This window comes from Dipodomys spectabilis, unplaced genomic scaffold, assembly GCF_019054845.1.
Source record: "Dipodomys spectabilis isolate Male_0828 unplaced genomic scaffold, ASM1905484v1 ptg000016l, whole genome shotgun sequence".
NCBI lineage: Eukaryota > Metazoa > Chordata > Mammalia > Rodentia > Heteromyidae > Dipodomys > Dipodomys spectabilis.
In genome coordinates this window covers 84,365-228,543 of record NW_024870693.1, presented here as the reverse complement: position 1 = coordinate 228,543, position 144,179 = coordinate 84,365, and the positions used below count along the sequence as shown (strand labels likewise).

General features: G+C 42.0%; 1 non-coding gene across 1 annotated transcript; it reads left to right on the top strand.

Moving 5' to 3' along the window:
- Positions 1–84,869: 84,869 nt before the first annotated feature.
- Positions 84,870–84,976, top strand: LOC122096625. Its single transcript, XR_006145349.1, has one exon. It is a non-coding gene; the product is annotated as a U6 spliceosomal RNA (small nuclear RNA).
- Positions 84,977–144,179: the final 59,203 nt, after the last annotated feature.

Below are 144,179 nucleotides of genomic sequence, written 5' to 3'. Positions count from 1 at the left end.
TGGATTTGCCATTTTTCTTGTGTTTTTTCGGCTTACTCTGCCCATTTGAGATGAAAATAGCACCAGTTTTGTGCTAGAACACTATCTTAAGGCAACCATCAACCAACGTTTGCATTTATACAGTCAATAGTCTACAGATACAATCTAGTTCAACAGATACATCTATTCAACATCAAACAACTATATGTTAATGGGCTTCGAACCGCAGAGAAGAATTTGGGAAACCAGAAATTTTTAGGGTTAGGGAGAGATGTGGGTAAAAATTAGGAATAGATTGGTGTGAGGAGGCACAGGGAGAGTTAACTATGTCCTAATCTCAATGCAGGAAATAGGTTGGGTAGGATGCAAGTAGAGAGGGAGAGAAAAAGAAGAAAGGTAAAGGGAAATGAAAAGAGACCAGAAAAAAAATTAGAAACGTAAAAATTAATATAGTTATGGAGATTGAAAGACCATCTATTTAGAGAGGAATGTGAATATAATGAGAAAACAGGAGGGAGATAGAGGAGATGTGAAAAACTTAAAAAATGCTTAAAATATTATATAGGTATAAAGAGGTAGTACTGCTATTAAGGAATTTAAGTCTCAGAGGTTTTGGATTGAGTAATAAGTTTGTGGATTAAGTGTGTACACAATGGGGGATAGGGTCTACTAGTTAACTATGGGTTTATCAGGATGTGCAGGACAAGAGTTAAGGCACATACAGAAGAACAAAAGAAAGGAAAAGGTGAAAAGGATAAGAAAGGGAGAAAAAAAAGATCAGAAGTTCAGTAGAGCTAGACAAAAAACAAAAAGATAATTAAGAAAGAAAGAAATAAAAAGAGAGAAGACAAGAAAAGAAAGGAAAACGTACATTCACGTATTCCTAAAATAAAAATTATAAGAGGAAAAAAAAGTTACTGGAAAACAATTATTTTTTCAAAAAAGGCAAAAATTAAAGATTAATAAAAGTTTTAGAAAAGGAAAAAAAATTTTATATATATAAGGTACTAAAAAAAAAAAAAAAAGAAAAAGAAAAAAGAAAAGAAGAAAAAAAAAGTTCTTTGATTTTTTTTTTTTTGATTTTTTTTTTGGGAGGGGTGGGAAGAATCCTGTATCTCCCTTTTGTCTGTTACCAGCCTCTTGTTGGAGTCTCTGGTCAGCTTGAGGTCCTGTGGCTTGATTGGTTTCTTAAGTCAGTTTGTTGGAACAGGCAGAAAAATGCTCTGCTTTACCCAAGATTTTGAGATCCCCCTCCCAGGTTAGTTTAATGGGAGGGTGATCTGCTTTGAGAATCACAAAAGAGGGGTGATGAGGCTAGGTTCTGGTAGAGTTGAGGCCTTTCAACAAACAGTAGCTTTTCCCTGGGGCTATTTTGTGAAAAATTCACAGAGCCCACCCTGGAGCCATTCTCAGGGTTTCTGTTTTTCAATTGATTGTGGAGGCTGCTAGAGGGAGGGGCAGCCTCTGGCTCTGGTTACCCAGTGAGGAAAGCCACTCCAATGGCTGGTGCCTGAGCTGGGTGACTTTTCCCTGGATGGAGCTGAGTCTGGCAGGTCACTTCGCCGTTAAGTTCTTGTGACCTGTTAAATGACTCGTTTTATTCCAAGGCCTGAGTTGGAGCTAGCAGCTCCTCTGAGCTTTGTCGGTATCCAAGATGGAGATCACCGGTGCTGGGGGGGGAGGGGTGGCCTTCCCTCCTCTGCTCCCTGAGAAGGAGTGAGGAAGTGGGGCTACTCACGCCGAGTCTTGGATCCTGGGTCGTCTCTGGTCTGCAAAGTGCAGGATGAAGTTGTCCGCTCCTTGTCGGTTCTTGCTGGTGTTGAGTAGAATCCTCTCGCCCTCTGCGTCTGGCTCCTTCGTCCCGGACTCTCTGTGTGAGCGCTCAGGTATGGCCGCGGCTGCGGTAGCCGCTGCGACCCTGCCGCCGCCGCCGCGGCTGCTGGCAGGCGGTCAGATGTGTCAAGGAGTACATTTCTTATCAAACATTGTAGCCTCCTCTGCAGTCACCTTCTTATACCAAGGGAAAACCCAACTCATCAAGACACAAACCAAATGTAACCCTACACTTCAGATTTGGTCACCAGCATCCAAAACCTTCTTCCATGGATGGAGAGCATATAATTGACACTACCATCCCACCCCAGCTCCCATTCACCCACTCCCTGCCTGCCACAGGCCACGACATCTGGAGTTCTTGGTAAGGCACCACCCACCCTGCTATGGCTTCACACCGGGGTAAACCTGGGGAGTTATTAGAAATGTCTGTACTGTGAGGCCAGCACCTGGTCTCACAACCTCAACCACCCCAATACTTCACTATCTCTTGCAAGCAAGGAAGGGGTATCTTTCTTTCTTGTTTGGTTTTTTGTTTTTGTTTTTTTTGGTTGAGAGCCTTGAATTCAGGGCTTGGGTACTGGCCCTGATGTCTAATTTTCCTCAAGGCCAATGTTCTGCCACTTGAGCCACAGTGTCACTTCTGGTTGGAGATTGGAGATGAGGCTCTGGAGGGACTTTCCTGCTAGGGCTGGGAAATGAGATCCACTGCATCTCAGACTCCCGAGTGACCAGGATGACAGATGTGGGATGACAGGTATGAGCTAGCGGCTCATGGCTTAAGGTGTCTAGTCCTTCAGAATTTCCACCCAGTCCTCCTCTAGAAGATACCACCTAGACACCCCTCTACCTCCCTCAGAGACAGCAAAGGGAGGCTAGAATCTGGGTGGGGCCATGGGGATTAAAGGGCACACTCCACATCACTAATCCACTCTAAGCTCCCATCTGCCTCCTCCGGATTGCCTGGTCTTTCAGGGTGGATCAGACTCACAAGGAGTTCTGGGGCCTGCCCTATGTCCCCCTGCCCCACCAAACCGATACCTGAGGACTTCCGGGGCCAACTTCTCTATGTCCTGGTGGAAGACCTTGGGAGGCCTGCTGAAACCTGGGTACAGGGGTGCACAGGGCAGGAGTGTCCAGCTCCCCTCTGTCAAAGGAGACACAAAGCACGGATGAATCTACTAAGAGCTTCAGGGCATAGCCATCCACCTGTCACCAAGTTCCCTGGGAGAACTGCTTTATGGTGACAGCCCTGGGGCCTGACCTCCGGGCCCCCATACTGTCCCTGACTTTCTTTGTCTCCAGAGGAGTGCTCTTTCACATGAGCCACAGTGCCACTTCCAGCTTTTACTATGTATGCAGGACTTAGGAATCGAACCCATGCTTTCCTGTGTGCTAGGCGAGCCCTCTACCTCTAAGACCCAATGCCAGCCCTGGATAGCTGTTCTTCTGTGACCCCTCAGGCCTGTCTTGGGACAGTCTCGCACATCTATACCAAGTCTCTCACCAGCAGTCCTGGCTGGAAATGAACATGCTCTGCTATGTTGTCTCCAAGAAGCCCTTTCTGATCACCTTGGCATAGCTGGAGACTCTCCACTGTGCAGGCTGCCAGACTTGTCAGGCTTTGCCTTCCAGCCAGTGTGGGTTGAGAATGCACGAAGGGGAAGACCTGGATTCCACCACCGGATTTCAAAAGGCCCTGATACACCACCCAGGGGCAGGTGTTGTATCACACTCCGTGAGAGGGGGCTCGAGGCCTGGGCAATCTGTGGGCAACAAGACAGGACCATTTCTTTGTGTGAGCTTGAACTGAGGATCTGGGAACTGTCTCTCTGAGTTTTATTGCTCAAGGCTGGTGCTCTACCACTTGAGCCACAGCTCCACTTTTGGCTTTTTGGTGGTTCCATGGAGAGTAGATTTTCATGGGCTTTCCAGCTTATGGCTAGCTTCAAATTGTGATGCTCAGATCTCAGCCTCCCAATTAGCCAGGATAACAGGCATGAGCCTGAACCCCAGGTGACGGGCACCAAAGGCTTTTTGGGTTTTTTTGGCTCACGTTCATCTCCTATCAACTAGCAAGCCTAAGTTAAAATAATCAGTTACAGGGGATCAAATTCCTCTCCTAGGTCAGTTAATCCAAGGAGATAATGTGTCTTTGGTAAAGGCTAGTCTGAGTTGCCTTAGGGATGTTTGTGTGTTTGTGTGTGTGAGTGTTGGGATCCTCACCCTCATCTCTGTGGTGCCTCATCCTCCCAGCAGGGAGTCCATCCAGGATCTTGACCCCAAGGGAGGTGGATGGGAGAGGGTACCTAAGGTAACATCCAAGGGGATGATCCGAATTCTGTCCAGCAACCTAAGCCTGGAGAGATAAAGGAGAGAAGGAGAGGGTTGGGAGAACATCAAAGGTATCCCCTTACCTTTGGCTGAATGTACCAGCGAGAAAACTGAATACATCTTTCTTGGTAGTCAGCTAAAAGGTGTACACTATTCATTTATTTTATGATTGTGTTAGTCCTAGGGCTTGGATTCAGGGCCTGGGTGTTATCCCTGAGCTTCTTTTGTTCAAGGCCAAGGCTCTACCAGTTGAGCCACAGCACCACAACTGGCTTTTTTGTGTGTGGGTTTGGGGATGGAGGTGGTTTATGGGAGATAAGATTCTCACGGACTTTCCTGCCCCGTTGCTCTGAGTCATAACCATCAGACCTCAGCCTCCCAGAGAGCCAGGATGATGGATGGGAACCATGACCTTCTGACCGCCACCATCCATTTATAATCCCTTAGGCCCAGGGCCAGGCCACCCACACTACACCTCCTTGTTGGGAGTAGGAAGCACATGAGTGGGTTTGATACTTCAACAGCCTACCTATCTTTGAGCATTGTTCTGGGTCAGTCTGATGGAGGCTTTGTCCTTATCCACAGCAATGACTTGGCTCTGTCACAAGAACAAATGTCCAACGGGAGGTGTCAGGTCTTGGGTCTTTCCTCTGAACCCCGCCACTCTAACCGAAACGACACTCTCCAGCAAAGGGTATTGCACATGGAGTGTTTTTATTGTCTTATAGCCAGGGTCTTGTCAGATAGGTGAGGGTATAGGTCAGAGGCCCTGGATAGTGCTGGGCAGGGGGACAAGGTGACACCTTCTCATCCACTTTCCTTCAACGGTGTAGCAGAGTGATGTGGGGAAGGACTCATGGGATGGACAATGAATAACTGTCACAGTCTAGCCAGGGCACAGAGGGGCTTGCCTCAAGGGGCTGGTTCAACAGGCTGAGCAAAACAGCTCCTGACCCACAGCCTACCTCCAGAATGAGACGGCCAACTTGGGTCTCAGCCACATGGGGATGCTGGGCCACCTCCTCCAGCACTCATTCAACCAATTCCTGAGAGAGACAAAGAGAGAGGGAGAGAGAGAGACACACACAGAGAGAGAGAGAGAGAGAGAGAGAGAGAGGTCCAGTATTACACTTAAGCCAGGTGCGGGTGGCTCAGACCTATAATCCTACCTACACAGGAGGCTGAGATGTGAAGATCGTGGTTCATAGAAGGCTCGGGAGGAATGTCTGTGAGACTCTTATCCTCAAAGAACCAACAGAAAACCAGAAGTGATGCTGTGGCTCAGGGGGTAGAGTACTAGCCTTGATCTGAGGAGCTCAGGGATAGCATCCAGGCCCAGAATTCAATCCCCACAAATGACAAGAAGTGAACTTCCCACGACAAGAAGTGGACTGAATAATACCCACTGTCCTAGGAAGCATGGCAGAGAAATCAGGCCAAGATTCCTGTCAGCTGGAGGTTATGAGTAGGTCACCTGGCTTCTCCATGACTCATTTTCCCCAGCTGGAAAAATGAATAGAATGAAGGATCCCTTCCTCATGGGGACAGGGTAATTATAAAAGATAGCCATGTTTTGTTTCATAATCCCACACCTGTTGCATGATTAATAACAGACCCCATTTGAGCCCTTTCCTGGCAACTTCCTGTCATATGCTCACAGAATTGTTGAGAACTGTATCTGACACCTGCTCCCTCTGTGCCTGGCCCTGCTCCAGAGATCCCTCTGTATTAGTCCCTTATTTACTCACAACTGTCCCATGAGGAGACTGAGGTCCGGTGGTCGACATCCAACCCAGAGCTTCACCTGTGGTCAAGAATCTGCTGCCATGAACTAAGAGTTTGGGACAATCCATCTAAAATGATGACTGAGCAGGGTGCTAAATGTCTACCACCACCACCCCTCACACACACTCACACATACATACAAACACACCTCCACTGTCCTTTGCAGGCAAAGATGTTTTACTTTCTTTCTTTTTGTTGGTTGTGGGGCTTGAACTCTGGGCCTGGGTGCTATCCCTGAGCTCTTCACCTCAAGTTCAGCACTCTACTACTTTAGCCACAGCACCACTTCCGGTTTTCTGTTGCTTTATTGGAGAGAAAGAGTCTGAGGGTCTTTCCTGCCCAAGCTGGCTTTCACCCGTGATCCTAAGATTCAGCTCCTGAGTATTTAGGATGACAGCCATGAGCCACTGGCACCCGACCAAAGAGGCTTTTCTAAGTCTGTCATCCTATCCCCTCAGGAGACTGAGATCTGAGGACTGCAGTTGGATGCAACCCTTGGCAGCAAAGTCATTCAGAACTCTTATCTCCAAATATGTTGCAAGTGTAGCTGTGGCTCAAATGGTAGAGTGGTAGCTTTGAGCATGAAACAAGGGATGGGACCCAGGCCCTAGTTTTAAGATTTTTCTAGCATAAACCCACCCAAGAAAAGGAAGCAGGTGAGCACACTGGAGCTCAAAGCTCACACATAATACTCAAGACTCACAGAATAGACCCCATCCTGCTCTGAGTCTCTAGATTCTATGTCCTAGGTCATGGCAGTCTTAGATGGGACTGACCACGCACCAAGTCATGACGTTCAAGTACAATCTCATTCTGAGGATCCCATGACCTCATCAAGAACTCAAGATCTCTCACTGTCCTGTCTTGACAATGGGCAGTCAGGTGAGATCTAGTTATCCAAAAAAAGCATATGGAGATGAATGAATTTCTCAGCCAAGGGCTGCAGATTGGAGGGCTCTAGGTCCCTCTATCTCGGGAAGGAGAAAAGAGCTGATCCATCTCAGGAATGTTCTTGGGTTGTGAGTATCCTCTAAGAAACAACCCTGCTCCCAGCCCAGTGCCTCCTGTTTTCCCACTAGCCTGGACCTTCAGTCGGGCCCCTCCCACATCTGCCATCTAGACTAAAGACTGAGCCAGCAAAGAGACCCACCTCTACCTCTGAGGATGGCAGTCACAGGGCCCTAGAGTCCCCTAGATGAAGTCTGGGGTCAACACGGTTCTGACTCTGGCCCTCATTCCCTGTTCCAGTAGCACGCTTACCTCTGTCTCTGGTCAAGGAAGGAACACTGGGGGTGTCATCTTCAGATTGAGCCAGCAAAAGTGCCAGTCCCCAAGGATGTACTGCACAGGCATCCTACAGTGGATGACAGCCAGGTTGTCAACAGTTAACCCAGAGTGCCAGGACTTTTAATAGCCATGTGGCTGGGTTGAAGATTCTATCACTGATAGTCTAGGTTGTCAGTTAAGGTCATGGCTCCAATAGCCTGACACACTGGATCTGGGATTGTCCTCCCTCTTCATCTTCCTGTTTATCCCTTGCCACCCCCGTCTTGCTACTCCCTAACCCTATACCTCCCTAGCCCTTGGACAGTTTCTTCTTATCTGACGAGAAAATAAACTCCGTGAGCCAGGGGAGATTGAAACTCTGTGACCCACCCTGAGCCCTAGGGACTACCCGAGGCTGTTTCCCTCTGCAGTCAGCAATCACTCAGATTTGGATGTCATGAAGTTGCTGATGTCATGAATGGGTCAGTGGCTTGTCCTATACACTAGCTTTAGGCTCTGAAACTGTCCCCACAAAGATTGTGAATGGTTGGCTCCCTTGATCCAGGGACTCCAAACCAAGGCTTGCATGCTCCCTTCTTCCTTCCTTTCCTCCTTTTCTCCCTCTATCCTTCCCTCCTCTCTTTCTCTTTCCTTTCATTGTGTCACTCCTGGGCATGAACTTAGAGCCTGGGTGCTGTCCTTGAGCCTTTTTACTCAAGGCCAACAGTCTACAGCTTGAGCTACTCATCCACTTCTGGCATTTTCTTTTTGGTAGTCAGTTGGAGATAAGAGTCTTACAGGCTTTTCTGCCTGGCCCTTAAGCCTCAATCCTCCTATCTCAGCCTCCTAAGTAGCTAGAATGACAGGTGGGAGGCACTAGCATCCAGCTCAAACCAAGATTTCTTCATGTGCTGTGGAACCAGCACTGGAGCCTTTCATCGTGTATGACCCGCCACTCTCTCCCCGCCAGAACTGGCACACACTGTAATGTTTTGTTAGATAAATAGATGAGCATCTGTCTATGACAATACTATAGAAAAGTCCCATCCAACTCAGGTAAGCATCCTGGGTGGGGGTAAAGCCTGATGTAGCACTCCCACAGTTCTCCCTCCTCCGTCTTCCCACCCTCCTGGTGCCGCCACACTTAACTGTTTTGGTTCCAAGGACGTGAGCCATGATGGACTCACTGTATTCTGGGGCCTCTGGGATGCCTATCTTCTCAAAGATCTCTGTCCAGCCACTGCCAGCTGTGTGGCACTCAATTCCCCACTCAGCTGTGAACAAGGTTGTTGTGAGGTGAAAGCCTGGCTCAAGGTTCCTCCTCTGAACTCCCTAGGGCCAGACAGGATGGTCCACCATATCCAGCCCCCAATTTTCATGTTGCAGAAAAGGATCCCTGAGGCATCCTGGGTCTCTGAATCTCCCAGAGTCCAGTACAGGTTCTGGGAATTGTCTCTGCTCACAGCGATCAGGCTGCAGATGGCAAGGTCAGAATTTCTGCCCCCCACAACATCCTCGACTGTAGTGATCACCCTAGAGAGAGCCGGAGGAGAATCGGCAGCTGCTGGAGAAAGGCAGTCAAGGCACGACGTTCATGGCAGGACACCATTTGACTCGGCAACTCTGCTTGTGCTGCTTGAATGTCATTGTTTGGTGGCTGAAATGGTCCATCTCATTTGACCCAGTATCCCAAGCATTAGTAGAAATTGCCAGTTTCAAGGAAAAAACCCTGGAAAAGCTGACATTTCAACTTGTCTCAATCAAACTTAAAGGGTTCCAAAGTCAGTGGTCCCCTTTTCCTTCCAGACAGCCTACAGCAGGTTACAGAAAATGGCATTCAGAGAGCCCTAGCTAACTGCCATGTCCTGATCCCAAGTAGGCTCCAGCAGGGGGAACACACTTGCCTACCATTGCCCAGCTGGAAACAGCCCAGGAGGAACACAGATTGGAGTCTGCAGGACTCCAGGGAGGACTAACTACCAGTGCACTGTCTCTAGAGGAAATCCATGCCACCATTGGGGGCCCGGAGCCCCCTGCCCAGATGCCCACGTACACCATCAATACCCTGGGTAAGATTTCCCTCTCATCCTCAGTCGTGGTGAGCCATCTGCTATGTCACACCGTTCGTCACTTCCAGACCCTCCTAGATTCACAGCCCCTGCCCTACTACCTCCCATCTCGTTCCCTATTTATGTTTGGCAGACTCATTCCCAACCTTGAATTAGCTCCAACTATACACACCAGAGCAGACTGTCTGGTTGGAAGAGTGCACCTGTGATCACAGTAGCCTCATGAGCCTTCTGGCTGAAGACAGAAGAGCAGGTGTCCACACTGGTCTGCGGTTCACACAGGTCCAGCAGCTACTGTGGGCTGCAGGAAAGGGGAAGAAAGAGGTGGAAAGGAACATCTACTGAAACCTTCTCTAATGGAGACATGAAACGGTGAAAGAGAAAACAAAATTATGGCTGGGCTCATACTTGGCATTAATTGAAAAAGAATAACAAATACACACATACACACAAATTAAATGCTTTTGCTCTTTTTAGACATGGTGACTGTACAATGAGAAAGATGATCTCTCTCTCTCTCTCTCTCTCTCTCTCTCTCTCACACACACACACACACACACACACACACATAAACACACACACACACACACACACAGATTCAGAGCAGTGTCTCTCCTGAGTTTGTTGGTTTCTCATCTGGGCAATGTACTAGCTGGAGCACAGGGGTTCCCTATCAGAACCAGGGGATCTCACCCAAGGGGAACAATGCTCTAATAATGCAGAACCACCCTGACTCTCCCTTTCTCCAGGGCCAGACCCTTCCCATTGGGAACAACCAGCCTTGACTCTCCATTCACCAAAACCCTAGGTCAGGACACTGGGTAAAGGAGTCCTGAGACAAGTGGCTTCTCAGAGCCTGGACAGAAAACAAAGCAGGGGCCTCCAGAAAGGTGTCTGACCTGGGGTGGGGGAGTTGTTGGGGACTTTGATGGGGACCTAAAGGCTATATACATGGTTGGACTCCCTACTTCCCTCCTACATACTTCTGGGCAACTTGGCAAATTCTTGGGGAGGACTAGGAGACCAGATGGACTGGGAGCACTAGCAGAAGCTGGCAGAACTGGGAAATGTGATCACCCAGTCAGAACTGTTGACAGCTGGGGTTGGGGGTACTGGCCGGTTGTATGTGTGTCAGAGGGGGTGTGTTTTTCTCCCAAATACCCACCTTCTATCTGACCCCAGTGCCCTCACCTCTCTAGTGGGCTCTTCTGGGAATGTCCTCAGGTGAAAGGGTGACTGAGCACAGAAGACAAGGCCTCACACAACAACGAGGTCTATCTTCTTTATCCAACACCCCCCTGCCCAGCAAAAAGGAAAAGAACCGAGAAGGAAGGTGTGGGTTGCTGCTCCCCACCTCTGACTAAAGCCACCAGGTTCCCACCAGGGAGAGGAAGGATGCAGATGCACAGCTGTGTGGTTCCCACTGCTCCAGGCCAGGGGCTCTGTTTTGCTCCCACCTCCCCATCCCTGCAGCTCCCCTTTTCCTGGAACACTGGCCACTAGGGATGAGGGTGGGATCCCAGGTGGACACCCACCTCCACCCCCCACCCTTGGGGTGCATTTGTGGCAGAGCCAGTACAGACTGTGGGGCATGGGGGAGGCAAGAGTCAAGGGTCTAGGTCCGCGAGGGTGGGGAGGAAGGGTAGAGTGGGGGACGGGGTTTACAGGGGGGGTTGTGGGGTGCGTGAGCGCAGGTCGGCCATTCACGTGTGCTGCTGGGAGAAGCTGTAGGCTGTGACTCCAGGTGCGCGCCATCTGAGGACCAAGGGCCGGAACCAAGTCAGGGCCACAAGCAGGCCAGGGGCGCAACAGCTCCGCCAGGTGACTGCTAGAGACTCCGCGGGTCCCAGCCAGCAGCGCCATGTTTGAAACACAGCAGGGGCGCATGGTGGAGCTGTGCACAGTCTCTGCTCCTCCTCAGCCACCACCGCAGCCTCAGCGGCCTCCTAACCTGTGGCCGCCGCTGCCTCAGCAGCCACTGCCTCTGCCGTGCTCCCCGCACTGGGACCTCAGACTCAGGGCCACCATGGCTGGGCGCCTCCGAGGGGCTGCGTGTGGCGACCTGCCTGCCGTGCAAGCTCCACATGCTCTGCGCTCCCGGCCAGGACCCACACTATGATCGAAGCAGCAGCCAGCCACTGAAGCCATTTCCACTGGTGCTTGTGCTCCTGCTAGTGCTCCTGCTCGCTCTTCTCCCAGCTCTCCCTGGGCCCTACACTCCTCTCCTGGGTCACCCCGCCCCTGCTGTACACACACCACTGCCCCCTTGGGACCCTGGCCATTGCTCCCACCAAAGTGTGCTCCTGGGCCCAGCCCCCCACTCCTGGCCACAATTGCAGCCCTGACTGGGCCCTGAGGCTTCTAGACCATGGCAATTGCAGCCTTACCTCAGCTAAGCACTACCCCCCACCCCCAGTACCGGCCCAGGGGATCGAATCTCCCCTCAGCCCCACCAGTGGAGGAGACTGTCCTCCATCCCCCTCCACTCCACACACCAAGCAGGTGCATGGTGACACTGGTGTGTGTATGTGTGTTTGTGTTTGTGTGTGTGTGTGAGTGTTGGGGATAACCACCTCTCAAGGACTCAGAACATAGCACCCTTTGGGATGACTCATCACACAGCACACTTCCAAAATCAGCACAAAGCACCCTGTGTAAATGACTCAGCACACAGCTCCCTTTGAAGGACTCAGCATGTAGTATGCTCGGCACACAGCACCCTTTGAAGGAGGGAGTCTATAGCCCACAGTGTAAAGGACTCCGTGCATGGCCGCTTTGAAACACTCAGCACATAGCACTCTTTCCCAGGGACTCATCACACCCTGTGTTGAAGCACGCTGTGTAAAACACCCAGTGCACAGCTTCCTTGGATAAACTCAGCACACAGAACAATTTTGAAGGACTCAGCATATACCACACTGTGGGAGCTCTCAGCACACAGCACCATTTGAAGGACAGTACAGAGCACCCTACGTAAAGGACTTGGCACACAGCACTCAAAATACACCTCATCCCTCTCTTCTCAAGGGCTCACACATAGCAGGACCCTTTAGGATGCATTAGCACACCACACCTTTTGAAGGACTCACCATACAATACGTTGTGTAATGGACTCAGCACAAAGCCCTCTTTAAAAAACCCAGGATGGATGGGGCTGGGAAGGTGGCTCAGTGGTAAAGCACTTGCCTTGCATGCCTGAGGCCCTGGGTTCGATTCCTCAGCACCACATAAGCAAAAAGAAAAAAGCCAGAAGTGGCGCTGTAGCCTTGAGCTGAAGAGCTGAGGGACAGCACCCAGGCCCAGAGTTCAGGCCCCATGACCGGACCAAAAAAAATATGAAAAAAAAAAAAAAAACACAACCCAGGATGGCCCACTCTTCTCAGGGACTCAGCACATAGCACCCGTTGGGATGACTCAGCAAACAGCACCTTTTTGAGGACTCAGCACATAGCTCCCATGAGGGAAGGACCCTGTAAATAGCACCTGGTGAAGGACTCAGCACATAGCTGTATGTCACAAGTTCAGCTGTCATTAGAATTAGGGTGCTTTCTTCAGTATCACCATTCTTCAGAAACACTTCACAAATCCTACTAGTTCACATTTAGACAAGCTGTGTTTTATGGGGGAAGTCAGCTGGGGGTCTTGAACTCAAAGCTTGGGGGCCCTGTCCCTGAGCTCTTTGGTTCAATGCTAGAGCTCTACCACTTGGAGGCACAGCTCCAATTTTGTTTTTCTGGGTTGTTCTTTGCCAGGTCTTATGGTGATAAGTAAGGCCAAGTTGGGGTATCTGTGGGCAAAGGCTCTTAGCTCAGCCTGGAGCTGACCTCTCCCTTCCCTGTGTCCCTGGAAAGCTGGGCCTCCTGGAGCTCTCTTGGCCTAGGGTGGAACAGACCTGCTCTGGCATCAGCAATGAGGGTGAGCAAAAGTCAGCTTGGCCCTAGTAACTTGCCCAAATTGAACTCTAGAGGATAATGGCATGGGACCGCATGTTCCGCGTGTGGCCACCAGGGGGCAGGAGTGGCCCACCATAGGGATTGTACTTGAGAGTTGTGTTTACTCTTGCTTCCCTGGGGCCCCATTCATGATTCAAAGCCACTCTGGAAAGGAAAGTCCTTGAGACTCTTCTTACCTACAATTAACCATCGAAAAGCAAGTGGGGCTGTGACTCAAGTGGCACAGCACTAGTTTTGAGCTAGAAAACTCAGGGATAGAGCCTAGGCCTTTAGTTCACACACACACACAGACACACACACAGACACACACACACACACAAACACACACATCACATGCATGCAAAATCAGAGATTTCTACACTGCAGTCTTTGGGTATTCTCTACTTTTTCCCCCACTAAGCCTGGTGGCTGCTGGCCTAGGTGTTTGGTGCATACAACGTCACCTGGCATCTTCAATTTTGGGGGAACAGAATGGCTAGAAGGTCAACCTTCCCCCATCCCAGCACCTTGATTGGGTCATGGTCTATCCAGGCCCTTAGGAACTTCTTTACAGACTTGCCAAGATGCCTTCAAAAGGTGGCTCATGCCTGTCTTCCTAGCTACTCAGGAAGCTGCGATCTGGAGAATCACGGTGGCAAGCGAGTCTGGGCAGGACAGTGTATGAGACTCTTATCGATGAACCATTAGAAAACAAAAGTGGCATTGTGGCTCAAGTGGTAGAGTGCCAGCCTTGAGAAAAAGAGCTCAGGGACAGTGCTTACGGCCAAAAACAACACAGGGAGGCATTGCATGCTGTCTTTGAGATTTGCATGGGCCAAATATAATTGGAATTAATTATAATTGGAATTAATCAAGTCCTCCAAGACAAAGCTGTACCTCCTTTAGTCTTGTGCTTCTCCATCTCGTCTCACCAGCTGGCCTTGTCCGTGCTTTGGGTCAGCATGGGTCTGGCTGGATGGGAGGGCTCCAAGGAAGATCCCAGAGCAACCACCCCACATCCTTCTGCCCTGCTCACCATGCTGCTTCTGCTCTTTGCCATAGATCTTCTTCCTGGAATGCATCCATGAGGTCATCACCACCAACATAGTGGTGAGTGGTGGGTCTGGCCTAACTAGGGGCAGTCAGAGGTGGAAGTAGGTCTGGGACTAGGAGCTTCCACTTTGGGTGTGGGCTGAGGCCTGGGCTGACTTTTATTTCATCCTGAGCCTTGCAGTGGTGGGGAGACAGTGTAGACTTCACATTGAGTCAGGTAAGATCACAATCTGGAGGACCACTTGTGTGGGGTAGGATGTGGGACTCAGGGGGCCACGGTTGTTGGTACTCTCTTGGGACTCCCCTCTCCTCCTCTCATCCCTATATGATAGAAGAGAAACTTCAACTCAGGATGTGGGAAGAGGGGGCGAAGTGAACCAGACTTGTGCTTCATATTCATCCTAGCCCCTACTTCCTATTTATCTGAGGAATGGCCATATGGGTTTGGGAGGGGGAAAAATCATCCTAGCTGAGAATGTGGCTCAGTGGTAGAGTGTTCGCCTAGCATGCCTGAAGTCCTTGGTTCTATTCCACACAGAAAAAGCTGGAAGGGGTTGAGGGGATAGCCTTGATCAAAAAGAGCTAAGGGACAGTGGCCAGGCCCTGAGTTCAAGCCCCAGGGCTGGAAGAACAAATCTTTGTTTTTAGGCTTTTTGTTGTTGTTGTTGTTTGCTTTGAAAACAATTTATTCTTTGTGATAAGCAAAACATAGACCTCTTTCCTGGCCACCAATGGGCCATTAGATGCCCCTTGAGTTTGGGCCAACTCCCTTCAGCCTCTGCCCTACCCTACCCCCAGTTTAACCTTCCCGTTGCCCGGCAGATGGAGGTCTGAGAGAAAGCCACTTGGTCACCTACTTCTGGTGGCTGCCAAGGCTTTTGAGAGTCAGTATGTCACATAGAGAGTCATCATCCGCATCAATCTACAGGAGAAAGTGAGGGAGCACTCCTACCCTGAGCCTGGGAGTTGTGGGTGGATCTGGATGTGGGGCATCTGGGGCAGGACATACTCCTTGAAAGAGTCCCCTATGGGGTCGGGAACCCTGACCTCTCCTCTGGCAGTCTCCATGCTGTCTTCAAGTTGCTTCTGAAGCAGTGTTGGGGAGGAGGGTGGGAGGCTCAGCCTGTGCTGGCATCTGGAGACTGCTGTCTGTGCCTTCCCTGGTGAGGAGTGACAGCAGCTCCGCAAAACTCTCCTCTTCTCGATCTTCTCCTGGGACAGCCAGTGCATGCACTGGGCTTTGTCCCAACACAGCTCATTCAGGACCAACATCTGCTCTTTACACACCATGAGGGACTCCTTGATAGTTTGGATGTGTGCTGACAGCTGGCTGCATCAATGGTGGAGCTCACCTGCTGGACTCTGGAAGTCCACCTCATCAGGAAGGTCATGGACGAAGCAGATTTTCTTCTCAGATGCTCGTGACTCACTTCCCAATCCCACGCATGCTGTGGTGGCAGCTCATGGGGCTGAAGGCCTGTGGCTCCAGCTCAGTCTGGCACTGAGCTGCTAGGTTGGTCAGGGGGTACCTGCAGCTGGCCCGCCATTCTTGTGTCAGGAGTTTCCTCCTGTGGATCTCATCCTCCAAGAACACTCTCAGAGCCATGTCACTCTTGGTCTGGGGAACATCTCCATCCTCTCTGGTGGTCACATGGGGGTGGGGGGATTCACCTCATTACCTTTTGCTTATCCAGGGCTCATGCCTTCCCCTTCCCAGGGTAAGCCAGGAAGCTTAGCTGGACCTGCAGGCACTCCTCCTGTGATCTGGTGCCTTCCAGGCACTTGAGAGTGTCCTGCCACTTCGAGGACACCACCTGGTCCCTCCAGTTTGTTGAGCCCTGCACTTGCTTCAGCTGCTCCAGCAGCTGGGTCTGCCTCTCTAAGTGCTGCTGCAGGACCTCCTTCTCAGACCACAGTCGCTCATTGGAGGCAATGTGCCATTCACAGGAGGCTCTGAACTCCTGCACTGGCCCAGGGACTGCTCCTGCTGCTCCTGAGCTGCTTGGCTCTCTCAGCCGCCACTATCCATTTCTCTATCTTCTTTTCTGAGCAATTCAACTGTTCCCACAGATGTTTCTTCATCTGCAGCTCTGAGTCCAGGATGCTGGCGAGCTCCTCCTTCTTACTGCTCACCCTGTGGAGAGCGTCCCACAGCAGGGCCAGCTTTTCCTCTGGTTGTCCATCCCACACACATGCTCATCGTGGGGTCTCAGGGATCTCCTGCTGATCCTAGGCTTTCTCCTCCGAACTCTGCCTTTGTTCCTGCTGCTCCATGTTCTGAAGACAGAGACTGGTTTTCCTGGACCTGGATGTGAAGTTGTTCCTGAAGGTTTTTCTATTTTTTTTTCTTTTTTTTTTTTTAATTTTATTTTATTTGTGAACAGACTGTACAGAGGGGTTACAATTACATGGGTAAGTTAATGCATACATTTCTTATCAAGCATTGCAGCCTCCTCCTTTGTTTACCCTTCACCTCCCTTCCCAGCCTCCCCCCTCAATCCCCACCCAATCCTTCCCCAGCTTCCCCCCCACCGACATTGTAAAGCTCCTTTTTGACATTTCAGTTTGTACTTCTCATTGTTGCAACAGGTCCACTTGAATCCTTAAACGACTTGTTTTTCCCCATCTCCTCCACAAGTTATACTGACATCAAATATATTGAAAGCGGGGGTTATACTGTGGGGGAGGGACATACAAAGCAACAAAGAAATAATCTTATAAATGCGTTAGAAACACATGCATGAAAGAAACAAAACATTAAAATACCTATCTAAGGATTGATTTTCCTAAAATCACATTATCTGACTTTTTCCACTTGACACATACATATACTAGATATTGCAAATAAGGGAAACCATGGGACCTGTGTTTCTTTGTGCCTGGCTTACTTTGCTTAATATAATTTTTTCCAAGTCTTTCCATTTCCTAACAAATGGGGCAATGTCATTCTTTCTGATGGAGGCATAGAATTCCATTGTGTATATATACCACATTTTCTTGATCCATTCATCTACTGAAGGGCATCTGGGTTGGTTCCATATCTTAGCTATGGTAAATAATGCTGCAATAAACATGGTTGTGCTGGTAGCTTTAGTGTGGTCTTGTTTGTAAACATTTGGGTAAATGCCCAAAAGTGGGATTGCTGGGTCATAGGGGAGTTCTCCAGGTTTTTCAACTCCATCTTCAGTACCTCACACCCTCCAGTGCTTATTGGAACTTGCATATTCTCTTCTTCATGTTGCTCCCCTGTATCTACAGCACTTCCACCCTCTCCTGCAACTCTGTGTTCACTTGCTCCAGGTCAACAAAGTTTCTGGTCTTTTCCTCGAGCTGAAGGGTCACATCATTCAGCTGTTTGAAGAACATTTTGGTCTCCTCCTTTGCAGCAGTGACCGCAGAAGCCGCTATCTCCAGCCCTGCCACACGCCACTCTGTAGCTTGCAGGCAGCTGGTGAGAGCTTCCTGCTCCCTTTCTCTGTCATCAGTGGCCTGCTGCACTTGGGCCAGTGCACATTATAAATCGCTTTCTGCTGAAACCAACCACTGTATGGGTGCCTTGTGGATCACTACCTCCATTTTTGGTGCTGCATGTATCTGGTCTATCTTCTCCCTCTCTTACTCCCATTGACCCTGCAGGTCTGGCTTTCCCTGCTTCAGTAGTTGGATCTTGGCAAAGAGTGCCTGGTTTCTTCTTTTCTGTGGTGGAGGGTGGGCACCACATGCCAGTAGCACCTCTGTGGATTCTTGGTGGTATTGGGACCCTTGACACTCTGGGCCCTGGTGGCTGTGACTGTGTCCAAAGGCAGGGAAGGCCCAAGGTCGGCATCATCTTTGGCCAGACTCTCCATTCAATCCGCCTCCCCAGTGGTGTTTGTCTTGGGGATCCCTCCCTTTTTCGTGTTCTTTGTTTTCTTCAATGTTTCAGGTCTGTCGGGAGGATACTGCTGGTGTTCTTGTGGCAGTTTCTTGCCCACAGTTCTCTCATTGATTCTTATTGTTTCAGACATCTGAGCAATGGGATGGGAAAGTTGGGCTGGCCACATTCCCAGGCTCTAGGAAATCCTCTATTCTCCCACTCACCGACTAGGACATCATTTCCTACTCTACCTCAAAGTCACCTGGAGTCTCTTGTTCACCACTCAGCCACCTCTACCTTGCTCAACTGCTAGTAGTGGTGTCAACCAACAGAAGGAATCCACGTGTAACTGGGAAGCATGGAATGTGGGCATGGCCACTATTCTTGTATACCATTGGTCAAAAAGAATCATGAAAGAATGGGGGTGTGTCTGGAATCCTGGGATGCAGACAGAATGGACAGTCAAGAAGACAGCAGCTCCTTTACCTGGAAACTCTGTCCAATCCAGTTGGGGACAAGAGGGAGACCTGCTTTAGCCAGATGGCTGCACAGATTGTGGTGTATGTCTGTTTGTTGCCAGTCCTGGACCTTGAACTCAGAATCTGGGCCCAGTCCAAGAGCTGTTCTTGCTCAAGATTAGCCCTCTACCACTGGAGCCACACAGCTCTACTTTTGCTTTGTTAGCATTGAGGTTGGACAGGGGTTCTCAAGGACTTTCCTGCCTAGGGTGACTTTGACCATGATCCTCCTATCACAGCCTTGTAAATATCAGGGAGGAATGGTGAGAGCCACTGGTGCCTGGCTAATCATTATTCGGGATTATGGCTTCCCCAGTAGCCTGCAAGCCTTCAGCAATGCAAGGTGAAGTATCCTTTGGAGCCGGATCAATCAGACACAGATGGCCATAGTGGAAAGGAAGAAAATGTAAAAACGCCATCCCGCCACTTTTTTTCTGTGCATTCCCCCACCCCCTTGCACAAGGCCTGAAGTTCTAGGATCCCATGATAGGCTGTGTTGTCAGCGGCTGCACCCAAGCCTATGGTGATGAAAGATGAGGCACGGTTGCCATGACCTGAGTTCGAGACCGTGCTTGGCAAAAAAAGCAAAAAAAAAAAAAAAAGCTCCCAAACTTGCAATTAATGCAGTTTTTCCTACCTTTGAATTTGAACTTAAGACCTGGGTAACTCTGAAGCACTGTGGATGAAGGGGAAGCTCACCAAGCTTGAAGACAAGAAAGTAAGGCCTGATCCCTAGGCCTGAATTCAAGTCCCAGCCCTGGAAACATTCTATTTATATACATTGTAAAGGTATGATTTGTACTTATGTATAAATGTTCAGTCCATGTCCTGTTTGTTGTGTTTATTTATTGTATTTTTGTTTTCTTCATTTATTTTCCATTTTAGTATTATGAAAATATTGTACAGAGGGGTTACAATTACATGGGCAAGATAATGAGTACATGTCTTATCAAGCATTGTAGCCTCCTCCTTTGTTTCCTCTTCCCATCCCTTCCCATCCTTCCCTCTGCTCCCACCCAATCCTTCCCACCTCCCCCTGCCATCCCACACCAAAGTTGTAAAGTTCGTTTTCGACTTAACGACTTTTACATCTCATTGTTGCAATGGGTCCACCTGTATCCCTATTAAAATGAATTGTTTTTCCCCTTCCCCTCCACAAATTATACCGACATCAAATACAGTGAAAGCAGGGCTTATACTGTGGGGGAGGGTCATTCAAAGCAACAAAGAAATAATCTTATAAATGTGTTAGAAACAATCACATGAAAGAAAAAAAAACATTTGAGCACATATCTTAGGGATCATTTCCCTAACATCACCTTATCTGACCTTTTCTGCTTGACTCAGACATATACTAGATATTGCAAATAAGGGAAACCATGAGACCTATGTTTCTTTGGGCCTGGCTTACTTCACTTAATATAATTTTTTCTAAGTCTTTCCATTTGCTAATAAAGGAGCAATGTCATTCTTTCTAATGCAGGCATAGAATTCCATTGTGTATATATACCACATTTTCTTGATCCATTCATCTACTGAGGGGCATCTGGGTTGGTTCTAGATCTTAGCTATAGTAAATAGTGCTGCAATAAACATAGTCGTGCTGGTAGCTTTAGTGTGGTCTTGTTTGTAAACATTTGGGTAAATGCCCAAAAAATGGGATTGCTGGGTCATAGGATGGCTCTATGTGGAGTCTTTTGAGGAACCTCCATACTACTTTCCAAAGTGGTTGAACAAGTTTACACTCCCACCAACAATGCAGTAAAGTTCCCTTCTGTCCACATCCCCTCCATCATCTGTTGTTATTAGAGTTCTTGATTATAGCCATTCTAACTGGGTGAGGTGGTATCTCAGTGTTATTTTGATTTGCATTTCTTCTATGGCTAGGGAGGTTGAGCATTTCTTCATGTGTCTATTGGCCATCCTTCTTTCCTCTTCAGAGAAGTTTCTCTTTAGTTCTTTTGCCCACTTATTTATTGGGCAATTGTTTCTTTGAGGATTTGTTGTTGGGGGATTTAATTTTTTGAGTTCCAAGTGTATTTTAGATATGAGATTTTTTATTGACTGTGATGACACACATTTCATTTATGATATTGATGACAACCCATCACATAGTATCTAGATATGAAAATGTGTTGTCCATCATGTGTGACACCCAGGACTCTCAGAGAAAAAAGAAACAGGTATCACACTCAGCTTCTTACTCCATGATCCAATTGTTGGCAGTGCTGGGATCTGAACTCAGTGCCTGGCAGACCAATTCAGACCCTGAATGGGTGTGTCAACATGGCAACCTCTAGCCAATGAAGCTGCCAGGGCATTTCCAGACCCTGAGATTAAGCTGCAGGAGTGGACAAAATAGCCATGCATGGATAGACGGGTGGTAGAACAACAATAAATATATATTTGTACAGAGTGCCAGAGACATCTACCTAGGATTCAATGACATCAACTACGGTCCTACTAACTCTTAGGTCTTTATTATGCCACCATTGAAGGAATAGTATTCTTTTCATACTTAATAAACCATTCATTAATCTGAATCATTGTCCTCCGATCATTGCATCTAATTTTGGACTAGACCAAAACATGCAGAAACTTCTAATTCAATCATGAGTTTGCTAATATTTCATTGTTATTCCCATGCATAGGAACAAGTATCTTGGGATCCCTCCCACTGGTAGGTGTCAAGGCCAGGATTCAAGCTCAAGGCCTACGTTGCTGCATGGGCCTATGGCTTCCCTGAGAGCCTATTAGTCTTCATCAATGCAAGGTGCAATACCCTTTGCAGCTGTGTAATTCAGACCCAGGGTGGTCACTGTGCAAAAGAAAATATAAAAAATCCATCCTGCGAAATTTTTTCTGCCATTTTTCTGACATTTTTTCCTGCAAAGTTTCAGAGCCTAGGATCCCAGGATCAGCTATGGGCCCATGGGAGCTCGCCAGTCTCAGGTGATCGAAGCTGAGGCAGAGCTGACATGAACTGAGTTCAAATCCCTTGCTTGGCAATAATAATAATAATAATAATAACACACCCTGGCTTAGAATTCTCACCATTTTTCTGCACCTCTGAGATTCCAACTCAGGTCTGGATAACTTTGTTGCACTCTGGGGGAAGGTGAAGCTCACCATCCTTGAAACTACAAGGTCAGGCCTAGTCCCAGGGCCTGAACTGAAGCCCCAGCACTGGCAAAAATCATATGCTCACCTATTTTACACATAGGATCTCTCTTTAGAGATGTGGAATGCATCATGCATTCAATGTAGTTATTCTTTTTATTGTGTGTCTTAGTCATGGATGTATTTTGTATTTTATTACATATGATGAAAGCTATAACTGTGCTGACATGGATAGCAACTGATTCCCATGAATATAGAGTTGCCTATATAGCATACTGCATCCTAGCTGAGACCCAGGACTTTCACAGAACAGAGAAACAGTTGCAAGGATTGGCTTCTCACATCAGAATTCATCTTTTGGCAGTGCTGGGATCTGACAGGGGGACTGGCAGGTCCAATAGGCGAATATGGGTCCAGGTAAGCACACCAGCCTGTGAGCCACTAAGGAGCTAGGTCGTTCCCTGGACCTGAGATTGAGCCCCGCAGTGGGGGGGGATAGTAGGGAGCACAATAGTCATCCATTCAAAATCTGAAGGTAGTATGTAAGTAAGTACATATTTGTATAGAGTAGGAGAGATGGCGACCAGTGATGGAATCCAATCTACCTTGTGACTAACGATTCTTGGATCTTCCCCAATGCCTCCATTTCATGACTGTGATGATTTTGAACATGTTTCAACAACTCTTCATTAAAAAATAATCGATACCCCATGAGTCTTGCCTATCATTTCCTACTCACATCAAGCAGGAACTACTCATTCAAAGATGAGATCCATCGAATTCCATGACTCTTTCTAGGTCTGGAAATGAGTATCTCAGGATCTCCTTCCATTCCCTCAATGTATGGGTGCTGACCGGGAATCGAACTTGGGGCCTACATTGCTGGGTCGGCCTCTGGCTCTTCTGATAGCCAACAGGCCATCAGCCACACCAAGACACCTTCACTCTGCAGGCCACCGTGTTTGGTCCCAGCATGGTCAGCATGCAAAGGAAAATAAATGTAAAAGTGCCAGGTGGAACTTCCCACTGATTTTATTCCCCCTCGAGGCTTTTTTTTTCCCAGCAACCCCCGGGATCCTAGGGTCCGAGGTCTGTGGGTCAGGAGGCTGCAGCCTAGGATGATCAGAGCTGAGGCAGAGTTGCCATGACTTGAGTTCAAGTCCCAGGTCTGACAAAAAAAAAAATTAAAAAGTTACGAAGGAAGCACTCTAGCTAAGAACTCACAGTGTTATACTGCTAGAGATGGGATTTGAACTCAGGTCTGGGGAACCCCATTGCACTGTGGGAGAAGGGGAAGCTCACCATCCTTGAAGACTAGAATGTCAGGCCTCGTCCAGGGCTTGATTTGAAGCCCAAGCACTGGACAAAATAGCAAGCCCACCTCATTAACACACAGGATCTCTATTTACATACAGGTGTGGTATGCATCTTACATTCAATGTGGTTATCTTTTTTATTTTGGGTGTTATTTATGGATGTACTGTGTATTTTATTGAGTATGGTGACAGGTGTATCTGTGCTGACATGGATGACAATTATTCCCATGGCTATATAGGTGCCATTCTCGCTGAGGTCCAGGACTTTCACAGGACAGGAAAACAGTTGGATCGATGCGCTTCTCACATCAGGGTGAAGTTTTTGGCAGTGCTGGGATTTGAATTCAGGGCCTAGCAGGCCCAATTGGTGAATGGGTCAATTTGAGCACACCAGCCTGTGAGCCACTATGGAGCTAGGATGTACCCAGGTCCTGAGACTGAGCACTGGAAGCGGGGATCAATATAGTCATGAATTCATAATTTAAATAAGGATCTATATTATCATACATGGATGGGTGACATCTTGCATTCAGTGTACTCGTTCTCTTTATTTTGTGTCTTATTCATGGATGCAATGTGTATTTTATTGATTATGATGACAGATATAACTGTGCTGACATGGATGGCAACCCATTCCTTTGGGTATAGGGTTGCCTATGTAGTAATATCCGTCCTCTGTGAGACCCAGGTCTTTCTCAGGACAGGAAAACAAATGGATTGATGGGCTTCTCACATCAGGATAATCTTTTGACAGTGCTGGGATTCAAACCCAGAGCCTAGCAGGCCCAATTGGTGAATGGGTAAAAGTGAGCACACTAGCCTGTAAGCCAATAAGGAGGTAGGCCAGTCCCAGGACCTGAGATAAAACCCTAGGAGGAGGGGATTGGGAGGGGTGGGAAATAGGTATCCATTTATAAGTGCAAGTTTGTATGCAAATAAGTACATATTTTTATAGTGTAGGAGAGATGGCCACCTGTGATGAAATCTACTTGTGACTACCAATTCTTGGATCTTCCCTGATACCTCCATTTCATGACTGTGATGATTATGGTCACGCTTCATCAATTCTTCATTAAAAATAATCGATACCCCATGAGTCTTGCCTATCATTTCCTACTCACATCAAGCAGGAACTACTCATTCATGGATGAGATTGATTGCATTCCACGACTCTTCCTAGGTCCGGAAATGAATGTCTCAGGATTTCCGGCCATTCTCTCATCGTAACAGGGCTGACTGGGATTCATTCGTCCTCGGGGCCTCCATTGTCTGGTTAGCCTGTGGCTCCCCTGAAAACCAGCAGGCCTTCAGCCATGCCAGGTCAACTTCACTCTGCAGGCAGCCATGTTCTGACCCAGAATGGTCACCATGCAAAGGAAAATAAACATAAGAGCACCAGGTGGAGCTTCCCGCTGCTTTATTTCCCCTCCCGGCTTCTTTTTTTTCCCAGCAAGCCCCAGGGTCCTAGGGTCCGAGGACGGGCTGTGGATCCAGAGGCTGCACCCTAGGATGATCAGAGCTGAGGCAGACTTGCCACGACTTGAGTTCAAGCTCCGGGTCTAGTAAAAAAAAAAAAATTAAAAAACTATGAACGAAGAACCCTAGCTCAGAATTTGTGTCAGTTTACTGCGAGAGCTGAGATTTGAACTCAGGTTTGGGTAACTCTGTTGCATTGTGGGGGAAGGTTAAGCTCACCGTCTTTGAAGAATAAAAGGTCAGGCCTGGTCCTGGACCTGACTTGAAGCCCCAGCACTAGACAAACCCACCTCATTTAAACATAGGATCTCTATTTACATACAGGTGTGGTATGCAACTTGTTTTCAGTGTAGTTAATCTTTTTATTTTGTGTTTTATTCATCTATGTATTGTTTATTTTATTGTGTATAGGATGACATATATAACTGTGCTCACATGGATGACAACCTATTCCCATGGGTATAGAGTTGCCTATGCTTTCTAGATCCTAGCTGTGACCCAGGACTTGCATAGGATAGGAAAACATCTGCAAGGTTTGGCATCTCACATCAGGATGAACCTTTTGGCAATGCTGGAAGTTGAACTCAGGGCCTAGCAGAACCAACTGCCAAATGGGTCCACATGAGCACACCAGCCTGTGAGCCACTAAGGAGCTAGAGCATACCCAGGACCTGAGATGTAGCCCCGGGGTGGGGGTGGAGCACCATATTCATTCCATTCATAAGCTGAAATTAGTATTCTAATAAAGGCCTGTTTGTATAGCGTAGGAGATGTGGCGAGCTGTGTTGGAATCCTATCTTCCATGTGACTACCGATTCTTGGATTTTTCCCAATGCTTCGATTTCCTGAATGTAATTATTGTCACACTTCATGCAGTCTTAATTAAGATCTTGCCTATCATTTCCTATGTGAATCATGCATGAACTTCTCAATTCTTCCCTAGACCTGAAATCAAGCACCAGTACTGAAAAATATAACATTTATAGACATTTTGAATATTTGAATTATATCTCTATATTCTTTTTAAATTGTGTTTGTTCTAGTGATTCATTATATTATATCATTGATTGATTGATTGATTTAGCATTTATATTATGGACTGTGAGTACACCTATAACATTTATTACATTTGTTCCAATCTATTCCATAGCATATAGCTTTGCATACATAATATGTACATCATACCTGACACCCAGCACTTGCACAGAAAAGGAAAACAGGTGTTACACATGGAATCTTACACCAGGAAGAAACTTTTGGCAATGATGGGACCTTGACTGAGGGACTAGGAGGCCCAATTCATGAAGGGGTGAGTGTCAGCACTGCAGTATCTAGCCCATGCAGGTGCCAAGTGGATCTCAAGACCTGGGATCGAGTTCCAGGTTTGGCCAAAATAGCAAAAATGTTCTATGCAGATAATGGTATACAAATAAATACAAATTTAGATATTTACATATGGCCAGAAATGTCTATTTAGTGTTCAATGATGCATACTACGCTCCTACGGATTCTCAGGTCTTTAGTGAGGACTCCATTTAATCAATAGCATTCTTTTAGTGCATAATAAACTATGAATTAAAATCAGTCCAAGTCCTGTTATTATTGGGTCTAATATTCTGCTAGACTGATTGATGAACTACTCATCCAACCATGACATTGTTCACATTACTCTGGTGCTCCTATGGATAGGCAATAGTTTCTTAGGCTCCCCAGCCCTTTGTAAGTGGCGTGACCTGGAACAAACTCACGACCTAGGTGTCCAGGTTGGCCTATGGCTTCGCTGCCAGCCTGCCAGCCTTCAGCAGTGCCAGGTAACCTACAGGTTGCAGCCGTGTCATTTGGAACCGGGATGGTCACCATGAAAGGAAGGAAAACCAAGAAACCGCCAACCATCCACAGATCGCCGTTTTTTTCGGTGCTATTTTCATTTTGTTTTCCTGTCAGCCCCCGAGGCGTACCATCCCATGATCCGCTGTGGGTCCAGAAGCTGCACAATCCCAGGCTAGGGTGATGGAATCTCAGGCAGTGTTGCCACAACCTCAGTTCAAGCCCCGTGATTGGCAATCAATCAATCAACAAAATTTTAAAATATTAAAAATAGCCGGGGGCCAGTGTCTCACACCTGTAATTCTAGCTACTCATGAGGCTGAGGATTGTGGTTCAAATCCAACCCAGGCTGTAAAACCCATGAGATTCTTATCTCCAATAAAGCACTAGAAAACCAGAAGTGGTGCTGTGGCTCAAGCGGTAGTGTACTCGCTTTGAGCTGAAGAGCCCTGGGTCAGCGCCCAAGGCCAGAGCTCAAGCCCCAAGAAAAAAAAAGTGTAAAAATACTAATGAAGCTCACCAGCTTGGCATTCATACCTTTTATTTTTCCTGTCAGGCCTGGGATTTGAACTCAGAGTCTGGGTAAATCTAATGCACTGTGGGGGATGGGGAAACTCACCATCTTTGAAGACAAACAATTCAGGCCTGTTCCCTAGGCCTGAATTCAATCCCCAGCCCTGTTAAAGTAATATTCATCCACATTTGAAATAATGATTAGTATCTACATACTTATGTTTACCGCATATTATTTTACTATGTATTTATTTTATTTTTTGCACTATTCGTTCATTCATTATTTATATTGACTATTATTACACTTATAACATGTATTAAATTGATTACATCTTATGGGAACTATACAGATTAGCATATGTATTATATATCTTACTTCAGACCCAGGACATTCACAGAAATTCTATAGTAGATGATCCCATGCTTAGAAAAACAGAAAGAATCCATCAACCAAAGTCAAATTCATCCCTAGACACCCCAGTGGCTCATATCTTTAATCCCAGCTACTCAAGATGTAAGAACTGGAAGATGAAGTTTCAAAGCCAAGTCAGGCAGAAAAGCCTGAGAGATGACATCTCCAATTAACTGGCAAAAAGCCAGTCTACAGGTATGGCTGAAGTGGTAGAAAATCAGCTATGAACAATCAAGCCAAGAAAGAGCAAGCTCAATTCAAGTGCAGAGAGAGGGGAGTAGGGGAAGAAAGCAGAGAGAAATCCTCCAAAAACAGAGAACAAAACAACAGTACACACATCCCACCTAATTTATGGTACCAACAAACTGAAAATAAAAAATCAAGCTTGTGCAGTTATATAACTTTACATGAGCACATATGCTTTTAGGTACACTTCAAAGCTATGTTTTAATAATATATATGTAGATATATTAAAATGTATGTATATATATATATATATATATATATATATATATCTTTAAATAAACTAAGAAAGCAGCCAATGAATAAATACTTCTGAATTAGTGCCTTACCCATGCCATTATAAATTATTTCTATTAAAAGTGTATTCCAAGTTTCTTTCCTCAGAATCAATCTTTAAGAAGTTTGTTCATGCACCAGGCAACAGTGGCTCATGGCTATAATCCTAGCTACTTAGGAGGCTGAGATATGAGGATGGTGGTTCAAAGCCAGCCTGGGCAGGAAAGTCCGTGAGACCCTTATCTCCAATAAACCGAAAACGGCACTGTGGCTCAAGCGGTAGAGCACTTGCCATGAGTTGAAGAGCTGAAGGTGGGCAGCCAAGCTCAAAGTTCATGCCCCACCACCGACAAAAAAAAAAAGAAGAAAGAAGTTTGTTCATAGAGATCATAAAATTCTAACCTTCTGAGCTTGAGGAAACTTGCCTTCCTTTTCTTCCAGGGTCTTATGCTCTTTAGGCAAGTACTCCACTACTGAGCTACATCCCAGTCCCAATGTTTTTGTTTTTCATTTTACAATTCACTTTATTCCCAAAATGCTTACAAATACCTACTGTCCTCACAGAAGTGAGTTTTTATTCAGAAACCAAACCTTTTGTGGTATGAGAACTCAACTAGTGTATTTTGTGGTAGGCACTGAGGAAAACTCACACGATGCAATTGCAGAGAGTTTATAGTTATGGAAATAACTCTAAATAGAAATAACATCAACTGTCCCTCTAGGGAGGAATGATGTACTCATTTTCATTCTCACTCTTCATGGCAAATGGTCAAAAGGGAAACATCAATGTGCTATGCTGAAATATAAGTGTTTAAACCCCTTTTTGAAAAACTCTCATGTTATAAAATCAAAATGTATGAAATAAAGGTGAACTTTAAAGTGAACTTTAAAAAATATGAAAAAAGCTAATGAAGCTCAATGGCTTGGAATGTGTGCTATTTTTCATCTGCAATGCCTGGGATTTGAACTCGGGGTCTGGGTAACTCTGTTGCACTCTGGGGGAAGGGGAAGCTCTCTATGCTTGAAGATCAGAAAGTCAGGCCTCTTCCCTAGGCCTGAATTCAGGCCCCAACCCTGGAAAACATAGTCCTTACATGTATTTTAAAGATAGGGTTGAACTTCCAGACAAGTGCTCAGTCTATATCATGTTTGGTGTATATTATTCATTGTACTTTTTGTCTTATTCATTTATTTACCGTTTATTTTATTGACTGTGATGACACCTAACCATGTATTACATTGTTTACACCCTATCACATAGCATTTAGATTTGTAGACTTGTTCTCCATCATGCCTGACACCCCACACTCTCACAGAAAAGGATAACAGGTGTCACACTTGGCTTCTTACTCCAGGAGGAAATTTTTGGCAGGCTTTGAGATCAAGCCCCAGGCGTGGCCAAAATAGCCCTACATAGATAGGCAGGTGGTAGTACACCAATAAATACGTATTAGTACAGAGTGCCAGAGCCGTGTATCTAGTATTCAATGACCTCTGCTTCGTTCCTACCAAGTCTTAGGTAGTTATTATGCCTCCATTGAAGGAATATTATTCTTTTCATGCCTAATTAACCATTCATTAAGTTCAATCAGCTTCCTAGGATTATTGCGTCTAATTTGAGTCTAGACCGCTGCATGAACTATTCAATCATGAGTTGGATACCATTCCATCGGAATTTCTATGCACAAGCAGGAGTCTCTTGGGATCTCCTGCCAATGGTAGGTGTCAGGACCAGGATTTGAACTCAGGGACTGTGTTGCGGGGTTGGTCTATGGCTTTCCTGACAGTCTGCCAGTCTTCAGCAATGACAGGTCACCTGTGCGTGGCATCCATGCCATTCAGACCTAGGATGGTCACCATGCAAGGAATCAAAGCCAATAAACTGCCTACCATGTGTGGCTTGCTGCTTGTTTTAGTGTCATTTTCATTTTGTTTTCCTGTCAGACATCGGGTCTTAAGATTCCAGGATCAGCTTTGGTTCTGGAGGCTGCAACCCAGGCTAGTGTGATGGAAGCTGAGACAGAGCTGTCACGATCTGAGTTCAAGCCATGTGCATTGCCAAAAACAAACAAAAAAATTAAATTAAAAAAATTACAACAATTAAAAAATTAAAACAATTTAGAAATTAAAAAACAATTATTTATCTCCCTGTTTTGCAATTCGTGCCATTTTTTCTGCCAGGCCTGGGATTTGAACTCAAGATCTGTGTAAATAGTAGCACTGTCAGGCTAGAGGAAAGCACATCATATTTGAAGCCAAAGAAGTCAGTCCTGTTCCCTAGGCCTGAATTCAAACCTCAGTCCTGCAAAACATACTCCTTGTATACATTTTATTTACATTTTAAAGACAGGATTTATACTTCCATATAGTCAGACAATATCATGTTTGGTATGGTTATTCATTTCATTTCTTGTTTTAATCATTTATTTACCATTTATTTTATTGACTCTTTTGACCCCTATCCCATTTATTACATTGTTTACTTCCTATCACATAGCATCTAGATTTGTAGATGTGTTCGCTATCATGCCTAAAACCCAGGACTCTCTCAGAAAAGGAAAGCATGTGTCACACTCGGCTTCTTACTCCAAGATTAAATTTTTGGCAGTGCTGGGATCCGAACTTGGGGCCTAGCAGGCCCAATTCATGAATGGGTAAGAGGGAACACAGTAGCCTCTGGCCAATGAAGCTGTGAGGTGGTTCCCAGGCACTGAGATGGAGCCCCAGGTTTGGCCAAAACAGTGATACATAGATTGGCAAATGGTGTTAAACAATTAATACATATTCGTAAAGAGTGCCAGAGCCATCTATCTGACTGAATGACGCCTACTACATTCCTACCAACTCTTAGGTATTTATTATATTGTCTTTGAAGTAATATTATTCTTTCCATCCTTAATAAACTATCAATTAAAATCAATCAGCATCCTAGGATTATTACATCCACTTTTAGACTCGACTGATGCATGAAGGACTCTTTCAATCAGTATTCCTATGCATAGGAACGAGTCTCTTGTGATGTCCTGCCATTGGTAGGTGTCAGGACTTAGATTTTTAATCCAGGGCCTATGTTGACAGGTTGGCCTATGGCTTTCCTGGTAGCCCACCAGCCTTCAGGAATAGAATTATAGCAGTTCAGCTCCACTTTGCAGCCACGTCATTCAGAATCAGGATGGTCACCCTGCAAAGAAAAAAATAACGTAAAACCCCCAGTCCCCTGCAGCTCGCCACTTTTTGTGCTGTCCCACTTTTTTCTTCCTGCAAGCTCTGGGCCTAGGATCCCAGGATCGACTATGGGTGAGAGGCTGCAGCCCAGTCTAAGGCAATTGAAGCTGAGGTAGAGTTGCCACGACCTGAGTTCAATCTCCATGGTTGGCAAAAAAAAAAAAAAAGAATAAATAAATAAATAATTTATTTAACTAAATTGAAAAAAATCCCCCTGGTTTGGAATTTCTGCCAGTTTTCTTTCCTAACCTGGGATTTGAACTCAGGATATTGGTAAATCTGTAGCAATGTGAGGGAAGGTGCAGAGTTTCTACTACTTGAGTTCAAATCCTATGCCAAGCCAAAAATAAAAAACAAAAATTAAGTCACTGACCTCAGCTTGGGGTGGGGGCATAGCTGTGGAGGTGGGAGGGAAGGGATGGCAAGGGGAAAACAAAGGAGGAGGCAGCAATGCTCAGTAGTAAATGTACTCATTACTTTGCTCATGTAACTGTAACCCCTCTATACCACATTTTTACAACAAAAAAATGCACAAAAAAGGAAACAATTTAGAGCTCGGAGAAGCACTTTGCAGGTAAGGGAAGGATGTCTGAATAGATATACAAAATTATACACTGCTGTTTTTAAAATGTTCAGTATGGAACTGAATAAACATAACTGCTTTCATTAAAAATAATTTAGTCACTGTCTTGGAACTGGGGCTTGTATTTCTGCCACTGCTGGGATTAGATCTCACCATCCAGGTAACTCTTTTGCATCGTAGGTGAAGGGGAAGCTCACTGTCCTTGAGGAAAAGAAATTCAGGTTAGAGTTCCCAGTGGCTGAATTAAGTCCATATAATGGAAAATAATATTTATGTACATGTGTAATATATGTTACGTATTATATGTGTATGTTTAATACAAGCTATGTTTTTTTATTATTGATTTTGTATTTCTGTATTTCTATATTTTATTCATTTACTTATTTTTATTGTATTAGTATTATTATACACATAATATTTATTACATTTTGCACATCTATTATAGAATTATACATAATAATTTAGGACATTGACTCATTTTTCATTAATTATTAACTGTTGAAACATGATACATAATTAAATGGAGGCATTTGTCACAGTCTTCACATGTTTAGAGTCTCTCCCAAATATGAGCTTTGTCTTGTTTATCTTTAACACCTTCCTATAGGGATTTCTTTAGATGATTTATACTCAGAAGCCTTTCCTTGAGGATAGGCAAGTTGAGGGATAATATTGTAAGGGTGGGACTGGGAATGTGGCTTAGTGGTAGAGAGCTTGCTCAGCATGCATGAATGCCAGGGTTTGAATCCTCAGTGCCACATACTCAGAAAAAGTCAGAAGCTGTGGTGTGCTCAAGTGGTAGAACACTAGCCTTCAGAAAAAGAAGCATGGAGACAGTACCCAGGCCCTAAGTTCAAGCCCCAGCACTGGCAAAAACAATAGGCCAGATGCCAGTGGCTCACACCTGGAACCCTATCTTCTCAGGAGGCTGAGATCTGAAGACCACAGTTCAAAGACAGCCTAGACAAGGAAAGCCTGTTAGACTCTTATCACCAATGAACCAGCAAAAGACTCCATGTGGTGCTGTGGCTCAAGTGGTAGAGTGTTCGCCTTGAGATGAAGGGCATAGGAACAGTGCCCAGGCTTGAGTTGGAGACACAAAATGGGAAAAACATGAGGGTTAATCAAAGTACTTTTCCTATTTGCTAATTAGGAGAACATTCTCTAGAAAATGAACGCTGACGCTGATGTACACCAGAATTGGAGTCAGAGCTCAAGGTTCAAGTTTAGCAGATCCATATGCCCAGCCTCTCAGACTCTAGTATTATAACCTTGTGTCCTACAGGGTTCTGAAAGGTCCATTGTTGAAAGGCTTAATATGCTCCCCAAGCCCTTTGTGATAAGCAGTTGACTTGTATTGTCAATATCATTACAGTTCTGACCTAGCAGAGCACCAGTAGCTAAGGCCTATCACCCTTGCTCAGGGGGCTGAGGTCTGAGGTTCACAGGGTGATGCCAGCCAGGGCGGAAAGTCTAGGACACTCTGACGTCCACTTCTGAAAGGGCAGCTGTTCAAAAACTTCCTGGGTTTCCCTTGGTGATGAGAAGTTACTTGTATTTGAGTTGAACTCAAGGCTTGGGCACTGTCTCTAGCACTCTACTACTTGAGCCACAGCACCAATTCTAGCTTTTTCTGTGCATGTGCTACAGAGGAGGGATCAAACCCTCTGTAGGGCTTCTTGCATGGCAGGGAAAAGCACTGTCTCACTAATCCACATTCCCAGCCCTCTCATCTTTTTCTTAATGGTAGTTTCTACCTAAGTATGCTACCATTTTACATCCCCCAAGTTTAATTTTCTGAATACCCGTTATTTCAAAAACCCTGATCTTCTCTTCCTCTGCCTGATTTGTGACTGTTCTTGCGTTGGCCTCATAATAATATGTAAATAAAGGCAGCTGAGGTCTTAAGTTTGCATCATATAAGGACACAGGCCTGGAACTCTGGTAGAGAAAAGCCATGGGTCTGAAAAGAAGAGAACGATGCAGTATGTGCAGCAAGCCTATCTGAAAAATAAATCTGTACATAAAAGGAGAAGCATTACATACAATCCGTTTGCACTCAGGGAGGTAATATACACACATAAGTAAGTAGGACACTGATACATAAACTTGGCCTTCTCTTTTTGAATTTCTTTGGTGGCCATATCAGGGCTTAAACTCAGGGCCCTATGTGTTCCTCAGCTGTTTTGCTCAAGGCTGAGACTCTACCACTGCCACAGCTCAACTTCCAGACATCTGGTCCTTAATTGGACATGAGCACCTGCCAGGTTTTTCTGCCTGGTCTGGCTTGTATCTCTTGCTCGGCTTTCTTTCTCAAAGCTGGAGCTCTACCCTCTGGGCCACTGAAACACTTCTGGTTTTTTGGTGGTTTATTGGAAATAAGAGTCTCGCAGACTTTCCTGCTCAGGCTGTCTTTGAACAGAGATCTCCTGAGGAGACTTCAAGTGGCTTTCCTCAGGGATTCGCCGAGGATCTGCTCCACACAAACCCTTAGTCTAAATCTCGAGAGGTACTAGAGAAAAAAGGAAACATGAAGATGCTTCTAGTATGTTCTAGATATTTCAGGTTGGAGACACAAAACACTCAAAATTATTAGATTATTTTATAGGCAGACAGCATGAGGATCGCTCCAGCTTTTGAGCCTCTCGTGCTGAGACAGTAAATTCACTGCAGTTCAATGCTAATGACTGAACTGGCATGTCCTGTGGACATTTGCTGCCAAAATCATTTGACACTCATTTCTCACTTTTGGCTTCAAACCTGTGTACAGAGGAGAAGAGGAGGAGAGAAAATCCTTCTCAGAGAAAGCACCTATAAAGAACATTGAGTAGTTTACTTATAAATTCAAGGCATTGGAATGATGCTGTTAAGTAGTCAGATTGTCCAGATTAAAAAATGAAGAAGAAAAGAAAGGCAGGTACCAGTGGCTGCTGACTGTAATCTCAGCTCCTCAGGAGGCTGAGATGTAGAGAATCTGAGTTTGAATCCAGCCAGCATAGGAAAGTCCATGACACTGTTATTTGTAAGAGATCACAGAAAACCCAGAAGTGGGGCTGTGGCTCAAGGTTAATGCACTACTCTTGAGCAAAAGTAACTCAGGGACAAGGCCTATGCTCATAGTTCAACCCCAGGACCTGCTTCCATGTCTTTGTGTATGTGTGTATGTATTCCTATAGGTGAAACTCTACAGTAGCTATGACCAAGCTAGAAAATTTGTTTTCAATACAATGATTTCATAACACAGAGACTGCTTTCATGACAGTGCATTTCCCTGGGCTCTCCTCACAGTTCCCAGTGCAGCCTGAGGGTTTCTCTGCCTCCCAGGCCTGCTGGAAGAAGTCTCTCTCATTGTCTGTACAGGCAGACAAAAGGCCTCAGTCCTGTACAGCTGTGTAACAAACAATTCCATATGGGTCAATTAGTGAGGATGAGTGTGGATGGGCTCTGAAGGTCAGAACAAAAAATCCTCTTTGTACCCCAAGCTATCTCTCTGCCCAGTGCTCCGTTTTAACAGGAAGCCTTCATTTGTGCCACCTCCTGTGGAAGGCCAAGTTCTCAGCACTAATCCTGCCTTTGTAAGACTATATTCTGGTGCTTAGATACAGTGCTCAATATAATTCAGGAGTCCTTCTGGCAGACAACTAGGGCACTTAACCTCAAGAAATGTTTCATTGAGGGTGATGATGGGCCTATGATGCCTCTGCTAGGTTTCTGGAAGCTTTGGAAATCCAAGCACATGTCTTATCTCACCATGCTTCCTGTCATCTAGGACTGCTGAAGCACATTAGGTTTTGAAACCTTTGACCTCTCCTAGTTGAGCCCTGGATGGCAAAGTTTTGGGGTTGAACACAGGACCTGGGTGCTGACCATGAGCACAGTGCAGGAGCCCAGTGCTTTACCATTTTGTGTTACAGCTTTTACTTCTGGTCTGTGTGTGGGTGTGGGTGTTCGAGCATGCACACATACAGCAGTCTTGGAGCTTGAACTCAGGACCTGAGCACTGTACCTAATTTCTCTTGCACAAGAATAGCCCTCTCCCACTTGAGCCACAGAGACACTTCATGCTTTTTTCTAGTGATGTGTACCTGAGAAATCAAATCCAGAGTATCATAGATGCAAAGCACTCTACCCCTAAGCACATTCCCAGCCCTCTTCTTTAGGTTTGTTATTTTGTTTCTTTTTTGTTGTTGTTGGTTGGAGCAGTTGAAGTCTGGGCCTGGGTGCTGTGCCTCAAGTCTTGTGCTCTACCACTTGACCCAAAGCACCATTTCAGGCTTTCTCATGGTTCATTGGAGTTAAATGTCTCGAGGACTTTTCTGCCTAGGTTAGCTTTGAACCATGATCCTCAGATCTCATCCTCCTGAGGAGCTAAGATGACAAGCATGAGTGACAAGCATCCAGCTTCCACTTCAGGTTTCTTAGTGGTGAATTGGAGATAATAGTCTCATGGGACCTTTTGTGTCTGGTATAGTTTGTAAGCCAGATCCTCAGATCTCAGGTTCCTGAGAAGGCAGGCTGACAGACCTCAGCTATAGACCCCTAGGCTGTGGCACTCTACTGCAAGGGGGTCCTTGGCACCACGTAGTTTAGTGCTAGCCATGTGCCCAAGAGGTAAGGGTCAGTACCTATGCCACGAGTTCAAGGTTCATGACTGAGAAAAACAAAACAAAACAATTGTCTGCAGTAGACAACTCACCCACTCTTTAGTAATACATAATTTTGTCTCTGCCATGGGGACATATCTGCATCTCAATATTCTTGTCTGCATAATCATCTCAGTTGTGTAGCTCTTACAAGGACCATATGAAAGAGTGCATTCTGTGAAGGACACAGCAGATGGCACTCTTTGAAGGACTCAGTACACAACATCCTGTGAAGACTTAGCACCCAGCACCCAATGCAGGACTCAGCACACTGCACCCTGTGAAGAACTCAGGACACAGCACCCTGTGCCAGACTCAGCACAGAGCACCCTATGAAGGACTCAGCACATAGCTCTATTCCACAAGCTGTCATTAGAATTAGGTTGTTTTCATCGGTATCATCATTCTTTGAGGAACGTTTCATGAATGACACAAGTTCACATCTAATGGTTTAGTGGGGTGTTTTTTTGGGGGGGCAGGCTACCCATAGAGCTTGAACTCAATGCATGGGGATACTGTTCTAATAACATTTGCTCGAGGCTAAGGCTCTACTACTTAGAGGGACATCTCCAAGATTCTCATATACTTCCTACCAGGGCTTGGTTTTAAAGCTCCCAAGCAGCCAGGAGGATGGGGGCAAGCCAGCAGCATCTGGTTCTGTGGAGCTGGGTTGCAGCTGTTTACATCTGCCTAAGTCAGGTTAGGTGGCAACTGTCAGTGCCAGACTCTTAGCTTGTTCTGTGATGTGGTATTTGAAGTCCTGTCCTTCTATAATTGGAGTTAGAACATTCTACCATTTTTTGGTGGCAGTGGTGGGGCTTGAGTAAGGGCTTAGACACTGTCCCTAAGTATTTATGCTCAAGGCTAGCACTCAATTGATTGAAAGACAGCAGAACTTCCAGGTTTTCTGCTTATGTGGCACTGAGAAATCGAACCCAGGGCTTTGTGCTTACTAGGGGAGCACTCAATCACTGAGCTCCAGGAGTTAAGGAGGTATAAATAGATAGATTGATGTATATAAATATTATATACACAAAAGAGAGATGTCGATATTATTACATTATAGATAATATTACAACCAATTATTAGGTATTAAATTATATCTCTATTTAATGATGTGTCCCAGCTAACAATTAATAAAGCATTAATTAATACTCAATATCCTATTGTTTATCACATATGTGCATACATCCATACATATTATTAAATATTTTATAGAATGACGTAGGTGTCTATATATTATTAAATTATGCATCATGTGCTACTACCAATTATTAGGTATTTATGTCTCCATGCAATTTTTATTCTGTTAATACTTAATAAAACATTAATTAAACTTAATCCACATCCTATAATTACCGCATCTAATTTTATCCTACAATGATTCATTACTAATTCAATCTGTTTATCATTTATTGTAGTGACAATTCTCTACCTATGACTTTTTTTACCTTTGTGACATTCTACTTACATAGCATATTGATTTGTATCCAAATTATACATCCTACCTGACACTGAACACTTTCAAAGAAAAGAAAATTATGTGTCAAGCTTGGCTTCCCACTCATTTTTGGCAGTGTTGGGATCTAAATTCAGGGCCTAGAAGACTCAATTCATTTATGTGTGGCTGCCAGCACAGCAGCCTCTAGCCAATTCAGCTGCCAGGTTGTTCCCAGGCCCTGAGATCGGGCCACATATATTGACTCCATATTGTGCTTAGTATAGCTATTCATTTTTTTGTTTTATTCATTTACCATTTATTTTATTGACTGTTCTTACACATGGACTATTTATTACATTTATTATATAGGATAGATTTGCTTATGTATGAACTTCACACCTGACATCCAGGACTTTCACAGCCAAGGAAAACCTGTGTAACCAAGGGTTTCTTACTGTATGAATCAATTTTTGTGAGTGCTGGCATCTGAACTCACAACCTACAAGGCCCAATTCATGAATGGGTGAGTGTCAGTACACCAGCCTGGGGCATATTGAGCTGACAAGCAGTTTCCAGCACCTGAGATCGAGCCCCAGAGGTTGACAAAATAAGAACAGATTGACATGCAGATGGTAGTACACAAATAAATATAGATCTTTATAGAGTGCCAGAGATGTCTATACATTATTCAGTTGAATAGGCTACATTCCTACCAATATTTGGGTATTTTTAATGCCTCCATGTAATTTATATTATTGTTTTCATCCTTAATGAATTGTTAATTAAATCAACCACTGTCTCGAAACTATTGTGTACATGTAATTAATAGTATTCTTTTAATGTATCAAAAACATTCATGAAAATCCATCGGCCTCCTAAAATCACTCTATTTTATAGTAGCATCATTCAGGAACAACTAATTAAACCTTGACATTCATAACCTTCCATCGGTATTCCTATGAATAGGAATGAGACTATTAGGATCTCCGGCCATTTGTAGGGGTCAGGACCAAGCTTTGAACCCCGTGCCTATGTTGTCTTGTTGGCCTATGGCTTCCCTGGTAGCCCTCCAGCCTTCAGCAATGCCAGGTTTCTAACACTTTTCAGCCATGTCATTCAGACACAGGAAGATCACCTTGCAACCAAAACAAATGTAAAACCGGCAGCCATCTGCAAGTTGCAGGTTTTTCTTCTTTGTTTCTGTGTTGTTTTATGTATTTATTATTCCTGTCAGCATTTGTGCCCCGGGAACTCAGTTTTGGCTGTGCGTCTGTAGTAGGAAGACCCCTACTCAGGCAGGCAAGCCCACCTAGTCGTCCGGAGTGACAGAGCCCACCGCAACAAAGTTGATATTAAAGAAGCAACTTTATTGAGAAGGTTCCTGCATTGACTGGCCAGGGCCACAGCACAGGCTCGGGAGCTGATACTGCGACCCCTAGCGGCCCATGTGCTTAGGTTTTTAAAGGCAAATATCACAAGGTGAAGCCTGGTCACATAGGCGACCAATGAGATTTTTCACACACCCAAAAGATTGCAAAGTCATACCAGACCACACGCAGGTGGCCAGTGAGGTTACACTTTGTCACATAATGGCTGTTTAAACCAGCCTATCACTTTTGGTTTAAATGACTCTCGAATTCAATGGTAAAGCAGAGCTTAAGGTAAACATACACAAAGGAGTTTAGTGGAGTTTAACATAAGCATGTGAAAAAGGTAGAGTTTATAGTAAACTCCGGATGTCTCCAGCATGCCAGCCAGCAGCCAGCATGAGCCAGATTACTGGCTGCGGTCAGTCTTTAACAGAACAATGAAGGAGGGTTGAGTTGTTAAGAAGGTGGGGGGGACCTAGAGGCATTCTTTTCATTCCAAGAACTGGGCTGGTTGCAGCCAAGGTTTTTGTTTTTTCTATAATCCCTAAAACAAAAACAAAACCTGTAAAGAAGCTGTCCCAGCTCGAGTCTCCTCTCAGGGCCTAGTTCAGGTCCAGTGGCTGCACCCCAGCCTGGAGTGATTCAAGCTGAGGCAGAGTTGCCGTGCCCTGAGTTCAAGCTCTGTGCTTGAGAAATTAAAAATAAATAAATAAATAAACACATTAAAATATTTAAAAAATTATGAGGCTGCTTGGCTTGCAATTCATGCCATTTTTTCTGCCAGTCATGGTATTTGAACTCAGGGCCCAGGTACATCTACAGCACTGTGGGAGAAGGGGAAGCTCACCTTGCTGATAGACAAGCAAGTCAGGCCTGTTCCCTTGGCCTGAATTCAAGTCCTAGCTCTTGCAAAAATAATATTTGTATGCATTTTAAATACAGTATTCATATTTACGTACACAGGTTTACTGCATATTGCAGTTAGTGTGGTTATTCATTTTATTTTGTGTGAAAGACCCCAGCCCGTGCTTGCCCACTAGGTACCCCAAGAAAATTGCTGCTCCTTACCCTGCATACCTAAGGGGGTGGTGGGGCAGGATAAGTGCAGGCCGCTAACCAGGAAACGAAACCTCGAGCCTCTGAGTCACCGCCTGCAGACCCTAGCCTGACCCTAGTACATGCCTTAAAACCAGGCATTCCGGTAAAATAGCCGACCAACACATTCCTTCCTGTAACACTTAACCCTGATAGCGGGGTAGGGCAGGATGTAGTAAATCACTTGTCAAAATTAGGGAACGAACAGTTTCGGTGCATAACGACCCGCACAGACTTGTCCGGGCAAGTACCGACACGTCAGCCTTCCCCCAACCCCACCTACCCCATCTGGCTAGCTTAACCTGACCAATCCCCACCCTGAACATAATTTGAAATTAACCAATCATCCCCCTGTAACCACGCATCTCGCTTCTGTAACCCTGCTTCTGCTTCCCATAAAAGAGGATGCTTTCATGCATCAAGGCGCGCAAGTCTCCCGATAGACTTTGTCGCCCCGGGTACCCGTGTAACCGGTTCTCAGACACTCAACCCGAACCTTGTGGATCTCGAGGTTGAGTGCACCTGGGAGCCGAGGGCTTGCCCGAATAAACCTCTTGCTGTTTGCATCCGCACAAGTGGTCTCGTTGTTCCTTGGGGAAGGGTCTCTTCAGATTGAAGGACACCCCACGCCGTCGGGGGTCTTTCATCTGGGGGCTCGTCCGGGATAGAGACCCCCCACCCAGGGACCACCGACCCATTTCCGGGAGGTAAGCTGGCCAGCGTCTGTGTGTTGTCTGCGTGTTGTCTGTAGCTAAGTTATGTTGTCAATTACTGTGCGCTTGCGAATCTGGTGAGTTCGGCCGTACTCGTCCGTATCTGGCGGGCCCGTGGAGGAGCTGACGAGCTCATACTCCCGACCGCAACCCCCAGGAGACGTCTTGGGGGTGTCCGGAGCCTGAAACAGTGGCTCATCCGGAGCCTGAAACAGTGGCTCATCCGAGGGCCTGAAAAAGTGGCCCATCTGGAACCCGGTCCTTTTGGACGCGTGGTTCGTCTGGGAGACGAGAGATCCGGACTCTCAATAAAGTCTCCATCTGGTTTTGCTTTCGGTTTGTTGGCAAAAACGCGCAGCGAAGCTAAGTGTTGTCTGTGTTCATCTTTTATTTGTGTTTGTTAAAATTTTTTAGCATGGGACAGACTGTCACAACCCCCCTTAGCCTTACTTTACAGCACTGGAAGGACAGCCCGAGCCTAGATTGTCAGGTTTTAGGAACTTGCTTGTTTGTCAATTATGAAATTGCCACTGACCACCTGTGAGTGGCCCCAGTTAGATCTCAGCCTTGGGCCTTGGCTCAGGGGGTCTGAGCGTGGGGGAGAACCTGCCAGTCTGAGGGGACGGCCGCTAGGGATTTTTCTTTTCCCTTGCCCCAGATGACTGGGAATTCTCCTCCGCCTTGGAAGGCCCCTGGGTCAACGTCTGCAGGAAAAAAAAAAAAAAATCCTCCGGAGGTAAATAGGGGGTTTGAGTCCCCTGGTAAGTGAATGGTGGTGAGAAGTTGCCCCATTCACTGAGACTTCATTTTGTCTTTGTGGCCACTTGGTTGTATTGTTAACTTTAGTGTGTGTTTGTTTTATGTTTTCTGGGGTAAGAAAGTTCTGGGTGAGTGTGGCAGGCTCAATCAGCAGCTTCTGGATTCAGCTTGCTGAGTGAGAACAGCACAGAGTTCCAGTAGGGATAAACTGGGGCTCATTAGTCCCCAACTCAGCCTTCAGTTTTTGTCTAGTTTTGTTTTAGAATTGGTACCAGTTTTAAATGTGGATCCTTGGTTTTTGTGTTTATCTGTGTTTTTGTTATTTAGTTAAACATCTCTGGGGGAATAAAAGTTCCAGCTGGGCTGGGTCACAGACCTGCTACGCCCACCCTCCCTGTGAGGCATGGAAGGTTACTGGGCTAGTTTGGTTCCCTTCAAGCCTCAGGCTGCATTTTTCTCCTTGTGCAGGCTGCTAGCAGGGAGGGTGTAAAAGGCTGTGTGTCTGGTTTGGACTTTTTCAACTAGTCCTGACAATGTAAAAATCTGGCCAGTTTAGTTTTAGGTGACCCCCTCCCCCAGCCCTCCTCCTACAGAAGGGATTCAAAAGACTAATTAGTGAATTGCCTTGCTAGATAAGCAAGCTCTGGGAAAATAAAGCCCAACAAAGGTACCTAGTTAAAAAGAAATACTGTCTTAAATTTTTGTTTAAGAACTTTAAAAGGTGTACGTACGACTGATTTTGATTTTTGCGGGCTTTAAGATCTGTGTGAGTGCTTTGTGTGTGTCTGTGAACATGTTCAAAGATAAGAATTGTCAGCATGCTGTAACAATTGGGTGAGTTTAAATTTAAAATTCAAAAGGTTATGAGGTTTGGACATTACCAAAGATTTTAAAAAAAATCTTCACATTGTTTTAAATGGCTTTGTAAAGATTCTTTAACTTGCAAATTAGAAAATCTGGTATTTTAAAAGACTAATGTTTTAAAAATGCATAAGACTGTTTATTCTGTAATCAAGTTATCTGGCTTAACAAAAATGCATTGGCTGTTTGGGATCTAATTCCCTTGGCTAAAATTTGGGGATAAATATTAAAAATTTAAATGTAAAGGTTAGTTTAACACTGTCAAAGATGTTACCTGTTCTGTCTGTCTAAAACTGTATTTCATTCGAGAACCAAGAGAAGAGATGGAGAAAAGAAATCAACAGAAGACCTATCTTTAGGGGTAAGGGGTGAACAAGCAGAAGTGCAGTTCAGCTGGCCATGCATGGTGGGACAGGCCCTGGGAAGAGTCCACGCAGGGTGAAAGAGGGTAAGCTGGCACAAGCGCAGTTCATCTAACCCTAAAGAGTCAGATTGGGTGTGCCCATTCCATAGAAGGGGCCGAACGGCCCATCTTTGTTCTCTCTTTTCTCTGCAGTCAGACACTGAAAACATGATGGTTAAAATAAGTGATGTGATGATCTGATTAGTATTGCTAAAACTTCCCCTTGGATGTGTTAACATTAAAATTAGAAAGGCCTTAAAAAGAGGGCTAAAAAGTTATTTCTATAATGTGACTTGCTTTTAATGTTTTACAATTAAGATATTTTTAAAAGTTATAGAGGTGTTAAGTCTAGCCTCGTGGTATAATGATGGTGACTGTAATTTTTGCATTAAGGAACAATTGTCATTTGAGTTTAAAAATCTTAATGTGTGTCTGCCTTAAAACAAGCAACCAAGAGGCAATGAGTGACACTTGGCCTCAAGATTTCAAGGGATCTTTTCAAAACGCAAATGAAAACTAAAGTATAAAATATTAAAGGTGATTAATAAGAGGCTTTTAAAAAAAAATAAAAAAAAATAGATTTTGGGATATAAAGTTTAAATATAAAATTGTTCTTGACATTGGCCTCAATGTGCACAAAGGAAAAAATTAAAATTACCAAAATAATTGCTATTCTAGCTTGCTCTTATAGGTTTTTTTTTAAGTTTCCAGCAAGCCCAGAGCAAAGCACAGAGGATTCTTAAAAGTTTGTCAAATGTAACTTTGACTCTTAATAAGTTTCAGGTAAGAGCATGCTTAAAAGCTACTTCTATGTTGACCACCTTGTTGCTTTTAATTGGAGTAAAGTGGCCTTTTATAAGACGCATTGATCTGCAAACTGGTTCGAAGCCAGCCCGGGCAGAAAAAGGTCCCTGTGAGACTGTCACCTCTATTCAGCCAGCAGAGTACTAGCCTTGGACTAAAGAGTCAGGGGACAGTACTCAAGCCCCAAGCTCGAGACTCATAGTGGCAGAGTACTAGCCCTGGACTGAAGAGTTAGGGGACAGCATTCAAGCCCCGAGTCTGGGACTCAAAGTGGCAGAGTGCTAGCCTTGAGCTGTAGAGCTGAGGGACAGTGCTCAGGCCCTGAGTTCGAGTCCAGCAACCAGCTAAAGGGAAATGCCAATAAGGCATTTATCCCAATGTGGAGAAGACACTCCTGGGACAAAAGCAATGGAGGAGCATCCAGAGGCAGTAAGCCACTGCTTGGATGGCAGAAATGTCAGATCCTAGTGTCATTTGTGGGTGGCCTTTCAAAACTGGTCAGAGCCGGGAGGTCATAGGAAAAAAGTTTGGAAGCATGCCTAATGTTCATGACTACCTTGTAAGGGACAGGAACTTGCCAGACCTCTGTGATAGTAAAAAGCTAATGTTATAAAATGTGGGGGATAGTTTAAATCTCAACCCCTTTATGTGCCAAAAAGCTCTAATTGGCAGCTCTAATTGAGCTGACACTAGTTACATGAAGTTCATCTGCTCAGGAAAAAGTTTGCAAACCTGAGTGTGTTTCTATTAATATCTGTCTAAAGGCCTGCAAAGGTAACTTAGGCATCTTAGGCATTGTTGAGATCACATTCCTAAGCCATCTAGGAAGATGCTTTTACAAACCAGAGTGCTAAACAAGCTACACTACTGCTGTAGCCGGAGAAAAGGTCTGTACAGTTGTCAAAGGTTAAATATTGTTCTTAATGACATCTAACCCTGATGTCCTCTTTATAAAATAGGCTAAGGTTATAGGTTCCTGGTTAGGTAGGATCAACGCCCCTGAAGTCAGCTTGAAGAAGTTACAGAAGATTGACCTTCGCCCTTCTACCCCCATTTTAAGATCAAGGGTCCAGAGTCAGTTTTGGAAAAATAAGGCAAAATAGATAAAATAATTTTTTTAAGGCATAAAAAATAGTGCTAACAGTTGTTGATATGCAAGGTGTGGAGACTGCATCTGTCTGAGATGGTTACAAGACTAAACCTTCTGAGCCTTCTGTGTCCATTTACAAAAATATCTCGTTAGTAAAAAAGTTGTGATTTTGGTAAATTGTCCTGGGCTATTGTTTAATGATCTTAAAAACCAGCAGGATCAGAGCCTGCCAAGCCTATGCAATGTATCCTTAACCAGTCTGTGTAGGAATTTACAGCCCAGCATGAGGTGTGACAGTCCCTTGGAGCCACTGAGAGATCCTGCTGCTGCTGCTGCTGCTGCATACCCTAATGGTTAAAGTTCAACGACTGCCTGACAGCCACCTGGAGAAACTCCTGCCTAAAGATTTCATCACCTGAGTCTGCTTCCTGGTTGACTGCTGCTAAATCTAAGATCTTGTGGGACATTCTTTTGGGTGATATCCAAAAACCCTCTCTTCCCACAGTGGATATTGGGGACAAGGATATCACTGGCTTACTTGTCTTAGGCACTTCAGTGCATAGTGACTGGAAATCCACTCTATGGTCACAGCCTAGTTTGGCTCTGGTATGGTAATAACCTGAGTGTGTTATCAATGGAGGTAATACTCTTAGCCTTAAAATCTAGCAAGCTTCTACATTACAGTGGTGCCTTAAGGCTGTTCTAAGATAAAGGTTCCGCAAGCAAAAGGAAAATTGTGCAGTTTTAAATACAGCTACAAAGATGCTCAGGGATTGTAAAGAAAGAGGGTGGTAAAAAAAAAAGGCCTTGAAAAAGGGATTATAAAGAAGGTAGTAAAAAAAGCCTTGGAAAAGGAATTGGGAAAAAAATTAATATCCACTTTGGATAAAAAAGGATTTAAAAAGTAAAAATTGTCTTTAAAGAAGACAAACCTCAGAAAGTTTAAGTATGTAGCAAATGGTATGAGTATGTCTTAAAATTGGAGCTTACAAGTACAGCTGGTACAAAGGATCATGGAACAAGTCCCCATGGTTCGCTACCCTGTTATCCTCCCTAATGGGACCACTAATTCTTACCTTAGGTCCCTGCATTATAAATCGCCTGATACAATTTGTAAAAGACCGACTATCGGTCGTACAGGCCCTAGTACTAACCCAACAATATCATCAGCTTAAATTAACGGAGGAAACGTCGGGTGAATGAAGGATTTCATTCAGGCAAAAGGAAATGGGGGAATGAAAGACCCCAGCCCGTGCTTGCCCACTAGGTACCCCAAGAAAATTGCTGCCCCTTACCCTGCATACCTAAGGGGGTGGTGGGGCAGGATAAGTGCAGGCCGCTAACCAGGAAACGAAACCTCGAGCCTCTGAGTCACCGCCTGCAGACCCTAGCCTGACCCTAGTACATGCCTTAAAACCAGGCATTCCGGTAAAATAGCCGACCAACACATTCCTTCCTGTAACACTTAACCCTGATAGCGGGGTAGGGCAGGATGTAGTAAATCACTTGTCAAAATTAGGGAACGAACAGTTTCGGTGCATAACGACCCGCACAGACTTGTCCGGGCAAGTACCGACACGTCAGCCTTCCCCCAACCCCACCTACCCCATCTGGCTAGCTTAACCTGACCAATCCCCACCCTGAACATAATTTGAAATTAACCAATCATTCCCCTGTAACCACGCATCTCGCTTCTGTAACCCTGCTTCTGCTTCCCATAAAAGAGGATGCTTTCATGCATCAAGGCGTGCAAGTCTCCCGATAGACTTTGTCGCCCCGGGTACCCGTGTAACCGGTTCTCAGACACTCAACCCGAACCTTGTGGATCTCGAGGTTGAGTGCACCTGGGAGCCGAGGGCTTGCCCGAATAAACCTCTTGCTGTTTGCATCCGCACAAGTGGTCTCGTTGTTCCTTGGGGAAGGGTCTCTTCAGATTGAAGGACACCCCACGCCGTCGGGGGTCTTTCATGTGTTTTATTTATTTCTTATGTATTTTAGTGAATATGATTACACACATAACCTTTTTTACATCTTATTACATAGGACATAGATTTGCCAATGTACTATACCTCATTCCTGAGACCCAGGACTTTCACGGATAAGGAAGACAAATGGGACATTTGGCTTCTTCCATCAGGATTACTTAAGTTTTTGGCAGTTCTGTGATTTGAACTCAGAGACTAGAAAGCCCACTTCATGAATGGGGAGGGGGTCAATGTTAGCACACCAGTCTGATGCAAATGGAGTTTGTGGTCAAATTTGGCCCTAGGAGTGGCCAAGATATAAACACATAGATGTGTAAAATGCAGTATGTGTTTAATTACAAATGTATATGCATCTATAAACATATACAGAGAGAGACAGATAGACATTTATGGAGATTCTAGTGTATAACTCTATATAAAGAGTGATGTCTATATCTTACTTTTATATATTCTATTGCTAATTATTTTTTCTAAAATTATTCCTCCATTAATTAATCACGGTAGAAAACTTAACAAAATATTAATTAAATTAATCAATGACCTATATACAATGCATACAATCTTATATCAGAAAGACTAGTTAACTAGTAATTCAATTAGCACATTTCAAACATTCTATTAGTGTTCCTAGAGATAGGAACCAGTTTCCTAGGATCTTCAGCTATGTGTATGTGGGAGTTCCAGGATTGAACTCAGGGCGCAGGTGTCAGGGTTAACCTCAGGCTTCACTGACAGCCCACCAGCCTCAGCCATGCAAAGTCATGTACAATTTTTAAGCCAAGTCAGTGAGGCCCAGGATGGTCACTGTGCAAAAGAAACAAAGGTAAACCTGTTGTGTAAAACTTTCTGGTTTTTCCTCTTTCATTTTGATTTGTTTGTTTGTTTGTTGGCCAGTGCTGGGAGTTGAAATTGGGTCCTAGGATCCTTGGAGCATCTGTGGGTGTAAAAGCTGCACCCCAGCCTAGAGTAATCTAGGCTGAGGCAGAGTTGTGAAGACCTGAGTTCAAGCCCCGTGCCTGCCCCCCCACCAAAAGTTAAGGTCCTGGCTTGGAATTTGGGACTTTTTATCTGCCATACCTGGGATTTGAAATCAGGGCCTGGGTAAGTCTATTTTGCTGTGGATGAAGTGGAAGCTCACCCTCCTTGAATAAAAGAAAGTCAGGAGTATTTCCTTGGGCGTGAATTCTAGCCCCAGGACTGGCAAAATAATATTTATATACATTTATAATGTACATCATATATATGTATTTGCATAGGTATTACATATTGTACCTAGGAAACAATATTTTCACAGACAGCAGAACAGGTCAACATTGGCTTCTTACTCCACCTATTGTCTTTGGCACTGCTAGGATTTGAACTCAAGGCCTTGAATGCCCAACTCATCAAGGGATCAATATAAGCACAGAAGCCTCAAACAAATTCACTGCCAGGGAGTTCCCAGGACCTAAGTTTAACCTCCAGGAGTGGCCAATATATAAATAGATAGATGCATAAATTGCTGTAAATACATATATATGCATAGAGAGTGAGTGAGAGATGTATATGTATATTCCAGTGTATATTTCAATATATGAATATATTTATAGAATGTGAGATGTTTATATATAATTAAAGTACATGTAATATATTACTAATAATTATTAAGTATTAAATTATGCCTTCATTTAATGATGTATCATGGTTTAAGGCACAATAAAATGCTTCCTTGTGCAAAAGGAACAGAGGGAAAATGTCTAAGCTCACAGTTCAAGCCTCAGGACCTGCACCAAAAAAAATAAATAGAGCCAGTAACTCCATGTGACTGTGTATGTGTGAATGTATTTCTATTGGTGAACATCTAGAGTCACTATGAAGAAAGGCACCCAGCTAGGAAATCTGCTTCGAATAGAATGATTTCATAGCACAGAAGGTGCTTTCAAGACAGTGCATGTTCCAGGGCTCCCCTCCAGGTTCCCAGTGTAACCCTCAGGTTTCTCCACACCCCAGGCTGCTGGAGGAAGTCTGTCTCTTTGTTGGAACAGGCAGACAAAAGGCCTCACTCCTGTACAGCTCTGTAACAAACAACTCTATCTGGGCCAATTAGTGATGATGAGTGTGGGCAGGCTCTGAAGCCCAGGAGAAAAAGGCCTCTTTGTACCCCAAGATATCTCTCTCCCCAGTGCTCTGTTTTGACAGGAAGCCTTCATTTGTGCCACCTCCCGGGGCAGGCCAAGTTCCCTGCACTTATCCTGTCTTTGTTAGACCATGTTCCAGTGTTGAAACAAACTGCTACAATTAATTCAAGATTCCTTCTGGCAGACAACAACTAGGGAGCTGAACCTAATGCAATGATTCATTATTGGCAACAGTGCCTCCCTAGGTTTTCGGAAGCTTGTTACATCTAAGCACATTTGCAAAATCACAATGTTCCCTGTTATGTAGGGCTGGTGGAGCTCATCAGGTTTTGAAACCTTTGACCTCTCCTAGTGAAAGATTAAAAATTATAATTACATTTTACAATTGCTAACTGCTGATTTTGCTTTTGTAAACTTGCTCGCCCTAGCACTAACCCCCCTCCCTTCTGCACGGGAAATAAGGAATTGAGTAAAAAGTCTCGGAGCCCAGATGCCGGCCCCTGGGACAAGGTTTGTGGTCATAAAGAACAAACAGGTATGTTTTCCTGGTTCCTGTTTAAAAATTCCCTAAGTGGCCAAATGGGACCCAAGATAGGGACCCAAGATAAGGACCACCTGACAAGTCCAGCAAACTAGGCCAAATGTTAATCAATCACAAGCCTGTAATTCTGTAAACTCCCTGACCCTTATCTCCCAGAGTGACTATCTCCTTTGAGCATCCGCATCAATTGTTTTATTGCAAAGAGTGTTATAAACTTCCCCATGTAGTAAAAAATGATTGCTAGAGTGTATAGTGATGTATAATTACCAGACGCCTTGTGTTATGTGTAAATCTTGGGGTTTCTGCCTTTAAAAATGCCTATAACCGCTGCTCGGGGCTCCCTGTCTGCTCGGGACAGAGTCCATTTGCGCAAACGTCAAATAAACTCCTCTTGCTTGTTGCATCTACTGGTTTGGAGTCTTGGTCTCTGGGGCGCCCTCCCGTAGACGAAAGTGTCCCAGGAGTCTGGGGTCTTTCACTAGTTGGGCCTTGGGTGGCTAGATTTGAACACAGGGCCTGAGTACTGACCATGAGCTCAGAACAGAAGCTCAATGTGTAGTAGGAAGACCCCTACTCAGGCAGGCAAACCCACCTAGTCATCTGGAGTGACAGAGCCCACCGCAGCAAAGTTGGTAACAAAGAAGCAACTTTATTGAGAAGGTTTCTACACTGACCGGCCAGGGCCACAGCACAGGCTAAGGAGCTGATACTGCCACCCTGAGCAGCCCCCATTCTTTGGTTTTTAAAGGCAAAATCCATGAGATCGAGCTGGTCATGCACAGGTGACCAATGAAATCATATCATACAAAAGGATTGCATGGTCATACCAGACCACACACAGGTGGCTAATAGGCAGAGCTTACTGTAAGCATGTGTGAAAGGCAGGGTTTACTACCATAAGCAGATGGTGTCTGATAGTTGGAGCCAGATTACAGTCTATCTGTTTTATGGGTCAGTCTTTAACTCAACAATCAAGGTAAGTTAGATTGTTAATTGGAGGGGAACCTAGAGGCATTCTTTCCATTCTAGAGGCATTCTTTCCATTCCAGGAGCCGGGCTGCTTGGAGCCAAGGTCTAGTTAACCTTGTTTAAAGTTTTTTTTTTTTTCTAAAATCCCTAAAACAAAGGCAAATCCTGGAAAGAAGCCGTACCAGTTTCACTTCTGGTATCTGTGTGTGTGTGTGTGTGGGGGGGGTAATTTGTGTGCATATACCAGTCCTGGAGCTTGAACTCAGGAACTGCGCATGGTACCTGAGTTTCTCCTGTACAAGGAAAGCACTCTACCACTTGAGCCACAGAGCCACTACAGGCTTTTTTCTAGTAATGTGCCACTGAGGATTCAAAGACAGGGTTTCAAACATGCAAAGCACTCTACCCCTAAGACCCATTCCCAACACTGCACTTCAGGTTTCTTTCTTTCTTTTCTTGTAAGTTGGAGGAGTTGAAGTCTGGGCCTGGGTGCTGTCACTCAGCTCTTCAGCTTAAGTGGAGAGCTCTACCAGAACCCATTCAGGTTTTCTGGTGGTTCACTGGAGATAACCATCTCAAGGAATCTCCTGCTCAGGCTGGCTTTGGACCATGATCCTGAGCTCTCAGCCTGCTGAGTAAGTAGCTATAGTGACAGGCATGAGTCACTGGCACCCAGCTTCTTCAAGGTTCTAAGTGGTGAATAGGAGATGATAATGTCATGGGACCTTTTGTGTGTGGGATAGTATTGAACCCAGATCGTCAGCTTCCTGAGCAGGCAGGATGATAGACCTCTGCTAAAGACACCTAAGCTGTGACACTTTGCTGCAAGGGGGCCCTTGGCTTGGCCCGGTACAGTGTTAGCCATGAGCATTAGAGGAAAATCAGTGTCTAGGCTCCGAGTTCAAGGTTCATGATGGAAAAAACTAAACCAAAACAATTGTCTGCAGAGACAACTCAATAGAGTTCAGTACATACATAAATTTGGCCCTGCCTTGGGAAATATCTGTGCCTCAAGTTTCTCACCTGCACAATCATCTTACTTGTGGAGCTCTAACAAGGATCAAATGAAAGAATAAACCCCGTGAATCACTCAACACCCAGCAACCCAGGAAGGACTCTTCATATAGCTGTATCCCACAAGCTGTCATTAGAATTAGGATGTTTTCATCAGTTTTACCATTCCTTCAGAAACATGTCACGAACCACACAAGTTCACATCCAACGGTTTAGACAGGTGGTTAGTCGGGGGGGAGGGGAGGGGAGGGAAGGGTCATCAGACTCAGGGGTTGCACTCATAGGGTTGTGGGTACTGTCCTAAGATCTTTTCCTCAAGGGTAGAGCTCTACCACTTTGTGCCAGAGCTCAGAGTCTCACAGACTTCTTGCCAGGGCTGAGTTTTCAACCCACCAATGTCAGAACTCATTTCCTGAGCAGCTAGGGTGAGCCAGCAGCATCTGGTTCGATGGAATTGGTTTGCAGCTGTTAACCTCTGGCTGTCAGGATAGATGGCAGCCGTCATCTTCAGATTCCCGGCTTGCTCTGTCATGAAGTATTTAACACCCTTGCCTTGTATAGTTGCAGTTAGAACCTTCTAACTTTTCTTTGGTGCTTGAGTGACAGCACCAATTCCGGCTTTTCTGTGCATGTGATAGTGTGGAAAACCCAGGGCTTCATACATACTAGGCAAGCACTCTACTACTTAGAACCAGGAATGACAAGTGTAGAAATATATATATATATATATATATATATATATATATATATATATATACAGATATATATGTATGTATAAAATAAGAAAAATATCTGTATATTATTAAATTACATATCCTATATTACTATCAATTATACATAATTAAATTATTCCTTCATTTCTCATTGTTGAAAATATAATAAAATACTAATTGAAAATTAGTCAATGTACTATGATTATTGTTTTTAATTTTAAAATATAATCATATACTAACTACTAATGTAATCGTTACTTTTACAACATTCCATTCATATGGATGTATGTCAGAATGCGTTTCTTAGGATCTCTCGCCATTCGTAGGTGGAGGTCCCGGATTTTGAACCCTGGGCCTAGGTTGCTGGTTTTGGCTATGGCTTGCCTGATAGCCCACCAAACTTCAGCAGTGTAAGGTCACATACTCTTTCTGGGCCCTTCCATTTAGACCCAGGATGGTCACAATGCAAAGGAAAAAAACAAAGTAAAACCACCTTCTGGAACTTCCCAGTTTTAGGCTTATTCTTCCCTGCCCCCCCCCTTTCTCTTTTTTGTTGTTTGTGGGGCAAGAAATCTGGGTCTGGACACTGTTCCTCAACTATTCAGCTCAAGACTAGTGTTCTACCACTTGAGCCATAGCACCACTTCCAGCATTTTTCTGCATATGTGGTGCTGAGGAATCAAGCCCCAGGCCTTATGCATGCAAAGCAAGGACTCTACTACTAAGCCACCTTCCTTGCCCTTCTTTTATTTTTTATCAGTCCCGAGATTTGAACTTGGGTCCTAGGATCACAGAATGGGCTGTGGGTCCATTGGCTGCACCCCTGGCTAGGGTGATCGAACCTGAGGCAGAATTGCCACAAGATGAGTTCAAGCCCCGGGCCTGAACAAAATAAATTAAGGCCATGACTTAGAATTTGCTCCATTTTTCTGGCAGGCCTGGGATTTGAACTCAGGGTCTGGGTAACTCTGTGACACTGTGGGGTAGGGGAAGCTCACTGTTGTTGAAGACAAGAATTTCAGACAAGTTTCCAGGCCTGAATTTAAGCACCAACACTGGAAAAATTAATATTCATATATGTGATCTTTTTACATACATGGGCTTACTCCATATGACATTTATTACCCTTATTTATTCATTATTTATTTTATTTAGTATTATTACATATATAACATTTATTTCATTCATTACATCTTATCACATGCATATATTTGCATATGGATTATACTTCATACTGAGACCCAGGATTTTTACAGAGAAGGAAAAAAATGTGTCAAAGTAGGCAGGATGACAGATATCAGCCACAGATGCCTAGACTGTAACGCTTTTGTACGGGTGTCCTTGGGTCCCCTTGGTAGGGTGCTAGCCATGAGCCCAACAGTGAAGGGTCAGTAGCTAGGCCCTGAGTTCAAGGTTCATGACCAAGAAAAATAAACCAAAACAATTGTCTGCAACAGAAAACTCACTAGAGTTCAGTACATACATCATTTTAGCCCTGACATGGGGACATATCTGAGCCTCAAGGTTCTCATCTGCACAATAATCTGTGGAGCTCTTACAAGGACCAGATGCAAGAATGCAGTCAGTACACCATTCCTCATATAAGACTCATGACATAGCTGTATCGCACATGCTGTCATTAGAATTAGGGTGCTTTCATCAGTGTCATCAAACTACACAAAGTTCACATCAAATGATTTAGAGGGGTGGGTTTTTTGTAGGGGGGGGGTGGTGAGTCAGCCATGGGGATTCCACTGAAAGTTTGAGGGTACTGTCCTAAGATCATTTGCTCAAGGCTAGAGCTCTACCACTTTGAGCCACAGCTCAGAGTTTTGCAGACTTCCTGTCAGGGCTGGATTTTAAAACCACCAGTGTCTGATCTCAGCCCCCCAGTATCTTGGATGACAGGGCTGAGCGAGCCAGAAGCATCTGGTTCCGTGTAGCTGGGTTGCAGCAGTTTACTTCTGGCTACATCAGGTTAGATGGCAGCTTTCAGCACCATACTCTTAGCTTGCTCTAAGATAATGTATTTACAGTCCTATTCTTATATCTTTGCAGTCAGAATATTCTATCGTTTTGTTTTGGTGCCAGTTCTGCATCTTGAGTAAGTGTCTAGACACAGTCCCTAAACTTTTATGCTCAAAGCTAGTACTCTACTGCGTGAGCAACAGCATGACTTCTGGATTTTTCTGTGCAAGTGGTAGTGAGGAATGGAACCCAGGACTTTGTACATACTCAGTGAGCACTCTAACACTGAGCCCCAGGAGTTACAAGTGTATAAACAGATAAATGTGTAGATTGGTAGATAGAGATAGATAGACAGATGGATAGATAGATAGATAGATAGATGTATATGTATAAAACAAAAGAGATATCTGTATATTATGAAACTGCACATATGATATTAATACCAATTATTGGCAATTAAATTATTCCTTCCTATTTAAGTATCATGATTGAATACATAATAAAGTATTAATTAAAAATTAGTCAATGTAGAATAATTTCCTTGTGTATAATTTTAGAATATAATCATATACTAACTACTAATTTAAATGTTACTTTTATAACATTCCACTTGTATGGATGTATATCAGAATGAATTTCTTAGAACCACCCACCATTCATTAGTGGCAGTTCCAAGCTCCAGGTCTAAGTTGCTTGTTTCAGCTATGGCTTCCCTAATAGCCCACCAAACATTAGCAATGCAATGTCATGTACACATTCTGGGGCTTGTCATTTAGACCCAGGATGGTCACAATACAAAGGAAAAAAAAAGTAAAACCACCTTCTTGAACTTCTCAGTTTTATCCTTCTCCTTTTTATTTTTTATTTTTTGCCAGCTACGAAATTTGAAGTAGGGTTGTAGTATCCAATGATCAGCTGTGGTAGAGATGGGAAGACCTGAGTTCAAGCCCTGTGTTAGGCCAAAGGTAAAGTTATATTAACAATAAGACCCTGGCTAGGAAATTGCACCATTTTTCTAGCAGGCCTGGGATTTGAACTCAGGGTCTGGGTAACTCTGTGACACTGTGTGTGAAGAGGAAAGCTCACCGTCCTTTTAGACAAGAAATTCATGGGGCTGGGAAGGTGGCTCAGTGGTAGAGTGCTTGCGTTGCATGCATGAGGCCCTTGGTTCAATAACTCAGCACCACATAAGCAGAAAAAGCTGCAAGTGGCGCTGTAGCTCAAGTGGTAGAGCACTCACCTTGAACTGAAGAGCTGAGTGCCCATGCCCAGATTTCAGGTACCATGACTGGGAAAAAGAAAAAGAAAAAGAAAAAAGAAATTCAGACCAGTTCCCAGGGCCTGAATTGAAGCCCTAGCACTGGAAAAAATAATATTCATATATATGAGATCTATTTACATATATGGGTTCTACTGCATATGACATCTATTACCATTATTCATTTAGTATTATTACACATATAACATTTCCTTTATTATATCATATCTCATAGGATATATTTGCATATAGATTATACATGGTATTGAGACCCAGGACTTTCACAGAGAAGGAAAAAAATGTGTCAAATTGGCTTCTTACTCCACAAATAAATTTTTGGCCATGCTGGAATTTAACTCTGCCTACATTGCCTACATTAGTACATCAGGATCTCCCTCATTTTTGTGGGTGGTAGTCATAGCATTCGAATTCCAGGCCTGGGTAGATTACTTTGAATGCAAACCATTGGAATGACACCGTGAAGATTTCAGAATGTCACGATTAAAGAAAAGAACAACAAGAAGAAAAGAAAGCCAGGTGTCAGTGGCTCCTGCCTATAACCCTAGCTCCTCCTGTGGCTGAGATGTAGAGAATGCCAATTTGAATGCATCCGGGGCAGGAAAGTCCACAACACTCTTCTTCTAAGAGATCACAGGGGGAAAAAAAACCATGAGTAGGGCTGTGGCTGAAGGGCAGAGTGCTATCCTTGAGCAAAAGGTGCTCAGGGACAGGGCCTGGGCTCATAGTACAACCCTGGACCTGCCTAACCACCCCCCCCAAAAAAAGGAGGCAATAACTCCATGTCTCTGTGTATGGATGGATGATGTATGGATGATGGGCATTCAGCAGGTTGCCCATGTCCATCCCCCCAACCTGGGCAAGTCCTCAGAGAGTCTTAAGTCTGAGCCAGCAGCTTGAACAAAGCATCCTTCTCTGCCATTTAATAACTGAAGCCCCGCTGGCTTTGCCTGGACTGTGCAACAGGTGCCTTATATTCTGGCTGAGATGTCCCATCGGGACACCTAGCAGCCAGCCAGTGCCTCCAGGGAGACCACAGTTCCTAGGCTGTAGGAGTTGTCAAAGGTTCTGGCTCCATATTCTCTGTCCCTCTGTAGGATATGTGAGCCTACTCCTCTGGAGCCTGATGGCTATCCCTCATTCACCATTCCTCATTGCTGAGTCACAGACTGGTCCCAAATCTTGGCGAAGATATGAAATAGCCAGCGATTTCTGCACCAAAAGGGGTAAGCCAATAAATCCCACCCTCGTAGTTCCTGTCAGAAGTGAGCCTTGGGCTGAGAATGTGGCTTAGTGGTAGAGTGCTTACCTAGCATGCATGAAGCCTTAGGTTCGATTCCTCAGTATCACAGAAACAGAAAAAGCCACTGTGGCTTAAGTGATGAGTGCTAGCCTTGACCAAAAGAAACTCAGGAACATGCACAGACGCTGAGTTTAAGCTTCAAGACTGGCAAAAAAGTGAGCCTGGTGAGACATATTCTTCTGGTACTCATAGGAGGGCCAAGGTTAGAGGTAAGAGGTAGGGTAGAGGACAATTGCTGGTGGCTCACACCTGTAATCTTAGCTACTCAGGAGGCTGAGATCTGAAGATCACAATTGCAAGCAGGAAAGTCTACATGAGACACTTTTCTCTAATTAAACACCCCAAAAGTCAGAAGTAGAGCTGTGGTTCAAGTAAAAGAGTTCTAGCCTTGAGCACAAAACCTCAGGGATAGCATCCAGGCCATGAATTCAAACCCCAGGACTGGCACAAACACACACACACACACATACCAAGCTAGAGCATTTGCCAGTCATCCTGCACAAGTTCCATCTCTAACAACTCAATATTAAAAAAAAAAAAAGAGGGAGAAGGGAAGGAAAAACTTCCTCCTGGAGGTGATATAACCAGTGCCAAAATTCCACAGGAGTTCTAAGATTTGGAACAAGATAGAGAGCCTCAGGCAGAAGGTACAACATGCGCACAGTTTCCTGAGGTGTGGTGTAGAATAGGTGGTGTGGGTGGAATGAAGGTTCTGTGGCTTCACACAAGTCCGGCAGGACATTCAAGGCTGGGTCAAGGTTTGTACTTGTGTCACAGGGAGGGCAGAGGGTGGAGGTCCCAGAATGGGGCCCATGGGGAAGATTAGCTTGGCTTTTCACCATGGACCCCAGCCATTTCCTGTGGCTGGAAGCTTATTTTTCACAGCTCCTGACCCTCAGGCCTCCTTTACATGGAGGAGTCAGGGCAAATGCAGGGAAGAACACTTGCTTAAGAAAAGCTTCTAGTCCAATGCCACTGGTGGCTCAACCCCTGTAAACCCTAGCTGCTGAAAAGACTGAGATCAGAAGTCGTGGGTCAAAACCAGCTCAGGTCAGGAAAGTTAGTGAGACTCTTCTTGCCGATGAACTACCAGAAACCAGAAATGGAGCTGTGGCTCAAGTGGTAGAGTGCCATCCTTGAGGCAAAACTTAAAAGCCCAGAGCCCAGACCCTAAGTTCAAGCCCCAGTACTGGCACATAAAAAATAAAGAAAAGCTTTCAGGAGTTCCTAGTCCATTGTGGTGAAAGTCCAAATCAGTTGGGTGCTGGTGGCTCATGCCTATCCTCCTAGCTCCTCAGGAGGCTGAGATCTGAGGATCATGGTTGAAAGCCAGCCCGGGCAGGAAAGTCCAAGAGACTCTGATCTCCAATGAACCACAGGAAAACTGAAAGTGGTACTGTGGCTCAAGTGGTAAGCTGAAGAGCTGAAGAGACAATGCCCAGGCCCACACTTCAAGTGCCACCTGACCTGCTTGAACCTCACTCTGTGGCTCTAGGCAGGGTAATTTCCAGTGGACTGCTAAGGGTCTCCCAATATCTAGGTGTCCTACAAGTCTTGAAAGCAGCCTCTTTGGGAGACTTTGCATGCAGAGTGGGCCAAAGTATCAGAGAAGGGTCTAGCCTTGGGACACAGAAGTCATCGGCCAGGTCATCAGAATGGCATCTGTCATGGGTGCAGTGTGGATCTGAGCAGTAAATCAACATTTCAGACCAGGTTTCTGGGCCAGGAGGGTCAAGAGCTGCAAGATGGCACAGCATGTAATGCCTGCTCACGGGAGCAAATTTGTCAGGCACACCTTTGGTGGGTGTTGAGTTGGGCTCATGAAAGACTTGTAGGCTCAGGAATCCACAGCTGGCTGGCTGCTGCTTGTAGCAGTGGCTATCCCAGGAGTCCCAGGGCTGAGAGCACTGCTTTCCTCACCAATGATCAGTGGTAGATGAAGGTCTGCAATCATGCACCGAGTAGAAATGAGCATCCATCGTGTTCTTCCCTTGGTCCTGTACCCTATGCATGGATGTATGTGCAGGTTCCATGGCCCAGACTCCTCAGCCCAAGAGGGAGTTGGGGAGAAATAACTTATGTGTCGAGAGTTTACTATGACTGTGCCTCTCCACTGCCCCCAGTTCTACCTCAGCTCATCTTTACCACCTTCCTGTGTGTGTGTGTGTGTGTGTGTGTGTGTGTGTATGAGCACATCTTGGTACTAGGGCTTGAACTCAGAACCCGGGCTCTGTCCCTCACTTTTTTCATTCAAGGCTAGCAACTCTACCACTTGAGCCACAGCTTTTCTTCCAGCTTTCAGGTGGTTATTGGGAGAGGAGAGTCTCACACACTTTAGAAAAGTGAGCTGGTGATAAGAAATGTACTCATTATCTTGCCCATGTAATTGTAACCCCTCTGTACAGTATTTTCACACACAAAAAAGGTCCTACTGATACAAAAAAAAAAAAAAAAGAAACAAAGAAAAGTGAGCTGGGATGCCTCTGAATGCCAATCCTTAGATCTCAGCCTCCTGAGGAGCTAGGAATATGAGAGCGTGAGCTATTAACATCTGGCCACACTTTCCTTCTTGGCTAAGACAGTGTACCTCTCTCCCAGCCTAGCACCCATCTACAGCTAACCTTCCTCCCCCTACTCCTACTTCTCCAGGCTTCAGAGGAAACATACCCTCCCCTGAGGACATAGAAATAGGATGCTTGACAGGTTTGAGCTTTATGTTCTCCACACAGTCAAGGGCTGCTGGGAGCTGATGTGGAGATCAGAGATCTAGGCCAGGGCAAGTAGACAGCTGTTAGAACAGAAGACAGTATGAAGAGACATCCTTGCAGCTGGATGCCAGTGGCTCATGCCTATAATCCTAGCTACTCAAGGCTGACACATGAGGATCAAGCAAGATTCAAAGCCAGCCTGGGCAGACTCTTATCTCCAATGAATCACCAAAAAGCTGGGAAGCAGAGCTACTGTAGTTCAAGTGGTAGAGCACGAGCCTTGTGCAAACAAGCTAAAGGATACCACCTAGGCTCTGAGCTCAAGCCCTGGTAAACACACACACACACAAACACACACACACACTAACATCCTTAGCAGATGCCAGTGGCTCATACCAGCAATCGTAGCTACTCAAGAGGCTGAGCTCTTAAGATGGCAGTTTGAAGTCAGCCCAGGCAGGAAAGTTCGTGAGACTCTTATTTCCACTAAACTACTAAAAAAGATGAAATGTGAGCTGTGGTTAAATGGTAGAGTGTTAGATTTGAGCAAAGGAAGCTCAGTGCCTAGGCCCTGAGTTCCAGCTCTAAGAGTTTTTTTTAAAGACACCTTTTGTTCCCCCACCCCCGAATAAGGCCATAAATCCAGATGTTGGTCATCCTAGGTCTCACTTCCACTCCTGCCTCTTCTACAGCACCACCACAAGTGGCCTGTTTCTGGCCAGCTCTGGGTTAAGAAGTGAACATACACAAGGGGGGCATACCAAGGTCAAGGCTAATGCCCCAGAACATTGAGGTATTGGCCACACCAGTCTCTCCTACCCCAATTCCCTGGCCCTGGAATCTAAAGTCTGTGCCTCTGTATTATGGGCATCCAGAATTCTCTAGAAGGATTGGAGAGGCCCAGATGGGGCTGGAAGATAGACTTGCCTGTGATAAAGTACGTGGACATTTCCTAGACACCAACAGATATTTCCAAGCCACCTTGGCCTCACCTCAAATGCAGCCCGGAATCCTCCTTGCTTGGGCAGCCTTCAGTCCACTCTCAAGCCAGAGTTGGCCAGAGCCACCGGCAACCCACTTACCCCACACCACTGCCAGCATGCTGAGAGGGACATGCAGCCAGAGGTCTAGCTGAGGAAAAGGGCAGGACATCCCATGTCTGAGTTCCCCACCCAGAGACAGGCAAGACTCTAGTGTAGCTGGCCCAGCTGACCCAGAATCCCCTGGAGGTGGCCAAAGATTTGGACAGCTGGACTTGGGCCCCAAAGAAAAGCTTGAACTCAGGTCTCTGGCAATTTAGGACTCATTGTAGACCTTGATAGGAGGCTAAAGGCAAGGTTGGTGTGGAGGAGGGGCACCATCCAAGGTCAGAAAGAGGCAGACAGGCACCCAAGAAGGGGACAGAGAAAGATGAGGAAAACACACACACACATACACACAAACAAATATGGCACTGGTGTCTCACACCTGTCATCCTAGCTACTCAGGAGGCTGAGGTCAAAGCCAGCCAGCACAGAAATGTCTGTGAGGCTCTTATCTCCAATGAACCACCAAATAGCCAGAAATGGAGCTGCAGCTGAAGTGTTAGAGCACTATCTTTGAGCATAGAAGCATAGGAACTTCACCTAGACCCTGAGTTCTAGGCCCAGGTCTTCTACATCCAAACTCACAGACACAGACACACACAGACAAAAGACACACAAACACACACACACACACACTGGTAGCCCAAACCCTCAGCAGTCCCTTAGCACCCTGAATATGCCACCCCAGAGATGATGGCACTACCATCATCAGACCAACTGCAGACAAAACTCAGGGCCTCTCACATGTCTGGAATGGTTCCCAACACATTTTGGATTACTACTGTACACACTGTTATGCAGAAAATTCAGCTACCTTTTGTTTGGTTGTAGGTTATGGGGTTTGAACTTTGAGCCTGACAGCAGGGCCTCAGCTCTTCAGATGAAGGTGTGCACACTACTACTGGAGCCACAGCACCACATCCAATTTTCTGGTGGTTCATTGGAGATAAAGTCTCACAGACGTTCCTGCCCAAGCTGGCTTTGAACAGTGATCCTCAGATCTCAGCCTCCTGAGTGGCTAGGATGACAGTTATGAACCACTGGTAGCGCCAGGCTACACCCAACATTTTTTTTCATCTTCAGCTCTTTTCTTTCTTTCTTTTCTTATTGTGAAAATACTGTACAGAGGGGTTACATTTACATGGTTAAGATAAGGAGTACATTTATCATCAAGCATTGTAGCCTCCTCTGCAGCCACCTTCTTATACCAAGGGAAAACCCAACTCATCAAGACACAAACCAAATGTAACCCTACACTTCAGACTTGGTCACCAGCATCCAAAACCATTCTTCCATGGATGGAGAGCATATAATTGACACTACCATCCCACCCCTGCTCCCATTCACCCACTCCTGCCTGCCACAGGCCACGACCTCTGGAGTTCTTGGTAAGGCACCACCCACCCTACTATGGCTTCACACTGGGGTAAACCTGGGGAGTTATTAGAAATGTCTGTACAGTGAGGTCAGCACCTAGTCTCACAACCACAGCAACCCTACTACTTCACTATCTCTTGCAAGCAAGGAAGGGGTGTCTTTCTTTCTTGTTTGGTTTTTTGTTTTTGTTTTTTGGTTGAGAGGCTTGAACTCAGGGCTTGGGTACTGTCCCTGATGTCTAATTTTCCTCAAAGCCAGTGCTCTACCACTTGAGCCACAGTGCCACTTCCGGTTGGAGATTGGAGATGAGGCTCTGGTGGGACTTTCCTGCCTGGGCTGGGAAATGAGATCATCTGGATCTCAACCTCCCTAGTGGCCAGGATGACAGATGTGGGATGACAGGCATGAGCCATCAGTTCAGAGCTTAAGGTGTCTAGTCCTTCAGAATTTACACCTAGTCCTTTTCTAGACACTACCACCTAGACATCCCTCTACCTCCTTCATGGACAGCAAAGGGAGGCTAGAATCTGGGTGGGGCTATGGCAATTAAAGGGCCCCCTACACATCACTAACCCCCTCTAAACTCCCATCTGCCTCTTCTGGATTGCCTGGTCTTCCAGGACAAATCAGACCCACAAGGAGTTCTGGGGCCTGCCCTATGTCCCCCTGCCCCACCCTACCAATACCTGAAGACTTCTGGGGCCAGCTGCCCCATGTCCTGGTGGAAGACGTTGGGAGGTTGCTGATAACCGGGCCCAGGGGTGCCCAGGGCAGAAGGACTGTCCAGCTCCCCTCTGTCAAAGGAGACACAAAGCACGGATGGACCTACTATGAGCTTCAGGGCATAGCCATCCACTTGTCACAAAGGTCTCTGGGAGAACTGTTTTATGGTGACAGCCCTGGGGCTGGACCTCATCACCCGGCACTGTCCCTGACTTTCTGTGTCTGCAGGGGAGTGCTCTTTCACATGAGCCACGGTGCCACTTCCAGCTTTTTCTGTGTATGCAGGACCGAGGAATCGAACCCATGCTTTCCTGTGTGCTAGGCGAGCCCTCAACCTCTAAAACTAAATCCCAACCCTGGACAGCTGTTCTTCTGTGAACCCTCAGGCCTGTCTTGGGACAGTCTCGCACATCTATACCAAGTCTCTCACCAGCAGCCCTGGCTGGAAATGAACATGCTCTGCTATGTTGCAAATCATCTGCAGCACCTTTGCTCTCTGTGCTTCCTTCAGAGCCTCCTTGTTAAGCAAGACCCCTTTTCAAGTGCTGTCTCCAAGAAGCCCTTTCTGATCACCTTGGAAAAGCTGGAGCCTCTCCGCTATGCAGGCTGCCACCCTTGTCAGGCTCTGCCTTCCAGCCAGTGTGGGTTGAGAATGCATGATGGGGAAGGCCTGGATTCCACCACTGGATTTCTGAAGGCCCTGATACACCACCCAGGGGCAGGTGTTGTATCAGACTCCGTGAGAGGGGCGTCAAGGCCTGGGTATTTTGTGGGCAACAAGACAGGGCCATTTCTTTGTGTGGGCTTGAACTGAGGATCTGGGAGCTGTCTCTCTGAGTTTTATTGCTCAAGGCTGGTGCTCTACCACTTGAGCCACAGCTCCACTTCTAGCTTTTTGGTGGTTCCATGGAGAGTAGAGTCTCATGGGCTTTCCAGCTTATGGCTGGCTTCAAACTGTGATCCTCAGATTTCAGCCTCCCGAATACCCAGGATGACAGGCATGAGCCTGAATCCCAGGTGAAAACCAAAAACCAAAGGCTTTTTGGTTTTTGTGTGCTCCTGTTTATCTCCTGTCAACTAGCAAGCCCAAGTTAAAATAATCAGTTACAGGGGATCAAGTTCCTCTCCTAGGTCAGTTAATCCAAGGAGATAAAGTGTCTTTGGAAAAGGCTAGTCTGAGTTGGCTTAGGGGTGTTTGTGTGTTTTTGTGTCTGTATGTGTGTGAGTGTTGGGCATACCTACCCTCATCTCTGTGGTGCCTCATCCTCCCTGCAGGGAGAGCATCCAGGATCCTGACCCCAAGGGAGGTGGATGGGGGAGGGTACATAAGGTCACTTCCAGGGGGATATTCCGAATTCTGTCCTGCAACCTATGCCTGGACAGATAAAGGAGAGAAGGAGAGGGTTAGGGGAACATCAAAGGGAGCCACTTACTTTTGTCTACATGTACCAGTGAGAAAACTGAATACATCTTTCTTGGTAGTCAGATAAAAGGTGTACACTGTTCATTTATTTCATAATTGTGTTGGTCCTAGGGCTTGGATTCAGGGCCTGGGTGTTATCCCTGAGCTTCTTTTGTTCAAAGCTGAGCTCTACCAGTTGAGCCACAGCACCACATCTGGCTTTTTTGTGTGTGGTATTGAGGAGGGAGGTGGTTTATGGGAGATAAGAATCTCACGGACTTTCCTTCCCGGGCTGCTCTGAGTCACGACCATCAGACCTCAGCCTCCCAAAGAGCCAGGATGATGGGTGGGAGCCATGACCTCCTGGTCACCACCATCCATTTATAATCCCTTAGGCCCAGGGCCGGGCCACCCACACTACACCTCCTTGTTGGGAGTAGGAAGCAGACATGAGTGATTTTGATACTTCAACAGCCTACCTATCTTTGAGCATTGTTCTGGGTCAGTCTGATGGAGGCTTCATCCTAATCCACAGCAATGACTTGGCTCTGTCATAAGAACAAATGTCCCCTGGGATGTTTCAGGTCTGGGGTCTTTCCTCTGAACCCCGACCCCCTAACCAAAATGACACTCCCCAGCAAAGGGTAGTATACAAGGAATGTTTTTATTGTCTTGTAGCCAGGGTCTTGTCAGATAGGTGGGGGTATAGGTCAGAAGCCCGGGATTGTGATGGGCAGGGGGACAAGGGGACAGCTTCTCATCCGCTTTCATTCAAGAGTGTAGCAGAGGGATGTGGGGCAAGACTCATGGGATGGACAATGAATAACCATCACGGTCTAGCCAGGGCACAGAGGGACTTACCTCAGGAAGCTGGTTCAACAGGCTGAGCAAAACAGCTCCTGACCCACAGCCCACCTCCAGAATGAGAGGGCCACCTTGGGTTCCAGCCACATGGGGATGCTGGGCCACCTCCTCCAGCACTCATTCAAACAATTCCTGAGAGAGAGAAAGAGAGAGGGAGAGAGGGAGAGAGAGAGAGAGGACCAGAATTACACTTAAACCAGGTGCGGGTGGCTCAGACCTATAATCCTAACTACACAGGAGGCTGAGATGTGAAGATGGTGGTTCATAGCTGGCTCGGGAGGAATGTCTGTGAGACTCTTATACTCAAAGAACCAACAGAAAATGGGATGTGATGCTGTTGCTCATGTGGTAGAGCCCTAGCCTTGATTTGAGGAGCTCAGGGACAGCATCCAGGCCCAAAATTCAAGCCCCACAAATGACAAGAAGTGGACTTTCCAACACAAGAAGTGGACTGAATAACACCCACAGTTCTAGGTAGCATGGCATAGAAATCAGGCTGAGCTTCCTGACAGATGGGAGTCATGAGTAGGTCACCAGGCTTCTCCATCACTCATTTTCCCCAGCTGGAAAAATGAATAGAGTGAAGGATCCCTTCTTCATGGGGATAGGGTAATGATGAAAGACAGCCATGCTTAGTTTCATAATCCCATGCCTGTTGCATGATTAATAACAGACCCCATCTGAGCCTTTTCTGGTAACTTCCTGTCATATGCTCACAGAATTGTTGAGAACTATATCTGACACCTGCTCCCTCTGTGCCTGGCCCTGCTCCAGAGATCCCTCTGTATTAGTCCCTATTTCCTCACAACTGTCCCATGGTCGATGTCCGATGGTCGACATCCAACCCAGAGCTTCACCTGTGGTCAAGAATCGGCTGCCGTGAACTAAGAGTTTGGAACAATCCATCTAAAACTATGACTGAGTGAGGCGCTAAATGTCTACCAACCCCCGCTCACACACACATACACACAAATACACCACCACCGTCCTTTGCAGGCAAAGATGTTTTAGTTTCTTTCTTTTTGTTGATTGTGGGGCTTGAACTCTGGGCCTGGGTGCTATCGCTGAGCTCTTCAGCTCAAGTCCAACACTCTACTACTTGAGCCTCAGCACCATGTCCAGTTTTCTGGTGCTTTATTGGAGGGAAGAGTCTGAGGGTCTTTCCTGCCCAAGCTGGCTTTGAAACTTGATCCTAAGATCTCAGCTCCTGGCCACTGGCACCCGGCCAAAGATGCTTTTCTTTTTTTGGGGGGGGGGTCCGGTCGTGGGGCCTGAACTCTGGGCCTCGGCACTGTCCCTCAGCTCTTCAGCTCAACGCTAGCGCTATACCACTTGAGCTATAACGCCACTTCTGGCTTTTTTTCTTATGTGGTGCTGGGGAATTGAACCCAGGGCCTCATGCATGGAAAGCAAGTGCTTTACCACTGAGCCATCTTCCCAGCCCCCCAAAGATGCTTTTCTATGCCTGTCACCCTATCCCCTCAGGAGACAGATCTAAAGACTGCAGTTGGATGCCACCCTTGGCAGCAAAATCATTGAGAACTCTTATCTCCAATTAAACACCCAAAAACATTGCAAATGGAGCTGTGGCTCAAATGGTAGAGTGCTAGCTTTGAGCATAAAACAAGTGATGAGACCCAGGCCCTAGTTTTAAGCTTTTTCTAGCATAAACCCACCCAAGAAAGGGAAGCAGGTGAGCACACCGGAGCTCAAAGCTCACACCTAATACTCAAAACTCACAGAATAGACCCCATTCTGCTCTGATTCTCTAGATTCTATGTCCTAGATCATGGCAGTCTTAGATGGGACTGACCATGCACCAAATCAGGACATTCAAGTACAATCTCATACTGAGGATCCCGTGACCTCATCAAGGACTCAAGACCTCTCACTGTCCTGCCTTGACACTGGACAGTCAGGTGAGATCTAGTTATCCAACCAAAGGATATGGGAATGAATGAATTTCTCAGACAAGGGATGCAGACTGGAGGGCTCTAGGTCCCTCTCTTTCAGGAAGGAGAAAAGGGCTGATCCATCTCAGGAATGTTCCTGGGTTGTGAGTATCCTCAAAGAAACAACACTGCTCCGAGCCCAGTGCCTCTGGTGTTCCCACAAGCCTCGACCTTCAGTCCGCCCTCTCTAAATCCCACATCTGCCATCTAGACTAAAGTCTTAGAAAGCAAGGAGACCCACCTCTACCTCTGAGAATGGCAGTCACGGGACCCTAGAGTCCCATAGAGGAAGTCTCAGAGCAACACTGGTCTGACTCCTTCCCTCATTCCCTGGCTTTCCTGTGCCAGTGGCCTGGTTTCCTCTGTCTCTGGTCGAGGAATGAACACTGAGGGTGTCATCTTTAGATTTAGACAGCAAAAGTCCCAGTCCCCAAGGATGTACTGCACAGGCATCCTGCAGTGGATGACAGCGAGGTCGTCAACAGTGAACCCAGAATGCCAGGACTTTTAATAGCCATGTGGCTGGGTTGAAGGCTCTATCACTGATGGTCTAGGTTTTCAGGGAGGTCATGGCTTCAATGGCCTGACACACTTGATCTGGGATCGTCCTCCCTCTTCATCTTCCTGCTTATCCCTTGCTACCCCACTCTGGACACTCCCTTACCCTATACCTCCCTAGCCCTTGGATACTTTCTTCTTATCTGACCAGAAAATAAACTTGGTGAGCCAGGGGAGATTGAAAATCCGTGACCCACCCTGAGCACTAGGGTCTACCCAAGGCTATTTCCCTCTGCAGTCGTCGACCACACAGATCCTGGATGTCATGAAGTTGCTGAGGGGACAGTGGCTTGGTCCTACATACTGGCTTTAGGCTCTGAAATTGTCCCCACAGAGATTGTGAATGGTTGGCTCTCTTGATCCAGGGACTCCAAACCAAGGCCTGCATGATCCCTACTTCCTTCCTTTCTTCCTTTTCTCCCTCCATTCTTTCATCCTCTCTTTTTCTTTCCTCTCTCTGTGTGTCACTCCTGGGCCTTGAACTCAGATCCTGGGTGCTGTCTCTGAGCCTTTTTACTCAAGGTCAACAGTCTATGGCTTGAGCCACTCATCCACTTCTGGCATTTTCTTTTTGGTAGTTAGTTGGAGATAAGACTCTTACAGGCTTTCCTTGCATGGGCCTCAATCCTCCCCTCTCAGCCTCCTAAGTAGCTAGGATGACAGTAGTGAAGCAATGAGATCCAGCTCAAACGAAGATTTCTTCATGTGCTGCGGAACCAGCAATGGTACCTTTAATCATGTATAACCCTCACCCTTACCCCTGGACCTGGCACCCACTGTAACGGTTTGTTGGATAAATAAATGAGCATCTGTCTATGACAATACTACAGAAAAGCCCCACCCAATTCAGGTAAGCATCCTAGGTGGGGGCAAAGCCTGATGTAGCTCTCCAACAGTTCTCCCTCGTCCCTCTTCCCACCCTCCTGGTGCCGCTGCACTTAACTGTTTTGGTTCCAAAGACATGAGCCATGATGTCCTCATTGAATTCCAGGGCCTCTGGGATGCCTATCTTCTCAAAGATCTCTGTCCAGCCACTGACCAGCTATGTGGCATTCAATTCCCCACTCAGGTGTGAACAAGGTTGCTGTTAGGTGAGCACCAGGCTCAAGGGGCCTCCTCTCCACTCCCTGGGGCCAGACAGGATGGTCCACCATATCCGGCTCCCAAGTTTCATGTTGCAGAGAAAGAATCCCTGAGGCATCCTGGGTCTCTGAATCTCCCAGAGTCCAGTACAGGTCCTGGGAATTGTCTCTGCTCACAGCTGGCAGGCTGTGGATAAGAAGGTCACAATCTCTGCTCCCCAAGACATCCTTGACTGTGATGGTCACCCTAGAGAGAGCTGGAGGAGAATCAGCAGCTTCTGGAGAAAGGCAGTCAAGGCACGACGTTCATAGCAAGAGACCATCTGGCTTGGGAACTCTGCCTGTGCCACTTTGAATGTCTAATTTAATGTCTAAAATGGTCCATCTAATTTGACCCAGAATCCCAGGCGTTAGTAGAAATAGCCAGCTTCAAGGAAAAAAAAAAAACCCTGGGAAATCTGGCATTTCACTTGTCCCAATCAAACTTAATGGGTTCCAAAATCAGTAGTCCCCTTTTCCTTCCAGACAGCCTACAGCAGGTTATAGAAAATGGCATTCAGAGAGCCCTAGCTAACTGCCATGTCCTGATCTCAAGCAGGCTCCAGCAGGGGGAACACACTTGCCTACCATTGCCCAGCTAGAAACAGCCCAGGAGGGACACAGATTGGAGTCTGCAGGACTCCAGGGAGGACTGCCAACCAGTGCACTGCCCTGGGATGGAATCCATGCCACCATTGGGGGCCTGGAGCCTCCTGTTCAGATGTCCACGGACACCTTCAATGCCCTGGGTAAGATTCCTCTCTCATCCTCGGTCATGGTGAACCATCTGCCATGTCACACTGTTCATCACTTCCCAGACCCTCCTAGATTCACAGCCCCTGCCCTACTCCCCCATCTCGTTCCCTAATTATGTTTGGCAGACAGATTCCCAACTTTGAATTAGCTCCAACTACACACATGAGAACATACTGTCTGGAAGAGTGAGGCTGTGGTCACAGTAGCCACATGAGCCTTCTGGCTGAAGACAGAAGGGCAGGTGTCAAAGCTGGTCTGCAGTTCACACAGGCCTCCTAGGGGAGACCCATATAGGCCCAGCGGTTACTGTGGGCTGCAGGAAAGGGGAAGAAAGTGGTGGGAAGGAACATCTACTGAAACCTTTTCTAAAGGAGCCATGAAACGGTGAAAGAGAAAACAAAAATTGTGGCTGGGCTCATACTGGGCATTAAGGAAAAGAGAACAACAAATACACACAAATAAAATACTTTTGCTCGGGCTGGGAAGGTGGCTCAGTGGAAGAGGGCTTTCCTTGCATGCATGAGGCCCTGTGTTCGATTCCTCAGCACCACATAAGAAAAAAGAAAAAAGCCGGAAGTGGTACTGTGGCTCAAGTGGTAGAGTGCTAGCCTTGAGCTGAAGAGCTGAGTGAGCTGAAGAGCTAAGGGACAGCGCACAGGCCAGAGTTCAGACCCCACAATCCAACTCCCCCCCAAAAAAAATGCTTTTGCTCTTTTTAGACATGGTGATTGTACAATGAGAAAGATGATCTCTCTCTCTTTTTCTCTGTGTCTCTCTCTCTGTCTCTCTCTCTCTCTCTCTCTTTCTCTCTCTCTGCCTCTCTCTCTCTCTCTCTCTCTCTCTCTCTCTCTCTCTCTCTCTCTCTCTCTCTCTCTCTCTCATACACACCTAAACACACAGTCTCAGAGCAGTGCCTCTCCTGAATTTGTTGGTTTCTCATCTGGGCAATGTACCAGCTCAAGCACAGGGGTTCCCTTGTCAAAACCAGGGGCAACCACCCAAGGGGAACAATGCTCTAATAATGCAGAACCACCCTGCCTCCCCCTTTTACCAGGGCCAGACCCTTCCCCTTGGGAACAACTAGCCTTGACTCCCCATTCACCAAAACCCTAGGCCAGGACGCTGGGTGAAGGAGTCCCCAGACACGTGGCTCTCCAGAGCCTGGACAGAAAACAAAGCAGGGAGTCATGGTGCCTCCAGAGAGGTGTCTGACCTGGGGTGGAGGGGGGTTGTTGGGGACTTTGATGGGGACCTAAAGGCTATATACATGGATGGACTCCCTACTTCCAGCCTACATATTTCTGGGTGACTTGTCAGATTCTTGGGGAAGACAAGGAGACCAGATGGACTGGGAGCACTAGCAGAAGCTGGCAGACCTGGGAAATGTGATCACCCAGTCAGAACTGTTGACAGCTGGGGTTGGGGGTACAGGCTGGTTGTATGTCTGTCAGAGGGGGTGTGGGGAGGTAGCAGGGGGTGGATCGCGTGGTGCTGGCCTGCAGGGCATCCACTTATGTGTGCTGCTGGAAGAAGCTGTAGGCTGCGATCAGGTGCGCGCCCAGAGTCTGAGGATCCGGGGCAAGGACCAAGTCAGGGCCACAAGCACGCCAGGGGTGCGCCATCTCAGCCTGGTGACTGCAAGAAGCTCTGCGGTTCAGAGCCTGCAGCACCATGTTTGAAAAGCAGCCTTACTGGGAGGAGGAGGCGGGGGCTCTGCCGGCACTTGGCGGGGCTGCAAGCAGCCTCTGCTCCTTCTCCTCAGATGCCGCCGCCTCAGCAGCCTCCTCCCCTGTGTTTGCTGCCGCCGCTGCCTCCACCTCAGCAGCCATAGCCCCCTCGCTGCGGCATGCTCTGCACTTCCAACCAGGACCCACACTATGATCAGAGCAGCCGCCAGCCACTGAAGCCATTTCCACTGGTGCCTGTGCTAGTGCTCTCTCTTCTCTCAGCTCTCTCTTGGCCCCACACTCCTCTCCTGGGCAACCCCGCCCTGAGGCATATGCGCCCCTGCCCCCTTGACCCCTGGCCATTGTTGCCACCAAAGTGTGCCCCTGGGCCCCGCCCCCTGCTCCCCTGGGCCCTGCCCCCCACCCCTGGCCACAATCGCAGCCCTGACTAGGTCCTAAGGCTTCCAGACCATGGCAATTGCAGCCTTACCTCAGCTCAGCACTACCCCTCACCCCCAGTACCGGCCCAGGGGATTGAATCTCCCCTCAGCCCCACCGCTGGAGGAGACTCTCCTCCATCCCCCTCCACTCCACACACCAAGCAGGTGCATGGTGAAACTCCTGTGTGTATTTGTGTTTGTGTGTGTGTGTGAGTGCTGGGGATATGGGTTAGGAACTGAAGTGATACATTATACTCAGAACTAAATTGAAGGAGGAATCCAAAATTAGTTACCAATGTTTTAAAAATGCAAGCTAAAGGAAATAATTTATGAAAAAATCAGCATTTACAATAAATACAGAATCAGTATGACTGATATTCCTTTTATCCCAGTTGCAATACGGCTTGCATGATCACTTTTCTGGTTATATGTTTAGTTAGGTCTTGATATTTAGCTGAAGTTCTGTTCTTTCATATATTCATTTGTCAGATCAAAGAGGAAATTAATTCCATGCCGGAGTCAACATCCATAATAATGATATAGTTGTATCCTGCTACTTTGCCAAAGTTTCAAATCAGCTTGCGTAACTTGAGTCTTTTTTGGATCTAACTAAATAGGTATGCAATTTTGTCAGTACTAGAAAGATTTTAATCACCACTTATTAAAATAGTATTTTCTAGAAACTACTTCTATCTTTTCATGAAATTTTTAATGTCATTTATGTCATGGGTTGATGTTTTCCTTTAGATAACCTACATTCAGTCTTCTACAATTTGGAGTAGTTTAAAATTAAGTACACTCAGGTACACTGCTCAGATTCTATTATTTGCATATTTTGTTCTTGTTAAATCAGTAGGATTTAGGTCTCAATATGGATACCATTGGACTTATTCGTTGCATTTCTGAATTTTTTTAAGTATGTCATGATTTTTGTTATTTTATTCTTTTAATATGTGCTGCTCTCACTCCACATACAGTCACATTTGTTTTAAACAATTTGATCCATTCACATGATTTGCTATATTACGTTCATCTAGATGAATTTAATTACAAATTAACACAACCATATTTCTGAGACACAGTTATCTTTATGGATCTACTCAAGGGTAACATGTATTTCAGGTTTTTGTGCTTAAAAACAACCAGGCACAACAAGTTTTTGTTCCTGGGGGAGTTCTACTTTGTTGGTTGTTTTTCCACCTGTGGTGACTTCAACATATGTGTGCATTTTATTTCAGTTGTTTTGTGTCTATATTTTTTTTCATATAACAGAAAATACATAAATAATCAGTGATTTAGAACTTTTCCAAATAGATTTCTAAGAGAGCTACTTGAAGTTTTGTGATATCTGGGACCAGGTAGGTCTTCTTAATGGAGGGGGTAGCAGAATAACAGACACATTCTTTGACATGATTTGAATTCTTCCTCCTCTTGCCTCACTATTTCCAATAGTATTACTTCAAAGCCTTTAGTGGAAAGAAAATAAATTTGTCTGTATGAACTCATAAATTTTGCTTTAATTAGGACACACCACACATTTACATTTGATTTTAACTCTAAAATCTTCTTTCCTTCTTTTAAAATCACAGATGTGAATTTATAATGCTAAAATACCATCTAATAATTTATATGAAATGGTCCAAACTATTTTCACTTCACACTATATGTAATATAGAGTGTAATAATAGTGAGTAATGGAGTATGTAATAATTTACTTTGGGGAAAGCTAATTACAGTGGATTTTGTGAGATACTGAGTAATAGTAAAAATTATGTTTGATTCTATTAAAAAGTTCACGGTTACATCTAAAAATAACTCATAGTTATAAACTAATACTAAAAAGTAAGATTGTTTATTGGGAAAATCCAGAAGTTTCAATAAGCTTGCTTTTTACAAATTGACTTGGATCTGGGCTTTGGTGGCTCATGCCTGTAATCCTAGCTACTCAGGAGTCTCAGATTGAGGATAGTGGTTCAAAGCCAGCCTGGGCAGAAAAGTCTGTGAGACTCTTATCTCCAATAACCCACTTGAAAGGTAGAAACGGCACTGTGGCTCAAGTGGTACAGTGGTATCAATGAGCTGAAGAGCTGAGAGACATCGCCCAGGCCCAGAATTCAAGCTGCACGACCAACAACAACAAAAAAAATGGACGTGGATTTTTACTTTAAATTTCATGATTTTTTTATTGTGAAAATACATACAGAGGGGTTACAATTACATGACCAAGGAAATGAGTACATTTCTTATCAAGCATTGTTGCCCCTCCTTTGTTTCCCCTTACCATCTCTTCCCAACTCCCCACCCCCAAACCAACCCATGAGCCAAAGTTGTAAAGATTTTTTCCAACATAACGTGTTGAACATCTGATTGTTGCAATGGGTCCACCTGTATCCCTATTTAAAGAATTTGTTTTTCCCTTCTCCTCCACAAATTATACCAACATCAAACACAGTGAAAACAAGGGTTATACCATGGGGGAGGGACATACAAAGAAATCATCTTAGAAATATGCTAGAAACAATAGCAAGAGAAAAAAAACCATTTGAGTTCTTATCTTGGGGTTCATTTCACCTAATATCAACTTATCTGACCATTCCTGCTTGATTCAAAAATATACTAGTTATTGCAGATAAGGGAAACCATGGGACCTATATTTATTTGGGCCTTATATAATATATATTAATATATTATATTAATTGAGTTGCGTATATTGAATCAGCTTTGCATCCCTGAAATGAATCCTGTTTGATCGTGGTGTATGATTTTTTGGATGAATTCTTGAAGTTGATTGGTCAAAATTTTGTTGAGAAGTTTTGCATCAATGTTCATCAAAGAAATGAGTCTCTAGTTCTCTTTCTTTGATGAGTCCCTGCCTGGTTTTGGGATGAGGGTTAGGATGTTTTCATAGAATGAGTTCCGTGTGCACTTTCTCTTTCAATTTCATTAAAGAGTTGGAGGGTATTGGTGTGAGCTCTGCTTTGAAGGCCTTGTAGAATTCCACTGTAATCCATTGGTTATTAGATGGGAGTTCTCTTATTGCTGCTTCTATCTCAATGCATGATATGGGCCTGTTTATTCGATTTAACTCATCTTGGTTTAGTTTTGGCATGTCAATATTTGCTAGGAAAAGGTCCATTTCTACCAGGTTCTCAAACTTATTAGCATAAAGATTTGAGAAGTATTCCCTTATAATGTTCTGGATTTTTGGTTGTTTCTGTGGTGATGTTTCCATTCTCATCTCTGAGTTTGTTTATTTCTGTGTGACCTCTTCTTTTTCTGATAAGATTTGCTAAACGTCTGTCAATTTTTGTTAATTTTTTTGAAGAACCAACTCTTTGTTTTGATGATTCTTTCTATTTTTTTTTGTTTGGATTCTAATTCATTTAATTCTGATTTAATTTTAATTATTTCTTTCAATCTACTGGATTGGGGTTTATTTTGTTGTTCTTTTTCAATGAGGTTCAGATATCTCATTAATTGTTGGTTTCAGATCTCTTTAATTTGTTGATGTAGGAACTCAGAGGTATAAAATTGCCTCTGAGTACTGCATTTCCTGTGTCCCAGAAGTGCTGGTAATTTATGTGTTCATTTTTTTTTCTTTTTTTTTAATTTAATTTAATTTTATTTGTGAACATACTGTACAGAGGAGTTACAGTTACATGGGCAGGATAATGCGTACATTTCTTACCAAGCATTGCAGCCTCCTCCTTTGTTTATCCTTCACATCCCTTCCCAGCCTCCCCCCTCCCCCCCTAATACCAATCCTTCTCCTCCCCCCCTCCCCCCCCACCAACGTTGTAAAGCTCCTTTTGGACATGACAACTTGTACTTCTCATTGTTGCAACAGGTCCACCTGTATCCTTAAACAACTGGTTTTTCCCCATCTCCTCCACAAGTTATACTGACATCAAATATAGTGAAAGCAGGGGTTATACTGTGGAGGAGGGACATACAAAGCAACAAAGAGATAATCTTATAAATGTGTTAGAAACACATGCATGAAAGAAAAAAAACATTAAAATACACATCTAAGGGTTCATTTTCCTGACATCACATTATCTGACCTTTTCCGCTTGACTCATACATATACTAGATATTACAAATAAGGGAAACCATGGGACCTACGTTTCTTTGGGCCTGGCTTACTTCACTTAATATAATTTTTTCCAAGTTTTTCCATTTCCTAACAAATGGGGCAATGTCATTCTTTCTGATGGAGGCATAGAATTCCATTGTGTATATATACCACATTTTCTTGATCCATTCATCTACTGAGGGGCATCTGGGTTGGTTCCATATCTTAGCTATGGTAAATAATGCTGCAATAAACATAGTTGTGCTGGTAGCTTTAGTGTGGTCTTGTTTGTAAACATTAGGGTAAATGCCCAAAAGTGGGATTGCTGGGTCATAGGGGAGCTCTATGTGAAGTCTTTTGAAGAACCTCCATACTGCTTTCCAAAGTGGTTGAACAAGTTTACATTCCCACCAACAATGAAGTAAGGTTCCTTTCTGTCCACCTCCCCTCCAGCATCTGTTGTTGTTAGAGTTCTTGATTTTTGCCGTTCTAACTGGAGTGAGGTGATATCTCAATGTTGTTTTGATTTGCATTTCTTTTATGGCTAGGGATGTTGAACATTTCTTCATGTGTCTATTGGCCATCCTTCTTTCTTCTTCAGAGAAGCTTCTCTTTAAGTCTTTCGCCCACTTACTTATTGGGCAGTTGTTTCTTTGAGGATTTGTTGTTGGGTGGTTTAATTTTTTGAGTTCCAAGTATATTTTAGATATGAGACCCTTGTCCGTTGTATGGCTAGTAAAGATCTTCTCCCACTCCGTGGGCTTTCTATTGATCTTGCTAGCTATGTCATTTGCCCTGCAGAAGCTCTGCAACCTTATACAATCCCATTTGTCCAACCTTTCTTTGATTTGTTGTGTTTCCGGGTCTCTATTCAGAAAATTTCGGCCTGAGCCAAGGAGACCCAGGGTTTCTCCTATTCCATCCTGTAATGTTTTCAGAGTGTCTGCTTTGAGTTCAAGGTCTTTGATCCATTTGGAGTTGATTCTGGTGCAGGGTGATATATAAGGATCTAGGTTTAGTTTTCTACATGTAGTTAACCAGTTTTGCCAGCACCATTTACTGAAGAGGCTGTCTGTCTTCCATTCTATTGTTTTAGCTCCCTTATCGAAGATTAGATGGCTATAGGTCTGTAGGTTCATTTCTGGGTTTTCAATTCTATTCCATTGGTCCTGAGGTCTGTTCTTATGCCAATACCAAGCTGTTTTGATTACTATGGCTTTATAGTAGAGTTTGAAATTTGGTATTGATATTCCTCCAGCAGTGTTCTTTCCGTTGAGGAGCGTTTTTGCTATTCGGGGTATTTTATTGTTCCATATGAATTTTTGGATTGCCTCTTCTATTTCCTTGAAGAATGAGGGTGGAATTTTGATAGGTATTGCGTTGAATTTGTAGATAGCCTTGGGAAGTATTGCCATTTTCACGATGTTAATCTTTCCAATCCAGGAGCATGGGAGGTTTTGCCATTTTTTAAGTTCTGTGTTGATTTCCTTTTTCAAGATTTTAAAGTTTTCATCATAGAGGTCCTTCACTTCTTTAGTTAAGTTAATTCCTAGGTATTTTATTTTTTGTGGGGCTATTACAAATGGAGTTGCTTTCCTAATTTCAGCCACACTTTTCTCATTGTTGGCATACAGAAAAGCCATTGATTTTTGGGGGTTAATTTTATAACCTGCTACTTTGCCAAAGTTTTGAATCAGCTTGAGTAATTTGGGAGTGGAGTCTATGGGATTCTTTAAATACAAGATCATGTCATCTGCAAAGAGGGAGAGTTTTATTTCTTCTTTCCCTATTTGGATCCCCTTTATGTCTGCATCTTGTCTTATTGCTGTAGCTAGGCATTCTAATACTAGATTGAAGAGAAGTGGAGAGAGTGGGCATCCTTGTCTTGTTCCTGAGTTAAGAGGAAATGGCTTTAGTTTTTCACCATTGAGTATAATGCTGGCTATAGGTTTGTCATATACAGCCTTTATTGTATTGAGGAATGTTCCATGGATTCCTAATTTTTCCAAAACCTTCATCATAAAGGGGTGTTATGTGTTCATTTTTGTGGAATATCATGAACATTTGCATTTCCTTTCTAATCTCTTCCATGACCCACTGGTGATTCAACTGTGTGTTGTTCAGCCTCCATGTGTCACAGGACTTTCTTTGGTGGCTTTCAGTGTTGAGTTTTAATTTAATTCCCTTGGATCCTGTTTCTTGGCCTTTATTATGCTCTTGTTGGTTTTCTATGTGTAGGACATGTTTAAGTATCTTTTGTAAGTCTGGTTTGGTGGTTCTAAAAGCTTGTATCTGAATAGGCCTATCTTTTTGCATGTTTGGGAAATTCTCTGCTATGATTCTGTGAAATAAATTTCCTAAACCGTTAACTTCTGTCTCTAGGTGCTCCTTTACACCCATTACCCTCAGATTAGGCCTTCTGATGGTGCTTTCCAAATGTTGAATAGATCTATCATATTGCAAGAATAGTTATACATTCTTTCTCTATAATATCTAGGCTGTCTTCAATTCCCGAGATCTGATCTTCTGCATGGTCTAACCAACTGTCAAGATTTTCTACTTTGTTTTTTATTTCTTTTCCTTCTAATTGTTTGGCTTTGATGGCTTCAAATTCTTTGTTGCAGCTTTGTTTTAGGTCTTGTATGAACTTTACTTCCTTAATTTGGTGGTCAGTGTTTCTTCTCAAATCACTTAGTTGATTCGTTATGGTTTCCTTGGACTCCCATTACTTTTCTTGGGCTCCATTGAGCATTCCCTTTGTGGTCTCCCTGAATTCATTCAGCTGTCTGCTCATGGATTCCATGAATGCCTTTATTGATCTTGCTCTATTCTCATCCTTCTCTCGCAAATCCTGTATTACTCTTTGAACAGCTTCCTCACAATCATGCAATTCCTGTCTTTCTCTTTGACTGATCTCAGCCTTCTCATGCAATTTCTGTATTTCTCTTTGACTGTTCTTAACCTTCTCATGCGATTTCTGTATTTCTCTTTGACTGTTCTTAACCTGCTCATGCAATTCCTGTATTAATCTTTGAGTAGCTTCCTCATGCTCACAAGATTCCTGTATTAATCTTTGGTTTGCCCCCTCTCGCTCTCTATCTCGCTCACACTGAGTCTTTTGCAAGCTTTCAATCTATTCATTCACCATGTATACCAGTAATGTTTGTAGAGCTTTTTGGGAACTCTCTTCTGGATTATTCATTAATATTCTGTCACCTGATTATCATGAGTGGGAATTCATATACCCGGACTTGCCATTTTTTTTGTGTTTTCCGGCTTGTTCTGCCCATTTGGTATGAAAGTAAAACCAATTTTGTGCTAGACCACTATTTTAAGGCAAGCATCAACCGAAGTCCTGTAGTTGCACAGTCAAAATGGCTGCAGATACAATCTAGTACATCAGATACAATCTATTCATCATCAAACAACCATGGACTAATGGGGTAATAAAAGCAAAAAGGATTTGACACACCAGAAATTATTAGGTTTAGGGACAATTGTGGAGAAAAATAGGATTAGAAGGATGTGGAGAGGTAAAAGAAGAGTGAATTTGGGCTGGGAAGGTGGCTCAGTGGTAGTGCTTGCCTTGCATGCCTGGGGCCCTGGGTTCGATTCCTCAGCACCACATAAGCAAAAAGAAAAAAGCTGGAAGTGGCGCTGTGGCTCAAGTGGTAGAGTGCTAGCCTTGAGCTGAAGAGCTGAGGGACAGCGCCCAGGCCCAGAGTTCAGGTCCCACAACTGGATCCCCCCCAAAAAAATAAATTAAAAAAAAAAAAGAAATCTGGTGGAAAAAAAAAGAGTGAATTTAACCAAGTCCTAATCTCTGAGAGGGAAATGCATTGTACAGAATGATTGGAGAGAGATTTTTTAAAAATAAAGAAAAAATGGATAAATAAAAATTTAAATCTAAGAAGTGAAACACTTAAAAATTATGTAAGTTTAAAGAAATGATATGGAGAAAAGAAAAGGATAGGTTGAGAGGAGAGGAGGGATAGAAAGGAAACATGAAAAACTAAAAAATAAAAGAAAATTAAAATTAGTTAATTGAAAATTATACTGGTATGAAGAGATAATACTGCCATTAAAGAAATTAAGCCTAAGATGTTTTGAATCGAGTTATAAATTTCAGGATTAAGTATGTACACAATGGGGGATAAGGTCTAATAATTGACCACTGGTATGTATCTGGGGATGAGCAGAACAGCAATTAAGTCAAACAAAAAAGAAAGAGAGAGAGAAAGAAATGAAAACAATAAAAAAGGGACCAAAAGGTCAAAAGAGATTAAACCCACACACACACATCAAAAATAAAAATTATGAGAAAAAATTAACATCAAACACTTTTAAAAATTGAAAAAAAGGTTAAAAAGAAGAGTTCTTTTATTTTGGGGTTTTTTTTGGGGGGGGAATGATAAGACCCTGTATCTCTCCTGTGTCTATAACCTGTCTCTTGGTGGAGTCTCTGGTGTGCTTGTGGTGTTTAGTTTTCATTTTGCTTGACTGGTTTCTTAAGTCAGTTTTTTTTCGTGCTGGCAGAAAAATGCTCTGCTTTACCCAGGATTTTGTGATCCTCTTCCCAGGCTATTCAGTGGGCGGGAGATCTGCTTTGAATATCACCAAAGAGGGAGATGGCAGTTTCCTGCAGTGTGTAAGTGCCTTGATGAGGTAGGGTTGGGGCCTTTCAGAAAATGGTAGCTTTTCCCTGAGGGACAACTCCTGAAACACTCATGGAACCCATTCTCAGGGTTTTATTTATTTATTTTTTTTACTTAGTTTCAATTGTTTGTCTAGGCTGTTGTAGGGAGGGGCAGCCTCTGGCTCTGTTTACCATGTGAAGGACATCACTCCACAGAGGTTCCACTGACTTGGTGGGGTGACATTCCCCTGTGTGGAGCTGAGCCTGACAGGTCATGTCTACTTCCTGTGACCTACTAAATGACTCTTGTTTTCTTCCAAGGCCTGAATTGGAGCTAGCTGCTCAGCCCTGGGGAGGTCAGTATCATAGATGGAGATCTCTGGTAGTGGGGGAGGGGCGGCCTTCCCTCCTCTGCTCCCTGAGAAGGAGTAAGGATGTCAGGATTCTACTCATGTAAGAGTGTTGGTTCTTGGGTCATCTCTGGTCTGTGATCTGTAGGATGAAGATATCTGCTCCTTGTCAGTTCTTGCTGGTGTTGAGTAGAATCTGCTCACCAGCCACGTCTGGGGCCTTTGTCATGGACTCTTTCTGTAGGTATGGTGGCTATAGCCACTGGCACTGTCCCTACTGCCACCTCAGCTGTGGCTACTGGCAAGTGCTCAGATCTGTCATCTTGCCTGGATTTTCCCTCTTTGGCCAAACTCTCTGTACTGTGATGGCACACTTGGTGTGACTGGAACATTTAAACTGCTGTCTATGTAAGAGCTTGTTTACCCTCCAGCTTCTCCTCCTCTGTCTTCCCCCAAAACCTCATGATTTTTTTTGAGTGTTTTTTTAGTGAAAAATGTTTTTGGTGTTTATATTTTGGTTTGGCATAAAATGAGCCTACTATTGTCTTAATTTAATAAAAAAAACTTTTTGATTCTATGACAGCATAAATTTTGTGGGTAATGGTTAAGACTAGGTTGCCTTTCTGAAAAAAAAATCACCACCCATAAAAGAGGAACAAAAAGAAAATAACATATGACAGGAAACATTAATCTTAATGGACTAATAGTCTGTCAGTTTGATTTAACTTTTAATCAAAAATTAAAGTAATACTTGATAACGTTTTATTAACATATTTAAATTTCTTCATTCTTATCATTTAAGATTCACTTTATAAAGAAATTCAACAGGTGACAGTGTTTTTCCATGACTTTTCCAAATAAATGATCATTTCATCATTATAGTGTATAGCACAATATACCCAGAAAGCATTTAAGGAAAATTTTTTTCCCATTCTTTGGTTTGCTTCAGTCTGTATTTAAAGCTGCATACCACATCTTACACACTCTATTGTCTGTCTTCTCATTTGAAATATTTCAATAAGTTTTCTTTCCCTAGTTTGTCAGCCAGCAAATCTTTATAAAACAACATGCTTTCATTCATTGTGCTTTCCAAAATATATCTTACAAATGCCAAAATGAAGCACAATCTGAAACATCTGTGGATTTTTCCACCTAGAGTACAAAGTAATCACTTTCCAAACTCCTTAGAACCAGCTGTTTACTGGCATTAATTGTGCTGTCACTTCCATGCTTTAAAACAACAGCATTTGACAATGGCGTACATTTTAATTGGTTTACCACATTTGGTTTGTTTTCAGCAAGGACTGTCTTCACAGAAGATGGTAATAGATGAGGTTTGTAATTATGTATTTTGAAAGGGCTCTAAGTTGTGGATATAGAATATCCATTTCAGTGACTAAATATTTAAATTAAATCCTATAATGGATTTAATTGTGACTAAAGTGTTCTACAATCTAGATATTTTTTAAGGAAATATTGTAATTGTTTCCTTGGTGACAATGTAATTGGAAGACTTAAATTTTTCTTTTTTTTTTATAGTGAAAACGCTGTACAGAGGGGTTACAATTACATGGGCAAGATAATGAGTACATTTCTTTTTTTTTTTTCTTTTTTTTTTGGGGGGTCTGGTCTTGGGGCCTGAACTCCGGGCCTGGGCGCTGTTCCTCAGCTCTTCAGCTCAAGGCTAGCGCTCTACCACTTGAGCCACAGCACCACTTCTGGCTTTTTTCTTTTTGCTTATGTGGTGCTGACGAGTCGAACCCAGGGCCTTGAGCATGCAAGGCAAGCGCTCTACCACTGAGCCACCTTCCCAGTCCATGAGTACATTTCTTATCAAGCATTGTAGCCTCCTCCTTGGTTTCCCCTTCTCATCCCTTCCCATCCTCCCACCCTCACCCCCTCCATGCAATCCTCCTCCCTGCCCCCACCAAAGTTGTAAAGTTCGTTATTCCATATAACGACTTGTACATCTCATTGTTCCAAAGGATCCAACTGTACCCCTATTTAAACGATTTGTTTTTTTCCTTCCCTTCCACAAATTATACCAACCTCAAATACAGTGAAAGCAGGGTTATACCATGGGGGAAGGGAATACAAAGCAACAAAGAAATAATCTTATAAATGTGTAGAAACAATCACCTGAAAGAAAAATTGAATACATATATTAGGGTTCACTTCCCTAAAATCAACTTATCTGACCTTTTCTGCTTGACTCAGACATATACTAGTTATTGCAAATAAGGGAAACCATGGGACCTGAAGTTTCTTTGGTACCGGCTTACTTCACTTAATATGAATTTTTTTCTATGGAAGACTTAAAATTTTCATATACTATTGCCATCTTAAATGAAGTGAATGTACCTGGGTTTGCATACAGAACTTTTGGGACAGCATTAATGTTTGAATCTTTGATGGGATTTGATTGGGAATTGTGGCAGGCTTTCATGGTATGAGAAGAAAAAGGATATGATTGGAATTTATAGCAATATCTAGTTGCTTCCACCCCTGGACAAGTCATTATCATTGGTGAAGATGTTGCCATTTGAATTTACAATGCCCCAGAAAGACTTATGTGTTAAAGAAAAATGACTTTCCATTTCCTCCCAGGCGGTGGAGAATACCTGAATAGTTCTTCTGGAGATTAAGTTCTTCAGAATAAAACCTGTGAGAACATGCACTCTCATCTTCTTTCTTCTTTTCTCTTTTAATCATTCTAGGTCAAAAACATTTCTTTTTGACATACTCCTCACCTTGACATTGTCTTGTCACAGGCCACCAAAACAATAAAACCAACTGAACATACACTGAAACCTTCAAACTTATAAATCTGAGTAAGCCTTTCTGTTTAATAAATGGACAATATCATTTATTATGGTAGGTTTTAAAGCTAACACAGAAATCTAGTCTTTCTAACAATGTAGAGTATGTAAAAAATGCTTCATTATAAAATATCTAACTCCAAGTTATATTTTGTGTTTTTGTTTCTGTAGATCTTAGGGCTTAAACTCATGGCCTGACTGGTCGTTTTGTGTTCAAGGCCAGTGCTCTACATAAAATCTGAACTGGAACTCCTTTTCTCCTGGTGTTTAATTGGAAATAAGAATCTAATGAACTTTCCTATTCTGGCTGGCCTATTCATGTTGCATACTTTATGTAATTCCAATTCTCAGCATTATATAGATGTTCCAACTACAATATAAAAAACTTAAAATATACTAAGGATATTTGTAAAGTATAAAATGAGGGAAGAATTTTCATTCTTTAGAAATCTATGCAAAATCTATGCTAAACTATTGATATTTTACTGGACCTTTCCTGCAACCAGTTTGATATAGTTTAATACTTGTCACACCAACTTTCTCTGTATTCTACTGCATATATACTTTTTCACGTATGTTTGTATATGTATACATATATGTATCTATCTATATATGTTCCAATGTGCATCATCGGACTTGAAACTGCTTTGTTTTGCTGTTCAGCAATGAACCTTGTTGGCTCATTCTGTGACAATATCTGTTCTCATTTTCATCATTCCTTTATTTACCAAATCATCAGCCTTCTAAAATCAGCTTCATTTCTTGGGTAAGTTTACCAATCAGTCCAACCAATATCCACCCAGAGGCTTTTAATAAAGCAAGTTTTAAGGAAGAATATAACATGAAGTAACAACTACAGAAATTCCACAGAGACCTGACATCTTTCACATTTCTGTCTTCCTTCTCTTCTCATACTTCAGAAAGTATTGACTAACACTATAAATATACTGCATATAAGTTAAGGATCAGTGTTTTCTTTCCAACCTGAAGCCTTCTTTTCCATGATTCTTGACATAAACTTTTTGGGAGATTTTTTGGATTGTGATGGGATTCCACCCAAAACAAAGCCATGTATATCAAGAAAGTCAATGTTTTCAACTCAGAGTAGTAAACAAAAGAGGGAGAAAATTAAGGTTAGCTATATATGTTAAGCACAAATATAGGCAATATCAAGATATCTTGAAATTGTATACTTTTACTGGATAAAGTGGCTCAAACCTGTACTATTATCTACTGAGAAAACAGAGATTAGAGAATTGCAGTTCCAGGCAAGCCCAGACCAAAAAAAAAAAAAGAAGTTTCAGAAACTCTAACCATTTGATGGGTGCTATGTGTTTTGCTTGTGTTAGGAGGACCACAGTCCAAGCAGACCCAGGCATAGTGATACTTACCTCAAAAGAAGCAATCAAGTTACAATCTGCAGGTATGGCAGTAGTAGAGATACCAAAGTTGTAAAGTTCCTTTCATTGTTGCAATGGGTCTACTTGTATCCCTAAACATTTTCCCCTTCCCCTCCACAAATTATGCCAACATCAAAAATGTGTGCTTATGTAAGAAATGCATGATTCTAAAATTTCATGACAATTCTTTTGAACTTACTTTTTTGTGGAATTGACTAAGAAAATCAATTACACCTTCTATATAAAAAATGTTCTGTGCTTAATCCGGCAGCCCATACACTAACATCGGAATGATACAGAGAAGATTAGCATGGCCCCTGCTCAAGGATGACTCGAAAATTAGTGAAGCAATCCATATTTTTACAACAACAAATGCTGGAGGAGATGGGGCCACAAGGGAACCCTACTGCATTCTTGGTGGGAGTGTAAAAGTCTTCAACCACTTTGGAAAGCAGTATGGAGTTTCCTCAAACGACTCCCCATAAAGCTCCCCTATGACCCAGCAATCCCACTTTTGTTCATTTACCCAAAGGATCACAAACAAGACCATACTAAAACTACCAGCACAACTATGTTTACTGCAGCATTATTTACCATAGCTAAGATATGGAACCAACCCAGATGCCCCTCAGTAGATGAATGGATCAAGAAAACCTGGTAAATATATACAATTGCATTCTCTGCCTCCATCAGAAAGAATGACATTGCCCAATTTGTTAGGAAATGGAAAGATTTGGAAAAAATTTATTAAGTGAAGTAAGCCAACTCCAAAGAAACATAGGTCCCATGGTTCCTCTTATTTTCAATAACTAATATATGTCCGGGATTATCAGAAAATGTCTTAAGCTATGTGCATTTGACCAGATAAGATGATGTTAAGCTAAACGAACACCAAGATAGGTACACAAGTGATTCTATCTTGCTATTATTTCTAACATACTTATACTGTACGATGTGATTTTTTTTGTTCCTTTATATGTTCCTCAACCACACTATAACCCCTTTTTTCACTGTATTTGAAGTTGGTGTGCCTACATCTTGTATATACGTTTCTCTAATTTGGGGAGAAGAAGAAAACAACAAAATGCTTAAATAGGGATACAGGTTGACCCATTGTAACAATGAGATGCACAAGACCTATGTTGAAAAATGAATTTTACAATTTAGGTAGGGGAAGGAGAGAGGAGGAGTGGAATGTACTTGTGGAGGTGGGAGAGAAGGGATGATGGGGGAAAATAAAGGAGGAGGTAACAATGCTTGTTAGGAAATGTACTCATTACCTTGCTCATGTAAATGTAACCCCTCTGTGCAATATTTTTAAAATAAAAAATGTACAAAAATGTTCTGAGATTGAAGTGTTTATTTCCCTTATTTTATCCATATAATCTTGTTAACAAATAAATTAATGCAAAACACTGACACGAGGGTATTTTGAATAAATGTGTGTGTGTGTGTGTGTGTGTGTGTGCACGCATGTACACAAGTGTGTTGGAGTGCTTAGAATTTGAACTCAGGGCTTTAAGGTCTTGCTAGACCTTTCCTCTCTAGATTGGTGAGCTACTATATGAGCGACATCTCCACTCCTGGCTCTTTGCTAGTTCATTAAATTTTTTTGAAAAATAATCTCAAAAATATTTTTGCCCTGATTGGCTTCCAACTGTTATCCACAGATCTCAGCCTCCTGAGTAGATATCTGAAGTAAACAAGATTACAGGTGTAACCAACCAGCACAAGGTTTTCAGAATAATTTTAAAAGTAGAAGAAAATTTACTTCATGGGGGCCTGTTTTTATCATCTCCTACTTTTAAAGCACTTTGCTTTAAAAGTAAAGGTGAATTTATTAAATTAAATGTGAATTTATTTCTCTTTTGGATTCTTAAAAGACAGAAAATGATGATATTTAAAAGTTTTGGTACTTTTTTAAAAGAAAAATGGAACTGTAGGACAGAAGAAATTTGGCTGTCTTTGAAACTCAATGTATAAGCTCAATTCTGTGCATGATAACGCAATGTCACCAACACAGTCTGTGTTGAAGACAAATTGTGACAGAAAACAATCATCATCGGCAATAATTGCTATGCTATTATTTCTTGAGCAATATTAATATTGAATTTAGAGTGTAAGAGAATGGTGAGATTTTATCTACTTTTTCTGTATTGCTGAAAGACTTTTGGAAACTTTGACTCATTTTCTTCCTCACTGTGTGTATTTGGGCCATGCATTTAGTGCCTTTAATTACAATTTTTCCCAACACTTAAATGGTAATAATATTAGTATTGTAGCAAATGTTATCTTAAGAATTAAGAGAAATAAAACTTGTGAAAAACTTAACATAAACTTCTATGAATGAGCTTTGAGTTTAGCCAACAGTTTTTTAAATACTAAATAAAATGTATCACAGAAACCATTACATGTAGTGAGCAACCAGAAGTAATGTTATCTATTGACCATGCTCTGCTTCCAAGGAAGCCAGGAGGATAACTTCTCATGCTGTAAATCAAGCTGGTTATCTTATGTCTTGATAGTGTAAAAATATCAGGGACATTATAAAGAAGGAATGCTGTAGACAGATGTGAAGTCCATATAAAAATGTACAAAACTGATAAAAGTATCTGAGCAGTATATTTTGTTTTATATAATTTAAGGTACATCACAAAGATAGGGAAAACCTAGAAGAATGAATTCTCTTTTTAAAATTCTATCATAGATCCTTAGCAGGATGAACTCTTTCCTCATTCTTGTAGAGGCATCTTCAGATGAGAGTAACTCTTGTTTTGTTTGTTTCCTTCCATTTATTCTTCGGTTTGAAATCTGAACTACATGAGACTGAAAGAAACCAAAATTAGACATGCAGGATTTGGAAAAAGCAATCAACATAAAATAAACAAAGTATATAAAGCTTTGTAAAAGGTCTAACCAAATTAAGTAGTATAGTCTCAAGCATAAACAGAAATTGATTTAAGCAATATCATTTTATTGAAAAGTGAAAAATGTTAGGAGTTGATTGATTTTTCCTTTCTACTATATTGAATTAAGTATTCATTTTGTATAGAGATATTAAAGATGAGATTAACAAGAAACTTGATTTAATATGGACGAAAGTTCTGAATAGACCTGCTTTCCAAAAAGCCCTGAAAATCACCAGTGGGTTTACAAATTTGTGTTTAATACCACTTCTACGCTGGCTTAATGCTTTCTGAACAGAAGTCATTAGAGAAATGCAACTCAAAATTACTATGATACTACTTCATAACTATTATAACTCTTATCAACAAAATCAAAGGAGCCAGATCTGGTGGTAAAGGCTTGTAATTCCAAGCATTTAGGGGGTTGGAGTAAGAGGATTTGATTCTAAGGCCAGTCTGGGGTACTGCACATAGTAAAAACCTGCCCTTGAAAATACCCAGAAGGTAATAATGTTGTGAGAGTGTGGAGGAAAGGAAATTTTGTACTCTCTTGGTCAAAATACAGGTTAATATTCTCATTGTAGAAAGTAGTATGCAGTTTTCTTTCTTTCTTTCTTTTTGGGGGGTGGTTCGGTTTTGGGGCCTGAACTCTGGGCCTGGGCGCTGTCCCTCAGTTCTTCAGCTCAAGGCTAGCGCTCTACCACTTGAGCCACAGCGCCACTTCTGGCTTTTTTCTTTTTGCTTATGTGGTTCTGAGGAATCAAACCCAGAGCCTCATGCATGCAAGGCAAGCGCTCTACCACTGAGCCACCTTCCCAGCCCCAAGTATGCAGTTTTCTAAAGAAATGCAAAGATGAAATATCATTTGAACCACTAATCATGTGATTATTTCTCTCTGGGTAGCTTGAGTTTTGTGTTTTACAGATACACTTCAGGATTTCTTTTTCATGAATCAAACATGGGAAAGAACTAAATGCAACCTCCCTTATTTCAAAAAAGAATAGAAGCTATATTTATTTGTATTACTGTACATGAAGAAATCCTGGAGATTTCTGGTTAATTCAGAGGGCCCCATGCAAAAATATAGGACAAGAGGAAAGTAAAACTGTTTTGAAAGTATAATAGGTTATCATTGATGAAAAGGTGTAGTGGTCATTTTTCCTTTTTTGTGTGTGTGTGCCAGTTGATCAGTGCAGGAGCAAGGCTGTACCCTGGAGCCCTTTCAATATCACCACGTGAACCTCCATTTATGTAGTCCCTGTGGGTGTGGGTCCTCTTCAGGTCACCCGTTGAGAAGTGGAGCCCCCTCCCTTGTGGTGGATGTGCAGTGAAGCGATGTGTGTGTGCATGGTCCCTACCATTGCCAGATGAGCCCTGCCCACCCTGCCCACCTCCCTTCCCAGTCTCACTTGTTCCATTTCATCCAGGAACTGGCAGCCATGGGGCTGGAGTTGAGTCCACTGCTTCCCTCTCCTCTGCCAAGTGTGCTGGTACTGGTCTGCGGTGGTCCTGGGTGCAAGTGCCATCCCAGTGAGACTCTGTTCTGGGGTCACTGCCTGCCCCCATGGGTGTGGGGTGGAGGACACCATGCCTGTACACTGCACAGTCCACAGGAGAAGGAAGGCTTGGTGGACAATTCACCCCCTTGGGGCCAGGCAGCCCAGCCTTGGTTCAGACTTTAGGGCAGAATGGGGACTAGAGTTGTGTGCTGGCCCTTCTGCCAGCGGGCTTGTGACAGCTGTGGCAGCTGAGCACCCTGGAGCCCCTTCAGCATCCCCACGGACCTCCATTTTCTGGTCCCTGTGATCTCGGGTAAGGTGCCATCCCTGCATATGCCCATCAGTGCCAGAGGAGCCTGGACTTGCATGCACCAGCTGCAGCACTGGGGGACCAAAGCCCCTTTGGCTTTGCTGTATAGCCTCCTCCATTGTCCTTCTGGTCCACATGGGCCCAGCTCTGGATGCCATTCCGGGGATGCTCCCTTTGGCAGCAATGGGCTCATCCTCTACCCTCATTGGTATCCAAAGCAGGAATGGGTCTGGCATTGGCAATGCAGGCCACACACATGGAAGGCAGGACTTGGGGTCTGCCCTGCCTTACCTCCTGGCTTTGGCACCTGAGGCTGGGTTGCTTAGTCTGGTCACTGATGGAGCCTTGTTGGATGCAGCCCACCACAACAAATACTGCACCTGCTGCAACAGCAGTACGGTTTTCCAGACCCCCTCAGGGTCACCACAGGGACCTCTGATGAGTCTACATGGGCTGGGTGTGGGTGTCATCCCAGGACTCCCATTAGGAAGTGCCACTCTCCTTTGTAGTACTGGAAGTAAGAGATGCCACATATAATTTCTGCTTTCTAACGTTTTCCTTCACTAATATAAACAGAACAGGAAGATATAAATAAGTTTTATAAAAAGGAAACATATAACCTATATCACTTCTACCTGTTAAACCATTGTAATATTTTTTATCCAGTAGGAATTCTTTCTGTACTTACTTATTTTACTTTTGAATGTAATTAATGTAATATTTTTGTGTGTATTTTACTATCCTAGTATAATTTCATTTGCACTACTTACATACATTTTTTTTCAAATTCTGTGATTTTAGAATGTGTTTTTTGGAGAAGAGTTTTGTTGTACTTTCATTTCAGTTTGTCATTATGGCCTTATAAACACATAAAATAAAATACATTCTTGCTAGTATCAAGTTCAATGATTTTGTAGACTAGAGACTCAAGGATATAGCATTATATATCATACAGTAATATGTATCAATTTGTTTATAACTGCTCCATAAAATAATTAGTAATTCAGGCAGCAGCCACTTCATCTGGCCCCTCTGATGAAGTAGGATCCTAGTGGCAGCCTACCCAACACGGGTGCTTCTGGGCACCTCACCTGAGACTGTGGGAGAATATCAGGGTGTACCTGCTGTTGGACTAGGGAAGCTGCTGCGTGAATGACACTGACCCACATCTAACACCCACAAGCCCCATGGGCCTGGACCCTAAGGATCAGCCCTTGAGAGCATACACACACGGTGGGGAGGGGCACCCACCTAGGAAGGAGTGCAGACAAAACAGAAGCCTCTCTGGGGATCAGCTTGTACAGTATCCTCCATGGAGTAGGAGATGATTGTTCTCAGCTGTGGGGAGAAGACAAGAAATACAGGCCCAGGTGGGGTGATTGCCAAATTTTGTACTCAGGCTGGCAGGGAAACTTTCCTCCAGACACTCTCCTGCAGGCTCAGGTTGCCCCTCCATGCTCCTTGTCCATGGTGTATCAGCCAGAGACACTCATGTCCAGTACTCCTGGCTGCTCTTTTGGGGTTTCTTAATTTACACAGAGAGCCCCAGCCTCAGACAGCAGAGTTATATTCTGGGTTTTGTAAAACTTTCTGCATCTGAGCATTTCCCAGTGTTTGGTTTTTGTATTGTTTCTTATAAATGCTTTGTGAAATTTGTGTTTTAGGTGTTGAGGTGCAGGAGGAAGAGCCAGATTATAAACATAGTTTCCTACAAGCCTTTCATCTACAAAGGAAAATAGATTCTTTCTAAAAATACCTATCAGGAAATGAATTTGAGAGAGGGAAAAAGGCAGTTTTCTCATGAGATCAAAATGTGCTAGTTTTATATGCATGTTTTATGTGTTCAAAATACAACTAAGTAATTCACTATCTAGGAACAATTGTCCAGACCTAAGAGTTAGGTGTCTTGGGAGCTAGAGGCAGGGTTTTTGTGAGGTTTATCCAAAGGGAGGGAAGAAAGTTAAAATCCATAGATTACTTTGTAGAATGAAAGTGGTAATACAAAATGAGAATCACAAAAATCCTCTCTGCTATTCGGGGTCTTTTATTCTTCCATATGAATTTGTGGATTGCTTCTTCTATTTCATTGAAAGTGAGATTGGGATATTGATAGGTATCACATTGAATTTGGAAATAGCCTTTGTCAGTATTGCCATTTTCATGATGTTAATCTTCCCAATCTAGGAGCGTGGGAGGTTTCCCACTTCCTTAGTTCTGCTTTCATTTTCTTTTTCAGGTTTTTAAAGTTTCCGTCATAGAGGTCCTTCACCTCTTAAGTTAACTCCTTGCTATTGTATTTTTTTGTGAATATTAAAAAGGTATTGCTTTCCTATTTTCAGCCTCACTCTTATCGTTAATGGAATACAGGAAAGCCATTGATTTCCGAGGGTTAATTTTATATTCTGCTAGTTTGCCAAAGTTTCTGATCAGCTCAAGTAACTTGGGAGTGGAGTCCATGAGGTTCTTTAAATACAAGATCATGTCATCTGCAAAGAGGGATAGTTTTACTTTATTTTTCCCTATTTGGATCCCCTTTAAGTTTGTATCTTGTCTTATTGCCCCAGCTAGCATTCTAATACTAATTTGAAGAGGGGGGACAGCTCAGACATCCTTATCTCATTCCTGAATTTATTTTATTTATTTATTTCATGCTCCAGTCGTGGGGCATGAACTCTGGGCCTGGGCACTGTCCCGCCGCTCTTCAGCTCAAGGCTAGAGCTCTACCACTTGAGCCACAGCGCCACTTCCGGCTTTTATTCTTTTTGCTTATGGGGTGCTGAGGAATGGAACCCAGGGCCTCATGCATGCAAGGCAAGCACTCTACCACTGAGCCACATTCCCAGCCCTTCATTCCTGAATTTATAAGAAATGATTTTAACTTTTTGCCATTAACTATAATGCTGGCTGTAGGTTTGTCAATCCTTAGCAGAAAGAACAGTGCTGAAGCAATATCAGTTCCAAATGTCAAACTCGACTAAAAAGCCATTGTAATAAGAACAGCTTGATAATGGCACAACAACAAACCTGAGGACCAATGGAAAAGGACTGAAGACTCAGAAATTAATCCACTGACCTATAGCCACCTAAGCTTTGAAAAGGGAGCTAAAAAAAAATAGAGTGGAAAAAAGATAGCCTTTTCTGTAAATGGTGTTGGCAAAATTGGTTAAATACCTGTTAAACTAAAACTAGATCCGTATATATTGCCCTGCACCAGAATCAACTCCAAATGGACAGAAGACCTCAAAATAAAAGCAGACACGGTGAAAACATTACATGAAGGAATAGGAGAAACTCTAGGGCTCTTTAGCACACGCTGAAATTTTCTTAATAGAGAACAAGAAACAAAACAAATAAAAGAAAGGTTGGGCAAATGGGATTGCTTGAAACCACAGAGCTTCTGCAAGGCAAAGGTCAAAGCTAACAAGAACTGTAGACAGCCCACGTACTGGGAGAAGAACTTCATGAGTCATAAAATGGACAAGGTCTTATATCTAAAATATACTTAGGACTCAAAAAATTAAATTCCCCAACAACAAATCATCAAAGAAACAACTGCCGGATAACTCAGTGGGCTAAAGACTTAAAGAGAGATTTTTCTGAAGAGGAAATGAAAATGCCCATTAGACACATGAAGAAATGCTCAACTTTTCTAGCCATAAAAGAAATGCAAATCAGACAGCATTGAGATCGCACATCATTCCAATTAGAATGTCTATAATCAAGAAATGTAATAATTACAGATGCTGGCGGTAACCCTACTGCATTGTTAGTGGGAGTGTAAACTTGTTCAACGACTTTGGAAAGCAGTATGGAAATTATTCAAAAGACTCCACTTAGAGCTTCTTATGACCCAGCAATCCCACTTTTGGGCATTTACCCAAATGATCACAAACAAGGTCATACCAAAGCTACCATCACAACCATGTTTGTTGCGGCATTACTCACTATAGTTATGATATGGAACCAAACCCGATTCCCCTCAGTAGATGAATGGATCTAGAAAATGTGACACACACACACACACACACACACACACACACACACAAAATGGAATTCTATGCCTCCATTAGAAGGAATGACAATGCCCCATTTGTTAGGAAATGGAAAGGTTTGTTAAAAATTATATTAAGTGAAGTAAGCCAGGCCCAGAGAAACATAGGTCCCATGCTTTCCCTTATTTGCAAGGACTAGTACATGTCTAGGACAAGCAGAAAAGATCAAAAGTTATGTTATTATGACCACATAAGATGAAGTTAAGTGAAATATACCACAAGTCAGTCTTGGTTTTGTTTTTAATATACTTATAATGCAGTATGTGATTCTTTTGTAGGTTCATCCCCCCACGGTATAATCCCTGTTTTCACTGTACTTGATTCCAATGTTCTGCATCTTGTATATTCACTTTTGTGATTTGGGGAGTGGAAAGGATATAGCAAAATGCTTAAATGGGGCTGCAGGTTGACCCATTGTAATGAAGAGATGTACAGGACACTATGTAGAAAATGAATTTACAATGTCAGGCAGGGATTGAGGAGGGAGGAGTTGGAGAGATGGGGAGGGAAGGGATGGTAGGGGAAAAACCAAGGAGGAGGTAACAATGCTCGATAGGAAATGTACACATTACCCTACTCATGTAATTGAACCCCTTCTGTACAGTATTTTTACAATAAAATATATTTAAAAAATCTCTGCCTGTTGTAGATTTCCAGTGCTGCCCTCGGCATTGAATTTTTTGCCTTTCCTGGCTGTGGTTAGGTCCACCTGCCCAGTGGATCAGTAGTCTTCAAGGCATCTTGGTCCTGAAATGGGACTTGGATTATCCAGTGGTGGTTGGAACCGTGCCAAGGACAGTGCAAAGTCCACTTCCAGGGCTTGGCTTCTTCATTCCCCATGCAACTAGGATTGCAAGCAGGATTTCTCTGAATTTGACTCCAGAAAACAATCACTGAACCAAAAGGCAAGGCCGCCAAACACCTATCCTCCTCCCCCCATTCCCTGTTTTGTCCCTCCTTGGGAAAGTACAAAATAATTTCGCAGGTTTTGGCAAAGACACAAATTGCCCACCACCTCCCCTGGTAAACTAGGTTTCAAGTCACTAAGTCATGTAAACGGATAATGCCGCACTCATTATTCTGGATAACCTCTTCGGGTTGTTTGATGCTTTAATTTTTGTTGTTGTTGTTGTTGGTAGGGGGCCTGAACTTTGGGTCTGGGCACTGTCCCTGAGCTCTTCAGCTCAAAGCTATATCACTTGAGCCACAGCACCACTTCCATTTTTTTCTGCTTATGTGGTGCAGAGGAATTGAAACCAGGACCTCATTCATGAGAGACAAGCACCCTACCACTGAGTCTTCTTCCCATCCCTAATGCTTTAATTTTTTAAAATTTCTTTTTGTCAGTCTTGGGGCTTGAACTCAGGGACTGGGTTTTAATGTATCCCTGAGTTCTTCAGCTCAAGAGAAGCCCTCTTCCACTTGAGACACAGTGCCACTTCCTGTTTGGAGATAAGTGTCTCAAAGACTTTCCTGCCAGGGTTTGCTTTGAACCATGAATTTTTAAATTATATTTCTTCCAGGTGTTTATTGGAACATTACAGTTTTTCTGGAATTTAAAGTTTTCTGTAAACATTTGTCTTCAAGTAATTCAACAGCATTAAATATTACATTTACAAGCTATCCTGTAGCACATCCATTTTGAAATTATTATGTTAAGATGAAGTTCTTATTCTTTGTAGAAAAAAACCATTAAACTCCAAATGAGAACATGCTAATTTCAGCTGTGTTGAGTCTCCTTCCTCTTTTTTTTTTCTCTCCAGTATCTTTTCTTGTTTTGGAACAAGTGTCATGGACTGTCCAACCATTCAAAAGGAAGTTTATTCCATTAATTTAATAGAAAAGAATCCAATCTTCCTGCATTTCAGGGCAACTTTAGGTATAATGTTAATCTGATAATTCACATCATTTAATTTTCAGTCATTTTGATAATTTTTTTGTTAAACCATTCATTAAACGGCTACCAAAAAGCAAGAATAAAAATAATGTTCTGCTTTCTAAGAAGGTTTAAAAAGCTAGTAATTCAACAAAACACATTCTATTCTTCCAAGATTCCATGGTGAAAAATTTCTCTTTCATCATAGCCCTTACCACTGACTCCTTCCCATCAAACTTGCAGCTTTCTTCAGTTTTTTTGTTCCAGCTTTCATTTTGGTACTAGCATCAGTAATCTCCTTGTAGTATTTGACAATGAAATTCCATTTGTTGTTAGAGAGCTCAATTCATATTGCCAAAGGCAGCCTCATGAGCATAACATTGAACATAAAATATTGAATATCATTAACGTGATCATATGCAACTATATCATAAAGATGCATCTTCATATAATTTTTAAAATGCAAAGTAGTTACATATCTATGTCAAAAAATAATTCAGATCACTAGTAGAAGGGACTAAGCTAAACCTAATGCATCATCCCCAATATCTTTTTTTTTTTTTTTTGGGTCCGGTCGTGGGGCCTGAACTCTGGGCCTGGGCGCTGTCCCTCAGCTCTTCAGCTCAAGGCTAGCACTCTACCACTTGAGCCACAGCGCCACTTCCGGCTTTTTCTGCTTATGTGGTGCTGAGGAATCAAACCCAGGGCCTCATGCATGCGAGGCAAGCGCTTTAGTACTGAGCCACCTTCCCAGCCCAATCCCCAATATCTTTGTAAAACTTTTTCTCATTAACTTTCACCTTAGGGCTTTCTTTTCCTAGCAACAAATTGTCAGTTGATATCCTTGGATATTAGTCATCTCTGAGTAACCTCATTTCTTTCCACCGCTAGTAAGTCCCTTGTGTTAAATACCTGAGGATTAATGTCCCAATATGCTTGCAAGAGGAGTACCCAAGTCGACTGTCTGTGCCCACTCTTCCCTTGTTTTGTTTGGGAATGTGGTATCAGAGACAAGGGTGTCAGGGGTCAAGTGGCTGGAACCATGGTGTTATGAATTATGGGTAGCAGAAAAGAGTAGCAGAGACTAGGATACCAGGGAAAGGGTAATTGTGACTGTAATAACTGAGTTGAAGTGGCAGGAAATTGGGTAGCAGCAACAGCTTTGCAAGGGTTGGGGTAGCTAATACAGGCATCCAGAAGAGTTTAGCAGGGACAAGAAAGCATAGACAAAGTGAAAGAGTAAAAGTTGTGAGGGATTGTGGGGCACAATCAGGGTAAAAAGGTCATGAGTGTGCAAACTGGGTAGCTAGTACTATGGTAGAAGCAATTGGCATGGTGGACTGATGTGGTGCAGAGCTCTGGGTTTGCCTCTCCACTTTTAGCTCTTAGATCTTTAGGGAAACTACCTCTAGCAGCTCAGCTCATTATCAGCTTTTTTTTTTTTTTTTTTTTTTTTTTTTTGTCGGTCATGGGCTTGAACTCTGGGTCTGAGTGCTGTCCCTCACCTCTTCAGCTCAATGCGAGTGCTTCACCACTAGAGCTACAGTGCCACTTCCGGTTTTCTGGTGGTTTATTGAAGATAAGAGTTTCACAGACTTTCCTGCCCAGGCTGGCTTTGAACCTCGATCCTCAGATCTCAGCCTCCTGAGTAGCTAGGATTACAGGTGTGAGGCTCCGGCACCCAGTGAGAAGTGAATGTTTCTACTGTATCATTGCTAAATATTTTTGGATAGATACCTAATCCTATTTTCACTGGGTTTTGTGGCATTGTGTTTTTACTTTAATGAGGGACCTCCATACAGATTTTCAGAGCAATTACAAGAGTTTGAAGAGATCCTATAATATGTGGGTATTAGATCAAAATTTAAATATATCAGTGAACACATACAGGACTATTATATATAGTTTATAATTTGAAGAAATTTTAAGAAGGCAACAGTTGGGGGAAAAGAAAATTTTAGAAGCTTAATAACAAACATACAGACATGGAAAAATACAAAAACAGGTGCAATAATTAGTGCTAATAGTAACAAAACATTTTCCTCAAGTTTTAAAAATGAAACTATTAAAATAATACTTAACATAAAATAAATATGCCTTGGAAGAAAATGTACCATAGACATAGTTTTCCCCATAATTTGTTTTATTTTTATAACAAATGGATTAAAAGAAAATATAATTACATGTCTGAAGATGATAACACTTTCAAGTGTCATTGATAGAATCCAGCAAAGGAAAGTTACAGAAAAGTAGAGAGCAAGAACAACCTGGCTATGGATGAAGATACTGAGAACTTTGTGAATGTGCTCCATTTTCCTCATCAAAATAGAGCTAGGACAGTACCTTTTGACAGAACACTTGTAATGTAGTCAGAGCAGTGGAGTTACTAATTAGGTAGTAATTTATTACTTTTATTCCCTAATCTCATGATGTGATTCCCAAATGATGTGAGTGATCCTAGATTTTCTGAGCCCTTTTTCCACCCAAAGTTTCTAATTCCTCCCCGTGCCAATGATTCTTCTGCTTTTCTCATTTCTCCTTGTTTCTGAACTCAACTCCTATGACCATTTTGTTCATGAGAAAGAGCTGGAGAAATATGAGGATGGCCTGGAGTCTGAGCTAACATCCACTCCAGCTTGAAGGATCTGGTGAAGGACCTACACCTGGGCCTCAAAATCAGATATTAATTGAACTCTTTGGATATGGAGAAACTCACCGCGCCCTCCCCCTCCCCCCCCCCCCCGGCAGAATCTGTAATTCCTTGGCTTTCTCTGAAGAGACTTGGTACTAGGGCACAATTCAGAGAATGAGCTTTCCCACCACCCACCACCGCCTTGTCAGGAGGAATAGGTTCAAAACTAAAAGTGGCCTCAGTTCCCACAGGGCCAGTCAGAAGCCAAGAGATCACACTTTTCTCCTCATTAGGTATCTTCTGGTAGGAATAGAGTCTGGGCAAAGTCTAAGATGGAGATTAAGTGAGACTGGACCTATGGAGGACACAAAACAATGACCCTCTCTTTGACTACAAGTGAGTTGTGTAGTGAGACATGACAACTTCCTTCATATATGAAAATTCACTAGGTGTTATCTCACCGCCTCTTTGCAGGAGGTCAGTTTCCCCAAAGGAGAAGTTGTTAAATGTTGTGACTGCCAGTTTGCTCTCTAGGCTCTTGTCTCTCCCACCCCTTCCCATGCCAGGAATGCATTGCTTCTTTCAGGCACTCAACTACTTGTCCTGACTCCTAGGCAGGAATACTGTAGGTAATTATTTGGCTAACCTCTTGTATTTGAGGTAGAATAAGCCTAGGCTCTGCTTATGCCAAGAGGTAGGTGCAAGAAGCTGAGTATAAGCTCATATTTGTACAGAAAAACAATCATATTGAAAAAATTAAATGAAATTTATAGTTGAGTGATTTAAGGTTTATACCCACTAAATTTAGTTAATTATTAGTAACACACCTAGAACCATGGATAAGGGAGAGAACAGTCAAGTAGGTTCAAAATAAGATGGAAAGACACACCATAGCCATAACAGGAGATGAGAGTGTGAAGGAACTATTGGCATAGTTCCGTTTACTATCTTAGGAGTGACCTTGGATAGGAGGCTTTTAGAATAATATCTAAAAGAGAGGTACTTGCTGGGCCCTGGTGGCCTACATCTGTAATCCAAGCTACCCAGGATGGTGGGATCTGAGTATTATGATTCAAAGCATGCCCAGGAAGAAAAATCCAGAAGTAGTGCTGTGGCTCAAGTGGTAGATCACTAGCCTGGAGCTCAGGGATACTGCCTAGTCCCTGAGTTCAAGCTTCAGCATCAGCAAAACAACAACAACAAAACAATAATGATAAAAGAAGTAAAAGAAGGACTTAACGATATGCTATGGAATGATGATCCTGTGTAAGTGTTTAGGGAACATAAAAGGAGACAAAATTTGGAGCAAAATGATACCTACTAATCAAGGATGCAAAGCAAATGCCAAATTCCTCTTCTCGAAAACTACCAAACTTGGGCTGGGAAGGTGGCTCAGTGGTTAGAGTGCTTGCCTTACATGCATGAGGCCCTGGGTTCGATTCCTCAGCCAGAAGTGGTGCTATGGCCCCAAAGAAACATAGGTCCCATGGTTTCCCTTATTTGCAATATCTAGTATATGTATGAGTCAAGCAGAAAAGGTCAAATAAGGTGATGTTAGGAAAATGAACCCTAAGATATGCATTTAAATGTTTTTTTTCTTTCATGCATTTGTTTCTAATGCATTTATAAGATTGTTTCTTTTTGCTTTGTATGTCCCTCCCCCACAGTATAACCCCAGTTTTCACTGTATTTGATGTCGGTATAATTTGTGGAGGGGAAGTGGAAAAACTAGTCGTTTAAATAAGGATACAGATGGACCCATTGCAACAATGAGAAGTACAAGTTGTCATGTCAAAAACGAACGTTACAACTTTGGTGTGGGGGGGAGTTAATGGGGGGGTGCGGAGGGTGGCTGGGAAGGAATGGGAAGGGTAAACAAAGGAGGAGGCTACAATGATTGATAAGAATTGTTCTCATTATCTTGTCCATGTAATTGTAACTCCTCTGTACAGTATTTTCACAATAAAAAATATTAAAAAAAAAAAAAAAGAAGTGGTGCTATGGCTTGAGTGGTTGAGCACTAGCCCTGAGTTGAAGAGGTGAGGGACAGCACCCAGGCCCAGAGTTAGGCCCCATTACCACCCCCCAAAAAAAAAACCCATACAAATTTCCAAACATCTTTTCTCATAATTGAGGAGAGGCTTCTTTTACAGGAATTCTCCTTATCTAGCTCAAGGTCCTCAGAACTTCAGTATACTTTTCCTATTGAGATGTAATGCACCTAAATCTACTGAACTTAATTATGGCTAGGAAAGTATGGACATTGATACGTTTATTGTATTTTTCCTTGCAAATATATACTACTATCAGGTATTATATATAGCATACATTATAATATGCAATGTATTATACGTTATATATAATATATTAAATATATTCTATATAACATACATTATATATTAACAGTCTTTCTAATTTTAGTGTTAGGAACAAGCAATATATTGAAAGATAAATGCTAGAATTGCTGAGTAATTTCTCTACCACTGGACAGTTCCAGGTTTCATTCTTATTACCCAAAAAGCAACATAAGAAAGTGATGCCCTTACTAGCCATACAACGGACAAGGGTCTCATATCTAAAATATACTTGGAACTCAAAAAATTAAACCACCCAACAACAAATCCTCAAAGAAACAACTGCCCAATAAGTAAGTGGGCGAAAGACTTAAAGAGAAGCTTCTCTGAAGAAGAAAGAAGGATGGCCAATAGACACATGAAGATATGTTCAACATCCCTAGCCATAAAAGAAATGCAAATCAAAACAACATTGAGATATCACCTCACTCCAGTTAGAACGGCAAAAATCAAGAACTCTAACAACAACAGATGCTGGAGGGGATGTGGACAGAAAGGAACCTTACTTCATTGTTGGTGGGAATGTAAACTTGTTCAACCACTTTGGAAAGCAGTATGGAGGTTCCTCAAAAGACTTCACATAGAGCTCCCCTATGACCCAGCAATCCCACTTTTGGGCATTTACCCTAATGTTTACAAACAAGACCACACTAAAGCTACCAGCACAACTATGTTTATTGCAGCATTATTTACCATAGCTAAGATATGGAACCAACCCAGATGCCCCTCAGTAGATGAATGGATCAAGAAAATGTGGCATATATACACAATGGAATTCTATGCCTCCATCAGAAAGAATGACATTGCCCCATTTGTTAGGAAATGGAAAAACTTGGAAAAAATTATATTAAGTGAAGTAAGCCAGGCCCAAAGAAACGTAGGTCCCATGGTTTCCCTTATTTGTAATATCTAGTATATGTATGAGTCAAGCGGAAAAGGTCAGATAATGTGATGTCAGGAAAATGAACCCTTAGATGTGTATTTTAATGTTTTTTTTCTTTCATGCATGTTTTTCTAACACATTTATAAGATTATCTCTTTGTTGCTTTGTATGTCCCTCCTCCACAGTATAACCCCTGCTTTCACTATATTTGATGTCAGTATAACTTGTGGAGGAGATGGGGAAAAACCAGTTGTTTAAGGATACAGGTGGACCTGTTGCAACAATGAGAAGTACAAGTTGTCATGTCCAAAACGAGCTTTACAACGTTGGTGCGGGGGGGGGGGGGGGGGGGAGGGGGGAGGCTGGGAAGGGATGTGAAGGATAAACAAAGGAGGAGGCTGCAATGCTTGGTAAGAAATGTACGCATTATCCTGCCCATGTAACTGTAACTCCTCTGTACAGTATGTTCACAAATAAAATTAAATTAAAAAAAAAAAAAAAAAAGAAAGTGATGCCCATGGAGGTGGTTCCTGGATTTTGGAAACTGTGATCTGCATATATATATGATATTGTTTTACTAGTGAATGTGTAAAACTATAGCAACAGATAAATAAGTGATCATCTATGTGCACACACACTCAATCACTTACAAGTATAAGAATTTCTTTTCTATGGTCCCTATTCAGCTACACAGAGAGTACATGAGTTGCCCTTGAATTGTCCTGGAAGTTCTTTATCTGGCTACAGTAGTTTCACATCTTTTGTTTTCTAAGTAGCCAGATGTTATGTGTTTAACAACAATACTTGTTACAGGCAAAAGTATCCACCTTGAAACACAGAGGAACTTGGATTTCAGAAATGCCACAAATAAGTGGGAGGTACAACAGTACTTTTCAAAATAGAATAGATTACATATGTATTAGGAAGTTTGTAAGAAAAATAACTTCAATGTAGGATTAAACACTTGAAGAAAACTTCAGTTTAGATTACGTATAGCCAGGTGCTGGTAGCTCATGCCTGTAATCTTGGCTAATCTGGAGGCTGATATCTGAGGATCACAGTTCAAAGCCAGCTTGGGCAGAAAAGTTCCCTTGAGACACTTATCACCAACTAATCACACATGACTAAAATTGATACTGTGGCTCGATGTTGTAGAGAGATAACCTTGAGCCAAAGACCTCAGGAACAGTGCCCAGGGCCTCGTTCAAACTCTGCAATAGACAATAAATTAAAATAAAAAATAAATTACATATGATTTTTTACCAACTCTGTACAAGGAAAATAGGATATGACACATGGCAACATATGACTTCAAGGTACAAAGTTCCAGGGCATTTCCCCACGCTTGAGAACTAGGAGTAATCCATATTGAAAAAATAAAATGATGAATGATTTATACCAAATTTCAAAACATACTATATGTTATACAAAGAAAATGCAATAAACATGCATTTCACAGTCTAGTAACATGATATGGTATAAGGAATCTGATTAACTGATTCATCAAAATCAATACAATGCAGTTAAAATATCCAGTATCTCAGGTGTCAACTTAGCAGAATAATTTCAATGTATGATGGCTATTTTGTATATTATCCAGCCCTATCTATCCCACAGCGGCAGAAGGCTCTTCATGAGAAATTCCAGAGACCAGTCTACTGTGAGTGCTCAATGTATACCTGTTCCCGTTCTCTGTCATTTGGGCATGTGATAGACTGAATATCTGGTAACTTGCCAAAAGCACAATTTGAGACTGGCTTCCAGTGATGATATTTTAGTTCTCAGAAAAAAAAAAAAAAAGGGAAATTGAAGACAGAGGGAAAATCTACCAGATCCCTGAAAGATTTCTATCATTGTGCTAAAACTGTACCCTTCTACTGACACTTGAACAAACTGCAGTAATTGTCACTCCAACTACATGTCCAAAAAATGGCTTTCCAAATTTTGATCTGTTTTCACTTTGATATATCAAGACACACTATTGTGGCCCCTTTTTACTTAAACTATCAGCTATGATTGGCCCAAGGAATAGTTGACCCTACCAATTTCTTAAATTTTAGGTCATCACACAATCACTTCATAGCCCTTAAACATTAAAAATACCTATCCCTATAAGTCTGCATTACATCCTTATTAGTTTTTCTTCATTTATCATGTTTTATATATTTGTGTATCTCAGGGCTTAGTTCTGTAATCTTCCTTCTCATGATTGTTACCATTGAGTACATGTAACTATTTCTGTTTTTTTCCTCCAGCTCTGTTCTTTCTTTAATTCAAGTCCTTTATAGCATCCTGTCTACTGACAACTCCTAGCTGCTGATTTTAAGAAACTCAAAAGATCCCAAAGTGAGCTTTGATCTTTATCTACAAACCTATCCCTCATTACTGTTCGATTAAGTGACAACTCTTCTAGTTGTCTTGTCAAAATACCTTCGGGTCACTTCAGACTTACATACTTCTTCACACCTCATATGTAATCTATGACCAGGTTTTGACAAATTAACTCAAAGGATATTTTAGGAACCATGTATATGTATATACAGTATATGAGTGCTAATACTGTGACTTAAATTAGGGGCCTAGGTTCTTTTACTTTTCTTTTATGCTCAGGCTGCCAGTCTTCCATTTGAGCCACAGCTCCACTTTTAGCTTTTTGGTTCTTAGTTGAAGATAAGTGTCTCATGGTTCATTTTCCTAGTCTAGCTTAAAATTATGATCCTCTGTTTCCAGACTTTTAAATAGCTAGATTTAAAGGCATGCACTACTAAAACCACCCCTATTATATTTAAATTAACAATAAATTTAAAGAACGAATATTTATAGTATTTTCAAATCAGTATGTTTTCATTTACACTAAAACACAACCAAAGAACCTCTGAATATACCAGTGCTCAAGTGCCAGCCACAGTTTCTTTGCTGGGATGATATCATCTACAGGCAAAGCAGGAGAAAATGCTCTTCACTGAAGTTGCTGAAGGGCTGATAAGGATGAAGACAAGCAACATTACCCAGAAAGTATCACAAAGTGTTTGTTGTAGATAACTGTAGCCAATCTTAGAGGATGTTGATAGTGATGAGGAGAATATTTGAAGGTGAATATGTGATTACACAGGTGTGCTTTCCTGATGATATATGTTTATAGCCTAGTTTACATATTGTTGAAAATGAGATAGTTAAGATAGGGATGTTGTCATTCCTTGTATCCTTCACAGTATAATATTAAAACCAGTTTTATACATATATTATTTATAGTAATTATAGAATATCCCTAATTATGCATATATTATAAATATATTATTTGTATATTATGTAATATAGTATATTACATGTATTATGCACACATAAATTAATTTTTCTACTTGTCTGTCCAGGAATTAAACTAGCAATATCTTTGAAAATTGATAGTAAAGTAGGGTCCTTACAATTTCAATTGCAATATATAGTTTTCTCCAATAAGTAGTTATTTATTCTGAATTGGTTTAGAAATGGACTATCATAATATAATTGAACATTCAAAAATAATTATGTACGAACCTACCAAGGATGGAATTAAAAAATTTAACATGACTAATATCTGCAATCCAAGCTACTTAGGTGCTGAGTTCTGAAGATAGCTATATGAAGCTAGTCTGAGTGAAATGGATCAGGGACAACACCCAGACCATAGTTCGTCTCAGTATTGGCACAAAAATAACTTATGTGACTACAACTTACAAATATATTTATATAAATAAAGTTGTCATTCCTTCTATCCTTCACAGTATAATACTAAAACCAGTTTTATACATATATTATTTATAGTAGTTATAGAATATCAGTAATGATACATTATAACTATAACATTCATATGTTATGTAATAGCATACATTCCATATATTACGCACACCTAATTCAAACTGATATCACTAATATCCATTAAATTGATACATGTTTTAGAATACGGAACAGATTTTCTTTGGTACAACAAGGAAGTAAGTAGCCACAAAAATTACTTGTTTGGATTATATATCCACAACAAACTATTCCCTGTATATTCAAGTTACTTAATGCTAAAAGCCTGTGTTCATCAGCACAAGTGTCTTTGACATGGATTTGTTCTCCTTAAGCAATTACTCCAGGAATAATAAACAGTGGAAGCTGAATGATGTTCATTCAAGTATTTCTTTTGAAATTAAACCAATCTTTATTTGGTATAAAGATCATTTACAATATCATTACCCACACCCTTTTCATTTAAAAATATTTATATCCTGTAGCAATGTCATTGCTGTTATTACCATAATTAGGAAGATAATATGGGTTCATCTGCTCCATAGCTCTTGAAAGGTAATGAATGTGACACAGAATATCCTCAGATATGCCTGGTGGAAACCTGGATTTGAATTATGGGTCTACAACAACTGATCAGTCTTAGGTACTTAGGAAATTTGTTTAGCCTTATGCCTACTTCTGTTTTTAATAAAATACTTAATTCATTTCTTAACTTGAAAAATACTCACGAGCACTAAAATTACCCTAATGCAGGTGCAGTGCTTGGAATGGTGTCTGCACATTGTGTAGACACCAGCTTCCATTGTGTAGAAATCAGCTTCCAGGGCCTGGGAAGGTGGCTCCGTGGTAGAGCGCTTGCCTTGCATGCTCGAGGCCCTGGGTTCGATTCCTCAGCACCACATAAGCAAAGAGAAAAAAGCCAGAAGTGGCGCTGTGGCTCAAGTGGTAGATCGCTAGCCTTGAGCTAAAGAGCTGAGGGACAGCACCCAGGCCCAGAGTTCAGGCCCCACCACCGGACCAAAAAAAAAAAGAAATCAGCTTCCATCAACATGATCACAGCATTCTTCCTGAAGGCCTTAAGAAATACATACCTAATTGATATAAATATCTGTGAAAAACTGTCTTCACTTTAAAAAAAAGTCTTTTCTTCATATGAAACAATGAAAGCAATGTTGGGGTTGTCCAGTGGCTTTTACTCTGAGGGAGGTTTGCCTAAATTTCATTCTTACTCGATTAGTGGTAGCAGTAGCATTCTTTAGTGCTACCTTTCATGTTTCTAATTCTGAGTTCCATTTGGAATACCATTGTAACTTAGTTTATAATCTTTGTTATCAGAATAAATAAACTACAAGTGCTGAAGTTTTCAATAAAGAGTCAATGCATTACATTTGGGGGGGGTCCCGTCGTGGGGCATGAACTCTGGGCCTGCGCACTGTCCCTAAACTCTTCAGCTCAAGGCTAGCAAGCTACCACTTGAGCCATAGCACCACTTCTGGCTTTTTTTTTCTGCTTATGTGGTGCTGAGGAATCGAACCCAGGGCCTCATGCATGGTAATAACGGCAATGACATTGCTACAGAATATAAATATTTTAAATGAAAAGGGTGTAGGTAATGACATTGTAAGTGATCTTTATAGCAAATAAAGATTGGTTTAATTTCTAAAGAAATACTTGAGTTAACATCATTCAGTTCCACTGTTTATTATTCCTGGAGTAATTGCTTAAGGAGAACAAATCCATGTCAAAGCGCTCTACCACTGGGCCACCTTTCCAGCTCTGCATTACATTTTATATGCTTAATACTTTCCTGAAATTATTCCTTTTGGATTAAATATCCCAACAAAACTATTTTTTATGATTTCTTATATGATTTATATAGATTTCTTATGCGATTCTTACATGATTTCTTAGAGATCCATAAACAAAACAGCTCAGAACAGGAAAATAGTAGGTAAGAAGTCATAAAAAATACTATTATAGTGGTCTTAATGGCTAAGTGTAAAGAATATGTAACAAAACTCTTGGAAGATTCATTTGCTCTTTTTGCTATTCTCTCCCCTTCTCTGTAGAAAGGTTCTCACTATGAAGTGCCAAGTAGTCTGGACCTTTCAAGCCTTGTTTCAGTGACAGAAGTGATGAGATTAGAGACATGTGCTCCCATGGCTGGCTTTTAGGAAGTTCACAATAAAGTAATACCAGTACACATAAAGAAACTTTTGTGAGTGATGTGTATTCACTTCTTCAATGCCAAAATTAAATTCATATGTCAAAACATCAAATTACTTACATTATAATATATGCAGATCAACTGGTATCACTAACACCTCCATAAATCAAATGCAAACTAAAAGCTCTACTTGAAAAACCAACATCTAAGGCAGTGTTGGAAATACAAGAAGATGCACAACAAATCTAAAGGAGTGAGATCTTTAACACTGGCAATGAGCAGTGATAGCTGAATTTTTAACCAGGCTTGAAAAGTTCGGGTGTCAATTAACTATGTTATTAGAGTTGCAGAGTTGACCTTGGTATCAAGATTGAAGGTAAAATTCAAAGGCAGCTAAGATTGCTGCAGTATTGTGGCTCAATACAGTGTGACCCTGTCTGATAATGGTAAAGCACAGAGTAGAAGCTAAGTCAGTAAAATGTATAGGAAGGATTCTCCACTGAGAGTAATTGCAGGAGATGATCATCACTCTTGCATTGAAAATGTGTAGCCCATCATTCTACTTTAAGCTCTAGCGTGTTTCTGATCTGCAGATAATTATAACATACCAATGTGCCGTAAGTGCTGAGCAGTGTAGGTGTATATTACTCTAATATACGTAAAAATCCTTACAGGTATGGAATGGCCTAACCCTGACACTTCATTCTGTGTTGTTGAGTTTCATGAAGAAACATTCATAATTAGGCAATTCACAAGTCTGAATCAGGCAACTGAGATAAGACATTAGGGTCATCACTCCAGTGACGTGGTCTGTGACCTATGAAATAAATAACATTATTTCACAATGTATATGTGTTTCTGAAAAATTATGCAATACCAAATACACAAAAGGGACAATTATCCATCTCTTATATTATCAGAAGTTAAGATACTCCTAAATAGTACTTTTTTGCTAGAGGATCACAGTATGACTGCTGATGTTTGGGATCTGTCCAGGTGCTCCTATAAGTTTGTCAATCTTCTTTGAGGAAGTGTTTTTCCATAGTTTGTTTTGAGGTGTTCAGAATATCAGTAATGTCCCTAACCACAACCATGGGACAGCAAAGATGATGGGATACCTGGCCAAAGAACTGAGAAATCACAGGAAGTAATAGGAAAGAAGACACCAGAGGACCCAAAGCCTCATTGCCAGCTTCTGGATCCCTAAATCCTGCTTGACATGCTTTATATTCCTTCTACTACGGGGAGGGGGGGAGGGGTCAGTGGCTACAGGTATGTCCACAAACTAAGGCATCAATCTTGCTGGTGGTTACAACTATTGACATGAGATATTGTTTGTATACATAGTGATAATTGAATCCCTTATTGTTAGGGAGCAGAAGGGAGCAATGGTCATTACAACCATAACACAGACATCTATCTTGTCTACAAAGTCTTAATGTTTTAGCATCCCACAGCTCTAAATTAAATACTCTTGAGGTAATAACTCATATCCCTGTCTTCCCTTGACTCTTTGACCTTTGCAGAGCACAGCTCTCAGCCTTTTGACTGCTGTTTGAGATGGCTTCCCAATATATCCCTTTCCAGGTCTAACAGCTTGAGCTAGAATCCCTTACAAGTACTGTAACAGATATATTATTTTGAAAAGGATATACTTTTCTAGGATAGGTTCAATTTTTATATTTTATTTCATTTCAAAAATATACAGAGTGGTTACAGTTACATGAGTAATGTACATTCCTTGTTGAATAGTGTTACCCACTCCATTGTTGTTCTCATATCCCTTCCTACCCTCCACACCTCACCCTCACCTCAAAGTTGTAAAGTTCATTTCCAATATAGTGTCGTGTGAATATCATTGTTGCAATGGGGCACTCTTTGTACTTCTTTCATCACTATATTTTTTCCATTTCCTTCTCCAAATCAGATAAATGCATATACAAGATGGAAGGTACCAGAATCAAGACAGAGATTTCCAGAGTTAAACCAATGGAAAAAGGCAAATGAAATAAAAATAAGATCTAGATACACTACTTTACCTACATCAAGGTTGATATCTGAAAAAAAGACTTGTTGTTTCTATGACTTAGAGTTCATTTCAATTAGTATCATTTTGTAAGGTCAAATGAACATAGTTCTGGAACCAGCAATCCCATTCCTGGGCACTTGTGGAAATGATCTCAAGCTAAACCACACTAAATCTACAACTATGTTTTTTGCAGCATTATTACTATAGCTAAGATATGGAACCAATCAAGATGCCCCTCAATAGATGACAGGATCAAGAAAATGTGGTATATATACACAATGGAATTTTATGCTTCTATCCGAAAGAATGACACATCCTCTTGCTTAAGAAAATGGAAAGAGTTGGAAAACAATCATATTATGTGAAGGAAGCCAGACTCAAGAAACATAGATTCCATGGTTTCCTTCATTTTAATTAATATATGCTTAGGATAGTCCTGGCAGACATGTTCACTTTTAAACTCTTAATATTCCCTTTTTTCTCTCCCTCTTCTTCTCTCATTCCATTTGTTCTAAGTCCTGTGATGATCTTGTTGATTTTCTCCCCTGTTACATTCATCATTGCATCTTGTGAACTACTGGTATGCACTTCTGTACTTCTGTCCATTCTCCTTGTGTTTCGGCTTGTACCTCTCTCACAGCGGAGGGCCAGGGGTTGGGGATATTTTCTTCACTCTTTAACTCACACATCTATTTTTACTTTCTATCAATACATTCATTGAATTCTTTCTGTAAATTCTAATGCCTTGAAAATGATTACTGCATTTTCACGGCTTTGTTATTTGGCATTAGGGAAGAACATAGGTCAGTAACTGTAACTTAGGTAAAAGAAGATTGCAATCATGCCTCCTTCAAGGGCTGCCTGCCTGCTTCCTTTTCACTGTTTATTTTTCAATGTAGCCTTTTCTTCTGGAAAGTATTTATTTGTCTAGTGAAGATCAATTCCTACTCTAATTAGTCATTAATTTTATTCCAACATAATTTCACAGCTCCTTCTGAGTTTCTTCAGGGTCTGTATAGTAGTGCTTCACATTCTTAGAAGTTTTAACATCGATGCATCCAATGATAAAGACACATTGCTTAAGTCACCATTTTCATGACTGAAAAGAAACCATGCTGTAACCTAACTATATGGTAATTTTCTGGTTTTAAATTCTTTTAGATTAGAATTGATGGTGGAGAATGAACATTCTGTGTACAATTTTATATTTTCCTAATTATTTTTAGTATCCTTTCCAATATTGTATAAAGTTAAAACATTACTACTTATTTTTAGGATTTCTAAAATGGTCAGAGTAAAAATTCTATTCATTCACAATTTTAACACAAAAGTGCCCATTATGACCAAGTGAGAAATTTTAAACTTTTTATTTGTGATCCTTAATGGTAGTGATAGGGAATCAAGTCCAATACTTCATGTGTCTTAGTCTCCTGTGTGCCTCTGAGCCTGATGTGTCTTGTGGTTTTATTTTCACTCAACTGGAATAAAGAAAAATTTCACCAGGAAGGAATTATTACTTGGTTACTTTCTCTAGTATCTCTCGCATATATAAAAGTAATATAATTCTACACTGGCAGAAAATGGGGTTCTTATATTGTATTTATTAATAGTAACTTTTTATGTTTTGTAGCCCCACTCTTCACTAAGTCTTGCCCCTTTCCTATCCCCGCTTCCAATAAAACTTGACTGGATCCACTGGAAACACTTGCAGTCAGCCTCTTCCTTAAAAAGCCCAACCTTAAATAACCTACCCGCTGGGAGCCCTGCTATAAACTTTCAAAGGCCTGACTGAAACCAGACTCCTTCCTGAAAGCCCTCCTCTGCCATAGGGAAATCCCTCTTCCACTCCACCCCTTCCTGGAATCCCTGCTCTGCACCACCAGAAACCAGGCCACATCCATATCTCCTTCTATGTCCCACCTTACTGCACCAAGAACTCAGCCTACATCAGGCTCCTCCCTCCAATCCCCACCTCAATCACCAGATACCCCGCCCCTAACTACTATAGTACCACATAGTCTCATTGCTGCCATATCCTAGCATCTGCAAGCTCCTCCCTTTCCTTTCAACCCCACCCCAATCATCCTTCTCCCACAAGCCCCTCCTGGTTTCATCAGAAACTCCTCCCATAACTAGCCTACTTCTAAGTGGCCTAACCTCTCAAACACAGCCCTGGACCTACCTCTTCCCACAAAGCCCATCATGCTACACCAAAAACCCTCTACCTGCCTATAACTGCCCTTGAAGCCCCACCTTGCTTGGCCAGAAGATTCTCACATAGCCCATCTCCTGCCTGGAAAGCCAGCCCTGCTCCACCACAAGCCTCTCCACCTCCCACATCTACTCTCTCAATGCCCTGCCTTGCTCCCCAGATAAACCCACCCCATATTGGCTCCTTCCTCAGATCCACACACTACACGATCAGATACCATGCCCATAATAATCCTACACCATTGTAGCCCTTCCACTCCTTCTCAAAGCCCCTCCTCCAACTAGCCCCATGCCCTGCTCCAGAAAAACCCCACTAGAAAACCCCCACCACACTGTCCCATCTCTCAACACCCACATTGCTCCACTGGAAACCACTGCTCCAGTTGGCCTGCCTCTGGAAGTCTCAGCAGGCTGAACTGTAAATCCTTGTCCCTCCATAGTCCCTTTTTAAAGGTTTCTTTGCCCTACTGGAAACCCTGTCCAAAGTCCATGTCCTGCCTTGCAACACTGAAATCCCCACCCAACCTGATTTTTCTTTTTGAAGTGGTGACTGGCTACACCAGAAAACCCATCCGAACTAGGCTAGTGCACTGGATCCTATCACCACAAAGCTCTGGTCCTGAAAAACTCCTCCATATATTGTGACTACATCCTGCTCTGCAAGAAACCCCTGCTCTGCAAGAAACCCCATCTCCACCCTAACACACTTCCCTAAGTCCTGCCATTCTCCACCAGAAACCCTGCCCCTTACTAGACCAAGTCTTCCTAGTACCACCAGGCCCTCTCAAAGTCAGACCTTGAAAAGCCTCTCCTTCATAGCTCCGCATTCCTACACCAGAATCCCCACCTTCTGTCAGCCTCTTGCCTCCATTCCCTTCCCTGCCTTATGGAAAACCTCACCCTACATATCCCACAAGGGCTCACAGTGCTCAACCAGCACCCCTCCTCTAAGTAATCTCCTTTGTAGCCTTGTTCTTCCTTCTCAAAGCTCTGTCCCAAACAGCCTCCTACCCAGTGACCCCATCTTCTTCCACTAAAAACCCGTCAACCTGCCAGCCTCCTTGCTCAATCCCACCTACTCCACAAGAGACCCCGCCCCTAACAAGTCTAGTCCTTCCTGTCCCCTCCCTGCTGTTTCAAAGCCCTACACAGACTGGGCTTCACCCTCAAAGCCCCACCCTGCTCCACCACAGAGAAATATACCAAATGCCAATACTAACTCCTCCCTTGAATCAGGCAGGGTTCCACAAGAAACCCCACACCACCTCATCCATGAAGGTCCCATCTAGTAACTTTTATTACAAATGTGATTTTATACTGGCCATAGAATTCATACTAATCAATATGATAAGAAAGCAGTATTGCAAAAAAGGCAACAAAAATTAAATAGCTATTAGATGCCTTAGTCTAGTTTGGGGTTCTGTTACCAGGCAGATACACATTGTATGAAAATGTCTGAAGGGGATTCCTCTTATTGGAAAGCATTCTTTGAAGTATCAGTGATCATGAGTGATCATTATATTTCTAGAAAATTCGTGCACATTTGTGCCATTAACTTCAAAAAATATTAGTTATTTTAAATCCTGTGGTTTCGTTGAGGAAAGAGTATTAGTGTGTAAAAAGATGACTTTCAACTAATCTCTCTAATGAATAATTTTGGAGTTGCATACCTTACTATGTGCCAGAGTTTTTAGTAACAGAAATTCTCTACCAGAATCCACTTTGAATTTCCTCCTTCCACTACAGTGCTCTTTGGAAAAGACTGAAGTGAGATTATACAGGTAAAATGCCAGAAATTAAAACGTATTTGAGATCATAACAAAATTATGATGAAGACCCCAACCAATGTGCTTTTAATTTTCTAACAAAAGGAACTTAAGCCTATTTAACTGCAGGCTTTCTGAAAACTAGAAGGCAAAAATATAAGAAATGCCCTATTATACCTTGGTTCTGAAAAAAAAACAAAAACAAGGAAAGACAACATAATGAGTCAGAAAGGAATGAGGAACTTGTACATGTGATATAGAGTGTAAAAAATACACTGAATCAGGTAAAACTAACTTTGGTCATGATGTCTGGTTGTTCAATACATTTCATTGTAAACATTGCTCTTTATTAATCTGTGATGTAATAGAGTTCTCAGCAGGGATCTTCTCAGGTAATTGTGTAGATGGTCAATATCATCATTGCAAGATCATCAGGATGAAAAACTCCACACACCTTAAGACACACCTGCAACAGCACTAGACATACAGTTCTATTGGTCCAACATTGTAAGACAGACCTGTGTTTTACCAAAGCTTTGTATGTGGTATGCTATATTTTATTCATGCTGAAGAGCCAAAGTAAGTCCAATTTGAGATTAACCCCACCATCTTGTGCTAGTCTTCCCTTAGAGTAACCCCATGACAGAGAGAAAAAAAACACACAGGTTGCCACCAACCCTGCCCACCCTTAAGAAAGCAGAGCAGTTGCCCAAGTATTTCAGGAACAGAAAATCCCAATAGTTCAGAGAAAGGGCAGTGAGGTTAGAGTGGACTCAAACCAATCATATAACTGCTTGTGTGGAAATTCCCTAAACTTGTTTATTCAATACTATAAAAGCTGTGCTGATTTTGTGCTTGAGGACTCTTTGTGTCACTGGTTACCCAGTGCGCAGAGGACCAAGCTTGAGCTTGCAAATAAACGACTCTTTTGCTGTTCGCATTGGTCATGGTCTCTGGTGGTTTTCGGGGGTCCCAAGTCCATAAAACATTTCTGGGGACTCGTCTGGAATCTGCCTCATAAGACCCTCCAGACGCCCAAAAAACCCAGCTGTCAAGTCTAGACATTGCTGTTCTGTATATTTGGTTGCCTGCAGGTTCTGTATCTGTAATTCTGGTTTTCCGAGAGGTCTGTATTCTGGTTGGCAAGGAGTCTTGGCGGACGTGCTATAAGATTGCCAATGGGGCTTATGAGGAGATATCCCCAGACCCCTCTGGATAGATTGCTGTTTAGTACAGACATTTTTTGGGAAATTTTCCATCTGTAGTCTGGCACTTCATGCAGACATTTTTTGAGAAGTTTTCCGCCTGTATTGGGAAGTTTTCCATTTTGGGGGAAACTCTCCTTCTGTAGTCTGGCACTTTCTGGTTGGCAATTTACAATGCTGCAGCATGCCTTTGTAAGTTGTGTCTGTGTGTTGAGTGTTCTGTCTGTCATTTGGGGTTTATCTTACCCTTAAGCCTTGACCCAGGGGGTACTGAGTATGGGGGAGAATCTGCCACTCTGAAGGGATGGCCGTTAGGGACTTATTTCCCTTGCCCCAAAATGACTGGGACTTCTCTTCCACCTTGTAAGGCCCCTGGGTCAACAAATGTTGGTGAGATGTCACCCCATTCACTGAGACCTGATTGTTCTCTGTTCTATATTTCCTGAGATAGGGAAGTTCTGGGTAAGAGTGGTAGGCTCATTCAGCAGACTCTGGATTCAGCTTGCTGAGTGAGAATGGCACAGAGTACTGGTAGGGATAAACTCAGCCTTTGGTTGTTGTGTTGTCTAGTTCTGTTTTAGAATTGGTACTAGTTAATTTTGTTTTTTTTTGGGGGGGGAGTGGGGGATCCGGTCATGGGGCCTGAACTCTGGGCCTGGGTGCTGTCCCTCAACTCTTCAACTGAAGGCTCGTGCTCTACCACTTGTGCCACAGCTCCACTTCTAGCTTTTTCCCTTTTGCTTATGGTGCTGGGGAATTGAACCAGGCCCTCATGCATGCAAGGCAAATTCGCTACCAGTGAACCACCTTCCTAGCCTTCCCAGCCACCTTCCCTTGGCACTACTTTTAAATGTGGGTTTTTGGTTATGTGTTTTTGAAACTTATTTGAACATCTCTGGGGAAATAAAAGTTCTAGCCTCCAGCTGGGCTCATTCACAGAGAAGGCTGTGTGCCTCCTTTTGACTTTTCAGCTAGTCCCGACAATGTAATGTGCTCTTGTCTAAAACTGGATAAAAATCAAGCCAGTTTAGTTTCAGGTAACCCCCCTCCCCCAGCCTTCCTCCAACAAAAAGTATTCAAAAGACCAGTTGGTGAAATGCTTTGCTAAACAAGCAAGCCCTGGGAAAGTGAAGCTCAACAAAGTTACTTAGTTTAAAAGAAATATTGTCTTAAATTTTTGTTTGAAAACTTAAAAAAATGTACATACAAATGATTTTTATTTTTTGCACACTTAAAGATCTGTGTTTTGGGCTGGGAAGGTAGCTCAGTGGTAGAGCACTTGCCTTGCAAGCCTGAGGCCTTGGGTTCGATTCCTCAGCACCACATAAGAAAAAGAAAAAAGTCGGAAATGGTGCTGTGACTCAAGTGGTAGAGGGCTAGCCTTGAGCTGAAGAGCTCAGGGACAGCACCCAAGTCCAGAGTTCAGGCCCCACGAACAGACCCCCCACCCAAAAAAAAAAAAAGATCTGTGTTTTCTATGTGTTTGTGAACACGTTCATGATAGAAAATGTCAGCATGCTGTAACAATTGAGTGAGTTTAAGTTTAAAATTCAAAAGGTTATGAGGTTGGGACATTACCAGAAAAATTTTATAAAATTTTCACATTGTTTTAAATGGCTTTTAAAGGATTGTTTAACTTGAAAATTTGTTATTTTAGAATGCATAAGGCTGTTTACACTGTAATCAAGATATCTGGCTTAACAGAAAGGAGAAACTTAGAAGGCAACAGAATACCTATCTTTAGGAGTGAAGGGTGAACAGGCAGTAGTGCAGTTCAGCTGGTCATGCATGGTGGAACAGGCCTTGGGAAGAGTCCACGAATGGTGAAAAGGGCAACCTGGCACAAACACAGTTCATCTAACCCTAAAGAGTCAGAATGGGTGCATGACCATTCCACAGGAAGGACCAAGTGGGCCATCTTTATTCTGTCCTTTTTCCCTGCAGATAGACACTGGAAACATGATGGTAAAAATGAGTGATGTGTTGATCTGATTAGCATTGCTCAAACTGCCCCTTGGATGTGTTAAAATTAAAATTAAGATTTTCTCTCAATGATATTCTGCCAGTGGATATGTTTTTTTTTTAAGGCATCAAGGTGTTAAGTCTAGCTTTTTGGTACAATGACGGTGATTGTAATTTTTGCATTAAGAAAAAATTATTTAAGTTTAAAAGTTTTAATGTGTATCTATTTTAAAACAAGAAGCCAAGAGGAAATGAGTGACACCTAGCCTCAAGAGCTCAAGGAATTTTTCAAAATGCAACTAAAATCTAAAGTATAGAATATTAAACCAGATTAATAGGAGGCTTAAAAATTAGGAATGGATTTCTGTATATAAAGTTTAAAAGTAAAATTGTTCTAAATGTTTGCCTCAAAGTGCAAAAAGGATTACCAAAATAATTGCTTCATTCCTATTTGTTTGCTCTCATAGGTTTTTTTTTTTTTTAACAGTTCTCAGGAGCCCGCCCAAAAAAGAGTGAGGATTCTTGTAAGTTTGTCAGAAGTAATTTGGCTCTTAATTAGATTCAGGTAAGAACATGCTTAAATGTTACTTCTATGTTGACCACCTTGTTGCTTTAAACTGGAGGAAGGTGGCCTTTTATGAGGCTCATTGATCTGCAAATTGGTTCAAAGCCAGCCTGGGCAGAAAAAGGTCCATGTGAGACTGTCACCTCTACCTAGCTAGCAGAAGGCTGAAAGAGCAAGCAGAGTTGCTTTAGGATTCAAGGTGGCAGAGTGCTAGCCTTGAGCTGTGGAGCTGATGGACAGCCCTCAGGGCCCACGTTCAAGTCCAGCAACCAACTAAGAGAAATGTCAATGAGGCGTTTTTCCCAGTGTAGAGAAGACACTCCTGGGACGAAAGCAATGGAGGAGCATCCAGAGACCATAAGCCACTGCTTGGATGGCAGAAATAATGTCAGATCCTAGAGTCATTTGTGCGTGGCCCTTCTACAACTGGTCAGAGCCAGGAGGTCACGGGAAAATAGTTTGTAAGCATGCCTAATATCTTTGACTAAATACCTTGTAAGGGACAGGAACTTAGTCATCTGTGATAGTACTAAAAAGCTAAGGTTGTAAAATGAGGAGGATAGTTTAGATACCAACCCCTGTATGTGCCAAGAGCTCTAATTGGCAGTAACTTTTGAGCTGACACCAGCTACATGAAATTCATCTGCTCAGCAAAAATGTTTGTAAAACTGAGAGTGTGTTTCTATTGATATCTGTCCGAAGGCCTGCATAGGAAACTCAGGCATTGTTAGGATTACTAGAGATCACATTCCTAAGCCATCCAGAAAGATCCTTTTGCAAACCAGAAGGCTAAATAAGCTACACTGCTCTAGCCAGGAAAAAGGTCTGTGCATTTGTCAAAAGTTAAAATGTTGTTCTTAATGACATCTAACCCTGGTATCCTCTTTGTAAAAAAGGCTACGGTTATAGGTTCGTGGCTAGGTAGGATCAACACCCCTAAGTCAGCTTGAAGAAGTGACAGAAGATGAATCTTTGTCCATCATCCCATTTTAAGAACAAGGGACCAGAGTCACTTTTTTTAAAATGTGGCAAAATAGACAGAAGGAAAGGTAAGGGAAATAATAGTACAGGCCTGAGCCCTCTATATCTGCCTAGAAAATCCTAGCCTTATTAAAAGAATTATTTGTTTAAAAAGTTGTCATCTTGGTAAATTGTCCTGGGCTATTGTCTAAATAGTCTTAAAAACCAGTGGGGTCACAGCCTGCCAAGCCTATGCAATGTATCCTTAACCAGTCTGTGTAGAAATGTGCAGCCCAGCACTTGGTGTGACAGTCCCTTGGAGCCACAGAGAGACCCTGCTCCTGCTGCTGCACACCCTAATGGGTAAAGTTCAAGGAGAGCCTGACAGTCACTGGGAGGAAATCTACATCATCATCCAGACCACTTCTACCGTCATAAAAGTAGACTGAACTCCTGCCTGATTCCATCACTTGAGTTTGCTTCCTGGTTGAAAGGTGCTAAAACTAAGATCTTTTGGGACATTCTTTTGGTGATATCCGGTAACCTTCTCTACTCCCACAGTGGATATTTGGGGCAAGGATATCACTGGTTTGCCTTAGGCACTTCAGGGTCACAGCTTAGGTTGGCTCTGATATGGTAATAATCTGCTTCCTCCTGGGTGAGTTTTAAAGATAAAGGAGAGAATTTTTAAAAAATCAATGGAGGTAGTAAGAGGAATGGGACCCAGCCCTAATCTTAGCCTTAAAATCTAGCAAGCTTTTCATCCCACTGGTACCTTGAGGCTTTCTGAGGTAACTTGATTCCACAAGTCAAAGGGAAAATGAGCAGTTTTAAACTCTAGCCACAAAGAAGCTCAAGGAATTGTAAAGAAGAGGAGGGTAGTAAAGAAAGCCTTAGGAAAGGAATTGGGGAAAAATTGGTATCCTCTGGATAAGAAATGATTTAAAAAGTAAGGATTGTCTTAAAATATTTGTAAAGAAGACAAACCTGAGAAAGTTTATGTAGCAAATGGTATGAGTATGTCTTAAAATTGGAGCTTACAAGTACAGCTGGTATAAAATTGTTAGCTGTGATATACGGAGTCAGAATTGCTGGAAGAAAATGTAAGGGACTTTGGTATTGTTAATTTTGTTACTCACAGTCAGACCTTGTAGACTGATGTCCTTTGTAAAAGAGAGGATCAGCACAGTCCATCTATTAGTTCTGAGATCCCAACACCAAACAGTAAATATAGAAGACTGTGCCAATTAAGGGACATGATTGGTCCCCGATGCTCAAGAAGAGGAGGGAATGAAGAGCCAAAGTAACTCCAATTTGAGATTAACCCCACCATCTTGTGCTAGGCTGCCCTCAGAGTAACCCCGAGAGAGAGAGAGAGAGAGAGAGAGAGAGACAGAGACAGAGACAGAGACAGAGACAGAGACAGACACAGAGACAGAGACAGAGACAGAAAGACAGAGAGACAGAGACAGAAAGACACAGAGACAGAGAGAGAGAAAACACAGGTTGCCACCAAGCCTTCCCGCCCTTAAGAAAGCAGAACACTTGCCCAAGTGTTCCAGGAACAGAATATACCAATAGTTGAGAAAAAGGGCAATGCAGTTAGGGTGGACTCAAACCAATTATATAACTGCTTGTGTGGAAATTCCCTAAACTTGTTTGTTCAACTTTATAAAAGCTATGCTGATTTTGTGCTTGGGGACTCTTACCATCACCGAGTTACCGAGTGCACGGAAGACTAAGCTTGAACTTGCATATAAAAGATTCTTTTGCTGTTCGTATTGGTCATGGTCTCTGGTGGTCTTTCAGGGGTCCCAAGTCCGTACAACACGGCTTGATACAAAATGTCTCTGCCCAGAGAATTAAATGATTGCATCAATAGCTAAAAAGATTTAGTGCCATTATTAATATCTAACACATGCAAAGGTTTTTATTTAAACCTCTCTTTCTCCCTTTCTTTCTTTCTTTCTTTCTTTCTTTCTTTCTTTCTTTCTTTCTTTCTTTCTTTCTTTCTTTCTTTCTTTCTTTCTTTCTTTCTTTCTTTCTATTCCTTCCTTCCTTCCCTCCTTCCTTCCATCCTGCCTGTCTTCCTTCCTTCCTTCCTTTCTTCTTTCCTCCCTTCCTTTCTTCCTTCCTTCCCTTCTGTCCTCCTCCTTCTCTACTTTCTTTTCTTTGTCTTTCTTCCCTTTTCTTTCCTCTTTTAGGAAATGAGTATGAATTTAGATTTTTTTTTGCTGAACAAATATTCTACCATTAGAACAATCCTTTTTCAATTTAGTTACTTTGCTCATAGGTCATCAATTTTCCTGAGGGCTGAACAGAGGCTAAGTTCCTCACCTCTGTCTGCCAAGTAGCTGGGATCACAAATGCATTCCAACATGCCAGGCTTTAGGATGATATGAGAATTATTATTACTTTCCTTGCACACTGGTTCTAAACTGTGATCCTCTCAAATTCTAGCCCTTTAGTTAGTGATGTGAGTTCCAATAGCTTGTCCTCAGTATAGATTGTCTAAATGAATGACTGAAGTCAATTTCACTTTAATCTCTTTTTTTTTGCCAGTCCAGGGCATATTATAATTTTATTTCTAGAAAATTTTTGTGTACATGTATACATAAGCTTTAAAATGTTGCTTCTCCCCCTCCTGTTTATCCTTTTTTATTTTTCTTGGTCATGAGGCTTGAACTTTGGGCCTAGCTCTGTCCCTAAGCCTTTAGATCAAGGCTAGCACTTTACCACTTGGGCCACAGTGCCACTTCCGGTTTTCTGGCTGTTAATTGGAGGTAAGAGTGTCACAGATTTCCTGCCAGGGCCAGCTTTGAACTATCATCCTCAGATCTCAGCTCCTGAGAAGCTAGGATTACAGGCATCAGCCACTGGCTCCCAGCTATAATGTTACTTATTTTAAGTCCTGTGATATAGTTGAGTGAGTAGCATGAGTGTGTAGAAAGGTAACTTTCAAATAATCTCTAAATAATTTCAGTTTCATTTTCATAATATTATTGCAGTGATTAATAACAGAAGCTCCCAAAGTAACAGAATGATCCTTCATTTCCCCCTTCCCATAGGCATTATTAGAAGAAAATGAGTGAGATCTAAGTCTAAGAAAATATGTACTTGAAATTATAAAAAATTATTTTGATGACACATAAAGAGCCAGATTACACAACCTGCTTTTCATTTTTTAAAGAAAGGAATGTCATACAGGTATATTTATTGGCAGGTTTTTTCATCTGAAAAACCAAGAAAAAATATCATAAAAAAGCTGAAGGGAATCAGCAGCCACATAAGTGTGATTGGAGAGTTTAAGACATGAATTTATTCAGGTAAAATATTTATTTGGGAAAGGTATCTGTTCACTGAATTTATTCATCATTAATTTTATTTTATTTACGTATCACTTAATATACAAACGCATACATGTGTGTATATATGTGTGTGTGGGTGTGTATATATATATATCAGCAGTATCTGTCCAGTGAACTCTATGTTTAGGTAATTTCATGTCAAGTTCCTCAAAAGGATGGACTTCCATAAACCTTAACAACCCTGCAACACCACTGCACATGCAAACTTAAGAGTTCACCATTGTAAGCCAGACCTGTGTTTTACCAAAGCTTTGTATATAGTGTCTTATTTTTTCATGTAGGCTTGACACAAAATGTGTTTGCCCCTAGAAATAAATGATGGCATTATAACTACAATAATTTAGTGTAAATCTTTACATTGAACACATGCTCAACATGAGTTGTTCATTCTTTCTTTTTCTTATTTTAATTTTAGAAAGTTGATTTGTCTTTTGATGTTGTGTTTGTCAGACAGGTACTCCACCACTGGAGTCACTCCAACAATCCTTTCTTGTTTAAGTTACTTTACTCATAGAGTAGCAAGTTTTGCACCCAGCCTAAAAAGCAGGGATCATGATTGCATTCCAATATCCCTACCTAGTAGGTTGATATGGGTGATACTTTCCTTCCTAGACTGATTCAGAACTGTGATCCTCTCAAATTCTACCACTTTAGTTAATAGTGTGTGATCCAGTTCTGCCTACCTCTAGAAGATATGACAGAAATAAATGATTACAGGTAATTTGAGTTAATCATTGGCTGATATAAATGATTTGATATTAAAATGTAGGGTAAGTTTATAAGTATAATCACAGTAGTCATATTTTGCTAAGTAAATTTTGTTTCACATTAAGAACACATCTTAACCAGAATTAAGGACTTATTTTGTTGTCTATCAACTTGTATGTCATTTGGAAAACCTCATGTCTTCCATGTGTGATAAAGGACTTTGAATGATCTGATGTGCTGACTCACAACTATGATCATGGTTAGCAATCAGAAATAAATAGATCACAATTTGAACATAGCCTAACCAAAAATTTAGGAAGTCCCAATCTCAACAAACTAGTGGATCATGTTGAATCATGCATTAATCTCAGCATCACAAGAGGCTAATTTCTGCCCAATACCTGTGTCACTTAGGTAACTAGCTCACTTGGAGGCAGTCACCTCTTCTGATGCAGAAACTGAGCTGAGATTCAGCCAAGAGGAGGGAGGAGACTGCCCCATCTTTCCAGGGTGGAGCTCACAGAATGCAGTGAAAACGTGCTTGCTTTCCTCCTCCAAATAGCTTGAGATGCCATGCTGCTGAGTGTTCATTATTTGATTCCAATGATCTGTAGTAGAGGTGTAAGGAAACATTAAATTAAATTTCATATTCGCCCATTGAGCTACTCTTCCCAGCTTGTGAGTTCAACTCAGCAAGTGTTCATTATTTGAGAGTTGAGAATACTGAGGTAGGGGAGAGAGAGAGGTTTAGTGAAAGAAAGGAAAGATTGGTAGAGAGAGCGAGAGAGGGAGAGATGAGGAGAGAAAAGAAAGGAAGGAAGGAACGAACGAACAAAGGAAGGAACAAAGAAAGAAGAAGGATGGAAGGAAGGAAAGAAGGAAGGAAAGAAGGAAGGAAGGAAGGTAGGAAGGAAGGAAGGAAGGAAGGAAGGAAGGAAGGAAGGAAGGAAGGAAGGAAGGAAGGAAGGAAGGAAGGAAGGAAGGAAGGAAAGAAGGAAGGAAGGAAGAAATGATTGAGAATGAATGGTTTGGAGTCAGGAATCACATGGCAGAGGTACTACCTGTACTTGGTATTAGGTCTGCCCCAGGCAATGCAGACCCTATGCAGACACCTCCCCACTTCTTGGCTAAGTTTCCACCCTTTATGTGTTACCTAGTTATCTGGGACTCTTGGAAGCAGCCACATCCCCCCCTGCTAAGTCACAACCTGATCAGCCGCTGGTCACACTTTCCATCTGACCAGAGGAGAGTCCCAGGCCCTGAGGTCACATCCAGATCCAGTGTGGCCAGACTTTTTGCCCACCTGGGCATACCTCATCTTGTCCTTGGCCTAGATACAACTTGGCCCTAGGTTGGGTCGCCAACCCCCCTCCCCCTTTTATTACATGCCTCTCCACCATGTATGGCATGGGCTGGGAAAGCGGCTCAGTGGTAAAGCACTTGCCTTGCATGCATGAGGCCTGGGTTCGATTCCTCAGCAGCACATAAGCAAAAAGAAAAAAGCCAGAAGTGGCACTGTGGCTCAAGTGCTAGAGCTAGCTTTGGGCTGAAGAGCTGAGGGACAGTGCCTAGGCCCAGAGTTCAGGCCTCACGACTGGACTCAAAAATAAATAAATAAAAATAAACTAATTTACCTGACTGAATACCATGTGCTGTTCTCTTCATTGGCTACCTAATGAAACTTACCAAATTAATATACCTTACACTTCAGAGTTTCTAGTTATGAACCCAAGAATATTTTTCCGACACATGTGAGTTCAGTATCTACAAATGTACTACATATGTACTAACTCATCATTTAACAGTATAAATCTGCCTGGAATATTTTTTTTCAATTTTTTAAATTGTGAAAATAATATACAGAAAAGTTGCCATTACATGAGCAAAATAATGAGTACATTTCTTATGAAGCATTGTTGCCTTCTCCTTTCTTTCCTCTTCCCATCCCTTCCCATCTCCCACCTCCCACGCCAAAGTTTTAAAGTTCGTTTTTGACATGTGTTGTACATCTCATTGTTGCAATGAGTCCCCCACTTGTATCCTTATTTAAAGAATTTGTTTTTTCCCTTTCTCTCCACAAAGTGTACCAATATCTGAATCGTTAATAGCAGCCTAATTAACCTTAAAGTTTATTTTGTTTGCTTTGCTTTGTTTTCTTTTTTGCTTAAAGTAATCAAAGATTTGCTGGGACAATCTGAAAAGATCTCTGCCTTCATATTTTCTAATCACCCTGGGCTACAACCTATGTGCTACCAGGTCAGATGATGGGACTTTGAAATTCTGGAAAGCAGAAGCACATCATAAGGCTCTATGGCTTTGGGATTTCTCACATTCTTTTTTAAATGTAATTGTTACTCAGGTGTGTACAGTGAGTTTACCATTTCACAATACATGTAATGTGTACATTTGTCTTGTAAACAATGCCGTCCTTTTCTGAGCTTTCTCCCAGTTTCTGTTTTTTTGTTGTTATTTTTGATTGTTTTTGTTTTTGTGCCTGACTTTCAGCTTGAACTCAGTATTGGGTGCTGCCCTTGAGTTTTGTAATAAGGCTACTCTACCTCTGGAGCCCCAGCTCCCTTTATGGATTTTTGGTTGTTAACTGGAGAGAAGGGTCTTACAGATTTTCTCACTGGAGCTGGCTTTGAACTGTGATCATCAGCCTCCTGAGTAGCTCAGATTATAGGCCTGAGTCTCCAGTGTCCAGCTACTGAAGTGTTGGTTGCATGCTTCCCTGGTTGTGTTACAATTTCCCTCCACTCTTGGCACTGATGCTACATATTTCCTAGCTCAAATCTGAATTGGTAGAACATATTTGTATTTTGAGGAAGGGAGTAATAGGAAACTATACACCATAGGGACATATTAGCTAATCAAATCATTTGGAACATGGCATAAAGACAAGTAAGTTTATTGCCAGTTGACAGTGTCATGTCTTTACTATTAATTCTGCATGGCCTGTGGATGATGTTATACATATCCAAATGGCCCCTGGCAGAAAGAAGGTTTCTCATCCTGTTCTAAAAACAAAACAAAAACAACCAAAAAATACTACATATGAGTGCAGCAGTTTCCTCTAATTAGAGACCAGTATGCCCTAGTTTATGAAAAAAAATGTCCTTTGTTCAAGTGCTGCTACTAATTCTAACAACAAATAGGATGAAATCTGTAGTAGTCTGTAGAATTGTATGCCACAGCTTTCATTTTAGTTCACAAGAAATTCATACATTAGGTGCTGGCAAAATTGGTTAACTACTTGTAGAAAACTAAAGCTAGATCCTTATATATCACCCTGCACCAGAATCAACCCCAAATGGATCAAAGACCTCGAGGTCAAAGTAGACACTCTGAAACATTACAGATGGAATAGGAGAAACTCTAGGTCTCCTTGGCACAGGCCGAAATTTTCTTAATAGAGCCCCAGAAGCACAACAAATCAAAGAAAGGTTGGACAAATGGGATTGTGTGAAATTGTAGAGCTTCTGCATGGCAAAGGATATAGCTAGTAAGATCAATAGAAAACCCATGGATTGGGAGAAGATCTTCACTAGCCATACAACAAACAAGGGTCTTATATCTAAAATATACCTGGAACTCAAAAAATTAAATCCCCAACAACAAATCTTCAAAGAAACAACTGCCCAATAAATAAGTGGTCTAAAGACTTAAAGAGAAACTTCTCTGAAGAGGAAAAAGCATGGCCAATAGACACATGAAGAAATGCTCAACCTCCCTAGCCATAAAAGAAATGAAAATGAGATACCACCTCACCTCAGGAAGAATGGCTATGATCAAGAACTCTAATAACAACATATGCTGGAGGGGATGTGTACAGAAGGGAACCTTACTGCATTGTTGGTGGGAGTGTAAACTTGTTCAACCACTTTGTGAAGTAGCATGGAGGTTCCTCAAAAGACTCCACATAGAGCTCCCATATGACCCAGCAATCCCACTTGTGGCATTCACACAAATGTTTACAAACAAGACCACACTAAAGCTACTAGCATGACTATATTTATAGCAGCATTATTTACCATAGCTAAGATATGGAACCAACCCAGATGCCCCTCAGTAGATGAATGGATCAAGAAAATGTGGTGTGTATACACAATAGAATTCTGTTCCTCCATCAGAAAGAATGACATTGCCCCATTTGTTAGGAAATGGAAAGACTTGGAAAAAATTATATTAAGTAATGTAAGCCAGGCGCAAAGAAATATAGGTCCCATGGTTTCCCTTATTTGCAATAACTAGTATATGTCTGAGTCAAGCAGAAAAGGTCAGATAATTTGATGTTAGGGAAAGGAACCCTAAGATATGTATTCAAATGTTTTTTTTTCTTTCATGCGATTGTTTCTAACACATTTACAAGATTATTTCTTTGTTACTTTGTATGTCCCTCCCCCATGGCATAACCCCTGCTTTCACTGTATTTGATGTCGGTATAATTTTTGGAGGGGAAGGGAAAAAACAAATCGTTCAAATAGGGATACAGGTGGACCCATTACAACAATGAGATGTACAAGTCGTTATGTCAAAAATGAACTATACAGATTTGGTGGGGGGGGGAGGATTTGGTGGGGGGAGGAGAGGGAGGATGGGAAGGGATGGAAGGGGAAACAAAGGAGGAGGCTACAATGCTTGATAAGAAATGTACTCATTATCTTGCCCATGTAATTGTAACCCCTTTGTACAGTATTTTCACAATAGAAAAAAAGAAATTCAGACATTACAATGCTTATTGTTTTTTTGTCAGTTGTGGGGCTTCAACTCAGGGCCTAGGAAATGTCCCTGAGATTCTGAGCTCAAGTTAGTTTGCACTCTACCAATAGAGCCACAAAGCCAATTCTGCTTTTTGAGTAATTAATTGGAGACTAGAGTCTTATGGGGACTTTTCTTCCTGGGCTGGCTTTGAACTGCAATCCTCACATCTCAGCATTGTGTGTAGCTGGGGTTACAGGCATGAGACACTGGCACCTGGCTTCAAATAGTCATTTTTAAAATGATGAACTGCTTGTTGCCTCTGGCTCACATATATAATCCTAGCTATAAGTAGGATTACAGGTATGAGAAGCAAACACTAGGTGTGTGTTGTTCATTATGATTTGTATTAGCATGTTTTAATATTGTTTGTTTCTTATACTACAAATGCTTTCAATTTTATTTTCACCTAGGTGGGGGTGATAGGTGCTACCAGTGTTGAACCTTCTTTGGTTGAGATGGAGCCATGTGGAAGTTCTTGCCTTGTATGGCATGAAATTGAAGTCCTCCTGCTCTCAGCTCCCCATGGACCTGGGATGATAGATGTATTCCATCACGCATAGCTAGGAGTTGGGGAGCAATGCAGATAAAACTACACTGGTCTGGAACTGATGTCCCAAATAGCTAGCTTTACAGGAAAAACCTTGTTGTATTCTGTTTTACTTTGAAGAAACTGTAGGTACATACTTAGAGAGTACAATGATAACACACTACATGTTTAATATGTAAAATAGTCAATATAATTAGCAGGTTTATCTCCTAAAACATTGAAGCTAATGTATGCTGGCAAGCTGACTCTACTAGTTATTTTGGTATATACCATAAACATGAATACACTGATAATGTGCAGTAGAAGATTGGAAGTTTGAGAGACAGAAAAGTTAGACTATATGTAGTAAATATATATTTACCTATTGCTGCTCTGAAGAACATTATCATATATTCACTGTGACGATACCACCATATATTCACCGTGACAATAATTTTCCTGTAGTGTAGAATTTTCCATTTCATATTCTGCCATATTTTATCTTTTTTGCATTCTCCTTATAAGTATGAATGTTTTCCAGTTTATTATAATGTTTTGAAATTGTTATATGATGGATTAAAAAATTTGTAGAGTCTACTGAAATTATCTCATTCTGTTTGGTTTTGTAATGCTAAATCATTAAGAACAAGGCTTCCTGAAAGTTATGCTAGCAGACTATATCACTAAATTGTATTCTAATTATATCTTATTATTGTATTTTGATGTAGGGTTTTACTGTTGCTGTTTTATGATACAGAATGTTATGAAGCTGGACTAAAACTTGCAACCCCACTGCCTCCAGTTTTATCACCAGGTTCTGGAGGCTCATAATTAGAACTCTAGCTAATTAGGAGGTTGAGACCTGAGATTTAGTTCAGACAGCCTAAGCAGCAAATTTTATGAGTCTCTCCTCTCCAGTTCACTACAGAAAACTTGCAGTGGAATTGTGGCACAATTGGTACAGCACTACACTCAAAGCAAAGATGCTCAGGAATGACATATAGCCCCTGAGTTCAAGTCCTAAAACACACATATGCACAGACACACATTCACACACACACTCCCACACACATGTACACACACAGATTCACAGGCAATGTTGTATCTTAAATTCGTATCCGGAGATTAGACAACAGCCCACTTATTTGTGAAGGTTTTTTCTGATTATTTTGAATGAGGAGGATAGTTCAGGGGACACAGATGACAAGACTTAAGTGAGGAATACTTTATAAATGACTAACTTATAAAAAGAACAGGAGTACAGCTTTAATCTTTAAATATTAAATTCCTTCAACTATAGTATTTTAAAATAATAATCATTGAATTATGAGACGACAATGCAGCACCTCTTCCCTTCTTCCCCTCCCCTCTATCATAAAATATGAGCAAAGTATCAAGAATAGTCTTTTATCTTACAAGAATGAACACCCATAAAAATGTCTGACTATATGTGTAAGGTTTGTTTTTCAATACTTGTATGATTTCCCCACCTCTAAGTACTTGCCTTTTTTCCACATGACAGCACACAAGAGCTTCAAGAGCAAACAGAAAATTAGGAAACAAAAACCTAACAATGTCCTAGGAAGCAGATGTCAAAAATACAGACAAGAAGCACATGGCAGGCTGAGAGGGCCTGGGAAGCAAAATGATTTGCGCAGGATGAGAGAAATAGCGACAAATAAGGCTGGATCTGACCTAGGAAGGGTTCCTTGAGGCTGAGATCATGCTGGTTCGTAGGCCTAGCTGAAGATGTTGGGATTTGATAATAACCACATGTGTATAGAGTGATGTGGGAGGGGAGATTTCAGCCTCCAGTTTGTCTTTGGAATGGTCTTATGTGAGCAAGCAGCTTAGATCATTGGGCTCTGAGAGATGATACTACCTCCCTCACAATGGAATAGAATATGGAACTCTGAGCGCCACGCAACTGTTAACTACAGTCAGCTCAAGCCAGCTCACTTGGCCTGTAGCTCAGGAACAAGAAAGATGTTCCTGTGTTGTTTTCAAAGTTCAAGAGGGTCAGGTCTCAGGCGTGAGTGGTGTGAGTGTCTTACTCCATGCTGCAGACATTGGATCAGTGCCAAACCACAAATCCAATGTCTCAGGCCTTTTTATAAGAACAAACCAAATCAGTCCAGGTATAACTATGACAGGAAACCTATTTAATCTCATCCTAGCCCGTCGTACAACTTTCTTCTTGTGTGCTTTTATATGTGTATACTGAGAAAATATTTACTGTGTACTTTTCAATACACTCTGTTACTCATTTTGAAGTGTACTCCAGTTTCCATGTTTCAAAGATCCATTCTTTTTACCACCTCAGTGTGACAATGAGTCAGACCAAACCCTGAATGTGCCTTATAACATATGGATCCTGGACTCAGGCTTGTTGGAAATGCTGGCAATGGACCTGTTCCCTGCCTATCAGAAAGGTGATCTCTTCTATGTTGGAAATTTCCTCCACCACTATAGAGAGTCAGGGACGAAATGGAGCAGTTGCTGGATATTCTGTTTAAAAAATGAGTGTTCCTCTTTCAAACCCAGGGCTGATGCTTACCTCCCCCCCCCCCGGCAGATTATTGGAATACTTGATACTTCTCTGTGACTGTTTCACTGAGGTCTTATCACATGAACTTGGCTTGAGACAAAGAAGTGCACTCCCAGCTAATTCCTTAGGACTGGGCTGCCAGAACATTCATTTGCCTCAGAAGCTAGTGGAGCCTTAGCAGTTTGCTTGCTGAGAGACTAGGATTAAAGGAATGAGTCAGTGCCAACCAACGTCCACTCTCACCTAGGAAATCACTATCTTGGAGGCCTTTGAGGGAATATAGATAGAAGTAAGGATGCAACTTGAACTTGAATTTGGGGCCTAAGTGCTGTCTCATTTGTCGCACTCTGCCATTTGAGCCCCTCATCTGGGTCTGGCCTTTGGCTGGTTAATTGAAGATAAGTGTCCTGAGAATTTTACAAACTAGACTGGGTTCAAACTGTGATCCTCAGATCTCACCCTCCTGATTAGAAGGATTAGAGGCATGAGCCATTGTGCACTTATTTGGACAGATCCATATAAGCATCCTCACAGAATTTGCATGAAATTGTATAGACATATCTCCACTTTTTGTCTGTCATGTTTACATTGCCATTTGGGACTTAGCCAGTCCCATGTGTGTTCTGTTATTTTAGAAAAGGAGAAGCATAGATTTAGCCTCCTCCTCTCATCCCATCGATATAGATCCTTCTACCGTAATTGGGAGGAAGATGAACAAGATGAAGTATGTGGATGTTGGCACAAAGAGAAATTCTGTCCTTGAAAACTGGGTATCTTTGAGGTTTCTGAATCAAAGTCAACTTTCTTCTTTGCACACCAGTTGTGATTTTCACCAGGGGGTTGAGGCTTGGCACTTCAGTGGATAGCAGATTACACAGTTGTGGATGTGGTTGTGGTTTTGGACTCTCATGGATGACAAGGAGGACTGTGTATAACAAGTCAGATTCAGTGGGGAAACAACTTTCTCCTCCTATAACATGGGGAATTTTAGAGGATTGTATTTGAGAAATTCCTAGAAGTGGGTTGTGAGGAATATCCTGCTTGCAGAAGTCTCTTCCCACTTCCCAACATGCACATCCCACCAGAAAAATGCTTTAGTACAAGGCTCAGGATGGGGAGGGCGGGCTCTCATTTTCCTTGTCACCAATATGCCCACAGCATGGTCTGTGCCATCTTCCTTATTAGGATGGTCTTCTACCCTGATGATTTCTATGACCACAAGAACCATGACACCCTGAAAGAACTTACACAGTATGTCAAGCTCAACATACCCTCTTCACACTTGCTCTTCTGCTTATATATTCTTCTGGAGCTTACAAATTCAGATGGAGGAACGCATGACCCATGAGACCAAGAAAAAGAGGAAGTCATCCTTGTTTAGTTGCCTTAGAGCTGGTGAGTATGGATGGAACCTGAGTCTCTAGGGATGTGAGTGATTGGCCAAGAGCCCTTAATGCACCCCAGCTTGGCAAAATATCCTTTTATGGATATTTTTTGCCAGTTAATATCTGTTCTCCTTTTGAAAGAAATTGGAAGCAGCCACTCATTAGAAACACCCTAACTTCTCATCAGTGTTCAGTCCATATTCAATTTCTACAGCTTCTCCCATGAGATCCTCATGAAATTTATTCACATCTTAACTTCTATAGTTCTAAGACTCCTGTAACTATTTCCACGCTCAGGTTTGCATCACCGTAGAGCAGCTCCTGCAGAACTCCAGATAAAGAACCCATCAGTGATGTCATCTATGTTGACTGATAGAGATCGGAAGCCATCACTGATCTCCAGAAAGCATGTGAACATAGAGGGTTTTTTTTTTTTTTATTTGTAGAAAGGCTCAAGCAGGCTTTGAGTCCTCTGGACATCCCACTGGTTCTGAAGGCCACATGTGATGCAGGTGCACCTGCATATATTACCAAGGAAGAAGATGATCCAGAATGACTTCCATTGATATTCACAGTCCACCTAGATAGGCTCCAAACCAATCAAAAAGATACATCTTGGTGTCCAGGATAAAATGTGTGCTAATGGGAAATTACCACAGTCTATGTTCAGGAAAACCATTAAGAGAGGTCCAAAATGTAGATTCAGTTGAGGAAAGGGAATCTTTCCTCACAGAATACCCAGACCAATCTGTCCTCCTGCAGGGGATCCAATTTTCAATTGCGAAATTAGAATCTGTCCCTCCCTGGACTCAGGAAGAAAATCCTGTCTTTTTTTTTTTTTTTTTTTTGGGTCCGGTCATGGGGCCTGAACTCTGGGCCTGAGCGCTGTCCCTCGGCTTTTTTCTTTTTGCTTATGTGGTGCTGAGGAATCAAACTCAGGGCCTCATGCATGCAAGGCAAGCACTCTACCCACTGAGCCACTTTCCCAGCCCCGAAAATCCTGTCTTTAATGAGGAAGTAAACCCCTTTGAGGACTCTGGGGCAGAATTTCTGCCTGAAGGCAACTTAGAGGCCAATCTAGATTTAGAAATTCCCTTCCCCCTTCCTGGGAAAATATTTTTTTTTCTGATTGTTGTAAAATGTTCATTCTATTTATTTTTCTAACTTTCTTAAAATGTCAATGTTTTTGATATATTCTAGATTCATGAATCCTAAATATGTTTCTTTTTAAGCCTACAATCTGAAGCATTGTGCATATGTGTTCTGTTGGGTGGAAAACACAGAGTGACAGGGGGCTTTACTGCATATAAAGGGAAATGTTAAATGCACAGGGAGCAGCAATGAAGCCAGGCCATGCCTGCATGGGGTGATAAGGTGGCTACAAAAGGTCTAGGACAGCAGATCAGATGTCCTAAAAATATATTCTGTCAATTGGGACAAATGCCACCATACGTATACTGGTATGTGGGATGCTCTTCCAACAGTGAGTTCAAATCTGTATACATCTTCATTGTGCTTTGGGTAAACATGGAAGAAAAATTTGACTCCAGTAATATAAAAAAATCTACTTAGAGCTGAAAATATTTGACATAATATATAGAAAATAAAAGCCATCATCAATAAAAGAAAGAAGGCTTACATACATGAACCAACACAATATCAGGAAGAAAAATAACACAAATCAGTTATATGTAAACATATGTTATATTCTTTATGTTATATATAGTATATTGTATAATAGATAAGATTGAATATGATTTTTCAAACTACAAAGGCGTTTAAATTTTTAGTCTTGAATATTTATTTCACAAAATATTAGTGTAAAATATTATTGGGGAAAGTAGTGATATAATTTGATTATAATTATATGAATACATATTTGTGTGTTTCTAGATCTAACACTGATTATAAGTAGATGAACAAACGTACATATATTTGTATATATCTGTCTAAGAAGTGAATATAATGAAACTGATTACACCATGTATAAAAAAGCAGCTATGAGTTGAGTCCATGAGACTCAATCCTGTAATCCTAGTGATGTGGGAAGCTGGGTTCTGAGTTTTAGTCTCTATTACCCCCATTGCCTTAGATTTTTCAGAGGAGATCAAAGTGGGATCACACTCCTTGACCCCAGAGGAAAGTCAGTAGAAATCAGGACAAGACTCTTATCTTATGACAGCCTACTCAGGTCCTGTACCAAGATGGCCATTTGTAGAACATCAGATGGAAAGTTGGCATTCCCTCCAAAAGGGTCTAAAAAGAGCCTTCTGAACTATAGTCTCTGACTATACTGAATTAAGCCTTATTTCCCTTCCCAAGCTGCAAACACATAGAAATATGACAAGGGCTCAAGAGAGATGGACAAAGACTTACAAAAACATAAAATTATATACTCTGTTTCAGTAATTCAATGACAAATCATCAAAGCATGTCTTGAAATTTTCTTTTTTTAAAGGAAATGGAAACATACTCTGAATGTATCAGGAACTGGGTGACAGTTTGGTTGCTGAATTGGTGAATGCACTTCTGGGCAAAGGAGAAACATATATTGGGGAAATTGTGTTGGGGTGGGTGTCCTCACACAGATACCCAAAACAATGGCCATTACTTCTATAATGCCACAACCACCTTTGCCATAGCAACAAATAGGTGTCAGGCACTGGTTTTGCCCTGAAGTGGACTCAACAACACCAAAAACACAAAGAATGAGAGGGAATGACTACTAGCCACCACACTTCAGCTTGACGAGCTGTCCTAAAGAGAATCTAGGATAAATTGAGCTGGAGAAGGCTGATCTCCATGTAAGGCTCCTGAGCACTACAGACTGGGCACAATTACAGGTGTTGGAGAAACAGAAGTGAATGTGGCTCTCTCCTCACTAATTTCATGCTGAAAAGAAAACCAGAAATCATAATGATAATTTCTATAAATCAGAGACATGACATTGGTGATTTTGTAGCAACAACTTCACAGTGGGGATGGGAGGAGACATTCCTGAACAAGAGATAGTTGATATGAGAGCCATCATCTAGGCAATTATTTAGGAGCAGGTACTCCAGGCAGTAAGAACAGCAAGTACATCCCCCATTGATGGGAATGAACCTGACTTGCTTCAGAAAAGGAAAACAGCACTGGCATGCTTGCTTGTGAAGTAAGAATGGAAAGGTACAATGAAGAAAACAGAGGTCAGAAATGAAAATAGGAAAAAATTAGATAGATATTGGATGCTGCAGATTACAAGAAGAAAATTTCTGATTTTAGTATAAATCTGACATGACCCACTGGAACCAAAGAGCTAAAATAGTAGTCAGACACATCTGATTCACCAAAAGAATACTTCTAAAATGTGATTCTACCTGGGCTCCAGTGGCTTACAACCTGAATCCTACTTACTCAGGAGGCTGATATCTGAGGATCAGTTTTAAGGAAGCCAAAAGAGGAAATTGGGTAAGGCTGATCTCCAATTAATCACCAAAAATATGGATATGAAGCTGTGGTTCAACTGGTAGAGCACTAGCCTTGAGGAAAAAACAAAGGGACAGCACCTAGGCCTTAGGTCCAAATCCCAGGACATCACAAAGAAGCCAACAAATAAAATTTGGCGCTCAGTCATTCATCACTTAGCATTCTACTTCAATATATTTGGTATGAGCCTTGGAATTATATCCTTACCAAATGATCTCCCCGACATTTTGCTTCATTAGCAGCTTTCAAAGCCCTGGCATCACCAGTGTCTCCTCCCAGTTAGCATAGCAGTCTACCACTGGAAATTTGAAGATATATTTTATTAATCATAAGAATTCTGATCATCTTTCCACATACATCAAATGAGTAGTAGCCACATTCCACTATTCTGATTGTTTTTAATACTCCTTTGAGTTAATAAGCATTAAGGCTTAAAAATTCTAGAGTGGTTATCAAATTAATTAATTAATTCAATAGTCATCATTCTTCCACCCAATCTTGTAACATATTATTATAAAAGGAGAGACTAGATGAAAGTGTGTACATGATACCTTCTAACTGTAATACTCTCAAGAAGTAGGGTTTTACAGAAACATCCAGATTGTTTTGCCAAAGCAAAGGATAAGAGATTAAGGTACCTAACCACTCAGAAGAAAAATGCTATTGGCTTTAGAACAAATTCATTTGCCTAGAACTGAGGAAATGAGTTTCAGAAATGCCAGAGGCAAAGGGTATTATTCAAATCACCTTATCATGAGGTACAAGCAGCCTGTCTAGATCAAACTTCCAGGAAAAAAAACAATGAATGAAAAGGAATTAATGCTTCTAAAACAAGCCAGTTGGTGGTGGTTCATGCTTGTTATCCTAGCTACTTAGAGTTCTAAGATGAAAGGATATCAAATCAAAGCCTGGCCAGGAAGAAAACCTTCCTCTCTGCAACCAGCAGACAGGAAGCATTAGCTCTGTATGAAGCCCAGCTAGACAGCCTCAGACAACAGACATCCAGATACACAAGACCACCCCCATCTGAAATATTATCAAATACATTCACATAATATCTCCTGTTTGGGAGATAATATTTAAAAGGTGTATCAAAAACAGTTCAAAAAGGCAGTTAATAAAGGCCAAGTGAAAGTGGAAATATGTACTCACACACTGAAATGTAAGTTACTGCCAGAATGATGTTAATGAGGCTAGAGGCCCATTTGGTAAGTTATCCACTCAACCATCTTTCCTCACATCTTGTCAGTCAGCCGGAACAGAGATTTTTTAATGCAAGGAATGTGTGTGAGCATGTACCTTATCTTTCTTTGCTGATTTCTTTATTTTATTTCATACAGGGCCACAGGTTCTTCAACTATCATTTATTTATTGAAGAGCTTGCACATATCTATTCAGTCCAAACTCCTTGTAAGCATCTCTCATCCATATATTCAACTGCCATTAAAACTTGTGAAGCACTGATCATATCTTTCCATTACTGGATATTAATATGTAAGTAAAATTTAGGAAAATAAAGAATAACATCAACAAATATAACATGATTTTGATAGTAATGCTAAACATAAATTCAATGTTGATTATTTTCTAAGCAATTTAATAAAAACCTCAAGGAAAAGAAATCAACTTTTTTGAGTGCTGATATGATGGTTTAAACTCAGGACCTTACCTTCTCACTTAAGCTTTTTCCATAAAGGGTGGTGCTCTATACTTGAACCACAGCTCCCCTTCCAACTTTCTTTGGGGGATTATATAGAGATAAGAATGTCTTGGAATAAAAAATCATTTGTGTCCCTCTCCTGGGGTTCATTTCACTTAACATCATCTTATATGGTCATATGATACCATTTACTAGTTACTGCAAGTAAGGGAAACTACAGGATCTATGGTTTTATATATATATATATATATATATATATATATATATATAAACACATATACATATATATGTATATATACATATATAAATATATAAAATGTGATCTCTCTCTCTCTCTCTCTCTCTCTCTCTCTCTCTCTATATATATATATATATATATACACACCATTTTCTCTTTTTTATTGGGAAAATACTGTACAGAGTGTTTGCAATTACATGGGCAAGGTAATGAGTATATTTCTTATCAAGAATTGTTGCCTCCTCCTTTGTTTCCCCTTCCCATCTCTTCCCATCCCCCAGCACCCGCACCTCCCCACCCCAAGACAAAGTTGTAAAGTTCCTTTTTCGACATAACGTCTTATACATCTCATTGTTGCAATGGGTCCACCTGTATCCCTATTTAAACAATTTGGTTTTTTTCCCTTCCCTTCCACAAATTATACTAACATCAAATACAGTGAAAACAGGGGTTATACCGTGGGGGAGAGACATGCAAAACAACAAAAAAATCATCTTATAAATATGTTAGAAACAAACGCAAGAAAGAAAAATCATTTGAATCCTTATCTTGGGGTTCATTTTGCCTAACATCTACTTATCTGACCGTTTCTACTTGTCTCAGACATATACTACTTATTGCAAATATGGGAAACCATGGGACTTATGTTTCTTTCGTCCTGGCTTACTTCACTTAATATAATTTTTTTCAAGTCTTTCCATTTCATAACAAATGGAGCCATGACATTCTTTCTGTTGAGGCATAGAATTCCATTGTGTGTGTGTGTGTGTGTATATATATATATATATACATATATATATATATATATATATACACCACATTTTCTTGATCCATTCATCTACTGAGGGGCCTCTGGGTTGGTTCCATATCTTAGCTATGATAAATAATGCTGCAATAAACATCGTTGTGCTGGTAGCTTAGTATGGTCTTGTTTGTGATGATTTGGTAAATGCCTAAAAGTGGGATTACTGGGTCATAGGAGAGCTCTAAGTGGAGTCTTGGAATAAATTACATTAAGTGAAGTAAGCCAGACCCAAAGAAACATAGATCCTATGGTTTCCCTTATTTTCAGTAACTAGTATATGTCTGGGACAAGCATAAAAATTCAAAAGCTATGTATGTATGACCAGATAAGATGATGTGAAGCGAAATGAACCCCAAGATAGGGGTTTATCATCTACATTGTGATTTTTTTTGTTTCTTTGTGTGTTCCTCCCACAGAGTATAACCCCTGTTTTCACTGTATTTGATGTTGGTGACCTGCATCTTGTATACACACTTCTCTAGCTTGGGGAGGTGAAGGGAAAAAACAAAATGTTTAAACAGGGATACAGGCTAACCCATTGTAACAATGAGATGCACAGGACAGTATGTTGAGAAAGGAAGTTTACAATTTAGGCAGGGAGGCTGGGAAGGAGGGAGAGGGTGAGTGCAGTTGTGAAGGTGGGAAGGACGGAGAGTAGGGGAAAAAAAAAGGAGGAGGTAACAATGCTTGATAGAAAATGCACTCATTACCTTGCTCATGTAACTATAACCCCTCTATACAGTATTTTTACAATAAAAACCTCTCAAAAAAAAGGAAGGTGTCATGTACACCAAGTATAGTAGCCCACATCTGTAATCCTAGCTGATTGGGAAGCAGAAATGTCTGAGGCCAGGCCAGAGAAATAACTGCCAAGACAGCCATCTCAACAAATGATCTGGCCATCCTGGTTCACATCTGTAATACTACCTAATTATGTGGGAGGCATAGGTAGCAAAGTCTCAGTCAATCTAAGACCAGACCTGGGCAAAAACTTCAAGACCTCAAGCAAATAAAAGGGACTAGAACTATGACAACAGAAGTTGAGCTGCTTGGTGCTATACAACCAAAGTCCTGTCTAGCAAGCAGAGAACCCCTGAATAAAACCCTAGTAATACTCTTCTCTTCCACCAAAAAGCCTAAGTAATTTTGTTTTATTGGAACATCTAATTTCAAGAGCGCTGACAGAACAGAAATGATGACATTCTCTTTAAAATTAGGTATTCAAAAGAGACAAAGTTATTTAGGCATTGAAAGAATTGAAAAGGAAGGAAAATGCATATAATTTTTGTTAGCTCCATAATTCTTGACATCATAAAATGCATATATCCATGTATGTATAAGTGGTTCATCTCTTTTGTGTGTAGCAAATGGTACAAATGAATCTGTACAATCACTACTCAAAGGTGTGAATATATGGATAGAATGAGCAAAGAACTCATATTCAGGAATCTATTCCTAGCCAATAAACCTGAAAAAATTTACATCAGTTTGCATGTGTCAGTTACTGCAGTACAGGGACAATACGGCAACGATGGGATACCAGGCAGAAGAAATGAGAAATGAGATACAAATTGTACAATATTCTTTCTGATGGGTAAGTAGAATTTCCTGTGTGTGTGTGTGTGTGTGTGTGTGTGTGTGTGTGTGTGTGTGTGTATTACATTTTCTTGATTCATTTCTCTCTTGAGGGGTGGTTGTGCTGAAACTTTTACTATATCCTAGTTTGTAAACATTCAGGTAAATGCCTAGGAGTAGAGTTGCTGGATAATATGGAAGTGGGTAGTCAAAAGAGGGATGAAGGGGGAAAAGGAGAAGAATAAAAAGGAGAAAAGGGGTGAAGCGCAGAGAGGAATCCAGTAAATCTCCTACAAAATTAAGAAGAGTTAAGGAAGAGGGTCATAGAGGAGACATGGATGAGAATGTTGAAAGGGTTGGCATTGATCAAGGTATATTGTGTGCATAAACTGCTTTGTTTAATGATAACTCCTTTGCTACTTAAAATAACAATTAAAAAATCATGTCCCTAAAATGTTATGCCATTAGAAGCAAAGCATGAGAATCTGCTTAGATCATCTCTAAGGTCTATAAATCTTTTTTCGCTAGGATGAGTTTTAGAACAACACTAATGATGCATATCATCTGAAGAAAATTTAATGATTTCAGGCTATTTAAAATAATCATTTTTGGAGATATGGCTCAAGTGGCAGAATACTACCTAGTGAGCAAAGCTGTCAGATATTGAATTAAAGTCTCAATCTCGAACATAAGTAAAAACAGTCAATAAAAGTCAGTCACTTTCCTGGGCATTGGTAGCTCATGCCTTTAATCCTAAATTTAATCAGAAGGCAGGGATCTGGGGATCTCAGTTCAATGTCAGCTCAGATAAGAAAGTCTATAAAATTCTCATCTCCAATTTACTGTGAAAGAAAGCTGGAAGTGGATTCGTGGCTTGTAGCCTACAGCAAAAAGCTCAGGAACAGAACCCAAGCCTTGAGTTCAAGCCTTAGCATAGTGCATATAAATATACAAGGGAAGTAAGTCACTCAAGTTCTCAACCTTTAATTTCCCTAATCCTAACTCTAATCCTGGGCACAACCCTAAGAGTAACCTTGATGATAATAGTAACACAATCCTAAAATTAATGGAAAATACTCCTTTAGATACATCCTTACAGATACCCATTATCTTTGCAATGATATGTAGTCAGAGTCCCTGATTTGGACTCAGAAATCTATCTTGTTCTCTATTATGAGACATTAACCTCAAATCCTCATATCATGAAAAATACTATAGTTTCCATTGATTTTAACTTTTACAGAACTTCTGTATCTCCAAAAAGAAGTCACAGGTTTACTTAAAATCTACTCTATTCCTAACCCTTACTATATATCTAAACCTTACTAGAAACCTAACTCTAAATTTAACCCCATTGAACCCTGCATAGGAAACTTAGAGAAACTCTGTAGTTTTTGTTAAATTTCAAACTTATTTTACTTGAAAGTGTTAGCAGAAAATTCAGTTTTACCTTAAAGCTTACCCTACCCTAACAGTAAGCCTAACCTGAATTAGAAAAGTAACCCTAACTCTGGAACTAATGGGCTTTGGATTCTAAAAGCCACACAAATACATTAGTTTTTATTCATCCTAACTTTGATTCAACTCATCTTTCTTAAAATAGTTTGTAATTTTACTCATTATCTTGCCATCATTGTAACCCTAACCCTAACTGAAATATTGAGGTTAACCCTCACACTAATCATACTCTAATCTTAATATTGTTAGCAGTTCCTTATTTTACATTCATCCTAATTCTAACTCGAATTGTTATTCAAAGATTTACTTTCAGTTGGACACTTAACTTTCCATTTCTCTACACTAACCCCAGCTGGAACTGAAACCTTTCACTCTGATAGTCAATTCTAATGTTTAAGAAAAAGACTCTAGTTTTAAATCATTCTAATGAACACTCCAGTTTGCACTCTGGAAATTAGTTTCAGTTTGCCCTCATTCCCACAAATTTTCTGACTCTATTTCTGAAGTTATCTTGTTCCCTAACATGAACCATTAGATTACTTGTCCTCAAATTCTCTTTATCAGGAAAAATACTGTAGTTTCCATTCATCCCACCTTTTTCAGAAACCCTGTACCCTAAAACAGTTTCAGATTTACTTACCATCTAGTCCATTACTTAATGCTAACTCTCAACCTAAACCGTCTGGAAAACTCTCATTAATTACTATGAGAATGATCACTGAGAAATAAATATAAAGATAATGCTCTAGTTACTATTCAATCTCACATTTTTGCTTCTACTTGTAAGTGAAAACTCGATTTTATACTAAAAACTTTCTTATTCATAAAATTAATCATAATCAGAACAAAATACTGTCCCTAATCTTAATCCTAATTATATGACAATACTAACACAACTACACTAGTTTTCACTCATCCTAACTTGATTCAAATAAGCCTTCCAAAAATAGGTTTCTTTTTTTTGGAATATCTTAGTCATTTTCCAACCCTAATTTAATCTTAACGGGAACATTGACAATGACCATAAGTCTAATTGTAAGTAGATTCTAATATTAATACAATACTCTAGTTCACATTCATTCTAATTCTTACCAGGCTTATTCTAAATTTACCTTCAATTTGAGCCTCATTTTTTTCTCCTTCACTCTAACCTTAACCATGGCTGGCATCCTAACCATAACCTTGACACTAACAGTATCCCAATTCTAAAATTTATGAAAAATGCTCATTTTCTGCAATCCTAACTGAAATTCCACTTTTAATTCTTGAAATAAATTGCAGGTTTTCTGTAAACCCTACAGATTTTCTCACTCTTAATTTTGAATGTATCTTGTTCCATAAGAGGAATCATTATACCCATTGATCTCAAATCCAAATATTATGAAATAAATTGTACTTCCATTATCCCGGCATTTCCTGAATTCCTAGAACCTAAAATAAGTTCAACTTTACTTATCATTTAACACATTTCTTTTTTTTTTCTTTTTGTCGGTCATGGGGCTTGAACTCTGGGCCTGGGCATGATCCCTGAGTTCAAGGTGTGCACTTTCCCACTTGAGCCACAGAACCACTTTTGGGTTTTCTGGTGGTTAATTGGAGATAAAAGTCTCACAGACTTTCCTGCCCGGGTTAGCTTTGAACTGGGATCCTCAGAAACCATCTTCCTCAGTAGCTAGGATAATAGGCACAAGCCACTAATTTAACCCATTTCTGTACTCTATCCTCTACCCCGGTTAACCAGAAACCTAATCCTAATCACAGTCTGATTTAATACCAAGTGGTTAATGTAAGGAAAATTGTCTAGATTCTATTCAATCACACATTTTTTTGCTTCCACTTCTTAGTGGAATACTAAAATTTACCCTAAAGCTTATTCTTCCCTAACCCTAACTAGAACAAAAAAGTATCTCACACTTTAAACCAAATTATATCTGAATGTTTAAAGTAACATAAACACTTGTTTTCATTCATTCTAACTTTGATGCCATTCATTCTTCTTAAAATATGTGGCAGTTTTACACAGTATCTTACATCTTTTTCTCATCCTAACCCCAGCTCTAACTGGAACACCTTGCCTAAGCCTAAGCCTACATATAACTGAATCATCATGTTAATAGCAAGCCTCTTTTTTCACATTTATCCTAACTCTTGCTCAGCGTGTAGGTCTAAATTTTACTTGCATTTTGAACCTAAATTTTTAAGTGTTTTTCTATTTCCTACCAGGTTTTATTTTTCATTATATCTTAACAATTTTATTTTGTTGTAAAGATGCTTTAAAGAGCAATTAAGTACATATGTAACAAAAGGAGTACATTTCTTGTTGAGCATTGTTACCCCATTCTGTCTTGCTCTCCCACTATCCCATTCCTCCCCACTTCCCTTACTCCTCCCTCCCCATGGTGTAAACTTCATTTTCAACAGTGTCTTTTGAGTATCATTGTTGCAATGGGTGATCCTGTATTGAACCTAAATTTTCTATTTCTCTAATTCTAATTCTAATTCTGTCTGGGATCCTAACCCTAACCATAATAATAATGATAACTCAATTCAGAAGTTAACGAAAATTATTCAAGTTTTATTCATCCTATTAATCCACTGTACATCTTGAATTAAGTTGCAGTTTAGCTTAAATCTTCCAAATTAGTTTATATGCACATATGCAAAGATGCAATTTTATGTGAAAAACAGAAGATCTTTGGAGAAAGGAGTAAAGAAAAGGAAACATAGGGAGTATAATCAAATGCTTTAAATATATTATAGAATTGCCACTTCTGACAATTAATAACCATTAAGAAAATAATTAAAAATTAATAAATAAGACACTGCCTTCTAGTGTTCTTTAAGAGACCCATGATATGTCTTGTGAAAGAAATACTTGTGTTAGTTAAACTTTGTTCATGCATAATTTATATAGTTATTGGCCAATTATTTAACTTAATGAATAAAAATATGTCAAATAAGATTCCATGACATAAAATATAAAGCAATTATTTAGCAATTGTTTGAGAAAAAGTTATAGTCATGAGTTTTAGGAAACTGAATTTCTATTTCCCAGAAAGCAATGAATTAGGTTTACTAATCTAGTATTTGTAGTAAGCTTAGAGAACATAATTGGCATGAAAAACAACTAAAGGTACATCTTCTTTCTTGAATGAGTAATATTTTAAACATTGTCTTTTATTCAAATGAATGCTTAGGTTTACATTTCAAAATAAATGTAATTTTATCTCCTTTCAGAACAAGTACTTACCCTGCAATTAAATGTAGTAGCATATTCAGGTATTTAAAAGCTAAATTTTCTTTGTTTGAAATGTAGCTTTACATGTTCAGAATGACATGATTTTTTATTCATAAATGTCTAACCTCGGATTTTTGCTTTATCAATATAAATTGTCTCATGACATTGTAGTGAAAGCTGCAGTAACGAGAGTGGTCAAAACGATTTCCTAAATTCTAAATTTTAAATCTAATCATTTTTAGCCTTTGATAATATAATTTATTGTCTCTTCAGAGCAATTAAGCTAAAATAAATACTACTTTTTAAACATTTCACTCACATTGTAAATAATATTAACATAGGTAAAAAAGACACTAATTATTTCAGACTCATATTTGGTGATCTTAGTGTGAAGAATATAGAGAGTAGAAAGACTTTATACTCAATAAATATTTTGGGTTAAATTAAATCATATATCTGGATTTCTAATTTGAAAGTTAATCACATGGAAACAGGAAAACAATAAAAAATAATTACTTTGGGATCATTTTTCTTCTTAAAATTATGAAGCAAAAGTAGCTATAAGAAATATATTTTTCAGGAGCTGGGAAGGTGGCTCAGTGGTAGAGCACTTGCCTCGCATGCATGAGGCCCTGGGTTTGATTCCTCAGCACCACATAAGCAGAAAGAAAAAGCTGGA